Consider the following 144,179-nt stretch of genomic DNA (forward strand, 5'->3'; position numbering starts at 1 on the left):
AGCAGTTTAGAGACAGAACAAAGGGCAAAACATGAAGGATAATCCCCCAGCCTCCTTCACGTCGTATTTCATTGAAGCCAACAGAGCATCAAACAGCTAGCTCGGCCGATTGTCTGCTAGTTTCATTCCGCTAAAATCATTGTAGAAACACGGCAATATAAGCAGCAACCCGAATTAAATGTACATGTTCATGTGGAGTGGCTGTTGGACGCTGACACTGGTCATGTGGAGACGCCATGAGGTGTAACTTGTCCATGTGCCCGTGTTTGTGTGTGCCAGCCAATTGGAAAAAAAAAAAAAAAAAACTGATTCGCCATGAATGATAAACTGCCTATTATAACACAATGCAATGCCTACAACCACCTACACAGCACATCAAAAACAAAAATAAAAATGGCAATGATAAATTGTTACAACACAGTGTAAAATAAGCCATTTTGGTAGTGAATTTACAGTAACAGGACAAACCAGAATGCAGTCAACACACCTGCATGGAAACCGACCTCCTGCAAATTGCAAATCATTACCAAACACAGATCAAAGTCACTTTTGACATTTAACACATGACAAGAAACACGGAGCCAAGCAGTGTTTAAATACAAAAAAAGTTGAATATTGTGGGTCTATGTCTCTTTTTTCTTTTTGGTTTCTTTTTTTTACATTCGGGTCTGAGTGAATTCTCCCTTCTCATCTGAGCTGGAATCAGAACTTTTCTCTTCATTAAAACGCTCAACCGAGTCCTTTTCATCCATCTTCTTCTGCTTATCATTGGGCTCCAGCTCTCTGAACTGAGCCTCGATCTTTGTTGGGTCAATGTATGTGTAGAAGTAGGCCATGACGGCAAAGCTGATGCACACTCCCACCAGCAGGGATGCAAAGAGAATATACTCGGCCCACTGATGAATACAATGAATAGTGTTATGTATACATTCTTTGTATTGTTATTATTATTGATATCTATATTTCAACATTATAAAGCACCCACCTGATCTTCAAGTGTTGCTGCCTCAGCAACAATCAGCACAATGATATTACCAACAGCGACTGTTAACAGCCAACCAGCCTGCAGCACTGATTTCATGTTGCTGGGTGCCTGGGAAGAAGTTACAGTTTGGACATATTTATATGAGCAACAAGATATAACACACAAGATCCCTGGGGAAAATTACAGCAAGGAAAGAGTAAAAAAAACAGTGTTTGTCTTATGCCCCATGGACATTGGTAAAGAGTTGTTTGAGTTCCAACACGAAAGTACTGTAAGTATTATACGCCACGAGGTGTAGTGTAGGTCAGTGGTTTTGAAATGTTATACACCAAATACCACCTCAAAAAATACTTAGCTCTCCACGTACCATCAAATGTTACTCAAAAACATTCCTAAATTGTATCATTTCCACTAAAATATAGAACAATTAAAAACTGCACTTAATTAATGATTAAATTAAACTGTATTACACATAATAGTTCAAGAAAACCTTGACCTAAATAAATGTTTGAAAGCAATCGGTATGATGTATCTCTTTAACTTAAAGTTAAAGAGAACTGAAATGTGCTTATGGATGGATTTTTAAAAGGTTTTTAGCTCCAGTAACATTAAGCACAGTTTGGCCATTTAATTCAGGGATTCTTTTGTGTGCCACTACAGGGAGCATTTGTACCACTAGGGTATCCATATAACAAAGAATTTGACCAAAATGTTGTGGGAAATACTGTATTCTGCTAATCTCAAAGCAAAACCCAAATTCCAATCCACTACTCTGCATGATGTCTGGTCAGCATACGTATCTTCATTTCGTCCAAAGCGGTAATCCTCCCTCTTTCTGCTCGCCATCCCATCTATCGCCTGGCATCACATTTAAGATTGAGAACAAGTTTTGTCTTTATGTTTTAATATGCGTTGTATGACCATCAATAATGCATAACATACAGCACTAATGAATTCTATTTCCATGATCTTAATCCAAACTAATTGAAGGTCGACCTGAGTCAACCTGTTGTTTGAATGCAAAGTCTGAGCTGTTGTGGGAAACCTGTGAGTAGGAGAATTCCAGGCCTGTAACAGAAAAGACCACTTCTCCTGCTGTGATGAGGAAGTACTGAGGAATCTGCCAAGCCATGTGGACCGAGTTTGGTCTGATGTCATTCACCTGACGGATATCCTGTGCACACTGGAGGACACAAACAAATCACTCTGATGCACAACCTTAGTCGAAACGGTAGCTGCCAAGCACACACGAGTCATGAAATATGTAATATGTTGTTACATTTGGTCCAAATGTGAAAGTGGGCGGGATGATCAAGGTGTAAGAGCTGCCGAAGCCAAGTTGCTGGTTGTAGACACACTGGCCTCCTGTATTGTTGTTGATCAGGAACTCTGCACTGATTGTGACAAGACACAATTTTGCCAGAGTAAGGGCGTTTCTCATTGATTTTCATGTATGAGCACAAAAGAATAGAAAATATAACTGCTCACGTACTTCCCCTGTGGTACTGCCACATATTTTGACATGGTTGAAGCATTAGTAGACTCGAAGTCCAGATTACCAACTGTTATATTCAAAGCAGAGCCAAGGCCATTGAAAAATCTGCAGAAGGAAAACACGAGTTACAACGATATGACTATATTAATACCTCAAGTTGAAATCATTAACTTACCTTATAGCATTAGCACCCTCTTCTGGCTTGGCTTTGATGTCATCAAACTGCAGACAAGAGAATGTATACTTTAGATTCAAGTTCTAAACAAGCTTCCTTGACCTCATCTGCTAGCCTCCCTTACCACGAGTGGCCTGGGCAGGGGCCCATCCTGAAGGATCACCAAAGTATTCCGGGACCCATCACTTAAACTGATCGGATAAATGGCGCTGGGGCCCAGTTCCAGAGAAAATGACTCATCAAAGGTCAGGTACTCAACGTTGGCCTGATGAAGGAGAATTCATCAGTAGGTCAGGTGACTTGCTTCTGGTGGATCATGTCATCTTCGTGCTTAAATACCGTGAAAGCATCCAACTTAAGTGACTGTGACCCAGCCCTGATGTCTAATGACTTGTTCAGCATGTTGAGGAACTTCGCTTGGCTCACAGTACTCACTGGAAAGGTGGGCAGGGTTTGCTAAAAGTAGAGAGAATAATGGTGAGTGTGAGCAGTTTTGGAAAAAATATTGGGATTTCTGCAGAGGTAGGTAGCCATGCGTTATATTTTGGAGAAATTGTACTTGTCCGAGTAGTTTTAATGAAGCATACTTTTTACTTTTACTGGAGTATTTATGTTAAGAAGAACTAGTACTTTTACGCCGTGACAATGAACCACAGTACATGCTGCTCGCAACTTTGCTTTATCAATAACTGCATGCGCGATCTATTTTTAGACTTTTGTTTTCGACTTGCGCATCAGGCGCTGTTACTCCAATCCACCATCTTTTTTTGCAATGGTGACCTGGCCAAGAAGGCAGCAAGTTAAACATCAAGTCCAAGTCGGTCACCTTCAAGTTTATTTCAGTAGTTTATTTTTACCTCCCCTCTCAAAAAGATACAAAAATAAATCAGTTGAGTTGTACAAATTTTATTTTATTTGACGTTCATCCTCCTGATTTAAAAAAAGACATCAGAAGTTACTCACGAGTTACTCAGTACTTGAGTAGTTTTTTCACTAAGTACTTTCTTACTCACGCAATTATTTGGAGGACTACTTTTTACTTTTACTTGGGTCATTGTATTCTAAAGTAACAGTACTAAAGTCTTACTTGAGTGCAATATTTGGCTAGTCTACCCACCTCTGGTTTTCTGTGTACAGGTTTTTCGTAGTTATCACACTCACATCGATCTGGATCTGAACGAGGCCTGCAGCAACAAACGCCAAAGCGGCGAAGAACATCCCCACGGTCATCCTCTTCAAAGGACTGCAAAACGTACACGTTAAGTACATGGATAACCAACCACCCACCTTTCCTGTTCATGGTCACAGACCAGCTAAAACATGTTATTCTCTTGGGCTCTCTCTAGTGGTACATAAAAGAATCACTACCCAAGTACAGTTGAGTTGTATTTAACTATTAATTAAGTACCTATAAAGTTAAGATATATATACCTTGTAAATTTGACACACCACAGAGAAGAGTCTTTGAGAAAAGGGCCAAATTTGAATGAATTCAAACAAAACAAATCGGCAAATATATAAAACCCATCCATCCATTTTCTATATCGCTTATCCTCATTAGGGTCACAGGGGAGCATAGCCCAGCTGACTTTGGGCACAAGGTGGAGTACACCCTAGACTGGTTGCCAGACAATCGAAGAACAAATAAATATAATGAGGCCTTAAAATCCTGAAAGTTCAAGCCGTTCTTTCTGTGTGGACGTGTCTGCTGAATATGTGAAAAACACATACACCAAACAGTCACCTGCCAATAAAACATCTCTACTACGATCTGTAAATCTAAAGGGAAGATGCATTTTCAGGGTGTAGAATAGCTAGCTAGATCATCGCTGATGCGAAGAAAGGCGCTCAAGTTCTTATACTGTATAGTGGAGGAAGGGTGACCCATGCTACACTCGAACGTGTGTCACACATTGACATTTTAGAATCTGGAAAACTAAATGATTAAAAACAGCATAATGCTGTATCTTCACAATTCAGAACTATATAGCGCTCAGTCTTTGTACATGTTTTCAGCATCTACAGTATCTTAAATCATGTAGTATATATTTAGAAGACAATCTCTGAACTCACTTTACAGGGTCTTTAAGTTCAGTACATTTGCATTTAATCTTTAGCAACACTTTGTTTTTCAGGTACACTTTTACCATTTTTCTTGAACTTTCATGTGCAATTTTAATTGATTTGCTATTTGAGTACAATGTTTTCAATTTTCTTATACAGTATCTCAGCGCTGTGTTAATGTTCAAACTGCATCATGTTACAGTAGCTCACAAAAATATTAAATATACTTTTTAGAAATAACTGTTTTGTTTTCATGAACACTTAGGCCTACAACGCTTCTGTATTTTAATGTTGTTAAAGTTAAATGTCATTGTAAAAACATTTTGGAGGGAGAACCACTGAGCTGGAGCTTATCTGAGCTGACTTTGGCCACCCACAAATATGAGGGAGTCCACAGGATGAGCTTACCAACACACAACTTTTCAAGGTAATCATTTTCCCAGCTGCAGAGAAATGCGTTGTCACGTTGTGACGATGTGACGGTACTGTCAGTTAGCCATACTTAATGGTTTTCATTTGATGGTTTTAAAAGTGTTATTTCATTGAAATATTTACTGCGAACATTATTACAGTGGTGGCGCCGGTTAGTGATAGACTGGAGCACTTTCCAACAAATTAGGGTTATGTAGGAACATCGCTGTAGAAACGGAACTCCTCGATAAACCAAGGATCCCAGTATACTGTATTTCTTATCAAGGTGAAAGGAGACTAGTAGAATGCTTATTGGCATTGAACATGACTGCAACACTCACGTGAAGTTTAACTTGCACTTGGAGATGAGTGGGTAGAGCACGTTGTCCACAACTGGCACCAAAACCAGAATCAAGATGGGGTTGACCGTCTGGTGGGCCAGAATGTCACTTGCTCAAGTTGTCCAAAAGCGTTCCGACAAAGATAATTAACAAAAGAGCTCACCTGCATCTGGTCAGGCTGGATAACAAGGATTCCCTATTGAGAACAGATGTGATTATACGCATTGTTTGGGGAAATACTAAAGCGGGTATTACAATCACTCAGGACTTACAAAGTCACCATTCATGATGGTCGCTTGGAGGGTCCATCTTGATCCCTGTGGAATAGACACAGCTTTTCTTTATGCAGAACTACCTTGGCTAGGTTTGCTCCCTTAGTAATGGACTAAGGTAGCGGGGAGAGTGAGGGTTTAGGCAGTCACCTGCTGGTCAAAGAGAGCCCAGAACATTGGTAGAGGGATGTAGAGGAAAAGCACCTTAACCACCATCTTCACCTGGGCAATCAGAAGTTTCTACAACAACATTTTTGAATGTCATGGCAAAACAAAACAAAAAACATTGATACGATGAACATTTTATTTACAGTGTGCAATACTGCCACGGAAGCCCAAGAACAAATTGAGTGGCTTGTTTGGGTCAGGTGAGCTATTTTTCCATCCAGCCACATGGATGGTAAAAGGACATTGTGCTGCTCCCTCTGGTGTGCGTGCCACCTGGCCACCGAGGGATAGTATAACACTGACATACGAATATACATGGAGACAATCACAGCTCCTCAGTAAGCTGCAGTAAAGTTGTTTTTCGCACAGGATAACGAATACTTATGCTTGTGAATATTGTTATATTATCGGTCTACATGTGCTGCTCCACCGTTTGTGATCAAATATCCGTTGTTAAAGGGCTACAACACAGCAATGCAGATGGTATCCGTTAGGCCATCTATGGCATTTTGCATTGTTTGCTAGCATTAAGGTGACGGTGGGTGACTGGTTAGCACGCCCGCCTCACAGTTCTGAGGACCCGGGTTCAAATCCGGCCTCGCCTGTGTGGAGTTTGCATGTTCACCCGTGCCTGTGTGGATTTTCTCTGGGTACTCCGCTTTCCTCCCACATCCCAGAAACATGCATGGTAGATTAATTGAAGACTCTATGGTGTGAATATATCATATCTAGGTGTGAATGTGAGTGTGAATGGTTGTTTCTTTACATGTGCCCTGCAATTGGCTGGCGACCGGTTCAGGGTGCACCCCGCCTCTCACCCAGAGTTAGCTGGGATAGGCTCCAGCACGCCCGTGACCCTAGTGAGGATAAGCGGTACGGAAAATGAATGAATGAATGCTAGCATTAAGCTAAGTGGACTTTCCCAAGGCAAATCTGTGTGGCTGTTGTAAATACACGTGTAATTCTCTTTTTTTTTAATGGTTAGTTTGACAGTAAACTTCAGCTGGGAGTGGCATTAAACAACTTAAAAGTCTCTTTTTTGAAGAATCGTTCACTATCTGCCTAACAGCTGCTTGTTGTGAAGTGAGTTGAGATCACTGTCACCATACAGTGCTTGTATCTCAAATGTTTGCCCACGAGTCAAAGCAAAATATCAGTCAAACGACATCTCATATCTCAAAAAACTCGCAAGTCGGTTCACTCATATCTCAAGCTGCAACAGGAGGCCAATCTTGTGTTTTTCTACCGTCAAGGTACTTAAAGAGCTTAAACAAAGTTTCCCCATTTACCTATTTATGATACAACATCAGGAGCAACTGGGGGTTCAATATATTGCTCAAGGACACTTCACTTGGATGAGAGACCACTACTCTATCACCTGAGCCATGCCCCCTGCTCTGATGTCCTCCTATACTGCTTCTCGTCACGAGTGGGCATGGATGGTATCTTGGGATTGCTGTTATTAGAATGTCCTGTCTTCAATCAGTTTTTTTCATTGGTATTTCAGCAAACTCACACAACATTTCCAAGAGTTTTGTGATTTTGGTCTAGTTCTTCAATGAATTGAATGTGTGAATACTTTGAACTTACATCATATTTTTCTTCAGCCCAGTCCATCCAGTGTTCTCTTTTCGGGTATGCTGGATGACGATGCCTGAAGCGGTTACTGATAGCAAACTGCAAGGAAGGAAAACAATTCCATGAAAATGTAGTGTACATTAAAAAGAAAGATGTTTTGTTGAACCAGTTAGTCAAAAGTTATAGTTTTGGAATGTGCACATACCCCGATGCATTTGCAGACTTTTAACATGATGTTTCCCTGAGGAGCGGTCTTACTGTACATTCCACTACCCACAATGAACACAACTGCACGCACACACATACACAAACACATTAGTAAACACACAAATATTCACACTAAGACACTGTGAAAAAATTTTATACAATCTTTTCTCACACTGTGTTGGAAATTGTTTCACGGGGTCCAAAGAGTCAATGAGGTTAAAATTAGATAGTTACAGTTTTAAAAAGAAAAATAAACTAATAATTTGATCAGCGCCTAAAAAAAGAATATCCCTCTCAGTTTTGACCCGAGCTGCCATAGGCATCTGACTTTGTATTTCAAACTGCTGTATATCAGGTTCTTTCCCTGACATAAAAAAAAAAAAAAAGTGTATTCAAGGTTACAATATTCTTGCTTTAACATAAGACAGTCTCGAAGGGATGAGTTGAAATGTGCGACCAATTATTCTGATTAATAATGAACACTGAACAATGGTTAATAACCTGACCCAAGCATAGCAAGTGGGTGGATTCTTACTCAGAGCGACCACCATGAGGGCTGCAGGGACACCAAAGGCCAGTGGGTAACATTTCTGCTGGCTGTAGATTCCACACTCCTGAGCTAGAAATACACGCACACACGAATTCATTATTTCAGCTCACCATTCAACAGCTTAATTTGTATATTCCTTTTTTATGTCCATTTATACCTCTGAGGATAGGTGTAATGACAGTGGACAGCAGACTGCCTGCATTGATGGACAGGTAGAAAATGGAGAAAAAGGTGCTTCTCTGCTTCTCCTATTGGAGACAGGATGTTGACAGTAATCTTTGTACTTGGCCTTGGACAATGTTCTCAAGACAATGACACCATTTTTCCCTTTTGTTAATAAACAACTCAACACAGGAAATGCTGAGAAGCATCAGATAAGTGAGTTAACGAGATAACAGTCACACCCTGCTTTGGTCAAAATATGTATTCCGCAGGAAGGCTCTAATAGAAGTTCTGGTAACATGTTGCCAAACAGTGTTAGTCACACTCATTTTTATTTTCAAATGACAAATGAAATCGGTTTAGTTCAACATTCAATAGGAAATTGGCAACCCCATTTTGTTAGTCGATCCCTGATATTTTTCTAGCAGAAAATTGGTTTTGTGCTGACACTTATTGTTTTTTCGAACTGTTCAGTACCAGCTGAACAAAAACGTCCCCAAAGCATGATGCTGCCACGAACATGTTTAACTGTAGGTATAGCGTTCTCTTGGTGATAAACAGTGTTGTGTTTATGGCAAACATACATTTTGCAATTATGGCCCAACCCTGGTTTTATCAGAACATAACACATTTTCTCACATGCGCGTGGGAGTTTTCAAGTGAGTTTTTTCAACATTCCGAAACCAAGGTGGAATTCAGTTACAGCAGCACAAAGTGTGAATTGCGGTTTATTGCTCCAATTTTCTGCTCTGTGAGCTTCGTACATACTGCTTTTATTTTGGCTCTGAATGTAGAAATAGGATTCTGCTGCTGCTCACTACAGGGGCGATACACTGTATACATAAATAATGTATAATTGCTTCGCATATGTTTACATACACTAATAGTTTGTCTTTAACATGTTAAATTGATTAAAGGTGAAGACTAATGTCAAAGAGACCCTTACATCCTCTGATTTTCTGTATGTGGCCCCTGGAAGAATAAGTTTGGACACCCCTAGTTTGGACTTATGGTTCAGGTCATGTTCCATTTAAGACAACCCTACCTGATGGTCTTCAAACTGGTCTCCACCAAAGGCTGCAACACAAGGTTTAATGCCTCCTGTTCCCACAGCGATAAGAAGCAAACCCACCATGGACAGAGCTCTGAGGGAAGAATGCAGCCAGTCACGTTTCATGTGTTTCAGTAGTTGGGTGTCACGACGCCTGAATGCTTACACATGGAAGGTCATGTTGTCCGGCGTGCCGTCCTTGTTGGTGTCTGTGATGTCATGGATGGCGCTGACCGCCAGGACAACCTGCCCCAAAGCATACACAATGGACAGGTACACGATAGTCCTGCAAGGAGGTAAGAGTAAGAAGGTTATGGACCCTTGCATTCTGATTTTGATAATATGAGGTGCCGTGAGACCCACTTGAACTTGCCGAGCCATGAATCGGCCACAATGGCACCCAGGATTGGGGTCAGGTAGCAGAGGGCAACAAAGGCATGGTAGATTGTGGTGGCGAAGTCATCATCCCACCTCAGAAAGTACTTAAAGTAAAGCACCAGCACAGCTATATATAAGGAAGGAAGAGACATTTCAAAATGATTTCATAACGCAAAACAAATTACATCTGCATTCAGCATTTATGTTCAATACTATCTTCTGGGCCCAGTATTTGAGGAAAAAAAATGAAAAATTTCAATAATGCATTCTTCTACTTGTGAATGTACTTGTAAAAATAATTTCATTCGCTTGGATTAAAGTGACTGGTGATGTCAAGTAAATATGTTAATACCATTTTGATTAATGCAATGATTGACCAAAATAATAATTTACGTAGCCCATTGTTTCTCAATATTTTTACACCATTGACCACTTAAAAAAAGCTCTCCAAGTACCACTATAATGTACAACGTTAAACTACCGTAGCGTAGTGGGCCTAAGAGTTGATGAAATCGAGAGAGTTTTTTTATTAAAAATGTGTATTTCATATTGTAACACACTGTAACATTATGGGGTTTGAAAAATGCGCTTAAATATAGAAAATACAAAACTGTACTTAAATAATGATAAAATGAAAACGTATTCCACATAAAAGTCAAAATAAAAATGGTACCAAAATAGATGTTTAAAAATAAGCACTTTTAAATATTCAGAGAGGTTCAATACAGGTACTTAGGCATTGATGCTTTTTTTTGTACCACTAGAGGGATCCCGCATACCACTCGTGGTACTCGTACCACAGTTTGAGAATCACTGACGTAGCCTCCTGCTCCTGGGGATGTTTAAGGTTACCTTAATAATAATATTTGGTGAAATCGTTTTGAGTTCAATACTATAACTGGAAACTGGTTGGGACGTTAGGCCTATATTTGTGTACTATAACTATAGGATGTATTCTTATGATGGGGGGGGGGGGGTAAGATTAAGATTGAATAATAATTGAATTCCCTCCCTTCCAAGAGGATCAGAATAATATTAATCTTTAGCATCAAAACTTCGACTATCCTAATTTCCACCTTGGAATTTTGAAATACCCCAAAACAGCATTTGATCAGAATTCCTCCTAGGAGTGGATTACCAAATCCATATCCTAATCTGACTACGATCAGAATCACATATCCTGGTTTGAAATACTCCATTTTGAGATTTAATCCTATGCAGACCAATATGATCCAGATTAAATGTTTTGAAATACTGAGCCCAGAATATTCCCTTTAACCATTATGTTTGTCTTAAATTGAGATTTATTATCTGTCAACAAAGATACTCACCTCGCATTCCATAGTACGAGAACCGCTCACAGAACTCATTGACCACAATAAAAAAGATGCTAACTGGGTAGCCACACACCAAAGCCTGTAAGAGATGACATTTATATTGCTATTCTTCCTTCACTGATGCCAGACGTGCTAACAGTAGATAAAAAAGTGTTTGTTTATCCTGTTGAACACAATGTATAAGAATATGTATTTTGAATATTTTTACAATGTATATTTTTGTACAATATTTAAAAATATAATACAAACTTACACTTTTCGACTTGGGCTTCCCCATTTCATTTATACCTGCAAAAAAAGTAATAAATAAATACAGTTTTTAAAAGTAAAATATGTGTGAAGGGGTACCGATTAATTTCATTCATTTGAAAATACTGTGTATATGTATCACCTATGTGTATAAATTGAAGTTGTTTATTAATAATCTTACACAGTGACCATTTTAATCAGACTCACCTGCCATGGCTGAATGTGTACAGTGAGATCGTATGCCCTCTATGCTCAAATTCCTCAATAAATCAAGTCTCTTAAAATGTGAAGCTCAAGCTGAAGGAAGGTGAGCCTTTATAACCTCCCATCTGCCGATAGAGCTTGAGTGTACAAACTAAAACTTCACGTGTATGCTCATTATCAAGGCTAAATGTGAAGATAAGGTAGGTTATATACTGGCCGATCATTCCCAGTATCAATGTGCAAGCATGTCACCTCTGCATGGGTGTAGAGTACTTGCATGTGTGGACTTTACATAACATAGTCATTCAAATAATCTCAAAGCGTGCAGTCAAGTATAAAAAAAATGGTTTAGCTTGCTGCAAATTTGGAATTACCTTTTCCAGAGAGAGCTGGGCAATAAGAGTGGTTAGAAATTGCTCTTAAAATTATAATACTACTTAATTAGTGCCCGAGCAACAACCGCAACACGGGACCTATTGTAATCGGAATTTTAATTATCACTGTCAGAGGTAGAGTTCAAGTTATGTGGGAGCTAGGGATGGAGCGGTTTTTGAAAACCTTTAAAAAAACAGTTCAGTTTGACTGTTTCCATCAGCCAAGATGGAGATGTTGTGTTGGAGGGAACAGATACAGACCCGAGAGAAACAGTAAGATGATGGTAGTTCTGCGTCTTTCTCCAACGCAAGAGCTCTGGTTCCTCAGTTCAGCCGCCCCATAGCACAACGTCCTGTCCCACTCGTAGCCATCAGCGCTGATGGCTCTTCCGACGGAGGCAGCTCAAGCAACAAGTTTCTCCAAGAAGTTCCACGGAAGTGACAGATCTATAATGTTCGTGAATGACTGAGGTGTTTTGATTAACACGGAAACGTCACTGTCTTCCGAGATTACGCGCTGTTAGCATGTAGCGTGGTAGTCTTTAAAAAGTGAGAACTGTTGTCATTTTGACAACTGTTTAACTGATTTGGATGTAAATACCATTAAATTAAAACTGAAAGTCTGCAGCAAGCACATCATGTTAGTTTCATTTCAAATCCATTGTGGTGGTTTTATAGCCAAAAAGATGAGAATTGTGTTTAATTGCGTCCCACTATTTATGGATGTGACTGCAAGCATATCAATGCTGCTAGTATCATAAAGATGTCTATATTGCGTGAACTTTATGCATAAACCGAGTGACTCTGACCCAGTTGCCAGAACCTCCCCCACAACTTGATGGGCTGCTTTCTTCCAGGCCGCTCTGCTGTGAGACTGCCACTGGGAGGACGCCTTGTGTATGTCAAGTGGACCCTAAAGTAATTAGCAGGTCCCATCAAAATCTTGGTTTGCAGTCATCAAGGAGTCCTTCTCTTCGTTTGAACTGACAGGAGCCAGGAGGTTTGGGATCCTCTCTCCGAGAAGACCAAGCTGGGACAGATCGACAACGGAACGCAAATACAACAATTAACTATTTGCTTGGTATTCGGACATCCACGCAAGGCACCACCCACTGGCGTTTGGGAGTGCTGCAGGCCGTGGACTTCCATTCAGGGTTGTTCTTAAGATAAAATGCCTGTTTTTAATTTTCAAGAACTTTGGAGAAATATTCCAAATGTATGCCTTGATGTCAGTGTGTCAACTTTACAGGTGCAGCTGCGAGACTTTGAGACTGTTTGTCTTGATTTGAAGCCCAAACAACATGAAATGTGATTGAACCAAAAGCAGTTGATTTACCAAGACTAAAGTTTAAACAATCATTCTATATGCTTGATCTATGAGGACAAGTACAAAGGAGAAGGTTTTCATCCAGGATATCCCTGTACTTGGCCGCATTCATCTTTCCTTCAATTGCAACCAGTCATCCTGTCCCTGCAGCTGAAGAACACCAAGAACTCATTTTTGTCACGGGCCACATTGTTGGTACAATTACCCTCAGAGGGCCATTATGACTTTGTAACAATATAAATGTTTCATCATGTCATGAAAAATCAGTGGACCCCCACATACGCATGGTTTGGCAGTCCAGTTACATACTAGGTGATTTTCTTTTCAATTGTCTTAAAATAATTTTTCAATGTTTTCATTTTTCTTTTTTTCAAAAATGGGCATCAGTTATCCGTGACGTTTTGATAGTCATGGTCGGCCTGGTGCACACAACAGAATTTGTTGGGTAAATTTGAAAACAGAAGTCAGGAATAAGTGTTTGTTCAACTACTGATCAAGTTACTGTAAAACAATGGGTTTGGTAACAAAAACTGCTTAAATTATACCTGTAATATCGCAACATTGTTATTAAATCCAACAATTTGAAATGTTGGTACAGATTTTAGCAAGAATCAGAGAAGTTGATTAAAATAATTTGGTTTCGCGGGCCACATAAAATGGCGTGGCGGGCCGGATGTGGCCTTCGGGCCTTGAGTTTGATAGTTTTCTAGAACTTTTTCCCATCTCCCGACTGCATCTCTGGAGCTCAGCCACAGTGATCTATGGGTTCTTCTTTACCTCTCTCACCAAGGCTCTTCTCCCCCGATTGCTCAGTTTGGCCGGACGGCCAGCTCTAGGAAGGGTTCTGGTCGTCCCAAACGTCTTCCATTTAAGGATTATGGAGGCCACTGTGCTCTTAGGAACCTTAAGTGTAGGAGATATTTTTTTGTAACCTTGGCCAGATCTGTGCCTTGCCAAATTCTGTCTCTGAGCTCTTCAGGCAGTTCCTTTGACTTTGTGATTCTCATTTTCTCTGACATGCACTGTGAGCTGTAAGGTCTTTTCTAGACAGGTGTATGGCTTTCCTAATCAAGTCCAATCAGTATAATCAAAAACAGCTGGACTCCAATGAAGGTGTAGAACCATCTCAAGGATGATCAGAAGAAATGGACAGCACCCGAGGTAAATATATGAGTGTCACAGCAAAGGGTCTGAATACTTGTGGCGGTGCGATATTTCAGTTTTTCTTTTTTAAAACTTAAACTGGGAATAGCAATAAACAGCTTGAAGGCTCTTTTCACTGAGCAATTGTTCACCGCCAAACTACTTCTTGTTCTGAAGTGAGTTGAGTTCACTGTCACTATACAGCGCTGCATCTCAAATTTTTGCTTGCAAGTCAAAGCAAAAAAAACAACAACAACAAAAATCCCCGAAACTACAGCTTGTATCATGAAAAATAACTCAGTTCACTCAAATCTCAATGCACCACTGTATTTGTTTGGTTTGTAACCCTTCCCTAGCATTAGTCTAACACTCAGTAATAATTTGTTGAGGCTGGAAAAAGGGTGAATACAGTACATGCCGGACAGAAACATAATGGTAAGATACACAATGGACACGTGGATGCACGCAAAAATGCACTCAAATCTATGCAGCACATGATAATTAATAATTATACAAGGCTAAATTCAATGGCAGGCAGATAGAAATATAAAACGTTTGTCAATAGTGATTTACTGTCGACAAGCACTTACTCATAACAGCAAAAGAGAGCAGCAGAAAGAAATAACAGTGGACTTATTGAGGGACTTGAGTGTAGAGTTCACTGAATCACAAATCACAAAGCTGGGACAGCCCGGAGTTTGATGTGAAATTATCCATATCAGAACATGGTGGCACTGTTGGGTGTGCCACTAATGGCACTGAAGATGCCCATTGAGTCTGAGAACGAGCCACTGGTGCCATCATTCACTGGATTGATCTGGAAGAAATAGTTCATTATTAAAAATAAGGAAGTGTGTTTCGTTTGTCAAGAAGAATATGCATCCAAATCAACAAAGGCTCCATTTCCACTTAGCAGTACAGTTCAATTCTGTTGCCCGCTTTGGGGTTTTCTATCGACAAAGTTGGAAATGGTATGGTACAGAACTGTAGTAACGGTGGAGCTAGACACATACTGCTCTCCGTTGATTGGTTGACAAAGAATCAACTCTTGCCTGTTAACAATAGGGATGGAATGGAAAGATCCCAATGTGTCAGTTTATTGACCAAGGTTTATGAGGACAGCACAATGGTCATACCAATGCACAATACTGTATTTGTGCTCAATTAAATCTGTGAAGTATCTGTACAATTGTGTAGAGTATATAGGATATAGGGGGAAACAGACCGTATATGGGAACATGGCAATAAGAACAAAGGAAGAATTGCTCAAGGAATGAGAAAATGTGTGAAACTAATCTAAAATACTGCACGTGTGTTTAATTAAATCAGTTAAGTATATGTTTGGTTTTGTATATAGTTTTTATTTGGCTAACAAACATTCAACCAAGTACAGGAATATGGACTTATTTATTTTTTTTATAAATGTTGCATACCGTAATTTCCCATGTATAATACGCACCCCCAAAGTTGACTTCAAAATTCTGGAAAACCCTTCTACCTTTGTATAATGCATTTTTACAATGCATGATTTTGCCTCTACCCATATGATCAAAACACTAAATATCTGCATTTTGTTTTTTTGTTTTTAAAAAGAATAATTCTGGTTAAGCACTTTATTTGAGCACCTAATATTTTTTTTTATTTACTTGCTCTTATTTTCAAATTCACAGCACTACTTTTATTTAGAAAATTAGAAAACACACAGTTGTGCTCATATGTTTGATTACCCTGGCAGAATTTGGTTGGTTACAATTCTTGAAAGAAAACAGGCCAGGCGAAACACATTTAATTTTATATTAATGGGATTTAAATTAAACTGTCATGCATTTCCGAAAAGCATTATCATTAAAGAAAACATAACCATACAGAAATTAATGATAGTTGTTGTTCAGTCATAAGTCATATTTAAAAAAACAACATTTCACAAATTCTTCAAGGGTATGTAAACTTATCAGCACAACTACACAAATATGCAGTTATACGTACCCTTGTCATATTGGAATGGAAGTGTACAGCTTTTTCATAACCATTAGGTGGCGGGTCATATTAGAATGAAAGTGTACATTTTTCTCATAACCACTAGATGGAGGCATACATTTATAAAATGTGGAAGTTTTTTTCAATTTGCCCCTATAGCTATGTATAATGCGTACTATTGACTTTTGACAGTTTGGGGGGGGGGGGGGGAATTGCGCATTATACACAAGAAATTACCATAAATTCCTTTTAGAAAACACTAAATAACATTTGTTACTTGTGAATATGCTGACGACAAGATTCAGCTCTATTCTGATCTTGAATAATTTACAGAGTGTCTTATCTGTTGTATTTAAAAAAATAATCATAATTTTTAAAAACTTTAATCCTCACGCGGGCAATGACAGTGAGACCTGGAAGGGCTTGATTGGGAGGAACAGTTTGGTGAGGCCATGGAGAAAGACTTCCGGACGGCTTTGAGGAAATTCTGGTCCACCATCCGGCGTCTCAGGAGAGGGAAGGAGTGCACCATCAACACTGTGTATAGTGTGGATGGGGTGCTGCTGACCTCGACTCAGGACGTTGTGAGTCGGTGGGGAGAATACTTCGAAGACCTCCTCAATTCCACTGACATGCCTTCCCATGAGGAACCACAGTCTGGGTTCTCTGAGGCGGGCTCTCGTATCTCTGGGGTTGAGGTCACCGAGGTGGTTAAAAAGCTCCTCGGTGGCAAGGCCCCGGGGGTGGATGAGATTCGCCCGGAGTTCCTCAAGGCTCTGGATGTTGTAGGGCTGTCCTGGTTGACACGCTTCTGCAACATCGCGTGGACATCAGGGACAGTGCCTCTGGATTGGCAGACTGGGGTGGTGGTCCCCCTTTTTAAGAAGGGGGACCGCAGGGTGTGTTCCAACTACAGGGGGATCACACTCCTCAGCCTCCCTGGTAAGGTCTATTCAGGGGTGCTGGAGAGGAGGATCCGTCGGGAAGTTGAATCTCAGATTCAGGAGGAGCAGTGTGGTTTTCGTCCTGGCCGTGGAACAGTGGACCAGCTCTACACCCTTGGCAGGGTCTTCGAGGGTGCGGTTTGGTGGCCTCAGTATTGCAGCTCTGTTTTTGCAGATGATGTGGTTCTGTTGGCTTCATCAAGCCGTGATCTCCAACTCTCACTGGAGCAGTTCGCAGCTGAGTGTGAAGCGGCTGGGATGAGAATCAGCACCTCAAAATCTGAGACCATGGTCCTGAGTCGGAAAAGTGTGGCGTGCCCTCTCCAAGTCGGGGATGAGATCCTGCCCCAAGTGGAGGAGTTCAGGTATCTAGGGGTCTTTGTTCACGAGTGAGGGAAGAATGGAACGGGAGATCGACAGGCGGATTGGTGGAGCGGCTGCAGTGATGTGGACTCAGTATAGGTCCGTTGTGGTAAAGAAGGAGCTAAGCTGAAAGGCGCAGCTCTCAATTTACCGGTTGATCTACGTTCCTAGCCTCACCCATTGTCACGAGCTGTGGGTTGTGACCGGAAGAACAATATCCCGGATACAAGCGGCCGAAATAAGTTTCCTCCACAGGGTGTCCAGGCTCTCCCTTAGAGATAGGGTGAGAAGTTCGGTCATCCGGGAGTATCTCAGAGTAGAGCCGCTGCTCCTCCACATTGAGAGGAGCCAAATGAGGTGGCTGGGGCATCTGATTCGGATGCCTCCCATACGTCTCCCTGGTGAGGTGTTCCGGGAACGTCTCACCCCGGTGAGGAGACCCCGGGGACGACCCAGGACACGCTGGAGAGACTACGTCTTTCGGCTGGCCTGGGAACGCCTCGGGATCCCCCCGGAAGGGCTAGATGAAGTGGCTGGGGAGAGGGAAGTCTGGGCGTCCCTGCTAAAGCTACTTCCCCCGCGACCCGACCTCAGATAAGCAGTAGAAAATGGATGGATGGATAGATGGATGGATGGATAAAAATGAGAATATTGCATTAGAACAGTTGTTCAAAATTGGGTGACACAAACAAGACATTTTCATCAACAATACAACATGAGAAAACAATTGTTACTTACACCAAGAGAGCAAAAAAAATGGAAAAAACTAAAACTCATTGCTGCAACAACACACTATAATAGCAGGACTATACATTTGTTATTGGTGTTTTTGTGGATTGTATTTAGATAGAATTACAATACGTCTTCTTTGGGATATATAGGGAAGGAAGGTAGTTGTAAAATCCATATGTACAGTTTCACTAAAAATCACAGTGACTTGTCAGCAAGCTTTAAAGATGTACTGTACTATAATCACATGACAAATGACACTCCATCCTGAATGCCCTGATTACCTGCTCATGCATGATATTTGACAGCTCCCGGGTCAGATCCCTGTAGTTGGCCTTCATTTCATCATGATACTCCTGCTGATCCTCTTTAATCAACTGTTCATTTATACGCAGTGCTTGACCACAGGCCTCCGCAAAATGCCTGCCAAAGCACAGCCTAAACTTTTAGTGCTAATTGAAAGCTACAATAAATCCATTCACAATGACAGACACAGATGAAGGCAATCGTTATGTGGATGAAGTGCTTCTGTACTTACCTGAAGACTTCTTTGAGCTGTTTGACCTTGTTGTCGGGGTATTTCTTGGCACTAGTGTTATCTAAGAAGGCTCTGGCATAAGAAAGAGGACCAGCATTGACCTGGGGAGGATTATTTGTTGATCATTACAGTACATATCACTGTTATTAACACCTTTCTGCTGTCGATATCAAGCTCTACAAACTATCCACAAACTATCTTCTTAACCCTTACAAACTGTTGGGGTCAAATGAGACAGTTCCGACATCAATAATATATTTTTTTAAAACTTAGATGTCATTCTTTCAATCTAAAATTTTATTACTTTCTCCAAGTGACCCAATATACACAAAGATGAAAATATTTTAAAATGTGGTTGTTTTGTACAGGGGTTATAAATTTTGTGGACACTACTGAAATGGATTGTCGATTGACCATTGTGTGTTAAATCAAGGAAAATAATAGGGGGGGTGGAGGGGGAATCAAATGTGTATATGTTTCATGGGACAGTGGTAACAGTGTTCAACAGGGAGCTTGAAACAGTCCCGAGAACTGTCTGTGTTTCCACCACATTTGGACCCGCAGAAACATGCCCCTGTTGGTTATTGAAGTGCCATGGGGAATCTTGATACAGTGAAAGAGTAAATCAGCATAAGAATGATCATACAGTACATACTGAACATTAGAAACTACGAATAGATGTTTGTATCCAAAAATTAGCGGTGTAAAAATAGAAAAATACACTCTCCCTTTTCACTGAAACATTATAAGGATTAATTATCCATTCATCAGTCAGACAGGCTTTTAATACATTTTGCAAAAAATCTGTCATTCACAGTGGCGTGCAGTGGGGGCCTTTAGACCCTTCTCTGCTGGCCCAAAAGCACTGACCTGCATTTACAACTTACATGAAATTGTATTAATTTATTTCCTACAGTCTCTTGTATTCATTTCAGTGTGTCTTGGCTAAGCACCCTCCTGTTGTTTCAGGGTTATTTTTTGGGGGGGTCCAATTTGATTGCAGCTTCTATGGTTGTTGTCATATGAATGTAATCTCCCCAGTGCCTACAGAATCAAGATTGCTGGCCAATGCCAAATACACACTTGACAAATGGGTGGTTCTTTTTTTTTTTTTACCAATCTGAACAATCAGATTTCAGATTCAATAAACAGCGGTAGCTAGCAGAATTTTTGTTAAAAAACATTTCTTTAAAAAAATTAGGGCATTTCTAAGTGACCCCCAAACTTTTGAACAGTTGTATTTAAACAACGCTGTGTTTTCATGGAAAACATGAAATTGTCCTGGTGACCCCAAAAAACTTAGTTGTGTATATATATATATAAACAATCACATTCTGGGGTAATTACACATGTGTAAAAACATAATGAGGTTCTTATACATTTATATGATTTCAGACATAGTGGCCCTCTGAGGGAACCCATAATGACTGTGTGACTGACGATAATAAGAGTTTATAGTTAATACCCTGTTTTGACACACTTGCATGGTCAAGCTGCTCCAAAAAAGCCATTTCAAGACACAAGGTGATCATTCCATGCACCTCTGTGAACCATGATGCAAGTACCTGAACACAGACGCTGCCTTGCAATTTAAGTTGTAGCCGGATCATGTCCACCTCGGAGGCCGAGCACAGCAATCGTAGTTCAGCCACTTTCACACTCATCTCATCTATCGCGACCTCTATGGGGCTAAGGTCACTCTGATGTTGGTACATGACAGCAATGCGCTTCTTCACATATGGGAAACAGTGGGTGGCTAAGGGGGAAAACAATGATATCATGTGAAATGCTATGTTATAAGATAGAACAGAGGTGTCAAACTCATTTTTGTCGGAGGCCACATTCTAGTTATGGTTTCCCTCAGGGGGTTCTTATTACTGTGAACCCATATAAATGCATGATCGCCTCATTTTATTACATATATCATACACTTCAAATTGATGGACAATCCAATTTAGACAATTTTGATATTTTAGCAAAAAACATGGAGTCGACCCAGATGACTTGCTTTCACGGGCCAAATAAAATGACATGGCGGGGCAAATGTGGCACGGGCCTTGAGTTTGACACCTGTGAGACAGAAGAATTTTTTTTAACACACTGAGATGATTTTTTTTTTTTTTTTTTTTTTTTTTTTTTTTTAAATCCATGGTGCTATTTTTATCCTCAACATAATACCTGACTATAACCATGTGAATCTGTACTCTGGCTAATAGAACAATCATCAAGTGTACTCTCATAATAAAGTCTGAACTTTCCTGGAAGCGATTGAAGATGTCATGAACGGAACAGAGGACAGGACCCAAAATGCACGACTCCAATAGAGATGGACAGTTTAAAAAAAGAGAGGTTTAATATATACGAGCAGAGGTCGGTACACAGGCAGGCAATCCGAAAAGGCAACAGTATCCAAAAATCGTGAGGCAAAGAGGCAAGGTCAAAAATCAGAACAGGGTCTAGTCTTACTATGAGTCGGTGATGTGGAAACAAGGAATGCTGGAACGTGACAAAAAGGTACAACGAACTCGCGACCAGAAAGAATGAGACAGGAGGTTAAATGCATGGGGTAATTAGGGTAAACGAGGCACAGGTGGGGAAGATGCTCTCAGGAGCAGGTGTGTACGAGACAGGGGGAAAACAACAACCAGAACACACACCCATGACAGTAAACCCCCCCCCCCCCACCCCACTTAACGCCTGGCCCCAGATGGCCCCGGAGCCCCAGAATGCGCAACATGGAAGTCCCGAATGAGTGAGTCATCCACGATAAACCCAGACGGCAGCCATGAACTTTCCTCAGGCCCGTAGCACTCCCAGTCTACCAGATATTGAAAACCCCACCCCCTCCGACGAGACGACAACAGCCGCCTCACCGTGAAGACAGGGCCCCCATCCACGACCCGGGGGGGAGGAGGGGGCCTGGAAGGCGGGACCAGAGGGGACTCCCGGGCGGGCTTGAGCAGGCTGACGTGAAATGCAGGGTGGACCCGCATCGACCTTGGGAGCCTAAGCTTCATGGTGACAGGGTTGATGACCTTTGTGATGGGGAAGGGTCCAACAAACCTGGGAGCGAGCTTCCTGGACTCCACCCGGAGTGGAATATGCTTGGTGGAGAGCCACACTCGCTGATCCACTTTGTAGTTCGGGGCTGGTGTCCTCCTACGGTCAGCTGCGGTTTTGTAGGACCGTCCATGGCGGAGCAGCATCTGGCGGGCTCGCTCCCAGGTCCTCCTGCAGCGTCTCACCAAGGTCAGTGCAGCTAGAACCGTGGATTCTGGGGCTATGGCAGGAAACAGAGATGGTTGGTAACCATGCACAATGTGAAAAGACGATAGACCAGTGGATGCAGAGGGGAGAGAGTTGTGAGAGAATCCGACCCAAACCAGTTTCTGAGACCAGAATTGTGACTCCTGTGAAGAGAGCCCAGTCTCCAGGTCCTGGTTCAGCCTTTCGGTTTGTCCGTTGGTTTCAGGATGAAACCCAGATGACAGACTGACTGTAGCACCTATTAGACTGCAAAACTCTTTCCAAAATCGTGAAATGAATTGGGGGCCCCTATCCGATACCACATTCTTGAGAAAACCATGAAACTTGAATACATGGTTAATCATCATCTCGGCAGTGTCTTTAGCTGAGGGGAGTTTCGGAAGTGCAATGAAGTGTGCCATCTTAGAGAACCTATCAACAACTGTGAGAATGGTGGTATTTCCTTTAGAGGCCGGTAATCCCATCACAAAGTCTACGGAGATGTCTGACCAAGGACGTTGTGGTATTGGCAGGGGTCGCAATACCCCGAAGGGCGTTGACGAGAGGGCCTGTTAGCAGCACATACCAGGCAAGCATTGACGTAATTGATAACATCCCTCCTAACATTAGGCCACCAAAAGTGCTTATCGACCAGAGATTGCGTTTTGGCAATGCCTGGGTGACATACAGTCCGGTTAGTGTGAGCCCAGTGGATGACTCTTCCCCTTAAGGTCAGAACCGCATAAAGCCTGTCTTCAGGGCAATCTTCAAGGCGAAAAGTGTTATTCAGAGCCTCTTTTACCACAGTTTTACCACAATGTCCCAAACAAAAGCAGAAATAAAACATGACTTGGGCAAAATAGTTTTAGGGTCGGACAAATAATTCTCGTCGCAGAAAATGCGTGACAAAGTATCTGGCTTACCATTTTCAGAACCAGGTCGGTAGGATAACATAAAATTAAATCTTGAGAAAAATAGAGCCCATCCAGCCTGCCTAGCATTTAATCTTTTAGCAGATTTAAGATACTCGAGGTTCTTATGATCGGTCCAAACTAAAAACAGAGTCTGTGCCCCACCCAGTCAGTGCCTCCACTCCACCAAAGCCACCTTGACCGCCAGCAGTTAACGGTCACCTACGTCATAATTTCTCTCGGCTGGAGTCAGTTTTTTAGAGAGAAAAGCACAAGGATGTAACTTACCATCCTTGAGACATTTGTAGGAGAGCACTGCTCCTATTCCGGCATCAGACGCATCGACTTCTACAACGAACTGCTGGTTGGGATCTGGCAAATTGAGGATGGGAGCGGAGGTAAAGCGCGATTTAAGTTTCTGAAAAGCTGCCTGACAAAGCGGGTTCCATACGAAAGGTCTGTGTGGCGAGGTAAGATCATGCAAAGGCAAGGCTATAGAACTGAAATTTCTAATGAATTTTCTGTAAAAATTTTGTAAAAAAAAACTTTGTACATCCTTGCATGACGTTTGACTGGGCCTATTAATCACGGCATCGACTTTGCAAGGGTCCATTTTGACTTCACGTTGAGCCAGCACGAAACCCAGAAAAGAAACGGACGCCATGTGGAACTCACATTTCTCAGCCTTGACATAAAGTTCATTCTGCAGTAACCGCTACAACACAGAGTGGACATGAATAATGTGAGTCTCCTCCTCCGGGAAGTATATCAAAATATCGTCCAAATAGACAAAAACATACACATTCAACATGTCACGCAAGACATCATTGACAAGGTTTTGGAAAACAGCTGGAGCGTTAGTGAGTCCAAAAGGCATTACCAAATACTCATAATGTTCCGTTGGTGTGTTGAATGCTGTTTGCCATTCATCCCCCTCCCTTTTCCTGACTAGATGATACACATTTCTTAAGTCCAGTTTGGTGAAACCCTTGCCTCCCTCCAGAAAATCAAAGCCGGTGGAGATCAGAGGAAGATGGTACCTGTTTTCCACAGTTATCTCGTTTACCCCAGTAATCGATACAGGGTCTTGTCCTTTTTGTCCACAAAGAAAAATCCTGCTCCCGCAGGGGATGAATATGGGCGAATGATCCCGACTGCCAGTGATTCTTCCACATACTCCTTCATAGTCTTGTGTTCCGGCCCTGAAGGAGAGAACAACCTCCCACGTGGAGGTGTGGTCCCAGGCAGCAAGACAACTGCACATTCATAAGGTCTGTGGGGTGGAAGGGATTTGGCTTTGGATTTGGAAAAAGGTTTCTAATGTCATGGTAACAGGTGGGCACTTGAGATAAGTCATGATCCCCCGATGGGGTCTTTGGAATTTCATTAGAAAGATATCCCTGTACATTACATGGAGGCTCGAAACAGTTCTGGGCACAATTGCTGTCCCATGACATAACATGCCCAGAGGACCAGTCGATGTGGGGGTTATGTAGTTAAGTGTTGCGGTGGCGCCTTACTTGAAAGGTTCTAAGGTGCATACATCTAACGAGGAGGGAGTTGAGTAAATTTGCGTCAGAACCAGAGTCAATCAATACAGGTGTATGAATTTCTTGATCAGGAGAGCGTAGTGTCACTTTAGGAAGAACCCAGGTAGGGTCTTCCTAAATGAAATTTAGACTCACCGCTCCCGTACCCTTGGTACCGGCAACCTTGACGTGACAGTTGCTCACGGAATGACCCAACTGCCCGCAGTAGAAGCACCGCCGTTCCCTCAGCCGGCATTGACGTTCCTCAGGGGAGAGACAGAACCTGCCCAGTAGCATGGGTTCATCCGTGATGACGCTAGCTAGTGGATTGACACCAGCAACAGGGGATCTGCCTTGGGTTGGCTGGTTACGGAGGCTCGTCCTCCAAGTTCGTGGTGATGCGTCCTTCCACTGATCTCAGTCCAGCTCGCGATCCAAAAGCCTTTTGTCGATCTTCACGGTGAGAGCGATGAGAGTGTCCAAGTCGGTCGGTAGGTCTAGTGGGATCAAATGATCCTTGATGGCGGGGGATAGTCCTTGAAAGAATTTATCGAGTAGTGCCCTGTTGTTCCACTGATTCTCAGCTGCTAGAATGCGAAACTCAATCGCGTAATCTGACACCCTGCGCTTGCCTTGTTGTAAGGTGACAAGTGAGCGAGCTGCCTCACCATCTGGTGTGGAATACTGAACATTTTGCTCCATAGTCTTTACGAAAGAAGCCCACGAATGACACGCGGCGGAATTTCAGCACCATTCAGCAGTAGCCCACGCCTCCACACGACCAGTCAAGTGGGAAATGACAACAGCGGTCTTTGCCCGGCAGCTGCCTGCAGCTCAAAGTGGAGTTCGCACTGAGTGATGAACGTCTTAATGTTCCCAGAATCTCCAGAGAACCTCTCCGGTCGAGAGAGCTATGGGCAGACAGCAGCGGAGGTGGCAGGTGGCTGCATGGTGACTACTTCACATGGAAACGGTGGTACAGTGGTGGCATCAGGTGCTGTGCCAGCTGGTTCTTTCTTCTGAACCATATTTATTTTAACTTCAAACTGTGAGGCCACCTGTCTCATCATAGTGTCCTGATGCTCCAACAGTCCCTTTCGATGAAGGTGGAGGGCAGCAAGCTGCTCATCCTGCTTCGAGATGTGTTGACCCTACGCTTGAAGGGCTTTGCGCACCGGGTCTGAGTCTGCTGGGTCCATGTTATGGCCAGTTCATTCTGTCATGAACGGAACAGAGGACAGGACCCAAAATACACGACTCCAATACAGATGGAAAGTTTCAAAAAAGAGGTTTAATATATGAGCAGAGGTAGGTACACAGGCAGGCAATCCGAAAAGGCAACAGTATCCAAAAAACGTGAGGCAAAGAGGCAAGGTCAAAAATCAGAACAGGGTCTAGTCTTACTATGAGTCGGTGACGTGGAAACAAGGAATGCTGGAACGTGACAAGAAGGTACAACGAACTGGTGACCAGAAAGAATGAGACAGGAGGTTAAATGCATGGGGTAATTAGGGTAAACGAGGTACAGGTGGGGAAGATGCTCTCGGGAGCAGGTGTGTACGAGACAGGGGGAAAGCAACAACCAGAACACAGACCCATGACAGAAGATGAATAGTCATTGTGACACAAACACACAAAAACAAGGATTCTCTGTCAGTCACTGTGTGGACACCAATAATGTTCAACCTACTGGTGAGAATGGTCCGTCGTTTACACTGCTCCTCTACACCACCCTGCTTCTTGCCCGACAATGTAAAGGGCGTCTCAAACATAAAACGACGGATGTTATGGCTTTTCTCAAAGTCAGTGTTCCTCTCCTCCAACTCCTTGTCATCGAGGTATGGCATGACATGTGTCACCTGGATGTAGGCGTATTTTGCATCCAGGTCCTTTGGGTTCACCTGTGGGTATGGAATAGTCATTATACTGACAAAAATATTGGGATATTTGGCATAGCACCCACAGGAACTAAAAATTTAAGAGAATATGAAGTTGGTGTCCCATTGTATTGAAAACAGAAGATTTTGGAACATCAAATTGTGGAATACTACCATATTCACCATATTATTCACCGTAGTAACCTGAGACAGGGTCTTGTTAATGGGCTTGCTGATGGGCTTCTGTCAAGTTATTGCATGTACAAATCATGAAGACATTGTTTGTTGTAGTCCAGTCATACTGGAGCAGAAAAAGCCTTTTTGTGCAAAACCTTTCCAACAAAGTTGGAAGTGCGGAATTGTGTCCAAGGACAAATATTTTTGTCCCTGTAGCATGCTTTACTGATACAGTCTCGTTACCTTAAAATATGCACTGCACCGTAATATACTGGACTCAGTTAAAACATATGTCAAAACAAAGCGCACCAGGAACACTGTCATGGTACTGCAAGTACAGTAAACTGAAGTTGCAGATTAATACATGCTGAATTTTACCATGTTATGCTCTCCTGAGACTACACAACATAAGTAAGGGTCTAGTGTTTATTTGTGCAGCTCTGTAAATGTGTTCCCACCCTTCCAGAGTCCTGGATGATCTTGACATTCTCTTGACCAAACTTGTATGAGTAGAGCTTCAAGAGCCTCTGTGAAATCTCAGACAGAGGTGTGAACTTTGGCTCCTTGTAGATGTATTCTTTGCGATCTTCATCCTCAAAAAAGCCCTACAGGGAAATGAAAGGCAGTCCGAAAACACTGTTATTACAATTCCATTTTCAGTCATTCAATCCTAAGCATGCTCAAACAACGTGCAAAGAGGTGACAGGACACACACACACACACACACACACACGCACACACACAGACATACACATTCACCAAGAACCTCTACAAACTTACAATGGGATGGGAAAAACTAAAATCTTAATCAAAATATTCTCTGGCACAATAGTGACAGAATTATGTAATTCTTCCAGTATAGTCCATTACCTGTCCAAAAAATGCCACTCTGAAGTATGTGCCCAGCAGGCGTTTTCCAGTTTGCATTACTTCCAAAACTTTAGTGTACGCACGGTGGAGGGTATCATACACATGTGTCAGTTTCTGCGGCAACAAAACACAAACATTGGCATGCTTTAGTATTGTTATTTATGCACATATATATATATATAGATATAGATATATAGTGGGTACGGAAAGTCTGCGATTGGCTGGTGACCAGTTCAGGGTGTACCCCGCCTCCCACCCAAAGACAGCTGGGATAGGCTCCAGCAGCCTGCGACCCGAGTGAGGATAAGCGGTAAAGACAATGGATGGATGGATGGATGGATGGATGGGTACGGAAAGTATTCAGAAACCCTTAAATTTTTCACTTTTTTATATTGGAGCCATTTGCTAAAATCCATCCATCCATTTTCTACCGCTTATCCGAGGTCGGGTCGCGGGGCAGTAGCTTTAGCAGGGATTCCCAGACTTCCCTCTCCCCAGCCACTTCATCCATCTCTTCCGGTGGGATCCCGAGGCGTTCCCAGGCCAGCCGACGGATGTAGTCTCTCCAGCGTGTCCTGGGTCGTCCCCGGTGTCTCCTCCCGGTAGGACGTGCCCGGAACACCTCACCTCATAAAAGTTATGAACAGAATCGGTGACATAGGGCAGCCTTGGCGGAGTCCAACCATCACCAGAAACGAGTCCGACTTACTGCCGGATATGCGGACCAAACTCTGACTCCGGTCGTACAGGGACCAAACAACCCGTATCAGGGGGTTTGGTACCCCATACTCCCGAAGCTCCCCCCACAGGACCCCCCCGAGGGACACGGTCGAACGCCTTCTCCAAGTCCACAAAACACATGTAGACTGGTTGTGCGAACTCCCATGCACCCTCGAAGACCCTGCCAAGGGTATAGAGCTGGTCCACTGTTCCACGGCCAGGACGAAAACCACACTGCTCCTCCTTAATCTGAGATTCAACTTCCCGACGGACCCTCCTCTCCAGCACCCCTGAATAGACCTTACCAGGGAGGCTAAGGAGTGTGATCCCCCTGTAGTTGGAACACACCCTACGGTCCCCCTTCTTAAATAGGGGGACCACCACCCCAGTCTGCCAATCCAGAGGGACTGTCCCCGATGTTCACCCGATGTTGCAGAGGCGTGTCAACCAGGACATCCAGAGCCTTGAGGACCTCCGGGCGAATCTCATCCACCCCCAGGGCCTTGCCACCGAGGAGCTTTTTAACCACCTCGGTGACCTCAACCCCAGGGATAGGAGAGCCCCCCCCTCAGAGAACCCAGACTCTGCTCCCTCATGGGAAGGCGTGTCGGTGGAATTGAGGAGGTCTTCGAAGTATTCTCCCCACCGGCTCACAACGTCCCGAGTCGAGGTCAGCAGCGCCCCATCCCCACTATACACCGTGTTGATGGTGCACTGCTTCCCTCTCCTGAGACGCCGGATGGTGGACCAGAATTTCCTCGAACCCATCCGGAAGTCTTTCTCCATGGCCTCACCGAACTCCTCCCATGTCCGAGTTTTTGCTTCAGCGACCACCAAAGCTGAATTCCGCTTGGCCAGCCGGTACCCATCAGCTGCCTCAGGAGTCCTACAGACCAAAAAGGCCCAATAGGCCTCCTTCTTCAACTTGACGGCATCCCTCACCGTTGGTGTCCACCAACAGGTTCAGGGATTGCCACCACGACAGGCACCAACCACCTATTGGCCACAGCTTCGGTCGGCCGCCTCAGCAATGGAGGCGCGGAACATGATCCACTCAGACCCGATGTCCCCCGCCTTCCCCGGAACATGAGCAAAGTTTTGTCGGAGGTGGGAGTTGAAGCTCCTTCTGACAGGGGATTCCGCCAGACGTTCCCAGCAGACCCTCACAATACGTTTGGGCCTGCCACGTCGGACCGGCATCTTCCCCCACCATCGGAGCCAACTCACCATCAGGTGGTGATTAGTTGACAGCTCCGCCCCTCTCTTTACCCGAGTGTCCAAGACACGACCACAAAATCAATCATCGAACTGCGACCTAGGGTGTCCTGGTGCCAAGTGCACGTGTGGACACCCTTATGCTTGAACATGGTGTTCGTTATGGACAATCCGTGACGAGCACAGAAGTCCAATAACAGAACACCGCTCGGTTTCTGAACGGGGGGGGGGGGGGGGGCGTTCCTCCCAATCACGCCCTTCCAGGTCTCACTGTCATTGCCCCACATGAGCATTGAAGTCCCCCAGCAGAACGATGGAGTTCCCAGCGGGAGCGCTCTCCAGTACCCCGTCCAAAGACTCCAAAAAGGGTGCGTACTCTGAACTGCTGTTTGGTGCATAGGCACAAACAACAGTCAGGACTCGTCCGTCCCCCCCCCCGAAGGCGGAGGGAGGCTACCCTCTCGTCCACCGGTGTGAACCCAAACATACAGGCGCCGAGCCGGGGAGCAATAAGTCTACCAACACCTCCTCGGCGCCTCTCACCGTGGGCAACTCCAGAGTGGAAGAGAGTCCAACCCCTCTCGAGAGGACTGGTACAAGAACCCAAGCTGTGCGTGGAAGCGAGTCCGACTATATCTAGTCGGAACTTCTCGACCTCACACACCAGCTCAGGCTCCTTCCCTGCTAGAGAGGTGACATTCCACGTCCCTAGGGCCAGCTTCTGTAGCCGGGGATCGGATCACAAAGATCCCCGCCTTCGGCCACCACCCAGCTTGCACTGCACCCGACCCCTATGGCCCCTCCCACAGGTGGTGAGCCCATGGGATGGTGGTAGCAGCATGCTATGGGGCTTGTTTTTTTTTCAGGTGGAACTTAGGCCTTAGACAAGGTGGAAGTAATTATGAACAGTTTGAAATAGCAGTCAGTATTTGCACAAAACCTTCCGGCTTCTGCTACAAACAAAAACCAGGATGAGCCTTGTAGAACGAGTGAACTTGATTGAGGCACTTTAAATGGTGGCAGGTGAGTGCTGACTTTCATTTAACATGAATTTGAATGTGGAACACCGCCACATCCCTACGTACAAGAGTGAGCACACTTGTGAAACCACATTATCTCAGTTATTTATTTTTACTAACCCTCTGGAAAAGGTTTTTTGAAAAATTAAATTGAGTTGCATGTCACCTCATGGTGACTCAATAATTTTTTGTTTTTAGTAAATAAGGGAACAGTCAAAGTCCATAAGTGTCCCTGCAGTGACAATGGGGCTAATAATTGGATTTGGGTATTTGGTCTGTTCTAGGGCCAAGTATAGAAGTAAAAAAGGACTGCAGTACCTTTCAGGGTACTACCCCAGAACTTCCTTTTCTGACAGTGTCCTAAAATTATGCACCTCAAAATCTCTGCGTTTTTCATGAATGGGAATGATGAGCCTGTAGACATCAGGGATGAGCTCATAGCGCTCTGCATTCCAAAGGCCATCAGCACACTCTTCCAGCAGCTCCATGAGTACCTCCTGTACAAATTATATTGTTGTGGAGACATTTCATTGTCTTAGTTATTGTATTCTTTGTTTAAATTGTCCATTGAAGTGTGGTTCACAGACACAGCGCCTAAAGTGTGTGCAACAACACATGGACCAAACCCTGTGTCAAAGTCTGTTTGAGTTTCCCATCATAGCGTCACAGAACAATTAACACTCTGACAGAGATAAGAGCAATGGTACACAGGCATTAGGTGACACGTGAGATAATGAAGAAAAATGCTGCATCAGGGCTTTGAAGTGACACCTAGAGGGCAGACCTCATTAAAATGGACATCTTGCATCCCTAGATCCTCCATCATGGCTGCCTCTTCATCAATGTTTGGAGTGATGACGCGAAATGCTGAGCAGCCATGCCTGAACATTCCTTCCAAACAAAAGAGAGAAACAAAACGTAAGGCATGTTCCTTTCCATCCTTCTGTACTTGTGTAATCTAAGGTGTTGTGGGATTAAAAAAAATGTTGCAGCAAAGGGAGGAACACTAAAGTCACCTTTCCTCCACAAGTACTCAGCTACCAGAGCTGCAACATGGACATAGCAAATGGCTGCCTGAAAGTGAAGCAGACAAAACAGATAAGCACCAAAATACCAATCAGACATATTGTTCTTTAGAATAGACGTTTCAGTTTCTCTTCTTTTTGTAAAAGCACCTCTGAAAGGTCGCCATTCTTGTTGTGGATCCGTGCCATGCTATCCAACCAGGTCTTGCGGAGCTCTGGCGTGCTTGTGTACGACTTGGCCAAACTATACTGGAGGTCCACCAGCATCTCTGGGTCGTTCTCATGCTCCTTCATTTGCTCAGTTGCCATCAGCACTGTTCTGATTCGTTTGGTCAGGTCCTTCACATCTGATGGGAACGCAGTATGCTAAAAAACACAGCATTGCCATCGCTTAATTACAGTCAAGTATACAGAAGTCAAATAACCTAACCTAACTTCAGTTCGTAATACAATATGCTTTAGTCCACTCATGTTCGTTATATTAACTGAAGACAACTGTGTGAAATGGTTTCCTTTGAAATGATTGTGGACTGAAGACAAGATAATGAATTAAATAAAACTAAATTAACTCAACTAGCATTTTGTGAACTGAAGTGACCCACATAAACTGACAGGAGCTAATTTGAAATTACAACCCCAATTCCAATGAAGTTGGGATGTTGTGTTAAACAAATAAAAACAGAATACAATGATTTGCAAATTATGTTCAACCTATATTTAATTGAATACACTACAAAGACACGATATTTAATGTTCAAACTGATAAACTTTATTGTTTTTATCAAATAATCATTAACTTAGAATTTTATGGCTGCAACACGTTCCAAAAAACCTGGTGCAGGTGGCAAAAAAGACTGATAAAGTTGAGGAATGCTCATCAAACACCTGTTTGGAACATCCCACCGGTGAACAGGATAATTGGGAACAGGTGCGTGCCATGATTGGGTATAAAAGGAGCTTCCCTGAATTGCTCAGTCATTCACAAGCAAAGATGGGGTGAGGTTCACCTCTTTGTGAACAAGTACGTGAGAAAATAGTCAAACAGTTTAAGGACAATGTTCCTCAATGTACAACTGCAAGGAATTTAGGGATTTCATCATCTACGGTCCATAATATCATCAAAAGGTTCAGAGAATCTGGAGAAATCACTGCATGTAAGCGGCAAGGCCGAAAAACAACATTGAATGCCCGTGACCTTCGATCCCTCAGGCGGCACTGCATTAAAAACCGACATCAATGTGGAAAGGATATCACCACATGGGCTCAGGAACACTTCAGAAAACCAATGTCAGTAAATACAGTTCGGTGCTACATCCGTAAATTCAACCTAAAACTCTACTATGCAAAGCAAAAGCCATTTATCAACAACACCCAGAAACGCCGCCGGCTTCTCTGGGCCTGAGCTCATCTAAGATGGACTGATGCAATGTGGAAAAGTGTTCTGTGGTCCGACGAGTCCACAATTCAAATTGTTTTTGGAAATTGTGGACGTCGTGTCCTCCGGGCCAAAGAGGAAAAGAACCATCCGGACTGTTATGGATGCAAAGTTCAAAAGCCAGCATCTGTGATGGTATGGGGCTGTGTAATCGTAAAATACGATAACGGAGACCCCGGACTGTTGAACAGCTGAAGCTGTACATCAAGCAAGAATGGGAAAGAATTCCGCCTACAAAGCTTCAACAATTAGTGTCCTCAGTTCCCAAACGTTTATTGAATGTTGTTAAAAGAAAAGGTGATTTAACACAGTGATAAACATGACCCTGTCCCATCTTTTTTCGGAACGTGTTGCAGCCATAAAATTCTAAGTTAATGATTATTTACAAAAAACAATAAAGTTTATCAGTTTGAACATTAAATATCTTATCTTTGTAGTGTATTCAATTAAATATAGGTTGAACATGATTTGCAAATCATTGTATTCTGTTTTTATTTAAGTTTAACACAACCTCCGAACTTCATTGGAATTGGGGTTGTAAGTTCAGCAAAGTGATATGAATTCAACTATCCTTGCAGCCATCAATTTTCTATTTTGCTTATCCTCATTAGGCTTGCAGGTGTGCTAGAGCCTATCCCAGCTGACTTTTGGGGGGAAAGGCAGAGGACGCCATGGACTAGTCGTAAGCCAATCAGGGCTCAATTAAACTAAGTGAAAGGAAATTCATGTGATGTAAAAATCGTGACTACTGTTTTATTTATGCTGCAGGAGGCTGGACCGCATGTACTTTGGGATTGTGTGCTTTGTTCACCTGTTTTTTATCTGCTGTGCAAAGCCATAAAAACAGAGCTGATTTAATTTAAGTGTTAGACATCACGAACCCACCGATTACCTTGATGCTTTCATCACCATTTGCACAATTGTTAATGATAGATAAAGACTGCTGGAAACGTGTGCTACCGATGCCGATGACATCAGCAATCAGCTGACTGACAGCAATTACCACCTGAGCAGAATGCAGAGCAAACAAATATGAGATTCAAACACTGGATGGACAAACAAAGAATGATTTTCATCAATACCTACCTGCAGGTGGGTTCTGACAAACGATTTACATCTGGTGTAGTCAAAGTTGCTCTTCATTAGAATGTAAAGGAGATTGGCAGCGGCATTTCGGAGGGAGCTCAGCTTGGAGTTGCAACACTTCAGGATCGCATAGCATAAGGAGGCACACATGTCGGCCCGGCCATCAAAGAAGGCGCAGGGGAACTGGAGGATGGGGGAGAAAATTACATTTTGTAGGAACTTGCAAAATACGAGTTGTGTCAGAAAAGCTGCAAGACTGGTGTCACGAAAGATATATTTAAATCCCCTTCAGTGCGGGCCACACCATCAACTAGCACGTCTACCAAAATATCCTGCTGCATTTGCTTTGTTCAATACGTGGGAAGCGGCGAGGCAACTGTAGGACAACTTATGGCAGCGTCCCCACACAATGCTGTGAGCATCTGATAGTTCCTTGCCAAGAAGAACATGGTGCCGCTGGTGCAACCTCCTTACTCAACTGACCTGGTTCTGTGTGATTTTTTTTCCTCTTTCTCAGACTCAAGGGGGTCACCAAATGGACCAGTTTTGAAGACGTGGACAACATCAAGATTGCCAGGAGGACGGAGTTCCAGAGGATCCCGGAAGAATCCGTCCAGGAGTGCATGGAGGCTTTGCCGAGAAGCCTGTGAAAGTGTGCTAGACTCCAGGGGGATTAGTTTGAAGGGGAAAACATGTAGTTTGTAGTTTGGATTTGAAATGTATCATTTGTGACACCAGACCTGGAACTTTTCTGGGACACTATTCTAAAGCCCTTTTAGATAAAGGATACATAAAAAAATTACATATATATTAGAACACTAGGCCATTACACCTACAGGAAAATAAGAAATTGTGGATTTGTGGTCACTCATGATGGATCTGAGAGAGAATCCCACTATCCTCCAATCTCCATTTTAGTACATCTCAAAAGTGTTCACTAGCCTTGTGGTCAGGACTCTCAAGTTCCTCTGCACCAAATTCATCTAAGCATGGCTTTATAGACCTCGCTTTGTGTAAACAGTCATGCTGCATTGAGAAGGAACTAAGAAGCCTTTCCCAAGCTGCGATTGATTAACCAATCAGAATCAGAATCTGAATCTGAATCATCTTTATTTGCCAAGTATGTCCAAAAACACACAAGGAATTTGTCTCCGGTAGTTGGAGCCGCTCTAGTACGACAACAGACAGTCAATTGACAGAGAACACTTTGGAGACAGAAAGACATTGATAAAAAAAAAACAGTCACTGAGCAGTAAAGGGTTGCTAGTGTTGCAATCATTAATTAAATCATTAAAGAGGCATTTTCCCATATTATGTGTTTGAAATACCAATTGAAATTCCAATCAAGATGGTTCACCTTGTAGATAAAAGTCCTCAGTGAGGTGAAGACCTGCCTGAGAGCAGCCTCAGACTGAGGTATTTGCAGGAAGCACAGATGCACCTCAAATACTTTCTTCATCAGTGGATTGTGGCCAAGATCTGAGTTCAACTGGCTCTGAGGGAGGAAACAATATACAGTATGTGAATACATTGGATGTGTAGTTATATACAGTGACAAAATGACAAAGGTAATTTGACGGGTGAATTCTCAACACAGTCATATCCACATACTGTAGGAGGGGTATTTTTGTATCAATTAGCTTTCCAATTGAAATGAAATTAAGTTTTTTTTCCATAAAAAGATGATTTATCATAATTTTTTTGTTTCTTTGTTTTGCTTTAAAAGTTCCTTCCTTAAACGGGTTGCATTCAATGTATTTGCAAGTCATCGCCATCAATACTGTACCTTAAATCCCATAATGAAAATGCTCAGTGTGTCCAGCACAGTCAAACAGACTTCTGTGGACACGTTGGCCTCCAGCAAACATTGGCTGCTTACATCGACTTCTGTATGGGAGTACACTGATGACAACACAAGGTCTTTGTGGATTTATTATAGCCATTTATGTGATACTTCCTGAGACAAGACTTGATTACCCAATGTTGCTTGGAAGAAGATAAGTGTTATTGTAATTATTTCGAGCTGCCATTATTATACAACCCCTATTCCAATGAAGTTGGGACATTGTGTTAAACATAAATAAAAACAGAATACAATGATTTGCAAATCATGTTCAACCTATATTTAATTGAATACACTACAAAGACAAGATATGTAATGTTCAAACTGATAAACCTTATTGTTTTAAACAAATAATCATTAACTTGGAAATTTATGGCTGCAACACGTTCCAAAAAAGCTGGGACAGGGTAATGTTTACCACTGTGTTACATCACCTTTTCTTTTGACAACATTCAATAAACGTTTGGGAACTGAGGACACTAATTGTTGAAGCTTTGTAGGTGAAATTCTTTACCATTCTTGCTTGATGTACAGCTTCAGCTGTTCAACAGTCCGGAGTCTCCGTTGTCGTATTTTACGCTTCATATAATGCGCCACACATTTTCAAAGGGAAACAGGTCTGGACTGCAGGCAGGCCTGTCTAGTACCCGCACTCTTTTACTACAAAACCACGCTGTTGTAACACGTGCCGAATGTGGTTCGGCATCGTCTTGCTGAAATAAGCAGGGGGCGTCCATGAAAAAGACATTGCTTGGATGGAAGCATATGTTTCTCCAAAACCTGTATGTACCTTTCAGTATTAATGGTGCCTTCACAGATGTGTAAGTTACCCATGCCATTGGCACTAAGACAACCCCATACCATCCCAGATGCTGGCTTTTGAACTTTGTGTCCATAAGAGTCCGGATGGTTATTTTCCTCTTTGGCCCGGAAGACACGACGTCCACAATTTCCAAAAACAATTTGAAATGTGGACTCGTCAGACCACAGAAAATTTTTCCACTTTGCATCAGTCCATCTCAAATGAGCTCGGGCCCAGAGAAGCCAGCGGCGTTTCTGGGTGTTGTTGATAAATGGCTTTTGCTTTGCATAGTAGAGTTTTAAGTTTTACTTACGGATATTGCACCGAACTGTATTTACTGACAATGGTTTTCTGAAGTGTTCCTCGCCCCATCTTTGCTTGTGAATGACTGAGCAATTGAGAGAAGTTCCTTTTATACCCAATCATGGCACCCACCTGTTCCCAATTAGCCTGTTCACCTGTGGGATGTTCCAAACAGGTGTTTGATGAGCATTCCTTAACTTTCTCAGTCTTTTTTGCCACCTGTCCCAGCTTTTTTGGAACATGCTGCAGCCATAAAATTATAAGTTAATGATTATTTGCTAAAAACAACAAAGTGTATAAATTTTAACATTAAATATTTTGTCTTTGTAGTGTATTCAATTGAATATAGGTTGAACATAATTTGCAAATCATTGGATTCTGTTTTTATTTATGTTTAACGTCCCAACTTCATTGGAATTGGGTTTGTATGATACCTTGTTTGATTAGAGTATGAGTATCATACAGTATGAGTGTTACTTTGTTTTACATAGGTACTGAACCTTAGACCATAATAGTTTACGTTTCCTATGCGCCAAAAAAAAATTCCTCATTGACAACTATTGTATACTGAACAAAAATATTAACATAACAGTTTTTTTGCTCCGATTTTCATGAGCAGAACACAAAGAGCTTTGACTTTTTCTATGCTAAAATAATTCATCCACCTCATATTTGTGTCAGATTAAGATGAGACAACACACAGGTCTGCCTTAGATTGTCCACAATAAAAGGCCACTCGAAAATGTGACATTTTATTGTATTGGAGAAGTCTGAGGAGGGTTGCGGGGGTGGTGTTTAGAAAACCAGTTAGTGTATGTTGTGACCAACATTTGCCTCACACACACATCATGTCCTCCTCATCCACTCCTTCACGTAGAGCTGATCAGTTGTGCCATTCATCCAACAATCAGAATCATCTCTATTTTGCCAAGCATGATGATGAATGGGCGGCACGGTGTGGACGACTGGTTAGAGCGTCTGCCTCACAGTTCTGAGGAGCGGGGTTCAATCCCCTGCCCCGCCTGTGTGGAGTTTGCATGTTCTCCCCGTGCCTGCGTGGGTTTTCTCCGGGCACTCCGGTTTCCTCCCACATCCCAAAAAGATGCATGGTAGGTTAATTGAAGACTCTAAATTGCCCTTAGGAATGTGTGTGCGAACATTTGTTTGTTTGTATGTGCCCCGCGATTGGCTGGCAACCAGTTCAAGGTGTACCCCGCCTCCTGCCCGATGATAGCTGTGATAGGCGCCAGCACGCCCGCGACCCTCGTGAGGAGAAGCGGCTCAGAAAATGGATGGATGGATGGATGATGATGAATGGCCCTATGTTGGGGCCATTCATCTTTACACAATTCCTGGAAGCTGAAAACTTCCCAGTTCTTGCATGGCGAGCATACTAACCGTACGTGTCACCCCATGAACAAAAGTGTTGTGTTTATATATTTATTTGTTCAGTGTAGAATATGCAACTGGCACTAAAATTTGAAAAGAAATAGTTGGGTTGGATTATTGTATATTTTTTAAAATCAAATTGAGCAAAATGGTGGATGTACTTGGTATACATACTTGGTCAAAAACGTTTCTTTTTTGGGGGGGTGGGGGTGTTGGACTGTATGTGTGAATTGTTAAAAGACAGCAAAATCTTACTGTTGTTGAGTGAGTGTGAAACCGCCAATGTCCCAAGCTGTTGCAAGCGGGCATGCAGGATCCCTGCCCTGTTTCGAGACACAGGCAAAGTTAACGACTTCCGATCTGCTGGACCCAGAGGCATTGCCACATCATGGTTCCTGTTGGCAGCAAAACAAATATACGTAAGATGTCAATTTGCTTCGACTGAAATCATATATTTGGTATGATCAATAAATTATGGACAACCCCAATTCCAATGAAGTTGGGACGTTGTGTTAAACAAATAAAAACAGAATACAATGATTTGCAAATCATGTTCAACCTATATTTAATTGAATACACTACAAAGACAAGATATTTAATGTTCAAACTGATAAACTTTATTGTTTTTAGCAAATAAGAATTCACTTAGAATTTTATGGCTGCAACACGTTTCAAAAAAGCTGGGACAGGTGGCAAAAAAGACTGAGAAAGTTGAGGAATGCTCATCAAACACCTGTTTGGAACATCCCACAGGTGAACAGTCTAATTGGAAATAGGTGGGTGCCATGATTGGATATAAAAGGAGCTTCCCTAAATTGCTGTCATTCACAAGCAAAGATGGGGTGTTCACCTCTTTATGAACAAGTGCGTGAGAAAATAGTCGAACAGTTTAAGGACAATGTTCCTCAACGTACAATTGAATTTAGGGATTTCATCATCTACGGTCCATAATATCATCAAAAGGTTCAGAGAATCTGGAGAAATCACTGCATGTAAGCGGCAAGACCGAAAATCAACATTGAATGCCCGTGACCTTCGATCCCTCAGGCGGCACCACATCAAAAACCGACATCAATGTATAAAGGATATCACCACATGGGCTCAGGAACACTTCAGAAAACCAATGTCAGTAAATACAATTCAGCGCTACATCCGTAAGTGCAACTTGAAACTCTACTATGCAAAGCAAAAGCCATTTATCAACAACACCCAGAAATGCCGCCGGCTTCTCTGGGCCCAAGCTCATCTAAGATGGACTGATGCAAAGTGGAAAAGTGTTCTGTGGTCTGATGAGTCCACATTTCAAATTGTTTTTGGAAATTGACATACAGGTTTTGGAGAAACATATGCTGCTATCCAAGCAACGTCTTTTTCATGGACGCCCCTGCTTATTTCAGCAAGACAATGCCAAACCACATTCTGCACGTGTTACAACAGCGTGGCTTCGTAGTAAAAGAGTGCTGGTACGAGACTGGCCTGCCTGCAGTCCAGACCTGTCTCCCATTGAAAATGTGTGGTGCATTATGGAGCGTAAAATAAGACAACGGAGACCCTGTCCCAGCTTTTTTGGAACGTGTTGCAGCCATAAAATTCTTTGTTAATGATTTTTTGCTGTGTGATTGTTTGAACATTAAATATATTGTCTTTGTAGTGTATTTAATTAAATATAGGTCGAACATGATTTGCAAATCATTGTATTGTATTGTATTTATATTTAACACAACGTCCCAACTTCATTGAATTTGGGGTTGTAATAAAAAGAAGCATGATGCAAAGGTTGCAGACTCTTACCCATGCGGGAGTGGTTAAGGGCCACATTAACCGTATGAATAGTTTGCCAGTAGCAGTAATGATGGCAGACGAAGCAAAAGGATTAAAAGACTCAAAGAAAATGTTTGTTTATTCACAAAATGATAAAGTGCTGAGAAAAAGTATTTGCCCCCTTCTCAAATTATTAATTTTTTTGCATACTGTAGTTTCCCCACTTTGTTTGATCATCAAACAAATGTAAATATCAGACAAAGGCACCTCAAATAAACATAAAATGCAGTTTTTAAATGGTGATGTGACTTTATTTATTAAGGGGAAAAAAATATTCATAGCTACCTGGCCATGTGTGATAACATAATGGCCCCCTTTTTCCTTAATAAATAAAGTCACGTCACCATTTAAAAACTGCATTTTAAGTTTACTTGAGGTGTCTTTCTCTGATATTTACATTTGTTTGATGATCTTAAACATTGTAGTGGGGAAACTATGCAATATGAATTTGAGAAGGTGGCAAATACTTTTTCACTGTACATTTTATTAATTTTCACAGCTACTAAAAGCTTTTACTCCACCTGACAACGACTCGCTTCCCCATGTATCTAAACTGATGAAGACAGACTCTGCAAATAGGACCAAATTAAATAAAACATGAGATCTGGGTGTTCACATAACCACTTCTTCACACTATTGTATGCTATAGCTTCATACTTACTCTAAGAGTGTAAAAAAGTCCATTAGCTCAGATGATGATGCTTTTTTCCAGTATGCATAAAGGGCATCTAAGAGTGACAAAAGCAAGGTGTAATAAACAGTACCCCTTATGTTGTGACCCCACACTTGACGAGTAAAAAATTGCAATGTGTGTTGTTATTGCTCTTGCATGGTGTGGTGTATTCAATATGACCAGCACACCACATTACACACATATCAATATATTCTGCCCCAAATCAGATGTGTGTCATACTCAGCTCACAGATGGAATAATGCATATCCACTGTCTTCAATTTCTTTGGGATTTCAGTTTAGCAACAGCATCCCACAACCAGAGATGCCGGTTACGTGTTATGCATTTTTTGAGTAACGCGTTACTCAAAATTGTGGTCCGGTGACGTCATGAGTAATCTATCGCGGGTTTGTGTGTCCCAAAGATCCTAGGAGCTAAGTTGTCTGGGGCTTTATGTCCCTGGCAGGGTCATCCAAACAGGTCCGAGGTGAGGGACCGGACAAAGCACTGGTCGCTGAAGCAAAAACTTGGGTATGGGAGGAGTTCGGTGAGGCCATGGAGAAAGACTTCCTGACGGCTTCGAGGAATTTCTGGTCCACCATCCGGCGTCTCAGGAGGGGGAATCAGTGCACCAGCAACACGGTGTATCGTGGGGATGGGGCGCTGCTGACCTCGACTCGGTACGTTGTGAGCTGGTGGGGAGAATACTTCAAAGACCTCCTCAATTCCATTGACACGCCTTCCCATGAGGGACCAGAGTCTGGGTTCTCTGAGGCGGGCTCTCCTATCTCTGGGGTTGAGGTCACCGAGGTGGTTAAAAACCTCCTCGGTGGCAAGGCCCCGGGGGTGGATGAGATTCGGCTCTGGATGTTGTAGGGCTGTCCTGGTTGACACGCCTCTGCAACATCGCATGGACATCATTGGCAGACTGGGGTGGTTGTTCCCCTTTTTAAGAAGGGGGACCAGAGGGTGTATTCCAACTACAGGGGGATCACACTCCTCATCCTCCCTGGCAAGGTCTATTCTGGGGTCCTGGAGAGGAAGGTCCCTCGGGAAGTTGAATCTCAGATACAGGAGGAGCGGTGTGGTTTTCATCCTGGCCGTGGAACAGTGGACCAGCTCTACAGGCGTTCGACCGTGTCCCTCGGGGGGGTCCTGTGGGGGGTGCTTCGGGAGTATGGGGTACCGAACTCCCTGATACGGGCTCTTCGGCCCCTGTACGACCGGAGTCAGAGTTTTGTCTGCATATCCGGCAGTAAGTTGGACTCATTTGCAATGAGGGTTGGACTCCGCCAAGGCTACCCTTTGTCACCGATTCTGTTCATAACTTTTATGGACAGAATTTCTAGGCGCAGCCGAGGCGAAGAGGGGGTCCGATTTGGTGGCCTCAGTATTGCAGCTCTGCTTTTTGCAGATGATGTGGTTCTGTTGGCTTCATCAAACCGTAACCTCCAACTCTCACTGGAGCAGTTCACAGCGGCAGGGATGAGAATCAGCACCTCCAAATCTGAGACCATGGTCCTCAGTCGGAAAAGGGTGGCGTGCCCTCTCCAGGTCGGGGATGAGAGCCTGCCCCAAGTGGAGGAGTTCAAGTATCTTGGGGTCTTGTTCACGAGTGAGGGAAGAATGGAACGGGAGCTCGACAGGCGGATCGGTGCAGCGTCTGCAGTGATGCGGACTTTGTATCGTTCCGTTGTGGTAAAGAAGGAGCTAAGCCGAAAGTCGAAGCTCTCGATTTACCGGTCGATCTACGTTCCTACCCTCACCTATGGTCACAAGCTGTGGGTCGTGACAGAAAGAACAAGATCAAGAACAAGCGGCCGAAATGAGTTTGCACCGCAGGGTGTCCGAGCTCTCCCTTAAAGATAGGGTGAAAAGCTCGGTCATCCAGGAGGATCTCAGCGTAGAGCCGCTGCTCCTCCACATCGAGAGGAGCCAGATGAGGTTGGTGGGGCATCTGATTCGGATGCCTCCCGGACGCCTCCCTGGTGAGGTGTTCAGGGCACGTCCCACCAGGAGGAGACCCCAGGGACGACCCAGGACACGCTGGAGAGACTACATCCTTCGGCTGGCCTGGAAACCCCTCGGGATCCCACCGGAAGAGCTGGATGAAGTGGCTGGGGAGAGTTAAGTCTGGGCATCCCTGCTAAAGCTACTGCCCCCACGACCTGACGTCGGATAAGTGGTAGAAAATGGATGGATGGATGGATGGAGATTACAGTTACTTTGGTTTAGCTGCCAATAGTTACTTTTTTGTTCACGAGAACCAGAGCTTGACATGCTTTTGATATCAAACTATGCTATTTATGCTCAGGCAACAGATATTTATCATTCATAATCAACAGTACTTGGGAACAAAACAGGCGAAACACACTATATTCTTAACTATCCATAACTGACATGTACACGACGACTAACTACAATATCGAAAAAAGGCGAAATATTTATAAACGGAGACGTCTGGGGCAATGACGTCACATTACGTATTGCTCGTTTTCCGCACATAGTCAACTCATGTGTACCCGAGCAGCCACCGGCGCAAACACAATGGACGCTGACAACTCTGAAGAGGTACTGGCATACTTGAACTGGAAATACAGTCACTAACTCGAGTTTCTCTAAAGAGGACAATACTAAGGTTCGCTGTACAATATGCGCACGCGCGCACACACACGCGCACACAGTTGCCTTCATGGACCCCCAGTCAATCAGCAGGGTTGTTGCAGTCTGTGTCTCTGTCTGTCTGTCTATCTATCTATCAAGAGTCTTTAAAGAAGTGTACTGAGAATGGTGTGCTTGTTTATATTTAGGTGGCTATTTGGCATGTCAAGTCTGCTCTAAGTTGCTCATTTAATGTGGGTTCAACTACAATCATATTTAAGTTATTTCCATGTTGATGACATAATTCTGTAACTTGTGTGGCGTACATTACCAAGTAATGGGTAAGGTTAAGCTAATTATTTTTTGTCCTGTGGATAAGTGCTATTCCTGCCACTTGACAGCTGCTGAAAGTAACTCAAAAGTTACTTTTTTCTAACTTAGTTACTTTTGAAATCAAGTAATTAGTAAAGTAACTAAGTTACTTTTTCAAGGTAACTGTGGCAACACTGCCCACAATATTCAAACACAATTTCTGAGGGAAATGTAATTTCTAGTAAACAGTGATACAGTATTACTACAAAGAAATGCACATACCTTCTGACATGCTCTTGAGGATATGCAAAAAGCACATGAGCAGGTTTTTGCTCTCTTCTCGGTCCATTTTGTTGCAACACAGCACAGCGCTTCCCAAAGATGAAGCAGACTGGTTCTGATACATAGAGAGTGAGAAAATAAACTACAGCCAGTTGTGAGAAAGTCAGAAAATATATTTTTTAAAGAGGAATAGAATATTCCTCTTTAAAAGTAGAAAAAAAAAAGTAGTAAAAGTTCGAGTAAAATAAAATATTTTACTCGAAGCCCACAAGTAGGAGTAAAAACTAAAGATGCAGCACATTTGCTACAACAGTTTCCAAGGAAAATATTCAACTACATTATGATGATATATATATTTTGAATCGCGTCAAAACCAGTTGCCGACCGATCGGCCGCTCAAGGAAACAGTTGCCAAACCACGCACACTGCGCCATAGTCGGGTCAGTCGGGTTCGGCGGTGGTGCTCAGTGTGCGCCAGCTTGAACCACCATAATCCTAACCTTAACTCCTCCTAAACTGCCCTAACCCCAACCCTAGTCCTAAACCAAACCATAACAAGCTTCTTTGTTTTTTGTTTTTTAATCATATTTGGGATGGACATGCGGCACAGTGGGCGACTGCTTAGCACATCTTCCTCACAGTTCTGAGGACCAGGGTTCAAATCCCGGCCTCACCTGTGTGGAGTTTGCTTGTTCTCCTGCGTGGGTTTTCTCTGGGCACTCCGGTTTCCTCCCACATCCCAAAAACATGCATGGTAGGTCGATTGAAGACTCTAAATTGTCCGGAGGTATGAATGTGAGTGCAAATGGTTGTTTGTTTATATGTGCCCTGCAATTGGCTGGCGACCAGTTCAGGGTGTACCCCGCCTCTCGCTCGCAGTTAGCTGGGATAGGCTCCAGCACGGCCGCGACCCTAGTGAGGAAAAGCGGTCCAGAAAATGGATGGCTGGGATCGTTACATCAGCATAGCCTTCCCTACCCGCGAGGCAGGAGCCAATCATGTTGAAGCGGGGCGGGTCTTGCCGAAAAAAGGGCAAGGAGGATATTTAAGAATGTCTGTGAAATTCCTTTCCGCGTTTGTTTCGTGTTTTGTGAGTGTTTCTGCTTTTGTTAATATGTTTTCTGAAATGTAAAAGTGTTTCAGCTTTTTTTATTTTTTCTGAAATGTAAAAGTGTGTTTGCTTTTGTTAATTTGTTTTCTGAAATGTAATGGAGCAAAGAGGCACATCACACACATAGGGGCACATAGGGTAAAAAGTGTGTTACGTGCACCCAGTGCCCCATGGTTCCACTACCTCTGTATCCCAACTGACTTGAGGTGACAGGTCGCCAGTCAGTGACTCCTAAATTTCTCCTTGGGGTGTTGAGACGTTGGAGAGGAAGGGGAATGGAGGCTTTGTGCACAAGATGTATGGTAGTTGAAGTGCAAAGAAATCTAATGAAAATGTTCTAACATGTGTCTTAAACAAAAACAAAAATGCAGTGTGTTATTAATGTGTCTACCTTATCCTGGGAGTGTGCCCCGTCATAACTCTTGTCCAGCAGGCTGCTTTCAGAGTCAGTGGAAACCAGGGAGCTTCTGGAGTCTGCAATGTGAACTGGACCAACATTGGGAGTGGAGTTGTGAGGAGAGGCTCTGCTGACAAATCAGGGTTAGTGCACAGCTGCATTTACAGTAAGTCTGTATCTAGGAATATCTCTTTTGCATTTGCATCTTCTCCTTTTGAACCAAACTGAAGCAATACTTGGGGAAACCTGTGCAGGTGCTTTGAGTTTAGTAGATGATTTGTGTGTGACACTCAGTTTAAAACATTTATGGCCTGCAAATTTTGGGCTGATTTCTTCACAGTATTGAGTTTAAAACATTTATGGCCTGCAAATTTTTGGCTGATTTCTTCACAGTATTCTAATTTTTTGAATTCCTGATTTTGTGGGTTTTATGAGCTGGAATCCCAAATGATGTAAAAATAAGCAAACAAATACTTGAAATTGTTTAAATTGTGGGCCCTGAATTTATAATCTATTAAAGTTTTACTTTTTGAATGGGATTATGGAAATAAATAAACTTTTCCATCATATTCTCATTTTTGTAAAGGGTCTGTATTTGCTGTATATTACTCCCCAGTAACTGTTTGTATCATTTCCAGAGCCAAACTGGCACAGATGTTAGTATGTTCCCAAAGCTCTAGAAGTGGTTGGTACAAGATACGAAAGCAGTAACATCCTTGTGTGGAGCTATTCCCAGATGGTACAGTGAATCTTTGGTGAAATGTTGTTGAAGGAACTCACTTGCTCCGAAAACATCTTTGTGAAGAGCACTGTCTATGTAAGTGCTATGCTTTTGTGGGGTCACCAGTGAGTTCACCACCAGCAAGTCCTCCCGCGGGTTCTGCAAAATAAAAGGGAACGAAAACTATCATTCTGAGTCATTTTTTATTTTTCCAAAACAAGACAAACGGCCAAGTTTCAAAATTATCACTCTTTCCATGCTCCTACATGGTGAGTGTGTACACTATTTTAATTAGTTTTTTTTAACAGTAGAAAACATAATGTATAGAACATGTATGAATATTTGTATAATTTTTGCACCCCAATGTGGACAAGCGGTGTGGAAAATGGATAGATGGATCATGGATGGAGAATCAAATTGGTTTATTGCATTTTGGAAAAGAGCTCTTCGTTTTTAAGTCTGAAATGCCACTGTGCTTGTAACTGCAATATTCTATTATACCGCCAGATGTCACGCTTACTTTTTGGTGACTTGGAAGGACAAACTCCTTGCTTTCCAGTCTGTGGGTGTTCTGCTGCAGTAGGCCAAACAAGGGCAGGTAGAGTGTGGCAAGTCTGGCCTGATAGCTCTGGAATGGAGGTTCATATATAGGTCATTCCAGAATTGGAGAATATTTTCTGGCGAACACCCCTTCCCCTCCATTAAAAATTTCAAATAATCAATGCACAAAACACAAAAACATGCACTTGATGTGTAAATTATACTTGTCCTGAGACTAACTGTAACCGTAGTTGTAGTGATTCCTAAATATTATTTAAAACACTAAATAGCTTGGCTTGTTTCTCTCGTGGGCGGCACGGTGAAGGACTGGTTAGCACATCTGCCTCACAGTTCTGAGGACCGGGGTTCAAATCCCGGCCCTGCCTGTGTGGCGTTTGCATGTTCTCCCCGTGCCTGCCTGGGTTTTCTCCTGGTACACCGGAATCCTCCCACATCCCAATAACATGCATGGTAGGTTGACTGAAGACTCTAAATTGCCGGTAGGTGTGAATGGTTGTATGTTTATGTGTGCCATGCAACTGGCTGGCGACCAGTTCAGTGTGTACCCCGCCTCTCGCCCGAAGATAGCTAGGATAGGCTCCAGCATGCCCGGGACCCTAATGAGGATAACCAGTGCAGAAAATGGATGAATGGATGTCCCTCTTATTGACCAATATATATATCAAATATAACCGATAAAATGAGTTTTATATTGTTGATGTCGTCCTTGTAACTGTTAAAACATTTTGTTTTATGATAAACATATTTTCAAACAGTAGTAATCGTGCACTGAAGTTATCACTCAACATTTACGCCATCTAGAGGTAGACATGAACAGTTAGCATAGCAGCTAATACACCTAGCATGTACTCCCAAGAAAAAACGAAACTACTAAATGAGACTAACGTACGAGCTGGACACTCACTTTGGCAGCATAGCGGTCATCAAATGCGTGTTTAACCATCAGCCCCTTCAGCACCTGGATGGCGATCTGCTGAATCTCTCGGCTCTCCTGTAACGCGCTCCCCAGCTCCCTCAGCAGCAGACCCACCAGAAAGTGGTTTCGACAGAAGTCATCAGTCAGGGAGTAGTCCAGTTGAAAATCTATAAACAGCAAGTTAACTCCAGCTCAAAGAAATCTGGATCGCGAGACGAAGAAATAATCAAGCTTACCTTGAAACCTGTGTATGCGGCTTTTTCCAACTGGCATTGGAAGATTGAGAGGGATGTAATGCTCATGGTTGCACACAACTCTCAGGAACTCAAACTTAAACTCTTGCAAAGTCTGGAAGAAAAATAAGGGACAATTTAACTTGTGTAGCTTGAAGGAGCTTGTAACATTTAAAGTAAAAAAGAACTGCATTTCAAAACCTTGGGGTCGCCAGGTATGAAGCAGTTCACATAGTTATTGATCTGCTTGAACACAAAACCACGGTCCATAAAGGTGAAGCACCGCTGATGGAAAAATAGAAATAATGCTAGTCAATGTACAGAAGTATGAAGGCATTGTGTGCAACACTGACAGAACGACCCCAGTCCAGTTGGGAATATCGAAAAAGGGGGATGCTTTATTGCAAATTCGAGGCGTAAAACCAACTTTAATGAAAACTGCCAGGCTGTGATTAGCATTGCGTGCTGCATCCAGGTTGTCCTTGTATTTCTGGGTGATGTGAGGCATCACCATAATGACCAAGCTCTCGACAGCATGGTAGAAGGAGGCAGAAAAACGCTGGTTTCTTGATAGCTGGACCAGGACAAGAAAAAAAGAACTACAGTTTCCACTTGGAACGTGGGAGAGGGTCTTAAGAACAACTGAAAAAAGACCTACCTTGACTCTACAACTCTCTATGAGATAATGAGCCATTGATTTGACCAACGCTTCAAAGAAGTACCACGAGTGCTGTAACACAAAGTAAGATCTGTTACTAAAAACTAGCTAAAAACATTTTAACATGGAATATGTCACTTTTATTGTATACATTCATCAGCTTGGTTTATTTGCTTGTATTTTTATATTACTGTCTATTTATATTTACTACAGTAGCTTAAATGTCAATAAAGTCCACACCTATAGAGAGAGTCTTGTGGCAAAGAAAAACATGTTGGCACATTCATTTTCCGTTCCACTTCCTTTTTAATGTATCATTCTAATGTTTTTTGTTTAAGAATGTCAGAAAACTCATTAACCTTTCTAAGAAAATCCTTAGAAACATATTAGTTAATCAGACCGTTGTCTTTGCACTTCCACATGCTTGAAAGGCAGTGATTCTCACCTGGTGGGTAGGGACCCAAAAGTGGGCCGTGAACCCATTTTGGGAGGGTTGCGGACAGCTACTAAGAAATTACATGTATTGATATTCTGATATTTCCAGAACAGTACATGGAACATAATAGGTATAGGACAGGAAATGTGACTCACTTGTGCTCTAGTCACTAGTTTACTCGATAAACAAATACTGCAGCTCAGCCTCAAGCTAGTGGGCGTCATGGCTAGCAATATGCTTTTAGTGGTATGTCGAACTCATTTGAAACAGGGTTTAAAAATATAAATAAGTTATTTCTAAACAAAACAAAAAATATTTTAACTTCTATAAAAGTGGATAGTGACTGCAACAATCGGAATATGCGGGTCGAAGGGTGACGACAGTTGAGAACCATTGCTTTAAAGCAACAATTATTTATACCTGAGGATGTTTCAAAGCACGCTTTTAAAGTAGTGCTAACCATGAATGTGATTTACCTTCAACAGCTTGTTGCTTGTTAGGAAATCAGTGGATGGCTTCAGAATTGCTGTCATGGCTTTTGTCAGCTCCTCATGAACGTTTTTTAGATTGTTGGAAGAATAAAGCTCTGGTTTAAAGACAAACTGTGCAAAGGAAAAACAAACAAAAAAGATGCTGCTTTTTATTGGAGAAAACATAGCCATTGATAACACTGTAATTGTATCCACAAGACACATAGCGACCTTGACATAAGACCTCAGGTAACGCTCAAGCCCCTCTTCATGGCACTGTGCTACAATGTGCACCATTACCCTAAAGAAAAATAGATCGACACATTGTTAAATGGGATACAAAAGTGTTGCGTAGACCATTGTCCTCATGGTTGTGGCCTCACCTTGTCACATTGACAGCCACATCTTCATGCGAGGCCCTGGTGAGGACACAAAACAGCTGGTTGAGGATGGTGGGCAGAAAGTTCACCATGATATGACCCTCCACAGCGTGGAGACTCTGTCAAGGAAGGAAGTAGATTGCATTTTTTCCATCCATCCATTTTCTACCACTTAGCCGAGGACGGGTTGCGGGGGCAGTAGCTTTAGCAGTGACGCCCAGACTTCCCTCTCCCCAGCCACTTCATCCATCCCTTCCAGGGGGGATCCCGAGGCATTCCCAGGCCAGCCGTAGGATGTAGTCTCTCCAGGGTGTCCTGGGTCGTCTCTGGGGTCTCCTCCCGGTGGGACATGCACGGAACACCTCACCAGGGAGGCATCCGAATCAGATGCCCCAGCCACCTCATCTGTTCTTTCTGCCACCTCATCTTGTTCTTTCGGTCACGGCCCACAGCTCGTGACCATAGGTGAGGGTAGGAACGTAGATCGACCGGTAAAACGGGAGCTTCGCCTTTCGGCTTAGCTCCTTCTTTACCACAACGGATCGATACTAAGTCTGCATCACTGCAGACGCTGTATCGATCCGCCTGTCGATCTCCCGTTCCATTCTTCCCTCACTCGTGAACAAGACCCCAAGATACTTGAACTCCTCCACTTGGGGCAGGATCTCATCCCCAACCTGGAGAGGGCACGCCACCCTTTTCTGACTGAGGACCATGGTCTCAGATTTGGAGGTGCTGATTCTCATCCCAGCCGCTTCACACTTGGCTGCGAACCGCTCCAGTGAGAGTTGGAGGTCACGGCTTGATGGAGCCAACAGAACCAGATCATCTGCAAAAAGCAGAGATGCAATACTGAGGCCACCAAACCGGACCCCCTCTACGCCTCGGCTGTGCCTAGAAATTCTGTCCATAAAAGTTATGAACAGAATCGGTGACAAAGGGTAGCCTTGGCGGAGTCCAACCCTCACCGGAAACGAGTCCGACTTACTGCCGGATATGCGGACCAAACTCTGACTCTGGTCGTACAGGGACCGAACAGCCCGTATCAGGGGGTTTGGTATCCCATACTCCCATACTCCCAAAGCACCCCCCACAGGACCCCCCCAACCCCCCAGAATTTCCTCGAAGCCGTCAGGAAGTCTTTCTCCATGGCCTCACCGAACTCATCCCATACCCGAGTTTTTGCTTCAGCGACCACCAAAGCTGCATTCCGCTTGGCCAGCCAGTACCCATCAGCTGCCTCAGGAGTCCTACAGGCCAAAAAGGCCCGATAGGACTCCTTCTCCAGCTTGACGGCATCCCTCACCGTTGGTGTCCACCGGTTGGTGACACGACCACAAAGTCGATCATCGAACTGCGACCTAGGGTGTCCTGGTGCCAAGTGCACATGTGGACACCCTTATGCTTGAACATGGTGTTCGTTATGGACAATCCATGATGAGCACAGAAGTCCAATAACAGAACACCGCTCAGGTTCTGATCGGGGGGGCCGTTCCTCCCAATCACGCCTTTCCAGGTCTCACTGTCATTGCCCATGTGAGCATTGAAGTCCCCCAGCAGAATGATGGAGTCCCCAGCGGGAGCGCTCTCCAGCACCCCCTCCAAGGACTCCAAAAAGGGTGGATACTCTGAACTGCTGTTTTGTGCATAGGCACAAACAACAGTCAGGACCCATCCCCCCCACCCGAAGGCGGAGGTAGGCTACCCTCTCGTCCACCGGGGTGAACCCCAACGTACAGGCGCAGAGCCGGGGAGCAATAAGTATAACCACACCTGCTCGGCGCCTCTCACCGTGGGCAACTCCAGAGTGGAAGAGAGTCCAACCCCTCTTGAGAGGACTGGTACAAGAACCCAAGCTGTGCGTGGAGGCGAGTCCGACTATATCTCGTCGGAACTTCTCGACCTCACACACCAGCTCGGGCTCCTTCCCTGCCAGAGGTGACATTCCACGTCCCTAGAGCCAGCTTCTGTAGCCGGGGATCGGATCGCCAAGGTTCCCCCCCCCGCCTTTGGCCAGCGCCCAGCACTGCACCCATTTTTTGGAACATTAATACATGACGGGTCTTGTTTTCCTTCAAAAGATTGAATATGTAACCTTTAGGAATTTCACCAGCCTGCCCTCTGATGCTTGTTCGGAAACTTCAATGCTTTCACAGTGTTGGAAGAAATTGTGCAGGTGTTGATCCTAAATGAATGAAGAATTATTATATAAGAAACAGATTTCACAACCAGAAAATTTAATGTCTGTAGAAATTCATGTGAATGCTGAAGAACAGACGCTGGTCTGAAATGCTTTCGAATTAATTGAATTGTTGTAATGTAGAATGTGAAACTTGGAACGGTTTAAACCAGTCAAGAACTGTTTAAGGAGGTGGTAAATGTGTACAAAATCCCAATGTGGGATTTTTTTGTGTGAAAATGTAGCCATTTGGGGAATGTTTTCAAACAGCAGCTTTATATACTGTATGTCCTGAATTAGCTGAACATTTTGAGGGTGGAATGGTTCAAATCAGTTGAGAAAGGTAGAAGTAGAAGGTAAATATGTAAACTCTCTCATCATTTGGGGAAGTTATTATGAAAATTCTGGCAATGTTACATATAACTCCATATGTGTCCTGAAGTAGTTGAACAGTTTGAAGTTGGGATAGTTTGAATCAGTTGAGAAATGTTTAAGGAGAATGTAAAGAAAAAAATGCTGAATGTTGTTGTTGAACCTGTGGAATATAAAAAAATCTGGGACTTTGGGGAATTGCTCTTCAGCATTAACACAATTATATTACAGTCTCTATACAGCAAGAGTGGTGTAATGAGAGGTCATTATGTGTTTATTCACATGATACCTGAGTGTAAATTGTGGAAACAAGAAGCGCTGAGACTCTGAACAGAGGCTTTCCTCCATCAACCCACTTGATGTCCAAGCCAGAATGCTGCAATGACAAATGGTGGCTTGAGATACATGAATATTTGTTGTCCTGGTATTTGTTCTGTAAAAGGTCTCAATCCAATCCTAATGGGATCTTTAAAATAGGATTGAGAAAAATCTGTTACGTATACCAAAATGTCCTTTACAAATGAGCTAATAATATTTTATTTTTACCCTAGTGACAGCATCAAGGGAACTGAGGTAGCTCAGGGGTAAATGAGCAGCCACTGGTAGCTGCTGTTCAGCCATGTTGACCCTGCCATCTCTTAGCAGAGGCCACCATGCTGAGCCCACTGTTGGAACACAGAACACATTTTTTTACCAGTCCTCTGGATGTAGTTACAAAGAAAATAAAAGCAAAATAGCCACTAATGGGGGTGAAAACATCATTATATCTTCTGGCTTGTCACAATAGTGCTTCTCAAATATATTGCTTTATTCTCATATATTTTGGCCCAAGAAATATTCCTATAATTAGCCCGAGGGTATTTTAATGCATACTTTGAGGGGCAGAAATTGACTCTTTCTGAACCCCTCTTTCAAACAGCGACTTTGATCTAGAAAGTTTATATATGTGCACACTATATTGCCAAAAGTATTCAGTTACCTGCCTTGACTCAGATATGAATTGAAGTGGCATCCCGTTATTAATCCATAGGGTTTAATGTGACATCGGTCCAACCTCTGCAGTTATAACATCTTAAACTCTTCTGAGAAGGTTTTCCACAAGGTTTAGGAGTGCGTTTATGGAAATGTATGACAATATTTCCAGAAGCGCATTTGTGAGGTTACACACTGATGATGTACGAGAAGTCCTGGCTCTCAGTCTCTGCACTAATTCATCCAAAGGTGTTCTATAGGGTTGAGGTCAGGATTGGTCAGGCCAGTTAAATTCATCCACATCAAACTCTCTCATCCGTGTCTTCATGAACCTTGATTTGTGCACTGATGCACAGTCATGTTGGAACAGGAAGGGGCCATCTCAAAACTGCTCCCACAAAGTTGGAAATGTCCAAATTATTGGCCCCTGAGCTCCAGTGAAAGCAACTCTGAACGCTTTAGCATACCAAGAGATTTTGGACAGTCAAACAGTTTGGGAGTTACCCCTTCCTATTCCAACATGTCTGTGCACAAAGCAAGGTCCATAAAGACATGGATGAGAGAATATGGTATGGATGAACTTGACGGGCCTGCACAGTCCTGCCCTCAACCCGATAGAACACTTTTGGGTTATATTTCGAGTGGACAGTGAGCTAGGCCTTCTCGTCCAACATCAGTGTGTGACCTCAAAAATATACTGGGAAGGAGATATTGACTTAATTGAATGGGACATAAGCAGACCAAAATGGCTGGTTGAGCAAAGTATCTGCCAAGTCCACTGCTATGCTTCTCTTACACTTCTAAAGCAGGGTACACACATACCGAAAATCGGGACAAATGTGCCGAAGTTTATATGTAGGTGCATCTCAACAAATTAGAATACTGTAGGAGAGGTCATTGTATTCCAGCAATTGTTTGTATGTGCCCTGTGATTGGCTGGCGACCGGTTCAGGGTGTACCCCGCCTTCCGCCCGAAGATAGCTGGAATAGGTTCCAGCAGCCCGCGGTAAGCAGTAAAAGAAAACGGATGGATGGATGATCCTTCATTATTGTGAGCCTATACATGGTCTGAGGAAGTTCTAAATTTAGTACAAACATATTGATGAATCGCAGATTTGTGCATCAAACATGCGTCCACATGATTGAGACACAAATTTGTGCGGACACACGGTTAGTGAATGAGACCCATTGTCCTATTCAGTGCTGTGCTGTGCTGAAGCACCATTTCAACCGACCTCCCCATTGGACTAACATCTTCACCAATGGTACAGGTTCATTGTCTTTGGTTATATTTTTAGCAATTCATTATGCTGTGTTCTTGGAAGAGCCTACCTGGAGTCTCCACCAGATCTTTCTTCTTCTTTTTGCTGTCGCAGCTAATGTGATAGAAGGTAAAAAGAAGGTGGTGCTTTTGGTGCAGTTGAGTTGGCAACTCAATCTTTATCTGGGTTGGGGGAGAGATAGAAATTCCTAAATGCTGGTTCTCATACTGTAATATTGCAGAGTAGACTAGTGTTACCTTGTCACATGAAAGCACAAAGATTACTAGACTGATAAATTGTGATGACAGGAAACGTTACCTCCTCATAGAACTCAGGGTTCTGTTGGTGGTGCAAAACAGCCGCATAGGCCTGTTTGGTGAATAGAGAACTTCCAGGACAGCCATAGATGCACTGTGATAAACAAGAAATCAGCACCTGGTTCAATAAATAAAACTTCAAGATAAAACCTAGATTAAGGCAAAACTAATATATAGACCGACAAGACAAGATGAAGTCAAGCCAAAAGTGAAGTGTTCGGTTATATTATATTCATTTATTTTCCGTACCACTTATCCTCACTAGGGTCGCGGGCGTGCTGGAGCCTATCCCAGTTATCTTTGTGCAAGAGGCGGGGTACACCCTGAACTGAACACCAGCCAATCGCAGGGCACGTATAAACAAACAACCATTCGCACTCAGATTCACACCTACGGACAATTTAGAGTCCTCAATTAACCTACCATGCATGTTGTTGGGATGTGGGAAGAAACCGGAGTTCCCGGAGAAAACACATGCAGGCACGAGAAGAACATGGAAACGCCACACAGGCAAGGCAGGATTTGAACCCGGGTCCTCAGACTGTGAGTTAGATGTGCTAACCGGTCGTCCACCGTGCCACCGGTTGTATTATATACATGACAAAAATACACAATACAACATTGTTGATGACGTCATGAGCATTCAAAAACACGTCTCAAAGTCAGTATTTTAAAATCAACACTTAAAATAGTACTCTGTGAAAATGGACATTGGCGATGGATGAATGTTCAATGTAGGCATACGCACCTACATCCCCTCCGACTACCACCAAACATCCAACCACATTCATTCACAAGCAATGTAGGTTAAGTGTTTTGCCCAGGGACACAACGACAACATGCGCTCGGGCGGGGAGACGAACCGATGACGCTCCGGTTGGAGGGCATGCACTTACCCTATGCACCATAAAATGTACCTTCAGTGGCTGGGCTTCCTCTTTGTCAGAATCCTTGAATTCAATGCAAACTGCAATATTCCTGGCCTGAGGAGACAAGAAGTACATTCGGCAAGGATGACTTTAACAAAAAAATGGGGAATAAAAACATTCTGCCTGATTCTGTGACGTTGTAGAATCCTGCTGACAGGTCAAATAAATGGAAATAAACTTCCCAGACCGATGAAGGGAAAATATTAGTGAAAACCAAAAGACAGCTACATGATTCAGTAAAAACAAGACAAATACGAAGGTATATGGGCAGCTGGAGAAAAAATAGCTGTCTCTTTATATAATAGGCATATATTTGTGAAAATCAACACTGTGTTAATGTATTTATCAGAACCTGCTGTCCTGTTTAAAGATACTTCCAGCTCTACTTCTTAACCAGTAGATTTGTAAGCTTAGTAGGAGCATATTGTTGGTCAACATGAGCCAAAAGGTTTCCAATCAGGAAAATGTTGCTGATGCCTGTATAATGCACGTACCTTACCAAAAGATTTCTGACCATCATATTTGAGGTGCTTTGGATACACATAAAGATGGTTTTTATAGATGGTAAAGGGTTTGGAGCACTTGGCAATGGAGGGTACAAATTCCTCCACCTCCAGAGCAGTGCTGCTTGACCCATTTACTTCAAAGTTCCTCAAAGGGATATAGGAGGAAGTGAGGCAATCTGCAGTACGGAGAAAAGAGATGCTTCAATATAAATTGCTTGAAGTAGCGGGTTACATTATTTCTGTTTCAATATTTAGTGCGTTTACTGGTAACATCCAGGGCCACACAATCAATAGTTACATCCAGATTCCCTAAGAGCATGGGAAGTTTAGCCATTTTCTCTGGTCTGTTGGGAGAATATTATGGAACAATTAATGGAAAACAGCTGTAGAAATATCTTGCAGGGGTATTGGTGCAAAGGAAGAAAGGAAAAACTTTACTTTCTAAAGTCAGTGAGAAATTTTAACATGTCCTCATCTGTTAACTTGTTGCTGTCTTGTCGGTAAAGAGCTGAGAAGCGAGTGTTTTTGTCCAAAGTTCCTGATGCATCTTTAAACACAGGCCTGTGAGAATAAATAAAACTGCATTGAAAATCACCTTTCAGTTTAACATCACAGGTTTCAATATAAAGCATGTACCTCTTCTTTCATGCAAAATTACGTCACAGCCAGAAATTGTATTTATCAACACTAATCAACAACATCAACGAGCCAAAATAGAAAGGAAAAATGAGGACTGAACGCAGGTTAACATAATGTATCACAGCAATATGTGCAGTGAGGAGCATAGGCTTTAAATTCATATAATTTGAAAACTTTGTACACTTCCATTCGATCCAGATGATTTTTTTGATTTTTTTTGGGTCGCCCCCCAATTTTATTTGAATGAACTTCAAAGTTTGTAAAAGTACTAAAAACTCAATGGTATCTACGTTAAATTTTGATTAAATTATGACATTTCTGCCATATATTTAATGTCCTTCAAAAGACATTTAACTGCTTTATTGGGAATGTAGAAGGCAAGAATGTAATGTAAGAGTGTAATAGTGAGGGTAGAGCTAGGGAGGGAGGTAGGGAGCCTCCCTCTTGCCTGATCTAGCTAAGTCTAGACAAGTTAGGAATATTGGGCTTTCTGGTGGGTGAAACTTCAGAATGAACCTAAAACTTCATGATGAACCTAAAATGCACTATAACCTTTGGTAGTGTAGCCAGACATGTTCAGAGTTAATTGAAATAAAACACCTTGCAGACCAGGCGAACGGCATCCGGTACTGGCCCAATCTGCTGCAGGCCATCTTTGCATTCTTCAGTACCTTTTGAGGCATCTAAGTCAGGACAGGACATTATTTTTCGAAAGAACCAAATAAATAGAGGAACATACTGTCACTGTCATGTAGGCACCTTTGTAGAGTCTGAGCTCTTCATGTAGGGTTCAGTGCAATGGGTAATCCCTCCTTGGAGGATCTTCTCAATCCTTGCCACCAGGAAGATCTCAGGATGGGGACATGTGACTGAGAACACCCCCTGTTTGGGGTATTGGAGAGCTGTCTCTGATAACCCACTGGCCAGCCTTTGGCTACCAAAGGGATCCTCACCCTTACAGCCATTCATGTGCAAGTCATGGCCGCAAGCAGAGCCTTGTGTCATTTGACGAACCAACGGGTGGTTGAGATCCACATGGAAATCAGCTGAGATTTTTCTGCTGTTCTGAACATCGAAGAGGGATAGAACCACATAGAAAGGTTCCACCTTTCGTGAAAGAAAGAAAAACTTTGTTTCCATGCTCTTAAATCTAAATAAGCATACAAGAGACGAGACAAAAGACTTTAGACCAATCTCAATTCTACCCCTTCGCCCTTTCCCTTCGTTTTAGCCCTTGGTTTTGCTCGTGCAAGAGAACCAATCCCATTTCCTAGGGGAAGGGCTAAGACGGAGGGGTTTATAGCCCTTGAAACCAAGTGTGGTCGGGGAGCTCACTTGAAAGCAATGGGTACGGGACTCCGCGGCCGCTGGCAGGCGACGACCTTGCTAACAAGATGGCGGAACGGACAAGGAAGTACATAAATGTAAGTGAGCATAATTATTGATATTCGTACTAATGACAGTCATGTTTTTTATCAACGTAAATATCATTCATGTTTGAATTGTTGGTTAAACGGCTCGTATCGCTAGTCTACTGTCAGACTATACAGACAAATTCACAGCAAACACACTACACTACAATGTACTGGATTTTATGAACAACCAAAAAGAATTATTAGACAGCTAAGTCACATTCAGAAGCAATGTAGCTAATGTAGCGTTGCTAATAATGTCGCCTGTGCGTATACCATGACGGTCGCTTTCCATTCATGTCGCCTCATCACCAGAGGTGGGTAGTAACGCGCTACATTTACTTCATTACAATTACTCAAGTAACATTTTCTACAAGCTGTACTTGACAGAGTACTTTAAATGCACTGTACTTTTTACATTTACTTGAGTATTTATGTGAAGAAGGATCTATACTTTTACTCCGTTACAATGATCGACATGCTACTTTTATTTATCCATCCTTGCGTGTGTTTTTAGACTATCTTCGACTTCCGCATTGGGCGCCCGTTATATGGGATCACTAATGTCATTTGACTCAAATTCACTAATCAGACGACACAAGACAGTTACATGACCGCGCGCGCGTGTGTGTGTGTGTGTATATGTATATATATATATATATATATATAAAATATATATGTTGTTTGTATGTATGTGCTCTGCGATTGGCTGGCAACCAGTTCAGGGTGCACCCCGCCTCCTGCCCGATGACAGCTGGGATAGGCTCCAGCACGCCCGCGACCCTGGTGAGGAGAAGCGGCTCCGAAAATGGATGGATGGATGGAGATATATATATGTGTGTGTGTGTGTGTCGACTATATATGTATGGATATATATATACAGTCGACACACAGTGTGTGTTTATTATATTTTTGGGGGGGGGGGGTTTCATGCTCTGATTAAAAAATATCTGAAGTTACTCACAAATTAATCTTGAGTGGTTTTTTCATTGAGTACTTTCTTACTCAAGTAAATATTTGGATGACTACTTTTTACTTTTACTTGAGTCATATTATTCTAAAGTAACAGTACTCTTACTTGAGTACAATATTTGGCTACTCTACCCACCTCTGCTCATCATGCAGTACTTCATCGCCATGATGCCGTTAGCTGTGATTCCCCGTTAATGTCCTCCTCCAACATCGGGTTTACTAAACATGAGGTCAACGTAATAAATAAACGGAAGTATTTTCCTCCACAGGGACGCGACAAGGCAACCGTCTTCTACAACAGCACACAACACTCCAGAACGACAAACCCAGTGCCAGAATGACAATGGATATTCGTTAAATTATTTTCTATTCTATTCTGTTTGACATATTTTCTTTTTTGTGTGTGTTTGCAAATGTTTGGTTATGTGTTTTGTGATGGTTGTTGTTGGTGTTATTTGTTGGCTGACGTTACACCATAAAGTCTGTTGAAATGTTCCTTCTATAAAAAGGTGTTTTTAGAGTAGATAAAGATGAAATATATAAATGTATGCACCATGCCACATTGTAGGAAACATTTATTAGAAACAATTTTAAAATAGGCAGGACAGTGGACGACTGGTGAGCATGTCTGCCTCACAGTTCTGAGGACCCGGGTTCAAACCTGGCTTCACCTCTGTCGAGTTTGCATGCTCTCCCCGTACCTGTGTGGGTTTTCTCCGGATACTCCCACATCCCAAAAACATGCATGGTAGGTTAATTGAAGACTCTAAATCGCCCGAAGGTGTGAATGTGAGTGAGAATGGTTGTTTGCGATTGGCTGGCGACCAGTTCAAGGTGTACCGCACCTTTTGCCCAAAGATAGCTGGGATAGGCTCCAGCGCCCACAACCCTAATGAGGATAAGTGGGACGAATGAATTAATGAATTTTAAAATACCAGTCATCTTTAGAAACTGCACAGACACATTTAAATTTAAATAAAAACTATTTTCAATATTATTAACACTGATTTGACACAAGATGGCATCTTGCAAATGTAAACAATTGTTGCGTCTGCCTGCGACACAGCCAACAGGGGGTCAGGGGTGAGTCGAATTGGGCCGAATGAGTTGTCCCAATTCCTAGGACCATTTGCCCCTACCCCTTAGCCCTACAAATAAAGAGCTAAGGGGAAGGGCTAAGACAAAGGCTAAGGGCTAATGGATAGAATTGGGATTGACTTTTACAAGAGAACATACATTAGTTACTGGCCCCTCTTCATTCTCTGCAATGCAGCACTGCAGGTTGAACAACAAGCCATGACAGGTGACCATGACCCTCTTTCCGAATTCCTCCTCAAACTGACACACATCTGGCTCAATGCTAGTGAAATCCAGTCTCTGTTAATAGAGACGCCTTTGTCAGAAAGCCATTGTCGTAACAGCCATTATTCATGACGAGAACATATAATCTTGATTTTTGATATTACCTGTACGTCAGGATCCAATGTAAACAGTTTCAGCCTGGCTTCACTCCTCATCTTAAACTCAATATCTCTGGCCGTCTAGAAAGAAAGCAAAACACCGAACTGTCACAAAATTCAACAGAAAATAGTAGTAAAATTGTCAGTTTCACTCATTTTGGTGCTTCTGTTTTCATGTTTATAATTAGCCTTGCTTCAATATTCTTGTAATGAGCAGTTAAGATTATTTTCTAAATTCCTAAACAAAATGACATTGGTACGCCTGAGAGGAGGCTGGAAGAAGGGTTAACAATAATTGGTCAAAATAAAGCTCCACTTAGCAGATGGGGGAAATCCACCTGAAAGCTGTCTTGTCCAGAGGAGAGGTCGGCTTTTCTGTCATCCTCATCTGTAGAAAAGATGGAATTCCTTTGGTTGGTGAAATTATATAGAACAGTGATTGGGACCCAAAAGTGGGTCGCGGACCCATTTTGAGTGGGTTGCAAAGATCTAGTAAAAACAAATAAATACAACTCTAGCTACTAGTCTACTCTGTAAAAAAAAAAGAATAATAAATAAATATTGCAGCTCAGCCTTTTCCAAGCAGACGTAATGGCGAGCAATATGCCTTTGGAGGTACAACAAACTCATTTGAGACAGCATTTAAGAATATAATATACTGTAAATATGTTTACATAGGCTATTTTAAACAAAAAAAAACTCTTTATTGTTCTTAACTTCTATGAAAGTGTGTCGCAACTTTGCACCAATAAGAAATAAACAACAGTTGAAAACCACTGATATAGAACATAATGAGGTACAGTCTCATGGGGGATTACAAGGCAAATACATTATTATTTAATCCATTGTTCTACATTGATAAGAGAGGTGAAATTCCTTTTGGATGGATGAATGGCTAGATGGATGGTGTGGGCTTATTATAGTGATACTGTATGTAGTCATAATGAAGACAATTCATGACAAATGTGTAAAAACATACAATCTCGTAAATCCCTGTGATGTTTCTCCGGCATCGCCTGTTCAAAACTGCTGTGGAGAATTCTGTTGAGGGTGCTGATCCATTCCTCCATCTCCAGTTCACTCTCTGCAGCCAGCAGGAATGTGCTCTTATCCTGCATCTTCAGCTCAAAGCCGAACCTCCTTATTTTATTGTTCTGGAAAACCAAGATAAGACGTGAGCTTGCAATTAAAAAAAAAAAAAAAAAAAAAAAAAAAAAAAAAAAAACCATTGTCATAATCGTAATGATAGTCATTATGACTTGGCAGTAGTACATAAAAAAATATGATCTATGAAAAAAAATCAGCTGTCTCTGGGCCTATCATTTGTAGCGCACTAACAGACACACTCATTACAGGTACACCATTGCGACCTCACAAAAAAAAAAATGTAAATGAAAACAGAAAAAAAAACAAAATCAGTGTTAAGAGTAAAAGCCTTCCTGATTGTATTCAATATTTGTATTAATTAAGAGAAGGAAAGCATAATTTAAGAGGGTCATGTATTTTCTAAACACGCAAAGTGAGAAATATACAACATATACTGTAGGTGTTTCTTTTTGGGAGTTAAATTATGGAATAGCCTGAGTAATGAACTGAAATTATGTTGCTCTAAAGAGAGATTTAAAAATGGCCTTAAAAAGTAAAATAATTCAGGGTTATAAATCGGAGTAAATCCTTGTTTCCTGTATTAAAATCAATTTTCTTCTTTTGGCTGCAGAGATTATTTTTTGTTTTAGAACTGTAAAGCATAGCCAATAATAAGCTTTGTGCTTCAACCTACTCCTACTTTCGGTCAATGATTTTTGTAGAGTTTTGTGATCGGGTTGGATATGTTGTATGATGTTCGTTTGTTTTTTTTCCTCCCATTTTTTGTACATTCACACAACGTTTTGAAATTTATTTTTAAGACTGAAAATATACCATTCATTCATTCAGTTTGGCAACAATTCAGTCTTTACAAAGAAAATAAAGCTCAGTTTTGCTTGACATTGTCAGCCTGACACTGTATTACCTTAACAATGTCTTCATTATTGTGATTGTAGTTTTCACTTGTGTGTGAGAAATGTTTCCAATATTTTGACACTCACGTTTCGAAATAATGTTCCCAAAATATTACTAACAGCTCTCAGTATGCAGTTCTACATCTGTACAAACTACATAATAATCACAGCAATCAACATTATTAAATAAATTACATGTATTTGTGTTTGTGTGTGCAGCTCCTCATCCCAACCTGAACAACGCCCATGCACGAGTCAAGGAAGATCGTTCCTTTGGGTTCCCTGGAGGTGTTTTCATCTTTGTAGAAATTTAAGTTGTATGATCCATCACCAAGCTGAGCTAGATGGAAGTATCTCCTTTTGAAGGACTATAGAGTGACAATTAGTGGTATGACGTTACCGAGGCAGCTGTGGAAAAGTACAACAAAATATCTTCATACATAATTGAAGGGAACAGGTTGTTTTTTTCTTTCACTCCCTATTCTGTTACCCTTACTTAGGCCTCGTCAAGGCCAACTCCTGATCTAAAGCCTACTCTCAGTGTTGAGACAAACGTTTTCAGCAAAGTTGCAGGCCAGGAAAAATATAAACATGAGCTGTAAAAAAATGAAAGGAAAAAAACAACCTGTATTGGTCTTTAAGACCTGCATACCTACCATCGACCGACTCAGGAATGGGGCGGACACAAGATAACAATATGATGCTTGCAGTGGAGAACATTGTTGTGGAACTCACTCGCATAGTAACACTGATTGCACTGTTCACGTTGCCTTTGTACAGCCAACCGTGTTTAGACACTCCTCCGTTGTGAGACCCAAGGGAGTCTGTGTCCTGCAGGAGGGAGTGCCGAGGAAACATGAAGGCATTTACAATCATGTCTGAAAAGACTACAAAAAAGCTCTGTATCCCCAAAAGCAATGACATGACGGGTTACATATTCTATGCATACAATACTGTATATTCTGTATTCATATTTACTGGGCAAATCTGCTGAATGTGCTGTTAAGGTTTAAAGCTGTGAATATTTCATCAATTTAGGACATTATTTCGACAGGTGGTAAGAATTGTTACCTCATCTTTTTCCACATCTTCATCCACCTCAAAAAGGTGACTGGTCAGTTTTTCCGGCCTTGATACCTTACTGAAGGGAAGAGTAAATGTCACATGATTTAACATATGCAGTACATAAGAGTACGCTTAATTATCCAATTTCTGAAGGCTTTCTCAACATACAAGAAATTGTCGATAGTTTTCGCTATTTTAAAAACATTTGAGGCAGAAATGTTTGTCAAGTATTTTCTCCAGAGGTTGACTGTCTGTTCTTTGCACTCCCTCTCGTGATAAAGTCAAGGCCGAGGCCAGTGTTTGTCCAATCTTGTCCTCTGCAGTATCTTGAATACGACACTCAACATCTGGGGAGCCAATTTCCTCAGATTCATTCTTAAGCCTAAAGCTTTTTGCATATTAATTTTAGTTTACACATAATGTTGATACCGATTTGTAATTGGGAAAGGAACAAATGTGGTTGCTCTGGCAATCTTGCACCACCTACTATATTCTTCCATACAATGAGTGCATAAGACGCAGATCTGTTGTTTTGTGTTGCTAGCATTTGTGCTAACATTATTGTTAAGCTGTGCAGTGCTCCTATAAATGTATATTTGTAGGAGCACTGCACATATATACTCCTTTGCAAAGCTTCTTTATGTTTTGCTATTGATTACTCACAATTTTTAAACGATATAGTGGAAATGGGCTTGAAATTTGCATTTGAAACTAACAAAAGCATTATTAAATCAATTAATTTACATACAAGGGGGTATGTCCTGTCCTTAAATAGTCTCTGGGCTCCACCAAGGATAAGTTGAACTGAAACATCGAGAAAACAGCAACACTTTTGAACTGTAACTGATGATATCAACAACAATGCTCCGAGAATACCGCAACCTATGTCCATGGACCGTGGTAGATAAACAGTACGACCAAGGTCCGACGTTAAGCCTTTTTGAGTGGTGGCCCAAATGGGGCCACCATGAGCCAGGTTTTGGTGGCCCTGTCAGAAAATGTACTGGCCCCGAATATTCATGACATAATGCGTTAGGTTTTAGTGTTTATTTCGTATTCAGCGTCTTTATACGGAATTATTTTGAACCCCTTTAAGAAATTTTTAGTGCAATTGCATTCATGGCAATGACTCTGTACTAACTTCGTTAAAATCAAGGCACTGCAGTTGCACAAATAATTAATAATGCGTAAAAGAATAAATCAATTGCAAAATTATTAAAATATTTACTTAGCACTGACATTCCAACAATTCTTTATCTAGTGTCTTGAAGTTGTGCACACTATGTATAATTAGGGGTACTCTGATCAGCGTTTTATGCTGCCGATTCTGATACCGATCATCCATCAGTGACATCTGACGATATTTTTTACATTTCATTTCATACATTTTTACATTTCTTTATGGTGAGTGCTATTTGCTATATGATCTGACATGTTTGTTTGGGTTTGCAGCTCTTGTATGCCTGCACAGTGTGAAGGGGGGAGGGGACGGTACACTAGGGCTGTGCGATTATGGAAAAAATAATAATCACGGTTATTTTCATTGATGTTGAAATCATGATTGATAAACACGATTATTCTTTTATTTCCAAACTGTAATCATTAAACTACTTTAAATATAAATTAAAAGAACAAAAAACAAAACAATTAGTAACAAGTTAAATAATATTAAAAGAATGGAAATTTAACCAAAAAAAACAAAGAATAATAAACACATCCATATTGTCTAAGAAATCGTTATTGTCGTTAAGGAAATATAAATAATTTTGGTAATGCTAATTGACCTAAAACAGGAGAAGTTTAGCCTGATTTCATATCACAGTGGTTACTCCTTGCGTCCTCACATCATCCTGTCTTGGATGGGATGTTCCTATGATAACCGAATTTCAGACCAACACTGAAAATGCAATTGTGGGCCATTTGAAGCAAGCAAAAAATTGGGGTGACTTATAAACGTGTACGGGTCAGTCTCTATACGTAGGTGGTGGCCCGACACAGCGGCGTAGTGGCCCCGGGCACCGTTAATGGCAGACCCTGACACCCTCTATTGTGTTTTGTGTTGTTGTTCCGAACAACAAATTTCTGTGTGTGCTCTGAACATGACATTTTTCAGATCGTATTGAACGTCCACAGCTGTAGCGAAAGACTATTGATGTTATGGGTTGTGCCCAGTCTTCGAGCCAAGTGTCGAGTAACGGAGGGGGCGTGTCCAGCAAAGCACGTATTCAGTCTTGCTTCATTTAGGGGAGGAGCCGGAAGTGATGACGTCTGAAGCCTCCTCTGCTGTACCACTTGACAGATTCGGGAAGCGCTTCAGAGTTTTCCACGAGATTTGACAGCAACATAAACCCCCTCATGCAGGCCCCATTCAATATGTGTGTTTTTTTATAGAGTTGTGGTCAGCTCAAGGTTTGTATAAAGATTGTGTAGTTTGTACAGGCTACTAGAGTTTGGAGTGTTTACAGCATTGTTTGGATATAGCTTGGGCAGTAGCGGACGTCATTCCTCGGAATCCATGGAAAGAGGCCGCTGCTTGCTAACCAACTCGCAACCTGGAGTATGACGTATCCGAACCACAAGCACCACTGTGCCGTATGAGTAACTGTTATTGAGGCTGATCAATTACATTTGTTTATTAAAAACGTAATTCTTCTTTTATTCAAAGGGAAGGTATTTCTTGTCTTCCAAGAAAGTAAGGTACAATAAAACCTCACTGAAAGGAGCAATTCCTGTACCCCGGTTTATATCATTTTCCTCTTGAATGAATCACTTATTTTTAAAAAAACATTTTTTTTTAAAGATGCTAAACTGTTATTTCTAAATAAGCACTTTCAAAATCCTCTGCCCTCTTAAGGCCATGCCATTTTCCCAAAGTGACAGAAAAACATTGTACAAGCTGCCATACCAATGTTGAGGAACATTTAAAGCACACAGAATACGTTCAAAAATCATATATTTTACACATTATGTTGGGAAATTACTTGGTCAAACATTCCAAAAAATGCAGCACATCGTTTATGTGGTAAAGATACAGCTGCCTGTGATTATGCACATGGCCAGCAGGTGGTTTCGTGCGCAATGAAGCATCAAGAAATGAACCATTACTCGAACCAATGGCCGAAGTGTTACAATGCTTCATGAAACTTCATCTCGCCATCACTACTAAAGACTCACTTGGGAAGCTGTCGGAAGTCCTCGGAATATTCCTCATACTTGTAATTGACCACATGCCAGTCTGACTTATATGTTTTCATACACTGTGGAGAGGCAAAGTAAAGCTATGCATTATAATAATAATAATAATGCATCCTAAAAAGGCTACTTAGAATAATACTAAAATACACAATCTATTCTGTCAATTCTCCCGCGACCCTTGTGAGGATAAGTGGCTCGCAAAATGGATGGATGGATGGATAGTCTGTAAATTCATAACATATGGCGTGAGGCACAATCTCTGGACTCTGGAGTCATTCCCATTTGTATCCTGTGTCCCGCGACATGATGTCATTTCTGGCACAAACTAAGACAGAATGTGCTTTAGCAGTTAAAATCAGGCCGCACCCAAACCATCCTCAGCGCAGTCTGCTGAAACATGTCGTGTAGCATCTCAAACAACGCCCATCTGCTGTGCATTTCATTGAGAGTGGAAAAGTTAAATCTAAGGTTAACATTTGTGAACATGTCTGCATTGTCAGTATTTTCTCTGATCCAACTGACTCTTCTTCAACCTTTGAAACCACAATCAACGTGTTGGCAGGGTTCATGTGGTGGTTTTACCTCTTGGACAAACAGTGACTGTGCTTCTTGTTCTGCATTTTCTGGCACAGTAGAGAGCACAGTCCGACCTTGGCGGCTCAGAGTGCAGATCTGATGAGAAAGGCACAAAATCAAACTGCCTAAACTAAGATCTTTTGTGGTCAATTTAACCAGGGGGGGAAAAAGACAATAAAAAGCAAACGGGACATGAAGCAAGTCTAAAGCACAAAATAGTCAACGTTTAAATGTAATATCGTAGGTCTACTCTGGGGTTTTCACTTTGCAGCCCCGGCTAATCACGGTTTTATCACTAAAAAACCGCTACAGTATATTTATTTGCTGATTCCCCCGCTATTTTGTAGCATACGAATCCTACCGCGTATTGTTTTTATTGAAGTGTATTCTTATGAAGAGCTGTAAATATACTGCTTTGCTGTGAAGTACACTACAAATCATCACCACAGGATTTCCCATAGCTAATCTTCATAGGATACCTCAGAGCCGACTTAAAGGGATATGACCTATGGGTTAATACACACATATATATATATATATATATATATATATATAAACCTTGTGCAGACTTTTTAGTATTTTAACCATATCATCACTTTTAGGCATATTTCCTACCTCCCAGCTGGATAAACCTGAATGCTGAATGGATTTAAGCATACCAGGTGCTGTGTATTTGGGTAATGAGTGTGGGTGTGGCCTAAGGAGATCAATACTGTATATAAAGGTGTGCGTAATTATTAGGCAGCTTCTTTTCTTTAGTCATTATGGGCCAAAAAAAAGAGATTTAACTGACTTTAAAAATTCAAAAATTATCAAAAGTCTCCCAGAGGGATGCAGCCCTCTAGAAATATCTAAGATATTGGGGTGTGATCACAGAACCGAATAGTCAAAAGGGCCGCAAGAAACATGTTGAGACGCAAATTGACTGCCGAGGATTTGAGAACAATCAAGTGTGAAGCGACCAGGATCCCATTATCTTCAAGTTCTGTCATATTTCAGAAATGCAAACTACCTGGATTACCTCAAAGCTCACGATGTTCAGTATTCAGAGGCATGGCCAAGGTAAGAAAAGATGAAAAAAACACCACTGGACAAGAGACATAAGCTGAAGCGTCTAGACTGGGCCAAGAAATATCTGAAGACAGATTTCTCAAAGGTTTTACGGATTGATGGAGTTAGAGTGACTCTTGAGCATTTTAATTTGACGTTGATGGTGAAATTCCTGTGATTGCCTGTTTTTCATTAGTATCATTATCGTTCCACCTCTGGTACACGCTCTGTCTCTGCAAATTCACCGGTCGGCCGTATTGGTACCTTACACGCAGCACAGCAAGCCGTAAAAAGCTAGCTGGCCAGTGTGACAGTGGCTCTCACTTTTACAATTGAGTTCCCAGGAAGAGAAATGTGTTCATTCATTCATTCGTTCATTTCAATTTATGCCGGTATTCTCTGGACCCCAGGGAATCGCAGGGAGCATATAGACAAACGACCATTCTCAGTTTCCAGTTAAACTAACATGCGTGTTTTTAAACTGTCAGAGATTCAAACCCAGGACCTTCTAGCTAGCTCTGAGGAAGACGTGCGAACCATGACACAAAAATGTAATGAGTTATTCCTTGGGCCATGTGCCCCCCTGACGATTTGCCGAAATTGTATATGGAGTACTTTACAATTGTATATCCTTATCCTTAGCAAACTAACCAGCTAGGCAACCAACCAATTAAAAACAACTTCTCATCTTATGCTTTTCTTGCTTAGCAATAAACAGAAGGGGGGAATTATGATGTGGAGTAGCATATTGCTTTAGTGCATTAGTCTATTTGATTTTCTCTACATCCCCAAGGACGAGCAAATGAGCCTTTTCTTGATTGAAAGGAACTGCAAGATAATTCAAACAAATCGTTGTACACTACCATCAATCAACTGTGGTCAAATTAAGGGCATTCCTTTCCACATTGTTAATGCTTGACTTTGAGCAGCGTGTTCCAAAAGGCAGTGACGCATGCATGGCTCGATGCGTAAAAGAGGCAGAAAAAGCGTGGCATCTTGGCAGTTAAATGAAGAAATGCTTTCGACAGTCAGGCCATGAATCGCTCTTGCATACCCACTTTACGCGCTCACATGCACTTGCATGAGGGTGGAATGTTTGCATGCAACCTCCTCTGAAACCCCCAACCACACATCCCCTTCCATTTTCCTCTCCACCTCTCTGGGGCCAGTGATGTGAAACACATGGCTGGTGAGACAGAAGAGCAAAAATGAATTTTATTTGTGCTGCCTCAGTCCACTTGCACATTGCGGCCAAGTGGGTCAATGAGGAAAATTTAGGTTGAAACATTTAAAATAATAATAATAATAGTCATAATAATTGTATTTAAATGGCAAATAATACTTATGGGTGCATGGTCGGTGTGTTTAATTAGCATTGGGATTACGAGGGGCTCCTTGGAAAAATGTCTCTTTTATAAGGGGTCGCGGGACGCAAAAAGTTTGAGAACCCCATATCACATACAGTATACTGTACAACCTTTCTTTGCCGATTGGATAGTAGAAATCACATATATTGAGGCCTGTAGCATCCATTTCGACTAAAGTTTAAATCTTCAAATAGGGTCCTTTGCCATTAAGAAAGGCACCACATCTGAATTATGATATATAGTATCTGGCCAGCACGGTAGCCTATTAGTAAGCATGTCTGCCTCGCAGTTGAGAGGTTCTGTGTTTGAATATCAGCTCAGGCCGTGTGGAGTCTGCATGTTCTCCCTGTGCTGACGTTGCCTCCCTCATTCCCAAAAATACATGTTAGGTTAATTGAAGACTAAATTGACCATAGGTGTGAATGTGAGTGAATGGTTGTCGTGTTGACGTGTCCTGAGACTGACTGCTGAGCATTCCAGGGTGTACGCTGCCTCTCGCCCAAAATCAGCTCGGATAGGCTCCAGCACGCCCGCGACCCGGACATGATAATGTGTCATGGACACATGGTCTTTTCATTTTTGGAAATTGTACAACCCCAATGAAGTTGGGATGTTGTTTTAAACATAAATTAAAACAGAATACAATGATTTGCAAATTATGTTCCACCTATTTTTAATTGAATACACTACAATGACAAGATATTTAATGTTCAAACTGATAAACTTTGTTTTTAGCAAATAATCATTAACTTGGAATTTTATGGCTGCAACACGTTCCAAAAAAGCTGGGACAGGGTCATGTTTACCACTATGTTAAATCACCTTTTCTTTTAACAACATTCAATAAACGTTTGGGAACTGGGGACACTAATTGTTGAAGCTTTGTAGGTGAAATTCTTTCCTATTCTTGCTTGATGTATAGCTTCAGCTGTTCAACAGTCCGGGGTCTCCGTTGTCGTATTTTATACTTCATAATGCGCCACACATTTTCACATTTTGGGAGACAGGTCTGGACTGCAGGCAGGCCAGTCCAGTACCCGCACTCTTTTACTACGAAGCCACGCTGTTGTAACACATGCAGAATGTGGTTTGGCATTGTCTTGTTGAAATAAGCAGGGGCGTCCATGAAAAAGACGTTGCTTGGATGGCAGCATATGTTTCTCCAAAACCTGTACATACATTACAGCATTAATGGTGCCTTCACAGATGTGCAAGTTACCGTGCCATTGGCACTAACACAGCCCCAAACCATCACAGATGCTGGCTTTTGAACTTTGCGTCCATAAGAGTCCGGATGATTCTTTGGCCCAGCGGACACGACGTCCACAATTTCCAAAAACAATTTGAAATGTGGACTCGTCGGACCACAGAACACTTTTCCACATTGCATCAGTCCATCTTAGATGAGCTCGGGCCCAGAGAAGCTGGCGGCGTTTCTGGGTGTTGTTGATAAATGGCTTTTGCTTTGCATAGTAGAGTTTTAGGTTGAACTTACGGATGTAGCGCCGAACTGTATTTACTGACATTGGTTTTCTGAAGTGTTCCTGAGCCCATGTGGTGATATTCTTTACATATTAATGTCAGTTTTTGACGCAGAGCCGCCTGAGGAATCGAAGGTCATGGGCATTCAATGTTGTTTTTCAGCCTTGCCGCTTACATGCAGGGATTTCTCCAGATTCTCTGAACCTTTTGATGATATTATGGACCGTAGATGATGAAATCCCTAAATTCCTTGCAATTGTACGTAAAGGAACATTGTCCTTAAACTGTTAGACTATTTTTTTTTTTAATCATGGCACCCACCTGTTCCCAATTAGCCTGTTCACCTGTGGGATGTTCCAAACAAGTGTTTGAGCATTCCTCAACTTTCTCAGTCTTTTTTGCCACCTGTCCCAGCTTTTTTGGAACGTGTTGCAGCCATATATTTTCTAAGTTAATGATTATTTGCTAAAAACAAAGTTTATCAGTTTGAACATTAAATATCTTGTCTTTGTAGTGTTTTCAATTATATATAGGTTGAACATGATTTGCAAATCATTGTATGGGGTACACCCTGAACCGGCTGCCAGCCAATCGCAGGGCACATAGAAACAAACAACCAATCGCACACACATTCACACCTACGGGCAATTTAGAGTCTTCAATCAACCTGCCATGCATGTTTTTGGGAGGTGGGAGGAAACCGGAGAAAACCCACCCAGGCACGGGGAGAACATGCAAACTCCACAAGGCGGGGCCGGGATCTGAACCCCAGCCCCCAGGACTGTGAGGCAGTTGTGCTAACCAGTCGTCCACCGTGCTGGCTTGTGTTGAGATATAAGCCAAAATGTGCGATGCCAGTGCGCTTTAGACCCCCACCGCTGGATGGTGGCAGAAAACTTCACACCGTCCAACAACCATCAGTTCACATTATTTTCCTTGCAGTGGAAGGAAATGCGCCATTAAGCTGGTTTTTACAACAAAGTACAACAAAGAAGGACAATACATTAGGTACAGTCATGGTTTGTGCCTGCATTGTCCATGTTTGCAGCCATATGTGGAGAGCAAATGATTACTGTGTTTTTATACAGTACAATACTGTTGAGTAAAAGTTTTCTTATTTAAAACAAATACCATTTTTTTTTAAAATGTATTATTTTGGTGTTTTTGTATGGGGCTGGAACAGATTAATTGCATTTTTTTTCATTTCAATTGAGAGATAATTTAAGAAATTATTTTTTGGAGGTATGAACATGGTCACGGCATGAATTAAACTCGTATCTCAAGGCACCACTGTATATTATACAGTAGTACCTTCCCCCTGATATACTGTACAATGACATAATTGCTAGCTCAATAACAGCCTTGGAAAAATAAATCATCCAGCCTTCTTATTTTTCTTCTCTTCTTGTATTACTACTCAGGTCAATTCCTCGATTAAGGGCACTGTTCATAAACTGATGTACTTTTACCTGAAAGTCATCCACAGGGAACTGCAGCATGTCCCGCAGAGCATCACTGACGATCTGCATTTTGCTTTGTGTGATCACACTCTCATAGTCCAGAGGCTCGATGACCTTGGGCCTGACCTAGAAAATTAAACGATAACATGGCATCAACATGTGGCAGATCAAACTTGTGACCGCTAACTGTAAAACATATCAGAGAACTTGTTGTCGGGAGGAGAGGGTTATTCAAACTGTGTGGACAAGTTGCCATTGTTCTTTCACGATTGGTCATCGGTTAGAGCAGCTCGAAAAGTGAAGGGAGCGATGTAAGGATGAGCCTCGGGTCTGTGTGCGCCTGCTTGTGTACGTGCGTGACTGTACCAGTCACTACGTCATGATCTCAAAACTGGAATGAATTAGTGGAGTAAGACTCTCCTCATAGTTATGACAATGGTGGGAAGTAACGCAGTTACTGTAGTTAAGTACCTGTATATTTTTCCAGTATCGGTACTTTACTTGAGTTTGAATTTTTCTGTCAGCTTTGTACATTTACGCATTACATTGGATTACAGATATCTGTACTCTCTTCTGCTTACTCTGTCAAAATAGATCTATTATACATTTTATTTTTATTTTTTTTACTTTCACTTGAGTACATCATGTCAGTATTTTTGCCACCTCTACAGTAGTCCCCTTAATAATCACCTAACTGTTTCATTTATCAAAATTAAATTGGAACTGATCAGTCTTTGCTCGGTCAAATAAAAATCAATAACATCTGAGTCACTTTGAGGTTTTAAGTTGTGTTGCCTTTGTCACGACTTCATACAAATTTGCCGTACCAGCTCATTGGTGTTAGTGGCATGGCTGCGTACATCTGGCTTGACTATAATATAAATAGATGGATGTAATAACATGACTTCTTTGCATTTTTGTTTTTTCTATTTTAATTTTATACACTGATGGCGCCTACCAGTGTGGTCGCCTCGGTAACGCGCTCTCTAGTATTGTCTTTGGTTTTGTGTTTTTCGTCCGTCTTTGGAGACCTTACACGACTCACTTACACAAGGGGAGACCTGCTAACCATCAAGGAGGCTACTCCGGACTTTCTGTCACCAACGTTCGAAAATCCGCTCAGTTCTTTCCCCGAGTTACTCACCGGAGCGGCGTCCGCGGTTTTCGGCACATGGAGGCGGAAGCGGCGCCACAGAGGAAAACGAGCCGGCATTCAGGTGAAACTCCGCAAGAGAGGACACAGATTGGCGTTCCCGTCGATCCACCTCGCGAATGTACGCTCCCTACCCAACAAAATGGACGAGCTTCATCTTCTGTTAAAGACCAGTAAAGACTTCGGACGTTCCGCGGCCATGTGCTTCACAGAGACCTGGCTTTGCGACGCTGTACCCGATGGCGCCGTCATGCTTCCCGGCTTCAACATTCATCGAGCGGACCGCGACATGGAATCATCGGGGAAAACGAAGGGCGGCGGGATATGCCTCCATATCAACGAAAAATGGTGTACGGACGTCACGGTGCTCAGCACACACTGCAGCCCGCATTTGGAGTCGCTGTTTTTGAACTGTAAACCATTCTACTCCCCACGTGAGTTTGCATCGTTTATACTGGCTGGAGTCTATATTACACCTCAAGCTAACACGAACGCCGCATTGCTAACGCTCGCCGAACAAGTCAACGAAATTGAAAAAAAACACCCGGACTCACCCCTCATTATTCTCGGGGACTTTAACAAAACTAAACTCAACCACAAACTCCCTAAATACAAGCAGCACATCGACTGTCCTACCAGGGAAAATAATACTTTAGACCACTGCTACACTACGGTAAAAAACGCATACCGTGCTATACCTTGTGCAGCCCTGGGCTCGTCTGATCACTGCTTAATTCACTTAATACCGACGTACAAGCAAGAACTTAAATGTGCGAAACCTACAGTGAAAACAGTCAAAAAGTGGACCAATGAAGCCAAGATGGAACTTCAAAGCTGTTTAGACTGCACAGACTGGAGTGTCTTTGAAAATTCAGCTGGCAGTCTGGATGAATATGCGGACACTGTCACATCCTATATCAGTTTCTGTGAAGAGGTTTGTGTACCTACAAAATCATTTCGGACATTCAACAACAACAACAAGCCGTGGTTCACTGCTAAACTTAAGCAGCTTCGCCAAGCTAAGGAAGATGCATATCAGAGCGGGGACATGGCCCTGTATAATCGAGCTAGAAACCAGCTTACTAAAGAAATTAACATTGCAAAGAGGATCTATGCAGCAAAGTTGGAAACAGTTTAGCGCGAACGACTCAAAATCAGTCTGGCATGCATTCCAATCGCTGACTAATTACAAGCGACGATCCCCCCAAGCTGAGAACAATAGCACACTAGCCAACAACTTGAATACCTTCTATTGCAGATTTGAAAAGGACAGTTTCACTCCACACACCCACCCGACCACAACCACTCCTCTGACTTCGGCGTTAACCATCCATGAACAGGATGTGAGACGCATCTTCAAACAACAAAAGATTAACAAAGCGGCAGGACCGGACCATGTGTCCCCATCCTGCCTCAAAGTCTGCGCGGACCAGCTCGCTCCAGTCTTCACTCAGATCTTCAACAGATCTTTGGAAATGTGCGAAGTTCCATCCTGTTTCAAACGCTCCACCATCATTCCAGTCCCCAAGAAACCTGCAATCTCTGGTCTGAATGACTACAGGCCTGTCGCTTTGACATCTGTGGTCATGAAGTCCTTTGAACGCCTCGTGCTGGACCACCTCAAGAGTGTCACAGGTCCCATGCTGGACCCCCTGCAGTTTGCCTACCAAGCGAACAGGTCTGCGGATGATGCAGTCAACATGGGACTGCACTTCATCCAAGAACACCTCGACAGTGCAGGGACCTACGCGAGGATCCTGTTCGTGGACTTCAGCTCAGCGTTCAACACCATCATCCCTGAACTCCTTTCAACCAAGCTTCTCCAGCTCAGCGTCTCACCTGCCATCTGCCAGTGGATTTACAGCTTTCTGACTGGCAGGTCAGGCTGGGGGAGGCCACCTCATCAACACGCAGCATCAGCACTGGGGCGCCCCAAGGTTGTGTCCTCTCTTCTCTCTCTAGACGAACGACTGCACCTCAGCGAACCCGACTGTCAAGCTCCTGAAGTTTGCAGATGACACCACTGTCATCGGCCTCATCAAGGACGGTGACGAGTCTGCATATTGACAGGAAGCGGAGCGGCTGGAGCTGTGGTGCGGCCGACACAACCTGGAGCTGAACACGCTCAAGACGGTAGAGATGATTGTGGACTTCAGGAGGCATCCTTCCCCACAGCTGCCCCTCACGTTGTCCAGCTGCCTTGTGTCAACCGTCGAGACCTTCAAGTTCCTGGGAATTACAATCTCTCAGGACCTGAAGTGGGCGACCAACATCGACTCTGTCCTCAAAAAGGCCCAGCAGAGGATGTACTTCCTGCGGCTTCTGAGAAAGCACGGCCTGCCACCGGAGCTGCTGAGACAGTTCTACACAGCAGTCATCGAATCGGTCCTGTGTTCTTCCATCACAGTCTGGTTTGGTGCTGCTACAAAAAAGGACAAACTCCGACTGCAACGGACAATCAAAACTGCTGAAAGGATTGTCGGTACCCCCCTACCCACCATTGAGGACTTGCACGCTGCCAGACAAGGGTGTGCAAAATCCTCTCGGACCGTCTGCACCCCGGTCACCAGCTCTTCCAGCTCCTTCCCTCAGGTAGGTGCTACCGATCAATGCAAACTAGAACTAGTAGACATTCCAACAGCTTCTTCCCTCTTGCGATCAACTTCTTAAACACCTAACCTATAATTCCATGACAACATGCTGGCAATTTTTTGACTTGAGTTCGTTGTCACATTTCTGTGGGGCCAATTATGTATTACTCGTGCACTCACTGTAGTTGTCTCGCCATGCTGCACTATTTGCATATACTGGCCACTCATGCCAGAGTAGCATCTGCTCCATTTGCACACCGATTGAGGAGTATCTGTAACATTTGCACAACCATCATTGTCCCAGATGATCGCACTACTCGTCACTTTAAACCGCATACACTCCTTGAAGTCTCAGCGCCCTTTGCACAATGGTCATTGCACCGGACTATTGCAATATTAGTCATTCGAACTGCTCTAAGTGCTAGAGGACTCTGCATCTTTTTGCACAATTGTTTTTTGTCAATGTCTTTATGTCTCCAAAGTGTTCTGTAAATTGACTGTCTGTTGTACTAGAGCGGCTCCAACTACCGGAGACAAATTCCTTGTGTGTTTTGGACATACTTGGCAAATAAAGATGATTCTGATTACAATCCATCCTTCCATTTTCTCAGTGCTTCACAACCTCATTGCTATGGGGCTTGAGCATATCCCAGATTACTTTGGGGCCAGAGGCAGGGCACACCCTGGAATGGTCATCAGGCACTGACAGAGAATCAACCATTCACACTTGCATAATATGCATGTTTTGGAGTGTGGGAAGAAGGTGGAGTACATGAAGAAAATCCAGGCAGAACAGCGAACCCCAAACCTCAGGACTGTAAGGCAGACATGCTAACCACAAGGGTGCTGCCCTGATTATGATTATGATTTCCTTGGGAGAAATTCTATTGACACTCTGCTTTGTATTCTTACCACACAGAGAACCAAATCATACATATAACACACACATGCAGATGCAATGAGAGATGTCGACTGGAAAGTGAAACTGTGGGTGAAGGGGTTTGATGATTTGATCAAGGCTACCTCGACAGTAGTCAGGAAGTAGACAATCATCTTGACAACAACTGTTTGCCTTTTTTTTTTTTTTTTTTTTTTTACCCACAATGTGATTCGAACGGTCCAAGCCTAAGTCCTTACAAATAAGCAACTGTTGTCCCCAGCCATTACAAACATTCAGATCGTAGCAAATACTGTTTTTGTTTGTGTTTATTATGCATCCATATTTTTAATGTACCAACAAGCACAGTATAGCAGAATTAAATATCACCGTTGAATGAAAAGTATCTAGTGTTGTGGTACCTTTACCTTGACTTACAAGTTTAATACGTTCCGTAACAAAGCTCGTAAAATCATTTACTCATCCAGACCCCCAAAAAATACTTTATTTTTCAAATACTATACATTTTTTAAAGGACCTATGGTGTCCAAATGACTAAAATTGCTACTGAGTCTATTGTTGGGGGGGGATCTTTCTGCCGATATCGTTTTTAAGCCCATAACTGGAATAAGTGCCAATGTTAACAGCATAATAGAGGTCCTTTTAATAAAGCAAAACAGCAGTAAAAGAGATTGTAAAGACATAAACTGGTTTTATGAATTATAATTAGGCCAGAGTCAGTCAAGTTGGCAAGTGTGAGCCTCTCCTTCATGCTCCTGGCGAATGTTTTCATTTTGTAATTGTGTTTGAGTCCCGTGCAATAAATGACTGAAAGTGCCTTGGCAACTGTAGCGCTTTTTTCTTTTATTTTTTTCCTCTCACTTCACTCAAGCGGTAGCGTATCTGAAGGCCGCTGGTAATTCAAAATGTGACTCAATACAATGCAAAACAAAAATCAACCAAGTAACTTGTAAGTTGGAACATTTGAAAGTTGGGGTACCAATCCATCCACAATTTTCTTTTCATTTTTTTGTAAAAAAACAAACTGAAAATCCCCCAAATATTTTGGCTTCTGGTGTTGTATCAGAAGCATAGCAGATGCGTAACGCGGCCAGCAGTGATCGACTGCTCACGGCCATTTGTGTAGAAAGCAATCATCGCTGTCCCGGATGCCAGTGCTGACATTGCCACGCAACCATTTGCCTGGCAAAGCCACAACATCTGACTGCGTATGCACTTCAGCGAGTTCGGTCTGAATGGGCAAGTGAATAAACGTCAGCTCCTCTGATGCACCAGTTTTCTAGGAAGGCAATGTGAAAATTAATTGTGCCCTGCAATGCAATTGACAGGCAATCAGTCCAGAGTGTACCTCTCGTCCAAAACCGAGCTGTGAAAAGCTCCAACCTCATCCGTGACCCTGAACAGAATAAGCAGTAAAAAATGGATGGGTGGTTGTATTTGCCACAATACTGGCTTTCGTACACAGTGTCATAATAACCTTTAGATGGAACTTTGAAACATCCATCCATCCATTTTCTGAGTCGCTTCTCCTCACTAGGGTCGCGGGCGTGTTAGAGCCTATCCCAGCTATCATCGGGCAGGAGGTGGGGTACACCCTGAACTGGTTGCCAGCCAATCGCAGGGCACATACAAACAAACAACCATTCACATTCACACCTACGGGCAATTTAGAGTTGTCAATTAACCTACAATGCATGTTTTTGGGATGTGGGAGAAAACCGGAGTGCCACACGCAGACAACCCACGCAGGCACGGGGAGAACATGCAAACCCCACACAGGCGGGGCCGGGGATTGAACCCCAGTCCTCAGAACTGTGAGGCTGACGCTCTAACCAGTCGCCTACCGTGCCGCCACTTTGAAACATATCTAAATTTTATTTTATTGTTTTTTAAAGCTGATCATGGCTGTGTTGATGAGGGATAAACTTACCACTGTTGTCTCGATGCAACTGAGGTCATTAGAGACATACCCAATTGGGTGCTCCGTGACTTATATGCTCTGTTTTATGGTATTTCTTACTTTTTCATGTGTCCAGCTAGTATCAGCTAGGTTGTCAAAACTTCCAGAATCTGTGGTACAGGAAGAGTTAAGGAGAAAAGGCAACTCAAGTTCCTAAAAATAAGGATCAACATTCAACTCCCTGGGGAAGTACATCCTGGAGCTGCTATTTCCCATTTCCGTCCAGTTCCTTTTAAAAGGCATCTTCAAAGATGCTCTTAATACCCAATCTTGAAGATTAGGAATGCATTTTAAACAATCAGATCGGATTGCTTCTATCTTGCATTCAATTCACTGAATGAAGAGTAAGATTGGAGTATCATCAGTAACTTACCGATGCCACCTGTGACCCAGCCTCCACCTCTGCATCAATCTCAGCCAAGCACTTGTACTTCTGTGGTGACTCTATCACCATCTCCCGTTTGGGGTCTTTTCCTGCCCGGCCCTGCATGGCGGGCAGTGCCCAGTACTGCCTGCCTGTGATCAGGAGATTCACTGCACTGTGCACATTGTCATGTTGTGCGGTGGTTTGAGAGAGCTCCGATGAACTTTTCTCTCAATGCTAAGTTGCAACGCCTGCCTTCTGTTCTCTCAGTAGAGGGCCCCTCCCACCTTTACAGCTGGGATAATGTGTGTGCGTGGTATGTTATGTGTGGGAGGATCTGAAAAACGTGCCTCTCCCCGCTTAAAAGAATGTTGTCATGGGTCACTTCCATAGCATATCTTACTATATCATGAGTATATGTGCCATACAATTTAGCCTGTAATTGTGTAATTGCTGAGTCACACATTCAATGTAATCTATTTTATCTTAATTCAAAAGATTTTGAGTGGATTTGCAAAAGTTGGGGAAAGAAAGTCTGGGGTAGACTCCCTGATGTTTAGTAAGTCTTCCCTTGTTTAAGTGAGTTGCGTAATGTCTCCCAAGACGAACCAAAAACACAAAAACAGACAATACTAGAGAGCGCGTAACCGAGGCATCCATACGGATAAGCGCCATCTTAGAAAAGAGAGTGGGTAAGTGCAGCTATGGCTTTTTTTTCCAAGGGAGAAATGTTTCCATTAGCAAAATATTGGACTTTTTCTGCAATGTCAAAGGCTTCGGCAAGAATTTATAGGCAATGGAAAGAACATATTGCGACATTGCTTCAGAGTCCAGTAAGATTTTTGTCGTTTATGTTGCCTGCAGCCTCTGGGGACATATTTCTGGGGGCATACTTCCTGCAAAGCTGTTTTGTCATGTAATCGAGCAAGGCCTGGACTGGTAATCGGGCATAACAGGCATTTGTCAGGGGTGAACCATTCAGAAGTTTGATGAAAGCGGCCCACCCAACCTCTTCGTGAAATGTGGAAGGGGCAGCCTTTTGTTCCATCTTTAGTATAGACAGTGGACTGAACGAATCAGGATGTAGGACAAAAGCTGCCCCACCCCTTCCATGTGATCTCTCATGTCACTGCTTGCTCTACACAAGCGTAGAGAAAAGACGGGGGGCTGCGCAGAAGCCGAGTATAAGCAAATTGATGAATCTCATCTTACATGCTGCAAAAAATGCTAACATCACAGATACAGTATGGTCTCTGGAAGGGCTGCTGTGGCCTCCTTCTCTGTGATATGCAATGCTCCTGCAACAGCAGGTCCAACAGGTGAACTGCAGCGGGCAGGGAGAGAAGCAGCACAGATACATGTGGGCTTTTGAAAGCTGGCGATAGAGTGATTGTATTTTATTGAGCAATGTTGACTGATTAGTATCACCAATTGATATTGATACAAAATCTTGCAGCCACGGTACCTTTTTCTAATAAAATAGCAAATGGTGGATGCTGAGAACTTGATTGAGCAGCAAGAGTCCATTTTTTTTCATTTTAGGTTACGTCATAACTTTTTAGCTATTTAGTGAAAATTACAGTATGGCAGTATGATTCTCTTCAACACAAGAATCAAATAAAGGCTCACTGATTATATATTACAGAGCCCACAGAAAGGACAAAAGGGGAGGAATACATCAATAACCAACAAAAATTAACAATTATGTTTTAAAGTCCCATTATATATAACTTTGAATAAAATGGCTGTTATGAAGTATGGAAAATTAAATGAACATACTGTAAAACTAATTAAACTACAGCTTCTCAAATATTGAATCAATTCTCTGCTTTTTAAAAGTGTTGAAGTGCTCTGTAAATAAAGTTGGATGGAGAATATCTACTCTGTCACCATCCTGACTGCTCCCTGTTGTTTTCTATTTGCCAGTCTTGTTGAGCCTTCGGTGATGGCATTGCTAGTTCTGCATTATAATAACCCTCTTGTCTTGTCTCTCTGCTGCACTGAGGTCATCCCTGCTTCATTCACCAACATCTCGGCAGCACTTCGCACACTATTAAACCTCCTATTGTTGATAGTGTAACATGCAATTTGAATATGCTAGGAGAGGAGAAAGTGGAGTTGACATTTGTTCAAACAAGTACAATTCTGTTTAAATCCTTGTAAAAGTGGAGGATGAAGATCTCTATTTGCGCAGATTGAAACCATTAGGAAATGTTAGCGTTCCACACCCTTTCCAAGAGACTGTCATGCTCACTCTCACATGCAATGGTGAGGTTGAGCCTCTTAAATGCACACACACGGGCATGCACACACATGGGCACGCACGCACACACACAAACGCCCACTTTATGGGCAGGTTCATGTTATCTTTGGGAGCCAAATAAGTTGTATAACTCCAAGGACTCAGGAGGAAGAAAGTACAAAGGTGTGTTCCCTGAAAAGTAATCAAACTTCCCTCTTTGACTGATCTAAGTCCATAGTCAGAATTTCTGTAACAGCAGGTAGTGCATGAAAAACATGTGGGGAAATATGGATTAATGATGCAACTTAAGAGAGGAGTTTCTAGCGTCTCAATGATGTCGGAGCTCCTATTGGTGCTAATGTCCCCAGCTGAGATTTAGTACCTCTGAACAGAATTAAGATCTGAATCACCCAAGTGGTCCAAAAGCTGTGTGTTCATTTCTAATTACTTCCACAGAAGTTGTCTTTTTTGTTGCTGCTTTTTTTTTTTTTTTTTTTTTTTTTCTTTTCCCTTCTTCTCCCCCCCCCCCCCCATCTTTAGTCATTACCCACAAGATAATTGTGAAGAGGTGGGGGATGGGCAATGAAAGATTTAAAGGTCACATATTTTTGCTATTTAGACCTCCATAGAGTGACTCTCTAACTTAGTATGAAAGTGTCAATTTCATTTCAAAAAACACCTTGGTTTTGTCATACAAGTCTCCACAAAAGGACCCTCTGACAGCTACTTCTGTTTAACCTAGCTTTGTCTCCGCTTTGTCCATATTTGGCTAAGACCGCCCTCTTTCCTCTGATTGGTTCCCTCCGTGAAGAAGACCCAATTGTGAGAGGGCACGTGTAAATGGATAGCATACTGCTCTCTCTCTCTGCCTTCCAATCTTAAATCACCACCTGCTGGTAGTTATTTACCACAAAGGGGCTGTATAGTGTAATTACTGTATATGTTATACAAATAAAAAGTATGTGTGTGTGTGTGTGTGTGTATATATATATATATATATATATATATATATATATATATATATATATATAAATAAATAAATTAACTTACTTTTTTTAAGCCAATGGCTGCAATATAACAAAGTGAAAATGTTAAGGGGGTCTGAATACTTTCCGTACCCACTGTAAATATTGACTAACCTCACCATATTACATATGCACAACAAATTGATGAATAGTTACTTTTGAAATCAGAAGTCAGTGAAAATAGTTTATCTATTGTTCATTGCATTTAAAAAAAAAAAAAAGGGGGTTTGTATCAAGAAAATGGCAATTTAGCAGGAAACAAAGTAGATTATATGATTTGCTTCAGCGGGCCACATGAAATGACGTAGGGGGGGCGATCTGGTCCCCGGGCCTCGAGTTTGACACCTATGACCTAAGGTAAGTCCTCTCTTCAATTTTTCATAGATTTTCAATGTCTTCAGCTGAAACCAAAGCAACCCTATTACTCATATTATCACAAAAAGACATTATCAATATTTTTCTTTTTTGTTATATAGCTAAATTTCTTCTTGACCTGTTAGCGTAGCAGTCAACAGAGTTCAAACATGTACCCGAAAAGTAGGTTTGTCTCATATCTACAATTCTGTTGCAGAGATCCGCTTGTGAATTACTGTACTGATATATAACTCCAGTGCAATTTTGACTACTCATAATTCCAGTTACAGAATCCTGCAATGCCATTTCACCTAGTTAAAATTGTATTTCACATATCTGAAAATTGACATGTAGAAATCTTGAATTGAGCTCAATTAAGTATATCTTGAACTGGAATTATAACTATTCAGAATCAAATTGTCGATGTCTCAAACTAGAGTTGCATATATCAATTCCGTTGCAGAGATCTGTAATTCACAGCAGATATCTTCAAATGAGTTGTAGATATTTGTCATGACAAAGTCCATACACATGAATGGCAAGTGACGTTATTTGTCCAAGGCAAAAGGCAGTGGTGTTTTTAGGTGGGAGCCAATGGGGGACGGTGTCCCCTTAACACTCTGCCTACACGAAAATGAAGGAAAAAAAACACCATTGGACAAAAAAGATTCTGTATATACAGCACTGTACATGACTCGAAGCTGAGCAAAGCACATGCACACATGCTATGAAATGAACACAAACGACTCCTTGAAATAAATTAATTTATTATTATTATACATAATGGCACGGTGAGCGGCACGGTGGGCGACTGGTTAGAACGTCAGCTCTGAGGACCCGGGTTCAATCCCAGGCCCCGCCTGTGTGGAGTTTGCATGTTCTCCCCGTGCCTGCGTTGGTTTTCCCCGGGCACTCCGGTTTCCTCCCACATCCCAAAAACATGTATTAATTGGAGACTCTAAAATTGCCCGTAGGTGTGACTGTGAGTGCGAATGGTTGTTTGTTTGTATGTGCCCTGCGATTGGCTGGCAACCAGTTCAGGGTGTACCCCGCCTCCTGCCCGATGACAGCTGGGATAGGCTCCAGCACTCCCGCGACCCTTGTGAGGATAAGTGGCTCAGAAAATGGATGGATGGATGGATGGATAATGGCACGGTGAGTGACTGGTTGGCACATTTGCCTCACAGTTCTGAGGACCCGGGTTCAAATCCAGCCTCACCTGTGTGGAGTTTGCATGCTCTCCCTGTGCCTGTGTGGGTTTTGTCCAGGTACTCCCGCATCCCAAAAACATGCATGGTAGGATAATTGAAGACTCTAAATTGCCTGTAGGTGTGAATGGGCGTGCAAATGGTTGTTTTCGTATATGTGCACTAAGTTTGGCTGGCGACCAGTTCAGGGTGTACCCCGCCTCTCACCCGAAGTTAGCTGAGGTAAACTCCAGCATAGCTGTGACCCTAGTGAAGATAAACGGTATGGAAAATGGATGGATATTATATATATATATATATATATATATATATATATATATATATATATATATATATATATATATATACACACACACACACACACACACACACACACACTAACAGGTCAAGAACAAATTTAGCTATATAACAAAAAAGAAAAATATTGTCAGTCTTTTTGTGATATGAGTAACAGAGTTGCTTTGGTTACAGCATTAATTACAACCTAATGAAATTGTTAATTTTATATATATATATATATATATAATTAACAATTTCATTAGGTTGTAATTTTAGGTCAGTGTTTTTGATAGTGTTTTGGCCAGCAGAGAAGGCCCTCAGTGAGCGGGGCTTCGTAGCACTCCGGCACGTACAGCGTCACAGTGAAGAGGACGAAGCGGGCCAAGTTCGTCTCCACCGCCTTGGTGAGCTTGAACTGTCCGTGGAATAAGAAGATCTTCAATGCGTATATCAGTTTGCCCATCCAGCGAGCGTGGTGGTAGGCTCCAGGCTTGGACATACTGATTCCTCGAGGGGGAACGCCGCCCAGAGCGACGATCGTCAAGTTGAGGATAGATCCCGATAGTCATCGCGGGGCTGCATAGCTTGGAGCTTCTCCTTGCAGAACATGATGACTTCGTCACTGGTGGGCGGGATCAGCTCAATCGGCTCGAACACCGTCTGATCGATGGACTCCCATCCGGCCTTGAAGCGTTTAAAGAGTTGGATGTCGGGCCCAGACGACGGTGCGAAACAGGCACTGAACGATTTGTCGGCCACGATCTCAAGAATGTGGTGCCGGCAGGCCAGGTGCAGGAGATTCCGCTCGAGTCGCTGCTGGACGTACAGGCTCCGCCTCGCACGACAGTGTTGGAGGCAGTAGTGTCGAAAGACATCCCCACAACGCGTTTGGTGACGCCCCAATCGTCCAGGCAGCTGATAACCACGGTGGCAACATCGTCACCCTTCCCGCTGGGCAAGCGTGGGACGCCGCGAAGCTTGTTAACGCCATCCCCGGAAACGAGGATGGGAAGGCGCTCGGCTGCCGTTGTGTCGGTGATATCGGCGATGATGTTTCCGTCCCAGTGGACAACGAGGGGGACACCCGGAGCGAACGCCTCCTGGATCTCCTTCGTCACATACTCCCTGACGCACCTCCGGTGTCATTGAATCGATTGCCGGTTGACTGCAAGGTTCGAGGGGATTGGGCTGTACGCCTCAGCAGCAGAGTGGAAGATGTGGACAGCGCTCCAGTCAGATCTCCTTGTTCGATCGAGCACAGCTGCAATCCGCGGGGTCACCGCCGAGGCTCGAGCTCTGCTGCGCTTTGGGGGGGAGGGAGCAAAAGAAGGCCCGGGGCCGTCATCATTGCAGTCGTCTTCATCAGCTGTTTCCGTGGCACTGCTTGAGGAAGAACTCCCCAGTTCGACTGTGCCCTCTTCCGGGGTGGCGGTGCGCTTCCTGGATTGTTTCATACAACTCCTTTCAAGCGCCGCCAACTTGCTGCCGATGCCCATCATAACCCCCTTGCGGCCGTCCTTGTCGCGCTGCATGGCGAGGAACCTCCGATCTTCCATGTTAAGAGTCAACTCGACGTCCTTCATGGCAACGTCGAAGAGGAGGTCAAGCCGGGGTCACGAATTCTTCACGCTTTTTTGTCTCCGTCGGGGACTTGCGGCTCTTGTGTTTTCCCAGCACACGCCACAGATCGTACTCATTTGTCACATTTTTAGCTGCGTGGTGTTTTTCCTTCGTGGAGATCTTGGCCTTCTCCCAGAACAAGAACACCTTCTTCACCACCAGGTTCGCCGCCTCCTAAACAGTCTTCTTTTCTTGATTGTGGAAGAACCGGCTAAGCACTTCCTTCAAAGAGGGCAGCTGCTTCCCCATCATCGGCTGGGGGTTTGGCTGGCTGATCGCCTTCCTCGTTGCTTTCGCGGTCGCCATGCTTGTCACTCGAATACTTGCCACGACACAAGTAACACCTGAAACTGAGGCAGAACAAAATTAGTGAATAATAAAATATGGTAACCGAAATACAATTGACCACACAAAATGTCACAAGTTTTTTCTCGACGTTTTACACCCTAACGAGTCTTTTGAACCCAACTTCCAAGTGCACTTTTTTCAAAAAATGTCTAACAAATGTAGGCTTGTTAATTTTTTATACTACTGCGTCAAACTGGCTTTGGAGCACCTCTTAATATGTCCGATCGATCTGAAACGTCGCAGGAAGTGTTTTCTCATGGTTTGACACCATATCCAGGCCTTCGCTCATTGAAATATTCATTTTTCAAATTCTCACTACAAATAAGCACCACCCTCACAGCACACCACTCTTGAAAAATACATAAGCTTAAGCACCTCAAATATGACATCCAAGTATTTTGGAATCAACTGCATTTTTGTTGTGCTCATTGTATTATTCTGGTAATATACCTTCAGTGGCGCCAGGCATTTTTTAAATATTTTTTTATTTATTTATTCCTTCTTGCCTGGGGCACAGAAATGCCCCTGGCTCTTGTGCACTAACGCACTTGCTGCACAATGAAAACGAGTAAGGAGTCACGACACAGAGCATAGTCTACAATTTACTTCACGGTACAACAGCACAACAAAAATGAAAACCAACATGTGAGTAAAACACACAGACAACTACAGTACTGTATTATTATGGGGAAACACCGAAAAGTCTAACGTTACGAGTGACACGTAATTACCACATGTACAATATGCCAGTAGGCATGCCGGTAAGCATTGTTGGAGGTGCTGAAAGCACCCCTAAAATGAATCCCAAACCCCTTGATTTTGAAGAATCAAAAAACAAATAATTGGACTTTAGGTTGTTTTTAAATGCAACAAAATGTAAGAAAATGTAAAACTGTGTAGTACTTGGTTGAAATAGCATGCTGTATTGAAACAACAAAAATGGTTTGCGCCACTCAATCTTTCCCAGCTCTGCCAGACTGGGCTCTGACCGCTCAACCTATAAGCAGAGCAATACCTGTCTCCCAGTCATATAGCGCAAATGCCCGGCTTAAACCTGGATATTTGGAACATTTCTTAACTTCAACCACTCAATACCAACACACTATTATCATTACCAGTCCTCATTTTGCTGCATTTCATCATAGCTCACTATTTATGTTGTTAGGTGTGAGTTAGCCGACATTTTTTCTAGCTATAGGAAACAATTCAGGTGGTCAAACAGTATCCCTGCCTTTTGTTTGGACTGGGATGAGAGAAGTTAGTTGTTGTTTCATGCACATGTGATAATATTAATTGCCAAGGTGCTACTGAATGGCTTACTGACTGACATAGCCATTTCTAGCCCATTTTTTGGAGTGCTGAAGAAACCCTTAAATGAATACCAGTACCCCTAAACATCTGATCCTAGAATCCCCCATACTGGGAAGTCGTAGTCTACTTCTCCCGGCACCACAGTATGTACTGTACATATTAGAATTGTGGTATTGCACCGAGGCAAAAGGCAGAACTAAATTGTGCCAGTCAAGTTCAATACTCTAGTGGGATCCTTCAATGTGTTTTGTTGTAAACCCCAGCACACAAGACGCAATCAGAACAAGAAACATTTACTACGAACTATAAAGGAAATACTTCCGGTGACAATTTGTTGTTAGCCAACAATGAATTATAATTGCAGCCTGTCAGCGTGAGTTGATTACATACTTCCAGCTAACATTAGTAACCTTACCACAACACAAAACCATGCAAGACTGCAACAGGCCTACTGTGTTGTTGAAAGGTTGTGTATTCCTCTCCACTGCTCTTTGTATGGGCTGAAATATGTGACACCAGGAATTGAATTTGAATTTACAACCTGAATTTGAAAAACATAATTTGAATTTGTATTAACTGGAGTCCAATAAACTTGAAAGTTAATCTAAGAATTTTTTTTTTTATCTGCAGTGAAAATTCAAATTATATAGTTTCACATTCAGTTTGATCATTTCAGATTCAGTTCGACAAAGTAAATTTAAAATTAGCTGTAACACACATCCGGGAAGTCTAAGGAATAGCAATCGATCGGCAATACACAGATCTCGTCTTCGGCCAATCAGCGTCTTCGTTTTTTTACCACGTGACATGGGGATTCTCCGTGAAGTCCAAGCTTCTAACCGGCGACAGTATTTGAACCTTTATACCACCTTTCCTTAACCTTTGTGGAATGCATCCTACGGTCAGAAAGAGTTAAAAAGGTACTTCCTTTCGAACATAGGAAAGGACATATCACACCGACGTGACGAATGTTGTCGTTCCGGTTCTTTTTTAACATAACGTCATCCAGGCATTGAACGCCATATGCCTTAGGCTTTACTGCCACCTAGGCGTAGAAAGAGCAATGAATTTCGGGGTTTACATGGATGAATTGGAGTCCAGCCCTTATGCATCCCTTGTCCATTTCCTTTTGTACATTAGCGGGAGATAAGCAGCTTGGATTTGCTAAAAAATAATGCTTTGGTCTCTGGCTCCATTTGGTGGCTTAGGGGTGCAAATACACACCAAACACACCCCAATGCTTGGATTCATTCAGTATTTATAGGAAAAGCATAACAACACATCAGGTTTACAGGACATTGGAAATTTGGATTTATAATGGGAATTAATAGTGTCATAGAATGGATTAATAGTTTATCATCAACGTGCATCTCCTAATTCTAATAAATTGGAAAATGTGCCATCCATCCATCCATTTTCTGAGCCGCTTATCCTGCTGTCATCGGGCAGGAGGCAGGGTACACCCTGAACTGGTTGCCAGCCAATCCCAGGGCACATACAAACAGACAACCATTCGCACTCACAGTCATGCCTACGGGCAATTTAGAGTCGCCAATTAATGTGCCATGTTTTTTTTTAATTTAACTTGTTCAAAACGGTGAGGCCAAATTTCAGCCCTCTGACCTTTGTCTTTAACAGTTTTGTCTTTGGTGGAATACATCAAAGTCCAAAAATGTCCAACAAAATGGACAACGGCTGGATAAGGGGTGGACCCCAATTCATTCATGTAAGCCCTCTAAATTCATTTGAAACAGTGCTGTCTGCATCGAGATCTGCTGTGTGCTGTTTCTTTGCCTAGGTGGCGGTAAAGCCTAAGGCATGGAGTTTAATGACCGGATGACGTCATGTTAGAAAAGAACCGGAATGACGAGATAGTCACGTCGGTGTAATATGTCCTTTCCTATGTTCCAAAGGAAGCACCTTTTTATCTTTTTCTGACCGTATGATGCATTCCACGAAGGTTAAGGAAATGTGGCATAGAGGTTCAAATACTGTTGCCGGTTAGAAGATTTGACTTCACGGAGAATCCCTGTCACGTGATAAAAACCAAAGCGCCGATTGGCCGAAGACGAGATCTGTCTATCGCCGATCGATTGCTATTCCTTACAGTTCCCGGAGGACCGTGACAGCTAATTTGAAATTGACTTTGTCGAACTGCATCTGAAATGATCAAATTGAATGTGAAAATATATCATTTCAATTTTCATTGCGGATAAGATATTCTTACATTCACTTTCAAGTTTATTAGACTTCAGTTCATACAAATTCAAATTATGTTTTTCAAATTCAGTTTGTTAATGCAAAGTCAATTCCTAGTGGCACATATTTCAACCATAGCTTTGTTGCCTTTAAGAATTGAATGAAAAAATTTAGCGAATACAATTCAAAAATATAATGAACTCATACAAATAATAAATACCATAAACCAGGGGTGTCAAACTCAAAATTAGAATTTGGGACAACTTCATGGGCCAAACTCAATATTTAATGAAAACTCACTGCGATGTGGATGTTTCCCTTCTCTTCAGAAATATAGCGTTAAAGTTTGTCATATGACAACAAACTTAAATTTTGCTTAAACACTGAATCTGAAATAAACAAACAAACTTTAATATTATAAACACATTTGCGATAAAGACATCAGTGGTATTTGTTGGGGTTTTTTTTGTATTTAAATAGATAACATGAATTCTTCTGTCTCTCGATCTTCTATTTATCTATCTACAACTACCTTTCTTTTTGATGTGAATCTTTTTTCAAAGGGCAACAACCCAAACAAAAAATAAGAATGTCCTTCAATAAAAATCCTAATTTCAAACTATTAACAGTCCCTGCCTAGGAGTTGATAAAGGACATTTAAATATATATATATCAGAATCAGAATCATCTTTATTTGCCAAGTATGTCCAAAACACACAAGGAATTTGTCTCCGGTAGTTGGAGCCGCTCTAGTACAACAAACAGTCAATTTACAGAACACTTTGGGGACATAAAGACATTGACAAAAAACAATTGTGCAAAAAGATGCAGAGTCCTCTAGCACTGCTTAGAGCAGTTCGAACGACTAATATTGCAATAGACCGGTGCAATGAGCATTGTGCAAAGGGCGCTGAGACTTCAAGGAGTGTATGCGGTTTAAAGTGACGAGTAGTTAATCTGCCCCCCACCTGTCTGGGAAGTTAACTGTTTTCCATCCTTCGCCATTTTTGGGAAAGGGAAGTGTAAATTTCCCCGAGGAGACTGGTAGCGTAGTTGCTCACGACTGCAACGGAAAGGGAAGGGGGGTTTGCCGGTCGAGACTGACGGGCCAACACACTAGCAAAGCATTCTGGGATTTGTAATATTACTGGCGCATGTGCTCTATACTGGCCGGCCAGCTCTAATACATATTTAATATGGTCTTGCGGGCCAAATATAATTACATCGTGGGCCAAATTTGTCCCCGGGCCTGAGTTTGACTTGTATGCCATAAACAAATCCATTTCGAGAGTGCGTGCGCGCGCGTGTTTAAAACTGCCCTGCTGACAAAACCCAGTTGATGTAAAACATTTTGCAGCTCAGGAGAAGGAAAGCCTGCGTGTGGTTGAAGGTTGAAGCTGTTCTAGCTGCAAAGGAGGGGGTGGGGGCGCCGTCATATTAAACCCCATGGATGTCACTTAAATTCATATGCCAGTCAAGCCAGATCACGGTATATTTGTCAATTTACAGTACCGGTAATGTAGCCGTAACGCAGCGTGTTTCTACTTCCAGGGTGTCGTGCGCACAGTCTGCGGCACAGTGGCGCTGCGGCACCCCTGTAGGCTCAGTTCTACTATACTGTACTCCTCCTCCCCCCTACCGACGCCAACCCACAGCAACATGATACCGGAGACGAAACGCTCCAAACAAGCCTGCAAATAAATGAGGCGTTCCCATCCGCCCAGCCTGTCTGTCTGTCTGTCTGCGGAACGGAGCTCCAAAGCGTCAAGAACAAGCGCAGTCGGCCGCCCCTGGGAAGATCAGTTCAAGAGATATGCGTACCTCCCTCCGTCGCTTGCAAGCTCTCGAGTGATATTTTTTCCGTGCGTGGAAAGGTAGAAAAGTCGCCGCGGTTGGATAAATTCTTCTCCGCAAGACCGATAAATAAACTGGGACGCAGAAGAGGAGGACGAACTCGCTAGCAGTTGGCGACCGTCGGTAGCATTTAGCACCGACCTAGCCAAGCTAATTGGCTAACGTGTAATTACATGGGAACGTCCTGTTTGCAGAGCAGACTGTGGGCGGCATAATTTGGTGTGCACCCGAGGATGGTATATGGGTAATCAAAAGACATATGCGTCGTTTTAAGCGACATTTTTCGTCTTTAGCTAAGTTTTTAACAGCATGACACAGACGTCGAGTGTCTAGCATGTCAGCTTGTAGAGATGGCTTGTTTTCGCAAATGCGTTTTATTTACGCCAAACTACTCAAACGCTTAGCTTTCTTGCAGGATTCAATCACGGTACGACGTTAACTTTGTCGCCATTGACGGCACAGAAGCGACTTTTTGCAAGCATCAAATGTGTAGCCATATGCCAGAAAGCGTGTTTAGACGAATTGAGCTGACCCGAGGACAGAATAAAGAAACATTTATGTGGTAACCGCTAAAAGAAGAGAAACAAGGACCAGAAAGTACATCCAAGTGTGTGGATTAGCGTCACGTGAAATAGCAAAGTCGATCTTGTACCATCATGCCTGTGGGCCGAACTACAACGATGCAGTGTCTAGCAAAATTCGCCTTTTGCCTGACTCTTCTCCTTACTCCAGTGGCTGGTAAGTGGCTGTGTAAAGATGATCGTCTTGTAAATATTTAATGTATTTACTGAAATGTACGTCAAACACGTCACTTAGTGGTGGTTCCGTTTTTAAATCGACAGTGCTCATTTTCTCAAATCCCCTCAAAATGTCATCTTTCTGGATGACAACCGCTCTGTGATTTCTGCACTGTTCTATGGAGCTCCTCTCATTGTTGTCCAGTAGCCTTCACAGATAACTCATCTTGAGTGCTGAAGCAAATACCCACACTTTTTCCCTTTTAATCATTCTGTGTACAAAGGCCTGGAAAAACACTGCCAAACATACTGCAGGCCTTGTCTGCCATGTTATGCCCCAAAGTCGCTGCTTAGCGGTCTGCGGCCGCCACTGCAACTTGCGGTGCAGCCGTCTCCGTCGGTGCCCGAGGGGTTTATCATCCATTTTGCAAAGGTAAAAGGGTTGTCATCTGTCTCCTTCAAGTATCTACTCACACACACGGTAGACATGGCTCCAACCCGGAAGGTATGTGTCAGGCCTGTGATGTAGTATCGGTGCCTATGGTATCGCAGAATTTTTACAAGGATACTGGAATCGTTATCGGTGCATCCTGAACCTGTATTATCTGGTCTATTGACTTTCTGTCATCAGTATGGATATCTACTTTATTACCTGCGATCTATGTTTTATAAAGCAATCATCACTAAATACAAAATGACATTAGTAATGTAGCCGGACTCAGAACAGCCTCAGAGATGGAACTATGCTGTGAATGACGTAACAATATTTTTAGTACTTTGGAAATGTCTAGTTTAGTGAAAACTGGTGGCACGGTGGGCGACTGGTTAGAGCGTTTGCCTCACAGTTCTGAGGAGCGGGGTTCAATCCCCGGTCCCGCCTGTGTGGAGTTTGCATGTTCTACCCGTGCGTGCGTGGGCTTTCTCCGGGCACTCCGGTTTCCTCCCACATCCCAAAAACATGCATGGTAGGTTCATTGAAGACTCTAAATTGCCCCTAGGTGTGGATGTGAGTGTGAATGGTTGTTTGTTTGTATGTGCCCTACGATTGGCTGGCAACCAGTTCAGGGTGTACCCCGCCTCCTGTCCGATGATAGCTGGGATAGGCTCCAGGACACCCGCGGCCCTAGTGAGGAGAAGCGGCTCAGAAAATGGAGGGATGGAGGGATAGTGAAAACTGGTTTTGTACTATTTAAAACATGTACTGTATGCAGGTGAAAACAAATCAATATTGTCTATTATTATTCTTATTGTCTAGTATATCTATTGTATCATTAGCTATGACAGTACAGTATGGAGACGCCGACTTCAGCTCAATACTTTTGGCAGATTGATAACGAAGTATGTGCTGTTGCACGAGTTGGACATTTTAATATCTTTGTACTCCTATATGCCCTGTCAACAATGTTGGCTGTTGCATTATGCACTAGGTATTTTCAGGGTCTGACTGATGCATGTAGGTCGAAATCGGGTATGGAAATTCACAAATCTTATTTTGCATTACAAATGGATATATTATATTGATACCTATTTTTATTTAAAAGCAATGTTTTGATAATGTTATGCGCTTTGTGTGAACATGTTTTTACGTGTACTGTAGACAGAGTATCTGGTTGAAATCAAAGTGAATAATAAATGTAGCAACGTGACAAGTGGCCATCATCTTCGTGGAATTTTCTTTAAAAAAAAAAAAACATGGAATGAGCACTTCAAACGCCTCAAAAAGCCGCTATAACAAATACATTCAGGAAAAAAACTATTGATTACTAAAGTACATGACCGATATTATACTGCCCACACTGCTTTCTCACAAATAATGTTTCATTTGTGCTATTTAAGTCGAGTTTTTAGGGCAAGTGACCACGTTTGAAACGTCACGGTAATTGCAACGCGTTGACTTGGCGAAACCCTAAGAATTTATAAGCTTATTGGTGGATGTTTTTAACCGCCTGAAACCTTTCAGCCAATCTTAGAAGGGGTTCCCCGAGTAGAAGCCAAAATGAAAGGGTCAAGAAGATGTTGAGATTTGAGAAATAATGAAGTTACACTGTTTTACTGTATTTTAACGGTTTATTTTGACCAGATATTCTATAGCCGATAGCACACAAAAATGTTCCCCAAAAAAGAAAATTTTCTCTGACACAAAAACTAAATTTCCCCAGAACCTAATATTTGATTTTCCAAATTCTTGATAGCTTGTACTCAGGCTGTAGTGGCCATTCGAACCAGACTCAGCATTTTGACAAACTGTCCTTTTTGGGAAGTCCTGTCGAATTGCTAATAAATAGCACTCATGTTTTACCTTGCCACTCGTGGAATGCACACCCTGAAGTCTGACTATCCGTTTGAAAACATTAACCGTACACACTAAACTTGCAGGCATGACTCTGAGGTTATTTACATTTCTCTACCGCTGATAAAAAAATGTAAAAATACTGCTGGAAAATAACTGTTTTTATTTAATCCTTAATTGATTAATTTTGCTTGCTCCAAAAATATTAATTGGTCACATCGCTGTTTAAACAATTAGTAATAGTGTTTCAAATTGGAATGATTACTTATACCATATTTGAGGTTATTCTGTTCTTATGCAACGTGCCCATCATCTGCAATATCTGTTCTAGTTGCATCTGTAGGTCATCTGTAATCTGTAAAGTCTTTGGAATTGGAGGGTCAAGAAGTCCCCCTGTGGACAAAAGTTTAAAAAATAATAATAAATTGCTGTCATTTGTTGGCTAGTCTTCATCTTCACTACTGTAGAGTTGACCTTGAGCAAGGCACCAAAATTCAGCTCATCTCTCGTTGCGTACTTGCATGTATATGGTCTTCTCTGTTTGGGTTGTGACCAAAATATACAACTGTAGTTGATTGAAGGATCGTAATTAGTATAAAATTTTTTAAATGAAGATGGCATCAGCAGCTAACAGGATGAAGCACAGTCTTGATACATCCGCATCCCACCATGATCGAAAATCATTATCGCGATGTAACTACCTGTGGCCCGACAGTTGACTTAACGGGCATGTCTTTTTATTTAGCATATTTGCAACAGAGTTTTCATCCTCCTACATATTAAGGCTGCACGATATATTGTTTGAGCATCGCCATTGCGATGTACGTGTGCGCAATAGTCACATCGCAGGGTCCGCTGTGATGTTGGTGCACTGTAATATACAGTGAATCAACTAACAAAAGTGACCAGCAGAAGGACCTGTTTGGACTTACTTGTAAGATTAGCACCCATGTTACAGTAAATTATAACACTTCAAAAAACACAGAGCGCAGCCCAAAGTGTTGTATATTTACCATGAATTACTCCTTGTATAATTACTATGAAAGAGGACGCGGGACAAAATGTACACCTGCTGCATTTCGTATATTTCCCTCTTCAGAATGAAACTACTGTAGGCAGGCAAGCCGCACCTGTGTGAGTGCGCGAGGTGCATTCAGGGACACTGCATAAATGGGAGTGAATGTGTTCTTTGATTCTTTTGTAATACAATACATAATTATAAAAATTGATTACTCGGAAAATTATTATTCGTACCAAAATGCTTTCGTCAAAACACTGTACGATCACACTGTTATAGTATGGACCTTATTTTTTGTATTATGAGTAGTTAAAATATTTTAACATAGTCAGCCAGAGCGACTAGAATGCAAAGTTATCAATGTCATTTCACCATCGTTTCTGTCATACTGTGTTGCATGTTTTTGTTTGCACATTAAGGACTACAGTCCTGTTTTTTTTTTTTTTTTTTTTCTCTCTCATTTAAAAAAAAAAAAAAAACTGTTCAAGTAACAGGTTTTTCCTCATGTTTTTGAGATTGTAGGGTGAAAGCTGCAGCTGGCTACCAGTGTGGACTGAATGGGTGGCAACAATGGGGAATTGAAATGCCAGTATTTTGAGGGTAATAGCCCGTCAGCAACAATACAGTATTTGAAAGAAAAAAAGAACTATAAACTAGTTCATTTTTGGACTGGTGAACTTAGCTCAAACTTTTACTCAATGAATTGAATTAACATTTCAGGAAACATATTAACAAAAGCAGAAATACTTCTACATTTCAGGAAACAAATTAACAAAAGCAGAAACACTTTTACATTTCAGGAAACAAATTAACAAAAAGCGAAACACTTTTACATTTCAGGAAACAAAAGCAGAAACACCCGGAAAAGGGAACGTCTCATTTCACAGACATTCTCAGAAATCCCACGCCCTTTCTCGGCAAGACCCGCCCCACTTCAACATGATTGGCTCCTGCATCGCGGGAAGGGTAGGCTACGCAGATGTAACAAGATTTCCATCCCAAATAGCGATTGTATATATGGACGCCCTGAACAACAAGCCTGTATAGGCGTTTGATGCTGTATATACAATATATTGTACTTGATCACGTTTCTTCAACCATAAAAAGATAGATTAAGAGTTAAGGAAGAAGAAGGTTGTTAAAAAGAGAGGATGCTGGTGAGAATTAAAGGGAAAGTGTGGATATTTGAACGGACGGTGCCGGCTCCATTCATTTTTGAACTTACCGAGCGAGGGATCTACCTTGCATACATTCTGGTCACAAGCTATGCTTTTTCATCGGCAAGCAGTGGCCGACCGATCGACTGCTCAAGGAAACAGTTGCCAAACCACGCACACTGCGCCATAGTTCAGTCTGGTTCAGCGGCAGTGCTCTGTGTGCGCCAGCCTTAACCACCATAATCCTAACCTAAACTGATCCTAAACTGCCTTAACCCCAACCCTACTCCTAAACCTAACCATAATAAACTTCTTAGTTTTTTTTTGTATTAGATTTGGGATGGACTTCTCGTTACATCTGCGGAGGCTACCCTTCCCGCGATGCAGGAGCCAATCATGTTGAAGCGGGACGCGTCTTTCCGAGAACGGGCGTGGGATTGAAGAATGTCTGAGAAATGGGACGTTCACTTTCCGGGTGTTTCGTCTTTTGTAAAAGTGTCTCTGCTTTTGTTAATTTGTTTTCTGAAATGTAAAAGTGTTTTGGCTTTTGTTAATTTCCATCAATTTTCTGAGCCGCTTGTACCCCGCTTACAAGGGTCGCGGGAGTGCTGGAGCCTATCCCAGCTTTCAATGGGCAGGAGGCGGGGTACACCCTGAACTTGTTGCCAGCCAATCGCAGGGCACATATAAACAAACAACCATTCACACTCACACCTACGGGCAATTTAGAGTCTTCAATTAACCTACCATGCATGTTTTGGGGATGTGGGAGGAAACTGGAGTGCCCGGAGAAAACCCACACACGGGGAGAACATGCAAACTCCACACACGCGGTCCTCAGAACTGTGAGCCAGACGCTCTAACCAGTCGACCACCGTGCCGCCCGTTTTGTTCTGAAATGTAAAAGTGTTTCACAATTTGTTATAGTGTTTTGCACTTCCAGGCCACTGTACGAAAGGGATGGAAAGACAAAAGCTTCCAGAATGAAACGATCTGCTCAAGTTTCCAACCATACAAGAACCATTTAATTCAATTGAGGAAATATTTTGGCTTTGACTTGGTTTCTTCTAAGATGTGCTCATTAATTTTAATTCATGTAAAACATGATGGCCGCAGCAAATTTAACCTCTGTATATAAATATGCCACCAAATTGATTGGGAGATCCTTTAACATTCAGCACGATAATGCCCCAAAATAGACTGCTAAAACAACATAGGACTTAATTGTGCAGGAAGTGGGAAGTTTCTGGCTACCCATGTCAATCTTTAATAGAGCATGTTTTTTTTTACCTGCTAAAGCGGAGATGGAAGGGAGTAACCCCATCAAATCCATTAGAGGTAATCCCATCAAATGTTGTGCGTTAGTTATTATATTTAATAGCATATAGTATAGTTCCGAACTGACTTTCAACAGTCATATCAAATAATCACTAAAACTGCCTTCTACCATCTGAAGAACATATCCAGAGTGAAGGCTTGCATGTGTCAAGCAGACCAGGAGAAGCTCATCCATGCTTTTATCTCAAGAAGACTTGACTATTGTAATGGTCTTCTGACTGGACTCCCCAAAAAGAGCATGAAACTGCTGCAGCTCATTCAGAATGCTCCAGCTCGGGTGTGAATGTTTTTAAGTCCAGTTTAAAAACATTTTTTCCTCATGCTTTCCAGAGCATTTCCACTTTTAAATTATATTTGCACAGTACGCTGTTTTAATTGTACTTTTATTTATTTTCTCTTTGTTTTACGTTTATAAGCTTTTTGGGGGGGGTTGTTTTTATATGCTCTTAATCATGTAAAGCACATTGAGTTAACTTGTGTATGAAATGTGCTATATCAATGAATTTGCTCTGCTGTGCTTTAAGGTTTCAAAATGGGGCAAAAAGGTATCTCAATCATGATGAAGGTATGATTGTTTCCTCAAACATTTTGTCACTCAAAGCTAAATTTCAAGTGGCATATGGCAGTCGTGTGCACTTGACGAGCAGGGTTACCAAACCCTGCTGTTTCTCTCTTTACTCTACCAAAGAGGTTGTCAGATTGTAAGATTATACTTAAATCAAATATTTTATATTGAAAGAAGAGATTACATGTATCACAAGAAGGACCTAGGGCAGTGTTTCAACAGCTGGCCTTAAAAAATACCGTATTAGTAACAGCATGGATTGCGGTTGTTGACGTCCATACATTGTAATGCAATGTACAGTAATACACTGTGTTCACAATTTGATTTTCTGGTCCAACTTAAGCAGAAAGTTTTGAATTTATCAGATGGGTTAATTGCTGGATTTGTTTTGGTATTGTTATTTTCACCAGTTAAAAACTATCACTGATGTGCCACTGTCATTTGTACTTTTAGTGGTGTGGCTTGTATAGCCATACTCATCGAGTGTCAAGTGCAATAAATGTTGAAGAATTTGTCTGTCATTGCATCAGTATCACTTTGGAGAACAAAATAAGATGGCATTACGAGTGCTTTGTTTCCATAACATTTAGTACTGAGGCCACATCACATGATTATTACTTTGTGAGAAGAGATGAATGTTGTTACAGCCTGAAGGCTGAAGTATGCAATCGTGGCTATAACTGCGTGTGAATAAGCACAGTTGCGCTATGCAGAAAAAAATGTGATGTGATTGCACCCGTTCACACAATAAGAACTATATCTGTATTGATGGGGTCACTCAGCTGGAATCAGCTCGCCACCACTCATGAACCATTAGGAGTCAGAAAATAGGTGGATTTTAAGGTAACAGCATTTTTTACATTTTGCAGGTCATAAATGTAACAGCTGCAACCCAAAAAATTAAATGTTCCCTCTCCTGATAATGTAAGTCAGCAGCACTGCATATAACTCATAATGTTGAATAATATTAGAACATTGAACGGCCATAACTATGGCGGTGAACAAAAGTGTTTAACTTTGTTAAAAGAAATGACCAGTAGCCTCAGTGCAACACTTGGAATGAGATTATATTGTGCAAAGGAGTCTTTCGCGATGTGTAGAAGTCTGACGTGCTCCCTGCCTCTCCGAGCTTCGGCCTACACTACGCAGAACTTCAGTCAGGTCAATTGGGTGAGTGTGCAACAATAAAATATGTCTATGCTAACATTGAGGCAGCTAACAGGTTAATTGGTGGGTTGCACTCTTGCACATATGGTTTTTAGCGTTTTCTTTAGTCTTCAAACCAATTTAAGAGCTGATAACGGACACAAAAATTAAATATGAATTATTATTATATCCCAAGTTGAGGTCAGCAGTGCACCGTCCCCACGATACACAATGCTGATGGCACACTCCTTCCCCCTCCTGAGATGCCATACGGTGGACCTGAATTTCCTCGAAGCCGTCCGGAAGTCGTTCTTTGTGGCCTCACCAAACTCCTCCCACGCCCGAGTTTTTGCCTCAGCGATCACCAAACCTGTGTTCCACTTACAGCGGGTACCTTTCAGCTGCCTCCGGAGTCCCACAAGCCAAAAAGGCTCCTCCTTAAGCTTGACAGTATCCCTTGCCGCTGGTGTCCACCAAGGGGTTCGGGGATTGCCCCCACAACAGGCACACACAACCTTACAGCTACAGCGTGTGCATATGGTGTTACATGTGATATGGTGTTCATTCACTAATAAGTTCCATAAACAACCTATAGGCCTGAATTTCTTATACTGGGACAACTGACAATAACACAGGTTATATTAAGATATCAACTCACAGGTTCTCACAGGTGTTTCGACGCTATAAAAGCATCCCAACGCACCACTCATCAGTAGCACTACCTTGCTCATTTCCCACATCCTGTCCTGTCTTGCCCTTTTCTGTCCTCTCTCATCTCATCCTATTGGTTAGTTGTTGCATGTCCTCACCAAATAACACAATTTGACTGTTGTAACGTTACTTGTGGGCAAATATCTAGACTAACTCTTGGACTAATGTGGTTCGTACCCCTATTCCCCTTGTCCATTCTCTCCCTCTGTCTGTCGCCTAAAACCCTTTTCTGTCTGGCTGCATTTTCAATAGACATCAGAATAATAATAAAAATAATAATAAGCAGAGGGAGTATTTCAAACTCCCCTGTTACACAGCAAAACTGTTACAGCATAAAAGGCATACAGACCCACCAACCTGTATGGCCATGAAGCTGAACAGGACAGGTTAAAAATAAATAAACCTTACAACCACAGTTCTAGTCATCATGGAACATGGTCCACTCTGACTCAAATGTCCAATGCGTCCCCCGGGAGGTGGGTGAAGTTCTGCCAGAGGTGGGAGTTGAAGCTCCTTCTGACAGGGGACTCTGCCAGACCTTCCCAACAGACCCTCAGAATACGTTTGGGTCTGCCAGGTTGGACTGGCATCTACCCCCACCATCAGACCCAACTCATCACCACGTGGTGATCCTCTGACAGCTCCACGACCTCTCTTCACCCGAGTGTCCAAGACGAGTCCAATGACACGACCACAATGTCGAACTACGGCCTATGGTGCCAAGCGTACCCTCCTGTCTGAACAGGGTGTTCGTTATGGACAATCCATGACGATCACAGAAGTCCAATAACAGAAGACCACTCGGGTTGTGATCGGGTGGCCATTCCTCCCAATCACACCCTTCCAGGTCTCACTGTCATTGCCCACGTGTGTGTTGAAGTCCTCCCTGCAGAACGAGGGAGTCCTCAGCAGGAGCGCTTCCACAACGCCCTCTAAGGACTCCAAAAATGGTGCGTACTCTAAACTGCTGTTTGGTGCATAGGCAGAAAACAACAGTCAGGACTTTCGCTGCCAGATAGGTGACATTCCACGTCCCTGGAGCCAGCTATTGTAGCCGGGGATCGGACCGCCCAGGTCGCCGCCTTCAGCAGCTACCCACTTCACTACACACCCGACCCCCTTGGCCCCTCCCACAGGTGGTGAGCTCATGGGAAGGGGGATCCACATTGCCTCTTTGGACTGTGCTCTGCCATGCCCCATGGGTGTAGGCCCGGCTACCAGGCGCTTGCCTTTGAGGCCACCTCCAGGCCTGGCTCCAGAGGGGGGCCTTGGTGACCCACGTCCAGGCAAGGGAAAGTCGGGTCCATTTATTTATAACATCATAAGGGGTCATTTGAGTCGTGTTTTCTCTGGTCCCTCACCTAAGGCCTGTTTGTCATGGGTGACCCTACCAGGGGCGTAAAGTCCCAGACAACTTAGCTCCTAGGATCATTTGGACACACAAGCCCCTCCACCACAATAAGGGGATGGCTCAGGGAGGAGGACATAGATAAGCTCGAGAAATTCAAATGACCTGATTTCAGGCTTCTTGGCACCAAAACGTCTCGTGCTCAGGAATGCGTGGACGATTTTAATTAATATTTCATGTTTACTGAGGCACCATAGAGCCAATACTACATCCCAAATCCTAGAAAAAGATGGTTTGGTATAATATGGCATCGTTAAGGACAAAAGTCCTGTTTTGGTTTTAATTCCTCATTTAACATTTTAATTTAAATAAAAAAAATACACCATTCAAGCAACAAGTTTTTCCTCATGTCAAGGGCGGCTGTGGCTCAGTAGGTAGAGCGGGTCATCCAGTGACTAAAGGGTCATTAGTTCGAATCCCGACTATTACTGTCCGCATTTCGAAGTGCACTGAACCCTATTTTGCTTCCAGTGAGCCTAGCAACTCCTAGCATGGCAGCAGTCGCCCATTGGTGTATGAATGTTTGTGTGAGTGGGTGAATGTGAGGCTTTCTAAAGTGCTTTGGGCACTGTGATGCTGCAGATAAATGTTATATAAGTGCAGTCAATTTACCATGTTTTTGAGATTGTAGGGTGAAAGCTGCAGCTGGTTACCCGTGTGGACTGAATGGGTGGCAACAATGGGGAAATGAAATGCCAGTATTATGAAGGTGGCTATTACAGCACCATATTTGGGGGGGCGGGGAGAACTATGAACTAGTTCGTATTTGGATTGGTGAATTTAGTTCAAAATTTGAACTAAGTTAACCGATACGAATTATGAACTGAACGAGTTAATATTTGGACATATGAACTGAGCTTTGAACTAGTTCACGAAGAAAATAAACTTTCCCAACACTGATCCCAGTATTATTTCACATCGTAATATTATATTGCAGGTTTAAAATAATGACAATGTATTATTTTTTCCCAATATCATGCAGCCCTACTATGTACACCCTTTTGTCATACAAATTAAGAAGTAGGGTGGAGCGAGCTGCTGCTAATCAAATTGATTTGATAATCAGCAAGTGTAATCACATACTAAGTGTTGCTGATCCGAAATATTGACGTGATAACACGAAGGGTTATGCTTGCTTATTTCCATTGTTAAAATTGGGTACCACCCAATACTAGTGGGTATGATTTTATAGTAGCTGGTAGGACTGTAATGATCCACCAAAGCTAAGATTTAATTCGCATCTGGAATTTTGACTCTTGGTTCGATGCATGATTCTACTTTTTTCTCACTGGGTTAATTAGTAAATTATTGTTATAAAACAATTATAAATAATAATCATTTTATTAATGTAATAAAATTAAAAGCGAAAATAATGATACGATTTCCATCTTTGTTCTAAACTGGATAACTGAAATGTTATCAAACTGCTAACCTAAATGATCTGAGGGTCTGCAATTTCAGGGTTATTAGTAGTTTCCTTCACTCCGCTTCGTGGAAAAAGTAGTCGTATAACACACAGTTGGAGAAGCTTTTGCTTTAATGGCTTTATTAGCTCCTCTGCACATTCAACGTCAACGGTTCCTCCGCTAAACGCTACTCTTCCCCGGTCGCCGTCACTACACTTGCTACTGTACACACTCGCACCGGCGCGCACTCCTTCCTCCTTCACAGTCCCGCCGGACGACGCCTGCGCAGTCCCCTCTCACTCACACACCGACGCACACGCCCACACACACTGCGCTTGCTGTCACAATCACGTGGGACAATACCTGTAACAGAAGTATCTCGCCGTAAATTTAGACTTATACGGTGAAATCCAATTTATGCGGAAATTCGTGTTACGTCGCCAACGTAGGAACGGAACTCGTTCGTAAATCGAACACAGCTTTACTAAGAATAGGAGGCAACGCCGGGCGAGTTACGCCACAATTTGTGAATTGATTGTGAATGCTTGGGCTAACGTCTGCTTGCACTGTTGTTCAAGCTTTCGTAAAAGCCGCCATCATTTCTGAGGATCCGCACGGCAACGAGACTGACTTGAACCTGCCGTGTTTGATGAAGAATTTGCCCAGCTGTTCATTTCGGATACAGAAGGTTTAGGACTTTGATGGATTTGTGGATGAGGATTGATCAAAAAATAATGTGAGTACATTGTTAAATACTTCAATAAAGTACAACTGAACTCAGTTTTGCTCCCGCTGCCTTTTTAAAAACATTGTTTTAGCGTGCATGCATGCTACCGTATGTTTTAAGATAGCGTATGTTTTACCATGCCTGTGCCCAATAATATGGTGCGCCTTATGTATGTGTTAAATACAGAAATAGACCCCGTAACTGAGACTGCGCCTTTTAATACAGTGCGCCTTATGGTCGTGAAAATACGGCAAAATGAATCATGTACCCAAACAGAGGAGGGTTTTGGTGAAGTCAGATGAAGGAAACATTTGTTTTCTCTCGAGTTCTTCATTTTAGTTAGAACAAATTGAACACTGCTAAAACTTGTAGTAGTACAAATAATTTTTCTCTTATTCTTAGTCAGCTGAAGATTAGAAACATATACCGAGGGGGAAAAAAAACAAAAACTACAATCCAGTATGGATAAACCAACCGTATTGGGGATAGACTACTGGTGAACACCATGTGCTTTTGTTCATATATCATCTGAGATGATCCCTCTGCCCCCACCCCCATTGTGTAAAAGCACACCACTCCAGTCACTCAGTCATCTGTGTTTTCATCACATATTTGGGAAAGTTAGTGTACAGAGGGTGGCTGGGGAAGGGGGGTGGAAGCCAGGTTCTGGTACAAAAGCATTGTGGTCAGTAATTGTGGCCCTACGATTTGAGGGCAGTCGAAACTCTGGGATTAGCAAAAATGTACCAGACCCAGACAGGCTGAGTAGTGGTGGTGTTTTTAGGGGGTGGCAGTCGTTATGCAACAGATGGGACGGATTAAGAGCGTACTTGCCCCCACTCATCTCTCCCATCCTTAAACAGGTTTGGGATATTGTGGGTGCCAGCAAAGGCCCCCGAATCCAGCCCATCCCACCTCAGCAATGAGAACACACCCAAACAACAGTAGTAGTAGCTAGATTAGGGCTAATAAATAGCTTGACTTTCTGCAACAATTGAAACTTCGGTCCCAAGGGGTATGATTAATAACCTAAAGTATTATATTTCAGGTAACTTAAAGCATTGCAATTTAATAAGTACATACAGTAAATTATCAAGGAAGTGTTTGTGTTTTAGGAGCATTAAAAAAAATAAATGTTATCTCCCAGATTTAAAAAAAATAAATAAAAGCATGCTGTCGGCAAAATCATAATGTGGATAAGGGATGCAACCAAGGGTTTGCATTTCCACCCTCTAATTCCTACTGTCCCGTGTAAAAATAGTAAAACACCCTATAAGTTTGTTTGGAGTCTTGGAACTGTACACGGAGTCCCTAAAGTCTGGACACATGGGCAAAAATGCATATGTTCAACAAATGACATTTTCAGCAACATTTTATGCAGTTGGAATATTAACAAATAACATCTTCAAAATGACTTCCAACATTTTTGATGCAAAATGTTGAGGCGTTTTGCAAGATGTACATGGACAATAAAACCATGTTGCCGTCAATTTGAGGGACACCCTGTAGTATTGTAACTGTGAGCTCCTATGAGCTTTGGCAATAGGGTCAGATTAGATCTGTTGTTTTTCAGCAATGAGGCTGAGCGGAAGGGGGTAGTTTGAGGGGGAGGGCGGGAGCACCAAGGGCCAATTCGTGGGAGGAGGGTTACTAGGCTGGAGTGGGGAATAGATGGTGGCGGGGATAGGGGGGTGAGTATTAACAAATATCTGGGCCATGGGTAACTACTAAGTGCCAGCCACCGTCCAATGAGCAATCTTGCAGCAGAGAACTACTCCCGAACCTTTTGATATCACTTTGCCTTTCTCTCTCCCGTGTGTCACGCTTCACTGGGTTTGCTTGCATGCTCTAACCCCCTCTCCAGTACAACAGTGTTAGCTGAGCTCGAGCTCTGCAGAGCAAAATCAGGAACAGAGTCTGCCATGGCCAATCAGAGATAAACGCTGGGATTGGCATCCAACCAGAAATGCTCCTAAGAGATTGAAAGAATTTAGTCAAGGAACCAACCTCAGTCAAGCAAAGCTTCAGAAAAAACAATCACACAAGGCCTGCAGACATGCACTTGTAGTTAAAATTGCAAATAAGTAAATCCTTGTTACATACATGGTTTGAGTAATATTCCATGGCTTCCCTGTTTATTCCCTATGCATTTTATTTAAGGATGGCCTAAGCCTTTACCTTTTCTTTCGTATGTGCATGTATACAACTTCATACTTTTGTCATATTTCCTTCACTATATTATTGGTTGTTCCAACATTCCATACCTGCTAAAGAAATGTCCTTTGTCCTACATTGTTGCTGCTGAGTGGCTATTTAGTGAGCTGTCTTTTGGTTGTTTCTTGAGACCTGGTAAAAGAAAAAGATTATGACTAAAAACTTGCTGGCTGCTTCAAATTATTATAATTAAAGATGATTTTAATTTCAAATTTACTTTCAAGAATAGACAGGAAAAATTGATATGTGAGAAAGAGGTGATACTTATGGATTCCTGTCAAACCATCAGTAGCAAATAAGGTCAATCTGTTTTTTTTTACCGTCTCGGGTGTTGTCACTGGCTGTTCACTTCCTTCTATTGTTCCTATACATTTCCTCCATTGCAGCATGTATCCTGATGTCCCCCACCCCTCCCTCCTGTGGGACATTTCCAGTAATTTCGAAGTGTAGGAAGTGGATTCAACGAAAAAAGGATTTTTGTCTAAGCTATTGTTGTGCTATGTCTTTAGCCCTATAAGATAATTTGGGAACTTTCATCAGACATTTAGTAGCATTGTTTTTCCCCATAGAGCTCCCTATAGTTTCGAAGAGTAATTGTCATAAAAATTCAATGTGGTGAATACAAATGGACAGCAGAAAACATTCTTTGTGACATACAGTAACAATGACATTGTCAGAAGCTAATGCAATTAAGCCAATGTATTTAGGTGCAAAACACAAACCTGCATGAGAACATATCTAGAAAATATATTATTGTTGTGTGCCACTGGTTATGCAATGACAATGGATGTACTTTAAATGCATTACTGTTTTCCATAGTAATGCTGAAGTAGTCATGAGTACAGTGGAATTAATTCATTAGCATTTCAAAACAAATTTCCCACAGGAAATGATGTAAATTAATTTCATCGGTTTGAGGGTGAAACCTTTGCAATCATAAAAATAAAAAAAAAAATAACCTACGAGCAATATTTGAAGTAACACTTGAGCTTCTTAATGGCCATACAAGTAAAAATAATCACTAAAAGCACTAAATGGTGCCCAATTTGATGGCTTTATATGTGGATGGGGCATGGGAGAAAACCCTGACTACCACTCTGGCCACTCAGGCTAGCTTGACCTTGGGCAGAACACATCCGCCCTTGCCTCCATAACAGGCGTCAGCTCACCAAACAGAGGAAAGGGAGGAGCTGTTTATAGTGCATACAATATAACATATCGTGTTTCTTATCTCAGATTATTCACGATGCAGTCTACAGTATGTACACAAACACACACACACTGACTTTGGCTCAAGCTATTCCACTCTGCCATCACTTTGCCTCTGTTAAAATGAACGTCAGCATGTGAACTGTTTTCTATTGGGCACATTGTGGATTTCAGACCAGTGCTTGGATGTGCTGCACTTCTCTACGCCAATAATGCTTGGAGCGTTCATTGTCAGCTCACCAATCGAAAGGCTACTATGTACGTAATTATGATTTATATTTGTTTGACATCACACGTATCAGGCCGAAGCACTGCAGCAACTTGCTGTTTACCAAATATAAATAATGATGTTTGGCAAGTTGGCATTTAATTACCTCTGTTTTGAATATTTTAGCTGTTGATTTTAATTTTATGATGACCACTTTTGTTTTGGTAAGCAGTGGAATTGAAGCAAATTTCCTGACCTAATAGGAGGTGCTTTGACGTATGCAATGAGCATCATCTGTAAATTAGCTCTCACAAGCATACGGGATTGTGATGTCTCCTGTCTCTGCGCTTCTGTATGGGTTCTGACCCATAGGCTAGGTATCCACTTTTTGTGACATTTTTGTTTGTTGGTGTGCCGTGAGGCGGCACGGTGTACGACTGGTTAGAGCGTCAGCCTCACAGTTCTGAGGGCCCGGGTTCAATCCCCGGCCCCGCTTGTGTGGAGTTTGCATGTTCTCCCCGTGCCTGCGTGGGTTTTCTCCGGGCACTCTGGTTTCCTCCCACATCCCCAAAACATGCACTAATTGAAGACACTAAATTGCCCATAGGTGTGACTGTGAATGGTTGTTTGTTTGTTTGTGCCCTTTGTTTGGCTGGCAACCAGTTCAGGGTGTACCCCGCCTCCTGCCCGATGATAGCTGGGATAGGCGGGATAGGCCCCCCCCCCCCCCCCCCCCCCCCCCCCCCCCCCCCCCCGATTGCTCAGTTTGGCCGGGCGGCCAGCTCCAGGAAGGGTCTGGTCATCCCAAACGTCTTTATGGAGGCCACTGTGCTCTTAGGAACCTTAAGTGCAGTAGAATTTTTTTTTTTGTAACCTTGCCTTACCACAATTCTGTATCGGAGCTCTTCACGCAGTTCCTTTGACCTCATGATTCTCATTTGCTCTGACATGCACTGTGAGTTGTAAGGTCTTATATAGACGGATGTGTGGCTTTCCTAATCAAGTCCAATCAGTATAATCAAACACAGCTGGCCTCCAATGAAGGTGTAGAACCATCTCGAGGATGATTAGAAGAAATGGACAGCACCCAAGTTAAATATGAGTGTCACAGCAAAGGGTCTGAATACTTATGGCTGTGTGATATTTTTTTGTTTTTTAATAAATCTGCAAAAATTTGAACAATTCTGTTTTTTTCTGTCAATATGGCGTGCTGTGTGTACATTGAGGAAAAAAATGAACAAATGATTTTAGCCAATTAAGTGAAAAATTTAAGGGGTCTGAATACTTTCCATACCCACTGTAAATAACTACTGGTGGTCAGATATTTACAGTACTACGTCAAAAGACACGCGACAAGGCTAAAAAATAGCAACTAGCTTTTGGATTCAAATATATCGTACACGACGGCGACGTGGAGTAAATGTCTTTTGCGGAGTAATGACTTCATTGATCGGATCGGCGAATTATGACATTAAAGCCGATCAGCATAAAATGCTAATTATCGGCCGATACCGATCAGGCCGATCAGATCGGCGTAAAGTCTAATTCTGATAAACAGTGATAAGATTTTTAAAGGCTAGTATAAAACTTGTTCTGTTATGTTTTGCTGCACTCATGGTACCGTCCTGTTTTTAGTGAACTAAGCGTAGGAGTGTGGGTGAAAGGTCAACTCACCTCTGTTTATTTGATGTTTAGCAAAAGCACTGCGCCTTTGAATGTTTTTTTTACTTAAGTCCCCATTCCTCTGTCTCTTTGTAGCGGCACAGGGCGAAGAGCGAGAGTGTGCCTTCACGGACCAGAAGGAGCAGTGGGAGATGGAGCGAGTGGCGGGGGGCGAGGGGCGGGTCTCCCCGGAGAATACCACCATCCGATGTGCCAAGGGCAGCCACTGCTTCGGCTTGTGGGAGAAAAAAAAACCAGGCGAAGTCCAACTTGTCAAACAAGGTAGGGCATTCAACACAAGTCATAACAAGGTGGTGTCCTTATCTGTATTGACAGTACATGGTTCAAGCAAACCAATTCCATGTGGCCTAGTTCAGATACAATGGCTGAATTAAGTATTTAACACATCACCATTTTTCTCATTAAATATATTTCCCAAGGTGCTATTGACATCAGAATCAGAATCATCTTTATTTGCCAAGTATGTCCAAAACACACAAGGAATTTGTCTCCGGTAGTTGGAGCCGCTCTAGTACAACAATTTACAGAACACTTTGGGGACATAAAGACATTGACAAAAAACAATTGTGCAAAAAGATGCACTTAGAGCAGTTCAAATGACTAATATTGCAATAGTCCGGTGCAATGAGCATTGTGCAAGGGGCGCTGAGACTTCAAGGAGTGTATGCGGTTTAAAGTGACGAGTAGTGCGATCATCTGGGACAATGTTGGTTGTGCAAATGTTACAGATACTCCTCAATCAGTGTGCAAATGGAGCAGATGCTACTCTGGCATGAGTGGCCAGTATATGCAAATAGTGCAGCATGGCGAGACAACTACAGTGAGTGCACGAGTAATACATAATTGGCCCCACAGAAATGTGACAACGAACTCAAGTCAAAAAATTTCCAGCTTGTTGTAATGGAATTATAGGTTAGGTGTTTAAGAAGTTGATCGCAAGAGGGAAGAAGCTGTTGGAATGTCTACTAGTTCTAGTTTGCGTTGATCGGTAGCGCATACCTGAGGGAAGGAGCTGGAAGAGCCGGTGACCGGGGTGCAGACAGTCCGAGAGGATTTTGCACGCCCTTGTCTTAGTTCTGGCAGCGTGCAAGTCCTCAATGGTGGGTAGGGGGGTACCGACAATCCTACCCAAGTAATCCATACATACAACAAAAAGTAGAATAAATAAGATCAGAAATTAAGTTGTGTGTAATCATGTGAAATGACACAGGGGAAAATATTGAACACGCCAACTGGTATTTAATACTTTGTACAAAAGCCTTTGTTTGCAATGACAGCTTCAAGACGCCTCCCATGTGGAGAAACTAGTCACAGGCATTGTTGGTGTGATTTTTTACCCATTCCTCCACACAAGGTTCCTTGGGCTTCTTTTATGGACCTTGAGTTAACAGTTCTTTCCATAGAGGTGGGTCATTCTAGCAGCTTTATTTTTTTCTTTGAAACCAATTGAGAGTTTCCTTAGCAGTATGTTTTGGATCATTATGTCCACGCTCGTTTCGTTTTCAGCAGATTTTTGTCAAGAATGTCTGTACATTTGCCAATTCATTCAATAATATGAAATTTACCAGTACCAATTTGCTGAAAGCAGCCCCAGACCATCACCTCCGAACCTCACTGTTGGTATGGTGTTTTTAGCATGATGTGCAGTGCCATTTGTTCTTCAAACGTGGTGTGCATTATGGCATCCAAACAGTTACATTTTGCTCTCACCCGACCAGACTATATTCTCCCAGTATTTAACTGGCTTGTCCAAATGTTGTTCAGCAAACTTTAAACGAGCTTTGAGATGTTTATTTATTTATTTATTTCAGCAAAAGGGTCTTGTGTGGTGAGCGTGCATACAGGCCATGGCAGCGGAGTTCATTACTCACCGTTTTCCTCGTGACAACAGTACCTGCTAATTCCAGGTCTTTTTTAAGCTCTTCACAGGTGGTCCTTGGCTTTTGGAAAAACTCTTCTGATTATTCTTTGCACTCCCCTGTCAGAAATTTTGCGAGGAGCACCTGATCTAGGCAAATTTATGGTGGTATGATTGGCTTTGTACTTGCGTATTATGGCCCCAACCGTGCTCACTGGAACGTTCAGAAGCTTAGATATGCACCTGAAACCAATGCCATCGTTATGTTTTGCAACAATTAGTTTGCGATGGGTAAGAGCTCTTTGCTCTTACCCATCATAAGATGTAGCTAGACTCACACCTTGACAGTGAGACCTTTTTGTAGGCCATCAATTAGGACAGAACCAGTTGATATTCATTTGCACTGACAAGGAGCTGGATTGCTGTTTGATTATTGATTGATTTTAGGTGTTGTATTGGCTTTCCATGCCTTTTTGCACTGCCCTTTCTTCATGCTTTTCAATACTTTTTCCCTGTGTCATTTATCATTTTTACACACACCTTAATATCTGAGCTTATTTGTTCTACTTTTTTTATATTTATGGATTATTTGGGTTGTTCCCAACATCTGGTGAAATTTTCAGATCAATAGTACCTTTGGAAGTATATTTAGTGAGGGAAAATGGTGACATGTTAAATACATATTTCAGCCGCTGTATGTGTCTTGGCAGTGTCCATTCATCCTTTTTATGCTGTATACCGTCTTAATTATGGTCACCAGTGAGTTGGAGCCTCTCCCAGCCAACTTTGGGCGAGAGGCAGGATAGACCCCGGACTGGTCATGAGTCAATTGCAGAACACAGACAAACAAACAAAAACATTCACACCAATGCACAACAAGAATTTTCAATTCACCGAGTGTGCATTTTTTATTTGGGGGGGGGGAGTAGGCAGCAGTCCACAGGGAAACCCACGCAAGCACTGGAAGAACAAACCCAGAACCTCACCACTCTGTGGCAGACATGCTAAAGTTAGCTCATTATGGGAGTGTATACAAAAAAAAACACATGGAATCCCTAACAACACACAACCATGGTAAATCAAAACTACATTCAAAGTTCTGGGGTATGCTAACCATTAAAAAGGGCAAATGTTGATGCCAGTAGAGTAACACTAAAGTTATCCACCTTTTGAACCTATTGGGAGTGGAGTTAGTCCAGGACAAACTAAATGGTATGTAATAATTAGTTAAGTATAAGGTTTCTTCTGTTACTGCTGCCCAATGTTTTGATTTACATTTCTTTATTGGCATGAAGTGGTTTACTTTAATTCTGGGAATATTAGAGTGAAGGGTGCTTGTTTAGATAAGTGATTTCCAATCTTTATGGAGCGAAGGCACATATTTTACAATTAGAAAATCTCACGGCACACCAACAAACAAAAATGTCAGAAAAGGTAGATGCACAGTAATTACTGTATGTACTTTCTGCCATCTAATAGAAGAGTATTTATTTGTTCTGTCTGTCACTATGCCTCACTGGCATAAATAAAGGAGCAAAGATGCATTATTTCTTGTAAATAATTTTTTGGAGCAATTAAGTAACATTTGATAATTTCCCGCAGCACACTGTGCCACGGCACACTGGTTGGGAATCACTGGTTTAGATCCTGGAAAGCCATGAAAGTTTTATATCATTCTTTCATTTCATCATTCATTCTTTCCAAAATATTAGCTCTACATTACTGGATGCACCAAACACACTGTTACACATATTTTTAAAGAGCCTGTAAAGTGAAAATAAAGCCAAATATATAAAATGAGGTTTCAATATTGTGAATAATAGAGACTGTCCAAAGGCTGTGGTATTGTACGCTGAATGCGGTGAAGACACTCCCCGGTCACTCTTCATCTGTCACTCAAATACGTGCCTGGCTGAATAATGTGTGTGGCTGTGTTTAATTAACAGTTAACTTTCCCTGAAGTGTCTCTGTTATGTGGGCCCGCACACAACAACACCAAGTGAGGCAGTGACATATTAGACGACCCCGACCTTGTTAGTTTAGCAGCAAGCTTGTTGGCTCACGTCTACCGAACATACTAAACACTTAACTTTCCCTGAAGTGTTTTTGTTGTGCAGATCCACATCCGGCGCATAGAGCAAGGCTACAGCATATTGAACAGCCCCAACAGCGGTCACCCAGTTTGTGAGCTCGCTAGCAGCTACTAGCTATTAGTCTTTAGCAGGCTCACAAGACCGGCAGCAGAGCCACCCAGATCGTCAACACCTCGCTGCGTGGGTCCACACAACAGAGACACTGTAGCCCAACTCACAAACTAATCCAAGACTCATAACACTTTAGGGATGATGCATTTTTTTCAGGTTGTTGGCAAAGCTTGATGGTTAACTGCACACTGTAGAGGTAGAAATGGCCAAGTTGTTATTACTAAGGAACTGGCAATTGCGTCAAATAGCCACTGATGGAATGAAGACTATATAAGTACTGAGACATATTGTGGGGGAGGTCCGACTCATGCCAGAAAGCCCAAGTGCGTACTGTACTTGGGCTTGGTTTTAGCCCTGCCCCAAAAATCTCAAGAACTGAAAGGTAAAAAAACAGTTTAACGCTATAGCTCCACAATTCAGTCCTAAATTGTTCTCAGCCTTTGCACGTTTTTTACCACTTATCTTCAAACATATTTAATGTATTTCAAAATAAATCACATAAATCACTTTACAGGGTCTTTAGATGAGCCTTTGTCACGTCGCCATCGTGTACAGTATATTTTAATACAAAAGCTAGTTTATTTTTATCCTTGTCGCGTCTTTTGACGTAGTTCTGTAAATATCTGACCGCCAATTTTTTTTTTTTTTAAAACATGGCGGCTGTGTGGGACAGACAACACCTAATGCGTGGAACAGACTACAAGACAAATGTGGTTTTTCATGATTGCACTATGTTAGACTACTGCAATAAAATCTATTATTCCGATACCACCGCATGTTCATTTACTTTTAATACGAAACCGCTCGCAAGCAGGCAACAAAATGTTATGTAGCCCAGCAAGCTAGTGCTAGCACTAACGGTTGTATGTAAACATGCCGGCGTTATGTCGAATCATGCTCTAAAGTTTCGGCGTGTGTGAAGTAATTTAATTACAGTAAGTTAGCACCCCTTATTTCTGTCATGTAAAGTTGGTTTGACCTGACTGATTAGAATACTTGAACTGAATGGAGAATACTTTACTTTATGAAAGTTAAAAACATGACAGTTGTGTATAAATACTGAAAAGGTAAAGTGCATGTAAAGTTAATGTCTTGGAAATTGTAATAGAGAAATGTGCACTAACTCATTTGTGCATATGGAGTACAAAGTAAACATGTAGACAGCTCTATTGTATCTGCAGAACATTTGACACTAATTCCCACTCGTTAGAAATTAAATGAGAAGTGATAGTAGTTACGTACGTTGGGGACAGTCACTCTGGAAGTCCAAGCATCACATGTAAGTGCCACTCTTTCTGCCAACTTCAATGACCCCAAAACCGCTGTCTTAACTCTGTGTAATTTCCTTGGGATGGGGACTTCTGTAACGTGGTTTCGTGTTGGTACAGCATATCGTGGTTCGAGTGTCTTTTGTCTATTTCTGTGTTCAGGATTTATAAGGAATCCAAAATGAGCCCAAACGTTAGACTTAAAATTAGAAGTCTGTAGCGTTACACTGCCGCTGCCCCGATGCTTGCTTAGCCGTTGTTGCTTGGTCAGTGCAGCATCCATCAATATAACGCCAATCACATGCAAAGCACGCCGCACTGGCCAGGAGGTGAATCAAAGAGGATTTGCTGAATCAATATTGAATTGCAGTGCCTTGATGAATTGATATTTTTACCCACCACTAGTACCTAGAGTGTGCTTGAGTTTGACTTTGGAAATGGTGTAAAAGCTCTGTGTTCTCATTGTTTTCAGTAAACGTAACCCTTGTGATATCAGGTATGTGTCACTTGTATGTCGATCTAAATTAGGGGCAAAATGGATATTGGATAGGACACCAAATCAGAATTGGACACTCAGATCGAAACTCACCACTTGTAAATTCTCAATATCAGTGTTGTTGTCAACACCACTCAGGTTGTTGGACCCACCTTGGCGACCACCAAGATTGTCGAGAAGACCGCTGCGTGGTGACCAAACTGCCACCTCAGATCCAGAACGGGACATTCCACTTCTGCTGTTGCGGCAGTGACATGTGCAACGTCAACTTCACAGAGGATTTCCCGCCTCCCAGCCCCACCACTGCACAGCCCATCTGTACGTGCGCACACACTTACATATAAACTGTCAAATAACTGGAACCACTTTTTTTAACAGGTTTCTGCTTTATACTTTATAAGGGAGCCATATATTACATGGAAGTTTTAGTTCCCGGTACAGGATCTCCTGGGATATGTTAGATCCCCAGTTATGCCCCAGTTCAGTGATCTGGACCAGCTGCCCTCAGGTTAGGTTCGTGGCCCTGCCAGATCAGACTCGCAGGGGCACCTACTTTTAAGCTGATTTCAAGGAGGTTTTCCTGGCTTCTCACTACCTCCATCTGGACATCAACCCTAGTTAATCAGGACACCAAACCATGAAAATCGTCATTTATGTGTGACAAATTTATCCAAAAAGCGAATCTGCGTTCGTGACACAAGAACACACGCTTAGTAGTTAACTATCAGCTAACTTTGCTGGTAACGGGTCAAGTAGCTTAACACTGAATACACGTTGAAATGTTGAACATTTTATATGAAGTGCTTTGCACAGACATGTACAGTGTTTCAGATTAGCAATGATAGTTAGAACTTGTCATACTTTGGAACGTCGTTAAGCAAAGCACCTATTGTCAATTGTTCCTTCGTCAAGGTTTAGCACTGAATAAATGCAGTGTGTGTGTTCTTTCTATGTTTAGGGACAGGTGGCGGAACACACACACACTACAATTCATGTTGCCACTCAACATTCCTCGGAATGCAAGGCGTCTCTGTTATCAGTCTGTCTGCGGGTGGCTTGGTGACTGTTCTGCTTAGCACACAGGTGACAAGACGAACATTGGAAGTCAGAAAGAAAGAAATGATTTCAGGATGCTGGGTTTAATATTAGATTCTAATTTGTAATATTTATTTAAAAAAAAAAAAAAAAAACTTGATTTGTCATTACTTGCCAACATGTCTGGCAGCTTTCTTGCCACTATTGAAGCAATGGGTCCATTGGCTAACCAAGTGATTTAGAGACAAAATCATTCTTTACATCAGATGAAAACTGTTACATGTACAGTATTAGTTCACTTGAAATTTGGTTGCATACTGTAGAGTGGGAGGAAAGAGTATGAATAAGAGTATATTGGTCATAAAATGCGGTCTGATCATCATTCAAATCACGAGAGTCTGCTTAAACTAATACCACACAAACAATTAGGTTTTTATATTTGTATTTAAAAATAAACATTCACAGGACAAGGAGGAAAAACGGTACGTGAACCTCAAGGCTATGAATGCTCAAAGATCTAATAAGAGTCGGGTGTGAGACAACCTGGAGGCCAATCAATGAGACAAGATTGGAGGTGTGGATTAAAGCTGCTCGAGCAATTAGAAATGTCTCCTGTTGAGAAGCATTACCTGATGTGTACCATACCTCATTCAAAAGACCTCCGAGAAGGCCTACGATTAAGATTTGTTGACTTGTATAAAGCTGGAAAAGGTTACAAAAGTATCCCTGATAGACTTGTTCATCAGTCCACAGTTACATAAATTGTTTATAAATGGAGAAAGATCAGCACTGTTGCTTCTCTTACAAGAAATGGCCATCCTGTAAAGATGACTGCAAAAGCACAGCGCAGAATGCTGAGATATTTTTTTTAAAAAAGAAAAGAAAAATAAGTCAGCTGAAGACTTAGAGAAATCACTGGCACATGCCAACATCTCAGTTGTCAAATCTACCATCCGTAAAACATTAAACACAAATTGGCTTCATGACAGTACACCAAGGAGGAAGCCTTTGCTGTCTAAAAAAACAAAAACATTGCTGCATGTTGGAAGTTTGCTAAAGAGCACTGGGATGTTCCAAAGCAGTACTGGCAAAGTATTCTGTGGACAGATGAAACAAAAGTTGAATTGTTTGGGAGGAACATAATGCCAAGTGTGGAGGAAAAATGGCACAGCACACAACATCAAAACCTTATGCCATCTGTAAAGCAGTGACTGAGCATGGTATGGGTGTGATTTTCTGCCTCAGGGCCTGGACAGCTTGCTATCAATGCAAGTTTATCAAGATATTTTGCAGAAGAACTTAAGCCCATATGTCCAGCAGTTGAAGCTCAAAGGAAGACTGGTTTTGCAGGAGGACACATGATCCAAACCACAGAAGCAAATCAACAACAGAATGGCTTCAGAAGAAGAAAATACATCTTCTGTAGTGGGCAAGTCAAAGTCCTAACTTCAACCCGATTGAGATGAGAGAGTGCTATTCACACCTGACATCCCAGGCGTTTTGCTTAACCGCAACAGTTTTGTCAAGAGGAATGGTTAAATATTGATCCTGATCATTTGCGCGTTTGATCTCCTACTAAAGGAAACGTTTGGTTGAGGTTATTGCTGCCAAAGGAGGGTCAACCATCCATCCATCCATCCATTTTTCTACCGCTTATCCGGGTCGGGTCGCGGGGGCAGTAGCTTTAGCAGGGACGCCCAGACTTCCCTCTCCCCAGCCACTTCATCCAGCTTTTCCGGAGGGATCCCGAGGCGTTCCCAGGCCAGCCGAAGGACGTAGTCTCTCCAGCGTGTCCTGGGTCGTCCCCGGGGTCTCCTCCCGGTGGGACGTGCCCGGAACACCTCACCAGGGAGGCGTCCGGGAGGCATCCGAATCAGATGCCCCAGCCACCTCATCTGGCTCCTCTCAATGCGCAGGAGCAGCGGCTCTACTCTGAGATCCTCCCGGATGACCGAGCTTCTCACCCTATCTCTAAGGGAGAGCCCGGACACCCTGCGGAGGAAACTCATTTCGGCCGCTTGTATCCGGGATCTCGTTCTTTCGGTCACGACCCACAGCTCATGACCGTAGGTGAGGGTAGGAACGAAGATCGACCGGTAAATTGAGAGCTTCGCCTTTCGGCTTAGCTCCTTCTTTACCACAACGGACCGATACAAAGTCCGCATCACTGCAGACGCTGCACCGATCCGTCTGTCGATCTCCCGTTCCATTCTTCCCTCACTCGTGAACAAGACCCCAAGATACTTGAACTCCTCCACTTGGGGCAGGATCTCATCCCCGACCTGAAGAGGGCATGCCACCCTTTTCCGACTGAGGACCATGGTCTCAGATTTGGAGGTGCTGATTCTCATCCCAGCCGCTTCACACTCGGCTGCAAACTTCTCCAGTGAGAGTTGGAGCTCACGGTTTGATGAAGCCAACAGAACCACATCATCAGCAAAAAGCAGAGATGCAATACTGAGGCCACCAAACTGGACCCCCTCTACGCCTTGGCTGCGCCTAGAAATTCTGTCCATAAAAGTTATGAACAGAATCGACCACAAAGGGCAGCCTTGGCGGAGTCCAACCCTCACCGGGAAGGAGTCCGACTTACTGCCGGATATGCGGACCAAACTCTGACTCCGGTCGTACAGGGACCGAACAGCTCGTATCAGGGGGTTCGGTACCCCATACTCCTGAAGCACCCTCCACAGGACTCCCCGAGGGACACGGTCGAACGCCTTCTCCAAGTCCACAAAACACATGTAGACTGGTTGGGCGAACTCCCATCCACCCTCGAGGACCCTGCCGAGGGTGTAGAGCTGGTCCACTGTTCCACGGCCATGGCGAAAACCACACTGCTCCTCCTGAATCTGAGATTCGACTTCCCGACGGACCCTCCTCTCCAGCACCCCTCAATAGACCTTACCAGGGAGGCTGAGCAGTGTGATCCCCCTGTAGTTGGAACACACCCTCCGGTCCCCCTTCTTAAAAAGGGGACCACCACCCCAGTCTGCCAATCCAGAGGCACTGTCCCCGATGTCCACGCGATGTTGCAGAGGCGTGTCAACCAGGACAGCCCCACAATATCCAGAGCCTTTAGGAACTCCGGGCGAATCTCATCCACCCCCGGGGCCCTGCCACCGAGGAGCTTTTTAACTACCTTGGTGACCTCAAACCCAGAGATAGGAGAGCCCGCCTCAGAGAACCCACACTCTGCTTCCTCATGGGAAGGCGTGTCGGTGGAATTGAGGAGGTCTTCGAAGTATTCTCCCCACCGACTCACAACGTCCCGAGTCGAGGTCAGCAGCGCCCCATCCCCACTATACACAGTGTTGGCGGTGCACTGCTTTCCTCTCCTGAGACGTCGGATGGTGCAACAGAATTTCCTCGAAGTCGTCCGGAAGTCTTTCTCCATGGCCTCACCGAACTCCTCCCATACCCGAGTTTTTGCTTCAGCGACCACCAGAGCTGCATTCCGCTTGGCCAGCCGGTACCCATCAGCTGCCTCAGGAGTCCCACAGGCCAAAAAGGCCCAATAGGACTCCTTCTTCAGCTTGACGGCATCCCTCACCGTTGGTGTCCACCAACGGGTTCGGGGATTGCCGCCACGACAGGCACCGACCACCTTACGGCCACAGCTCCAGTCGGCCGCCTCAGCAATGGAGGCATGGAACATGGTCCACTCGGACTCGATGTCCCCAGCCTCCCCCGGAACATGAGCAAACATGAGGTGGGAGTTGAAACTCCTTCTGACAGGGGATTCTGCCAGACGTTCCCAGCAGACCCTCACAATACATTTGGGCCTGCCACGTCGGACCGGCATCTTCCCCCACCATCGGAGCCAACTCACCACCAGGTGGTGATCAGTTGACAGCTCCGCCCCTCTCTTCACCAGAGTGTCCAAGACATGTGGCCGCAAGTCCGATGACACGACCACAAAGTCGATCATCGAACTGCGACCTAGGGTGTCCTGGTGCCAAGTGCACGTGTGGACACCCTTATGCTTGAACATGGTGTTCGTTATGGACAATCCATGACGAGCACAGAAGTCCAATAACAGAACACCGCTCGGGTTCTGATCGGGGGGGCCGTTCCTCCCAATCACGCCCTTCCAGGTCTCACTGTCATTGCCCACGTGAGCATTGAAGTCCCCCAACAGAACAATGGAATCCCCAGCGGGAGCGCTCTCTAGCACCCCCTCCAAGGACTCCAAAAAGGGTGGGTACTCTGAACTGTTGTTTGGTGCATAGGCACAAACAACAGTCAGGACCCGTCCCCCCACCCGAAGGCGGAGGGAGGCTACCCTCTCGTCCACCGGGGTGAACCCCAACGTACAGGCGCCAAGCCGGGGGGCAATAAGTATACCCACACCTGCTCGGCGCCTCTTACCGTGGGCAACTCCAGAGTGGAAGAGAGTCCAACCCCTCTCGAGAGGACTGGTACCAGAGCCCAAGCTGTGTGTGGAGGCGAGTCCGACTATATCTAGTCGGAACTTCTCGACCTCACACACCAGCTCGGGCTCCTTCCCTGCCAGAGAGGTGACATTCCACGTCCCTAGAGCCAGCTTCTGTAGCCGGGGATCGGATCGCCAAGGTCCCCACCTTCGGCCACCGCCCAGCTCACACTGCACCCGACCCCTATGGCCCCTCCCACAGGTGGTGAGCCCATGGGAAGGGGGACCCACGTTACCCTTTCGGGCTGTGCCCGGCCGGGCCCCATGGGTGCAGGGCCGGCCACCAGGTGCTCGCCTTCGAGCCCCACCACCAGGCCTGGCTCCAGTGGGGGGCCCCGGTGACCCGCGTCCGGGCAAGGGAAAACGAAGTCCATTGTTTGTCGTCATCATTAGGAGTCTTTGAGCCGTGCTTTGTCTGGTCCCTCACCTAGGACCTGTTTGTCATGGGTGACCCTGCCAGGGGCATAAAGCCCCAGACAACTTAGCTCCTAGGATCACTGGGACACACAAACCCCTCCACCACGACAAGGTGACTGCTCAAGGAGGGGAGGAGGGTCAACCAGTTATTCAGAATCAGAATCATCTTTATTTGCCAAGTATGTCCAAAACACACAAGGAATTTGTCTCCGGTAGTTGGAGCCGCTCTAGTACAACAAACAGTCAATTTACAGAACACTTTGGGGACATAAAGACATTGACAAAAAACAATTGTGCAAAAAGATGCAGAGTCCTCTAGCACTTAGAGCAGTTCGAACGACTAATATTGCAATAGTCCGGTGCAATGACCATTGTGCAAAGGGCGCTGAGACTTCAAGGAGTGTATGCGGTTTAAAGTGACGAGTAGTGCGATCATCTGGGACAATGTTGGTTGTGCAAATGTTACAGATACTCCTCAATCAGTGTGCAAATGGAGCAGATGCTACTCTGGCATGAGTGGCCAGTATATGCAAATAGTGCAGCATGGCGAGACAACTACAGTGAGTGCACAAGTAATACATAATTGGCCCCACAGAAATGTGACAACGAACTCAAGTCAAAAAATTGCCAGCTTGTTGTAATGGAATTATAGGTTAGGTGTTTAAGAAGTTGATCGCAAGAGGGAAGAAGCTGTTGGAATGTCTACTAGTTCTAGTTTGCGTTGATCGGTAGCGCCTACCTGAGGGAAGGAGCTGGAAGAGCTGGTGACCGGGGTGCAGACGGTCCGAGAGGATTTTGCACGCCCTTGTCTTAGTTCTGGCAGCGTGCAAGTCCTCAATGGTGGGTAGGGGGGTACCGACAATCCTTTCAGCAGTTTTGATTGTCCGTTGCAGTCGGAGTTTGTCCTTTTTTGTAGCAGCACCAAACCAGACTGTGATGGAAGAACACAGGACCGATTCGATGACCGCTGTGTAGAACTGTCTCAGCAGCTCCGGTGGCAGGCCGTGCTTTCTCAGAAGCCGCAGGAAGTACATCCTCTGCTGGGCCTTTTTGAGGACGGAGTTGATGTTGTTCGCCCACTTCAGGTCCTGAGAGATTGTAATTCCCAGGAACTTGAAGGTCTCGACGGTTGACACAAGGCAGCTGGACAACGTGAGGGGCAGCTGTGGCGAAGGATGCCTCCTGAAGTCCACGATCATCTCTACCGTCTTGAGCGTGTTCAGCTCCAGGTTGTGTCGCCCGCACCACAGCTCCAGCCGCTCCGCTTCCTGTCGATATGCAGACTCGTCACCGTCCTTGATGAGGCCGATGACAGTGGTGTCATCTGCAAACTTCAGGAGCTTGACAGTCGGGTTCGCTGAGGTGCAGTCGTTCGTGTAGAGAGAAGAGCAGCGGAGAGAGGACACAACCTTGGGGCGCCCCAGTGCTGATGCTGCGTGTGGATGAGGTGGCCTCCCCCAGCCTGACCTGCTGTGTCCTGCCCGTCAGAAAGCTGTAAATCCACTGGCAGATGGCAGGTGAGACGCTGAGCTGGACAAGCTTGGTTGAAAGGAGTTCAGGGATGATGGTGTTGAACGCTGAGCTGAAGTCCACGAACAGGATCCTCGCGTAGGTCCCTGCACTGTCGAGGTGTTCTAGGATGAAGTGCAGTCCCATGTTGACTGCATCATCCGCAGACCTGTTCGCTTGGTAGGCAAACTGCAGGGGGTCCAGCCGGGGACCTGTGACACTCTTGAGGTGGTCCAGCACGAGACGTTCAAAGGACTTCATGACCACAGATGTCAAAGCGACAGGCCTGTAGTCATTCAGACCAGAGAATGCAGGTTTCTTGGGGACTGGAATGATGGTGGAGCGTTTGAAGCAGGATGGAACTTCGCACATTTCCAAAGATCTGTTAAAGATCTAAGTGAAGACTGGAGCGAGCTGGTCCGCGCAGACTTTGAGGCAGGATGGGGACACATGGTCCGGTCCTGTTGCTTTGTTAATCTTCTGTTGTTTGAAGATGCGTCTCACATCCTGTTCATGGATGGTTAACGCAGAAGTCAGAGGTGTGGTTGTGGTCGCGGGTGCGGCCGGGTGGGTGTGTGGAGTGAAACTGTCCTTTTCAAATCTGCAATAGAAGGTATTCAAGTCGTTGGCTAGTGTGCTATAGTTCTCAGCTTGGGGGGATCGTCGCTTGTAATTAGTCAGCGATTGGAATGCACGCCAGACTGATTTCGAGTCGTTCGCGCTAAACTGTTTTTCCAACTTTGCTGCATAGATCCTCTTTGCAATGTTAATTTCTTTAGTAAGCTGGTTTCTAGCTCGATTATACAGGGCCCTGTCCCCGCTCTGATATGCATCTTCCTTAGCTTGGCGAAGCTGCTTAAGTTTAGCAGTGAACCACGGCTTGTTGTTGTTGAATGTCCGAAATGATTTTGTTGGTACACAAACCTCTTCACAGAAACTGATATAGGATGTGACAGTGTCCGTATATTCATCCAGGCTGCCAGCTGAATTTTCAAAGACACTCCGGTCTGTGCAGTCTAAACAGCTTTGAAGTTCCATCTTTGCTTCATTGGTCCACTTTTTGACTGTTTTCACTGTAGGCTTCACACATTTAAGTTCTTGCTTGTACGTCGGTATTAAGTGAATTAAGCAGTGATCAGACGAGCCCAGGGCTGCACGAGGTATAGCACGGTATGCGTTTTTTACCGTAGTGTAGCAGTGGTCTAAAGTATTATTTTCCCTGGTAGGACAGTCGATGTGCTGCTTGTATTTAGGGAGTTCGTGGTTGAGTTTAGTTTTGTTAAAGTCCCCGAGAATAATGAGGGGTGAGTCAGGGTGTTTTTTTTCAATTTCGTTGACCTGTTCGGCGAGCGTTAGCAATGCGGCGCTCGTGTTAGCTTGAGGTGTAATATAGACTCCAGCCAGTATAAACGATGCAAACTCACGTGGCGAGTAAAATGGTTTACAGTTCAGATACAGCGACTCCAAATGCGGGCTGCAGTGTGTGCTGAGCACCGTGACGTCCGTACACCATTTTTCGTTTATATGGAGGCATATTACGCCGCCCTTCGTTTTTCCCGATGATTCCATGTCGCGGTCCGCTCGATGAATGTTGAAGCCGGGAAGCGTGACGGCGCCATCGGGTACAGCGTCGCAAAGCCAGGTCTCCGTGAAGCACATGGCCGCAGAACGTCCGAAGTCTTTACTGGTCTTTAACAGAAGATGAAGCTCGTCCATTTTGTTGGGTAGGCATTCGCGAGGTGGATCGACGGGAACGCCAATCTGTGTCCTCTCTTGCGGAGTTTCACCTGAATGCCGGCTCGTTTTCCTCTGTGGCGCCGCTTCCGCATCCATGCGCCGAAAACCGCGGACGCCGCTCCGGTGAGTAACTCGGGGAAAAAACTGAGTGGATTTTCGAAAGTTGGTGACAGAAAGTCCGGAGTAGCCTCCTTGATGGTTAGCAGGTCTCCCCTTGTGTAAGTGAGTCGTGTAAGGTCTCCAAAGACGGACGAAAAACACAAAAACAAAGACAATACTAGAGAGCGCGTTACCGAGGCGGCCACACTGGTAGGCGCCATCTTGGAAAAAAATCCAAGGGTTCACTTACTTTTTCCTCCCTGTCCTGAGAATGTTCACGTTATGCGCTATAAAAATACGAAAACACAAATTGTTTGTGTGGTATTAGTTTAAGCAGGCTTTTAGTTTATTCTTTTAGTTTAGAGGATCAGACTGTATGTTATGACCAATTAATGCATACATTTTAAGCAAATCATCATTAACTTAGAATCTTATGACTGCAACACGTTCCAAAAAGGCTGGGACAGGGTCATGTTTACCACTGTGTTACATCACCTTTTCTTTTGACAACATTCAATAAATCTTTGGAAACTGAGAACACTAATTGTTGGAGCTTTGTAGGTGGAATTCTTTCCCATTCTTGCTTGATGTACAGCTTCAGCTGTTCAACAGTCCGGGGTCTCCGTTGTCGTATTTTACGCTTCATAATGCGCCACACATTTTCAATGGGAGACAGGTGTGGACTGCAGGCAGGCCAGTCTAGTACCCACACTCTTTTACTACGAAGCAGAATGTGGTTTGGCATTTGCTTGCTGAAATAAGCAGGGGCATCCGTGAAAAAGACGTTGCTTGGATGGCAGCATAAGTTTCTCCAAACCTGTATGTACCTTTCAGCATTAATGGTTCCTTCACAGATGTGTAAGTTACCCATCCCATTAGCACTAACAAAGCCCCTTACCATCACAGATGCTGGCTTTTGAACTTTGCGTCCATAACAGTCCGAATGGTTCTTTTCCTCTTTGGCCCGGAAGGCACGACGGCCACAATTTCCGAAAACAATTTGAAATGTGGACTCGTCAGACCACAGAACACTTTTCCACTTTGCATCAGTCCATCTTAGATGATCTCGGGCCCAGAGAAGCCGGCAGCGTTTCTGGGTGTTGTTGATAAATGGCTTTTGCTTTGCATCGTAGAGTTTCAAGTTGCACTTACGGATGTAGCGCTGAACTGTATTTACTGACATTGGTTTTCTGAAGTGTTCCTGAGCCCATGTGGTGATATCCTTTACACATTGATGTCGGTTTTTGATGCAGTGCCGCCTGAGGGATCGAAGGTCACGGGCATTCAATGTTGGTTTTCGGCCTTACCCCTTACATGCAGTGATTTCCCCAGATTCTCTGAACCTTTTGATGATATTATGGACCGTAGATGATGAAATCCCTAAATTCCTTGCAATTGTACGTTGAGGAACATTGTCCTTAAACTGTTCGACTATTTTCTCACGCACTTGTTCACAAAGAGGTGAACCCCGCCCCATCTTTGCTTGCTGAGCAATTCAGGGAAGCTCCTTTTATACCCAATCATGGCACCCACCTGTTCCCAATTAGCCTGTCCACCTGTGGGAGTTTACAAACAGCTGTTTGATGAGCATTCCTCAACTTTCTCAGTCTTTTTTGCCACCTCTCCCAGCTTTTTTGGAACGTGTTGCAGCCATAAAATTATAAGTTAATGATTATTTGCTAAAAACAAAGTTTATCGGTTTGAACATTAAATATCTTGTCTTTGTAGTGTATTCAATTAAATGTAGGTTGAACATGATTTGCAAATCATTTGATTCTGTTTTTATTTGTTTAACACAATGTCCCAACTTCATTGGAATTGGGGTTGTATAATAAGATGCCGTTGTTTTCTGGAACTGCTTGGCTGCATCTGGCACAGGGTGTCTTAAATACAGGGTACAATGAAATCTCAAAACAATCAAGGCATTCTGGAGCAGAATGTGCTGCTCTGTGTCAGAGAGCTTGGTTTCAGCCATAGGTCATGGATCCTCCAACAGGCTAATGACCCAAAACACAGCTGAAAATATAAGAATAACTAAGAACAAAACATTCAGACTATTTTGTGACTGCCTGTGAATCCTGCTCTAAATCCTTTTAAATATCTGTAGAAGGAGCTGAAACATAGTCTGAAGATGGCACCCGTCAAACCTGAGACAGTTGGGTCAGTGAGCCAAAATACCAAGTGCACCAGCCGCATTGAGAGCTACAGATGTTAGGCAGTTTCATTGCCTCAAAAAAACAATATTACTAGCATTCTCCTTTTTATCCATGCCACTTTAATTAGTTTGTTTTTTAAATTAATGCTGTTGGACAGCACAGAAAGCAATGTCTGGTTTTTATTAGTTAATGTTCAGTATTTTTGAATTCATTAATACTTTAAATTATTTCAGTGGTAATTGTGAGCCTTTCTTGAGGGTACCAAGAGTAACAACAATGTTGTCCATGTGGGTATGTTGCTTGTGGTGGACATACAACTGGGTGAGCCTGTATCATTGTAGTTGGATCATTGGAATATAAATTGATGCTTAGATTAATTGATGACTATAGATTATATCACCTGTGGTGCAGCAGCCTAAACCACCTCACTTGCGGGTAAAAGGAAAGGTACACCTTTGAATGATCGCCTGTCAATCACAGCACACATGGACACTTACACAACCATTCACATTTACAACTACAGGCAATTTAGTCTGCGTTTAGCCATATGCAGTGTACATATGTGTGCCAATTAATTGTGTATTTCAGTGGTTATCAAACTTTTAACATCAAGTACCACCTCAAAAAATACTTAGCTCTCCAAGTATCACCATCATGATCAACATTAAAATACAGTTGCGTAGTACGTTTAATCCAATTTGAGGAACGTTTATTCGTATAAACCTATTTAATATTATTGTAAGCCACTGTAACATTATGCACAGTTTGAACATTAACAGTTCTTAAAGATTAAAAGTTTTTTTGTTGTCCCTTACTGATTTAAGCCGTTTGCTGCTGCTGCTGCTGCTGCTAGCGGGGGCTTCATCGGAGCTACCAAAGTAATCACTGTTCAGCTAGCTCCCGTCTTCTTTTGTTTTCATACATAAATCACTTTGGTGATCCACACTTTTCTTCGCAGACTGAAGCAGTGATAATAGTGTGGTCGAGCCCTTCAAGCGTTTAGTTTTGTCACCTCCATCTCTTGCTGTCACAGCCTGCTACTGTGTCTGACAGTTTTAAATGTAACATGAAATTAAATGAAATGTCTCTCTTTACTTAATGTTTATCTCCCTGAAATGGTGTTGCCACCATAAGATATTTTTGTTCACTCTATGTTCGATTGAAATTTTCATTTTTAAATGGATGGTTGTGTTTAGTTCAGTGATTCTTTCACGTACCACTAGAGGAAGCCTGTGTCCCACTTTTATACCACACTTTGAGAATCACAGGTCTATTTGTTACTGTTACCGTGTAACCTATTATGTAAAATTTGCTTTGATGTCAAGATAAAATTCATTGCAAAAATGCTTGTCATTATAGTAGACGTAGTATATTTAAGAACAATAAAGCTCAGGAAAATGCAGATTGTGTAGGATCCTGGGTAGGGTTGGGCATCGAGAACTGATTGGAACCGGGACTAATGTTCGGGTTCTCTCGGAACCATTCGAATTAAAACATTTCCGTTCCCAGTTTCGATCCCTAGTTCTCCAGCCGCGAAGAAGTGGCAAAAAACAACAAAGTGGCGTAAACCAACAAAGAAGAAGAACGCGCACAATGTGCTTGCTACGGCGAACAAAAGTGTGTCTTAACTTTGTTAAAATTAATAACAAGTCACCTCAGTGCAACACTTGGAATAAGATTACATTGTGCAAAGGAGGCTTTGACGATGTATAGTGTCTGATGCGCTTTTAGCCTCAGCCGACACCGCGCGGAGCTTCAGTGAAGTCAACTCTCAAGTCAATTGTGTGAGTGAAACGATAAAATAAGTCTATGCCAACATTGAGACAGCTAACAAGGTAAACGGTTGCTTGCACTTTTGCTCTGATGGTTTTTAGCGTTTTTTTTAGTCTTCAAACCAACGTAAACGGCGATGACAAAAAAAAAATAAAAAAATGGGCTAAAACTTCACTGTAGCAACTTTACATCACAATGAATTGGGACAAAATTCACATAAACGTATCACAAACACTAACTTTGTGCCTCATCGGTGGGTAAGGGAAACGAATCAGCGTTTTAGAGCATTTGATTCCATCCATTTAAAAAATATATAAATAAATAAATTTAACAATCACCGGTGCCGTGCGAAGTTACTTTTCATGCCAAAATGCTGAGTTCTGGTGCATACCCTTCAAAATAAAAGGTTACAAGCTTAAAACAGGAACATAAAATTTGCACATATAAGCCATTTGACGTGATGAAACAGTCCCAAATAACTATTTTAACAATGCTATGTTTAACTTTGAGCCGAAACATTAATTAATTAACATTAGGTCAATTACACACATTGTCTTTTAGTTCATAGGTTTGATATTGGTACTGGTTATAAAGAACCTCGAGTCAAATGTTAATTTTAGTCTATGCTGCTGGCTGCTAAGAAATTGGATGTTCATTATTTGGACACCCTTTATTTAAACCATGCAAACTTTTTTGACCCAGCCCCCTAAAAGAATCTGATTAGAGAATCGAAATAAGGAACCGGAATGGCTCAAATTCAAACGATGGCCAACTCTATCTAATCCTGGGCTCATGAGCCTAGGTCGGATTGTCCTTGAGCAATATACTGAACCCCCAGTTTCTCTTAGGTGGTAGCTGAATGAGAAGACAGTGTTAAAGCGCTTTGAGTACCTTGTAGGTAGAAGTGAAAGACCATTTATCATTCATCATTTGATATTAATCACTTGTGAAAAAGCAATTCATAGAAGTTTCAAATACTATATTTCTTAAATTGTTTAGGTCAACTGCTTATGTTGTTGTGCACATTGACAAACCTCTCAAACCTCCTTTCTCATTGTCTGTTTTAACTGTTTTTTTTGTTTGTTTGTTTTTTTTTAATCTGTCATCCTTGCAGACTCTCACACTCTGCGCTATGAAGAGACAATAATCATTGCCCTGGCAACCGTCTCTGTGCTGGCCGTCGTCGCGGCAGCCGCTTTCTTTGGTTACCGCTTGATGCGTGGTGAGTTTCCATGGCGCCACACAGAGAGCAAAAACAGACCACATTCAGTAGCTAAGTCTGTTAAATGGTTTTGTGGGGTCGTGATCACTGTAATAAATGGGATCAGAGAAGACCTTGTTTAAAGGATTTTGTGTGTGTGCATGCATGTTTTTCTTTATATTTTATTTGTTATTTTTTATTTATTTTTTACAGGAGACAGGAAGCAAGGTCTTCACAATCTGAACATGATGGAGGCTGCTGGCTCCGAGAGCTCTTTAGACCTGGATAATCTCAAACTGCTCGAGGTCTGTTCCCCGAAATGTGACAGTTTCAGTTTTTCTTCCCCAGAGAAACGATGCCACTTATTCTGCAAAAACGCTCACCTCCAACACTCACTACAACACGCCTGCAGAATTCAGCGGTTGTGTTTTTAGGACATCTTGAGAACAAAAGAAGTGCAGACATATATCTGTCGTATCAAACTACCGGCATAGGGAGTAAACACACTTAAAGTAGTATAGTTACAATTGTTGGTTCGGCATCCAAGTCGTGGCAGCACGTGTCATGTGACTATTCCAAGAACACACATTCTTGAAGGAAACTTGATAAGAAGCCAATGTAGCTCGGTAGGTGGTGACAATATTAACTCTTTGCACGGTGATTTGTAAGCCTGGCTCGTCTTCGAACCGGCTTTCATCCTGGCTTCCTGTATATGCTCTAGTTTGACGTTCTTGGGAGCGCAATAGCAAAATGTCCAGTTTTGCTCAATGATGATCTCTTCTGTTTAAATTAGCGCTGAAAATGTTTAGTTAAGAGACAGCAATGCAGTATTGGTTATGTTTTGTCATGAAGCTTTTGACACAACTAAGAGTTGAAAAGAGAAATGTTAGTTTAAGTATATTAGTGAGGCAAAACACAGTCCGGTATGTGGTTTTTGATTTATTTGTTACCAATATACTGTTGCTATCCCTATATTATTTTGTTTTAAAAGTACTGCATCACAAATACATTGATTGTTTTTTGTTTGTTTGTTTTTTAACGAGATGAATCATCACTGCTCATTTTCTAGAAGCATTTTTGCATTTTATTTCTCCAAGAATTTAACTCCAACCATCACCCACAATGATAAAATCATTGACAAAATAGAATCCCGGCCTCAAGCTTCAAGTCTCTGCATGTTGGTTATCACACTGATGAGATGAAACTGGCGCCAGTAGCTGAACGCAAAAGAGAAAAACCACAAAGGCTTTGAAATCAGTCATACTCCACACTAGAACGGGAAGCCCAGGAACTAGAAACCCACAAATTGGGATATAATGTTATGTGGCATGTTAGCAGTCCCCGAAGTTCAGGTGTTCATGCTGTGCTGCACTGTCTGAGATCCAAGTGGCACAAGGCACTGATATCTTTTCAGGCAGGAGTTGAATTCCCAGTGCCGTCCTTGGTTCTTATCAAATGCGGACCCACATTCTCTCTCTTGCAAAGCAGATGTGGCTGCTCTTAGACCACAGGTGTAAAACTCATGGTCCGGAGGCCAGAACCGGCCCGCCACATCATTTTATGACGTCTATGAAAGCAAATCATGTGCATCAATTTCCATGAATCTTGCTCAAATCTGTAGCAATATTTCAAATGATCATATGTAGTAAATAACATTGACATATTGCATTTTTTTGTTACCAAACACCTTCAACCGGTAACTTGAACAATAGTTGAACAAACTACTGTCCTTGACTTTTGATTTCAAAACTTGTTATGCATCAATTTGTTGTGTACATGTAATAATATGATGACATGTACAGTATATGGGTTCAGAGTCACAACAACCCTCTGAGGAAAACCGAAACTGCAATGTGGCCCGTGACAAAAATGAGTTTGGCACAGACCACCAAGTCCAAAGGTTCTGTAACTGTTCACTGAAATTCATGTTTTAGTACAACTAGGCTGAAGAAATGTGCTTTTGAATTTGGGTATTTCCTGCACATCATCCATTCAGTTTTTGTTTTCGTTGTGTGTGTTGAGATGTAAAGGGCAGTCAATAGTACTCTGCACCCCTAAAAACACTAACTTACTGGCTGACGTTTGGAGCGAAGTTGAAGACACTTTAATGGTATAAGTAACCTAATTTAATTTTATGCCCACATCCTGACTTGTCATTTTAATGTTGGATTGCTTTGTAGCCATTTTTTAATCTGATTCTGTTTTTCTCTACATTCCTGTCAGCAATTTCTCATAGACGTCAATCTGATTTTCTGTCATTATGGTGTTAAATGAGTGTGCGCTAAGGACAAGGGCAGAATTGCAAGTACAGTGCTCAACATAAATAAGTGCATCTCAACAGATTAGTCAGAAAACCTTGAGTTTCCTTTCAGAATCAATATTTTCTATTGCATACTCTACTACACAATACACAGATGTGAGCAAATGAGGTTTGTCAATGTGCACATACAAAAATGCTATTTTCTCCCCCACATAATAATTTAATGTGGCAAAATTTCCTATGCACCAATATATTTTAGAGTTCAAAAGGTATGAATTCAACCAACTGAATTCTGAAAATTATTATTGTGTGCACTGACAAATTGATAAATAGTTTATATTTCAAAGGGGATGCACTCATTTATGTTGTGCACCGTAAATCGATTAAGAATTGTTTATTTTCTCTGCCCTTCTTCCACTGTCCCCTCCTTTAGCTGATTGGCCGGGGCCGATACGGTGCTGTTTATTGCGGCTCCCTCGATGAGCGACCTGTTGCCGTCAAGGTCTTTACTGCCACCAACCGCCAGAACTTTCTAAATGAATGCTCCATCTACCGGCTGCCGCTACTGGAGCACGGCAACATCGCCTGCTTTGTGGCCGCCGATGAGCGGACAGGCCCAGAGGGGCGCACTGAGTACCTGCTGGTCATGGATTACTACCCGCACGTGAGTGAAATGACTCCCAGGGTCTTTTGGCAATCCGGGCAACATGCACTTGTAGTGTAGTTGAATAGCTGTCTCTTGGTATGAAGACAAAGCAAAACCACCTCTTATACAATGTAGCCTTGAGTATGATTCCCTTGGTCATGTAATGCAGTGTCAGCGAGGAAAGATTGTAAGCAAAATGCATGAGTAAATATGTACACAAGTAGTAAATAATAGAATGACCGGATCTAACTGAGGGTTGCCTTGTAGTATATGATCAAGCCAGACAGTAGATGGATGGGATGGTGTCTTATCCTTTAATTTTCTACATTCTTTTCCTATGTTGATGTAACGTGACAACGATCTAGAAAAAACATAAATAACCGCTTTGCTGGAGAAAGGTTGTCAAGTTCAGTATCTTGAGCGGCACACGTACACACGTCTAGTGTTGGGCCATTCATGAATGAATGTGATGTACTCAAGCATATGCTCTGTTTTAGAAAAGATTGATTATTCAGTGTTTAAACGGGTATGTAAACACCTGTGTTTTCTAAAGCTTCCATTTTTGCTCTCTAAAACAGTGATTCCCAACCAGTGTGCCATGGGAAATTGTCCAATTAGACTCAAGTGGTCGTATCTTTGTTTGTCTATCTATGTCAGAGATGTATAGTGACAGGCAGAACAACTAAATGCTCTTCCATTAGATGGCAGTTAACCAGGGATAAACCTGATTATCAGCCAGGCCGATTATCAGCGGCAATATTTGACATTTTGACGCATATCGGACTCTGCCTTTTTTAAATTTAAATCCGACGGCCAGTAAGACATCAATTTAAAACTGAGTAAACTTCAGGGAACTATTTATTTATTGAAATTTTCAATTAACTGCTGCTGAGCCTTGAAGCTTCCTGCACTTTTTGTGAAAATGTTATAACAAAGATGTCTATTGTGTATTGATTTTAAAAAAATAATAATAATAAACTTCAACATATTGCAAACCCAAAAAGCTGTTGGATAAAACATACAGTGGGTACAGAAAGTATTTCGACCCCCTTAAATTTTTCACTCTTTGATACATTGCAGCCATTTGCTGAAATCATTTGGGTTAATTTTTTTCTCAATGTACACACAGCACCCTATATTGACGGAAAAAAATTGAATTGTTGACATTTTTGCAGATTTATTAAAAAAGAAAAACTGAAATATCAAACAGCCGTAAGTAATGAGACCCTTTGCTCAGTATTTAGTAGAAGCACCCTTTTGAGCTCATACAGCCATGAGTCTTTTGGGAATAATGCATTTTTTTCTGTCAATATGGGGTGCTGTGTGTACATTGAGGGGGGGGGGAAATTAACTTGCAGGATTTTAGCAACTGGCTGCAATATAGCAAAGAGTGAAAAATGTAAGGAGTCTGAATACTTTCCGTACCCACTGTATGCTTAAAGGCATTTAAAACTGGTGGAGTTTGTATTATTCAAAATATTGACACCAATATTAATCCTTTCCAAGCAAATAGAAATATGGGTTATTGGCCTCCTTTACTACTAATAATTGGTACTGATAGTGAGCCTGAAAAAAACATCAGCCTATCTCTACAGTTAATGAGTATCCACTTTTTGTGACATTTTTGTTGGGTGGTGTGTTATGAGGTTTTTATTTTCTTATGTAAAATATGTGCCTTGGCTTAATAAAGATTGGGAAATACTGCTCTAAAACACTTGTTGTTTAAACAAACAACTGAAATGACACTTTAAAATAAATCAATTCATGATAAAATAGACCTTGAACAGACACAGTCGTAAAGTTGGAGTGTAATATAAGCATAATTATTTGCTCTAATAAACAAAATGGTGAAACCTGTGCCATCACCTGGATGATGGTGCACGTGAAATCATTGTCACTTGCCCTTTGTCGAGTAGTGTTTTGAAGTGACAAACAAAGACTCAGCAATTTTTGTCCCCCTCTACACACGTCGCATCTCGTTTTGTCAGATTTCAAGAGCCATGCTGACGATTGATTTGACTCATCCACGTGTCACGCCGGTCTCTCTTTTTCTTCATCATACCCCTTTCTCTTAATCCAGGGCTCTCTAAGCCGCTACCTGAGCGTTCAAACCAGCGACTGGGTCAACAGCTGCCGGCTTGCTCACTCCGTCACTCGTGGCTTGGCGTACCTGCACACTGAACTCTTTAAAGGAGGTGAGCTGCCAAAATTATTGGAATTAGAATTATTCCAAAAGCCCTGTTTTCCAGCCAAGATCTAAAGCCTGCACAATACAACTCCGTGTGGGTCTTTGCATGGGTCACTCTGCATCACTGCATTTGGACAAACGCACACTTCCATGCTGCCTGCACAGCAAGCCTATTTATAGAGTGGCCTTTAGCTTGCATCCAAGTCACACAAAATTGGAGAGAAGGACAAAGTGAGCTGATATGAATATTCCCAAGGCCTAGTGAAAGCATTCTTCGTAGGCAGAAGTGACAACTAAACAGAGCGGCAACTCCCTCGGCCCTCCTCATTCTTCTCAATCAGCAGTGGTGCTCATCACAGCAGTCAGCGAGGCTTAGAAGTAGGGAGGAAGACTGAGCGAAAGGCAGGTGGATGAGGAAGGGACAGGCGAAGAGTCAAAAGGGAAAGAGGAGTCACCTGCTGTACAGGGAGCTGCGATCAGGATAATCTCTTGATTCGATGCTCTAACTGCCCCTCTTCTGGTCAGTAGGATTGCACAGGCAAAGGATATTAGGCAATATGATCATAATCCTATTTTTGTAGCTTTGATAGAGGAGACAGAGTTTAGTTCTTTAGTAACAGTGCATCCTGTTGCGGTAGAATGAGAGGAGAGGAGGACACTAAGCGATATGAGGGGATTTGCTTGATGTACAGTATAATTAAATATCAGTATACAGTGAAGGGATCTCATCTGATGTGCGTCTGAGACGCATAAAGTAAGATCAATCTCCGTTTTAGGATGCAGAGCTATGACTTAGTACTCTGGCGTGGTGCTGGAAATCCGGCGTATGAATTATTATTTTTTTTTGGGTGGGGGGTCGGTGGGTGCGAGACAGGACTCCAGAGTACGACTAAGTCGGTCGCATATAGGCCATAAATTCTGAATGGTGTAGCAAAAAAAAAAAAAAAAAAAAAGAGGGTGCCCAGTCATTTGGAAGAAAAAAACATTTCCGCGACTTGAAAGTAGACACATGAAACCCACCGTGGTCTCTAAACCAATCAGTTAGTGAAGGGCGGGGACCCTCCATCTGATTGGCCGTGTGCGTGTGCACGCGCACTTTTGAAATGCGTGCACTCACGTACACGAAGCTAAGTTTTCTGACGGCGAGCCAATAGCTGCACTGTTAAAGAAAATTGAGCGGCATAAATGGAATTAGTTCCAAAGCCTCACACCACCGTGACAATGTGGGAACATTTTAGATTCAAGCCAGATGAACGCGGCCATCCGGCTAACACCACTGAGCTGGTATGTTGAATTTGTATGAAGTCGCAACAAAGGCAACACAACTTCAACCTCAAAGTGACAAAATCAACTTTAAACACAACCATCCCACCCAATTTCTTCAGATGGGATTCTGGTAACAGAAAACACACACATTTCCCGTCAGGTTGTAGTAACGGAACATTTTGCCCAAACAATGCAAATACAAACGTGGCACATGTATGCTCACATTATATACAGTCTAGCGTTACTCACTATTGTAAGAGATGTAGCCATTGAACATGTTGACAAAGCAGCGTTTTAAAAAAAAACAACAACAAAAAAAACAAAAAAAAAAGGCTGCAGACTAAATACTAAAGATTAAATGGCACAAATGAATTGAATCAAAACACGCTTTGATCTACATGTGCTGATTCAATTTGCTATACTTTGCACATTTTCTTAACCAACTGGAAACTTAATTGGCTGTATATTGCCTGTTCCACATTACAATGTCAATGTTTGTTATTCCTCGAATTAAAAGTGAATTGTTCTGAAAAAGGATGTACTTGCATTATTATGCTCTATCATTTTATCAATGGCATAAAAAAAATCAACAAAACTATCGTTTGTCGTAATAATTTTGGGGAAAATATATCATCCAAAACAATTTGCTATTGTGACAGCCCTAAACACATATATGTTGAGAGAGAGCAAGAGTAATGGCTAACATAAAAATATTGCAAAAACTGTATAAAATAATAGTAAATAATAACAAAAATCTGAAATATAGCGTGGCCGCAAAGCAAGAACCATGATATAGCAGAGGATTACTGTATCTGTATTTTGCGATGATAAACTACAGGGACTCATTGTTCCCAGGTTGGGACTCATTGTTTCCTAGACATGTGCATCCGGGACTCACATAGTCTCAAGTGTAAAATTATCTATGCTGTGGTATCTTAATTTACAAGTTTAATTTGTTGCTTTACAAAGCTCGTAACTGAATGCCCTCTAATATTTTAAATCTGTTTTCCCCATTGAAATTGAAATGCCATTAATCTGTTCCAGCCACCTCAATGAAGCAGCTTTTTTTTGTTACGGTTCTAATAAAGAAAAATAACCCCGTTTTTTCAGCTATAAATATAAAAATACAATTGAAGACAATGTAAAGAAATAAAGTGGTTATATGAACTGTAATTAAGTCGAAAGTCTCTCTCACACACACACATGCAGTAAGTAGTACAGTCGCATATCCGTGTGTTGATGTGTGCCTTTAATGGGCCGTGGCCTAGTGAAGGAGCTCAGGAGCTCTTGACTTTCCACGTGACTAACGTCTTCTTCATGCTCGTTGTGTGTTTTCGTTCCCTATTTGTGTTTGCCTGCTTGTTCCATCAATAATTGGCTGTAAGTGTGCCAGTGACTGTGACTTTTTTCCCCAACTTCACTCGAGCAGCACCATATCAGAAGCTCACTTGTAACTCATATTTTGGCCCGCAACACAAAGCTAAAACACACGATGTCTCATAACTCAAAAAAAGTTTTAAAAAAATAATAATAATAAAAAAAAGTAAGGGCACTTGTAAGTCAAGGTACGAGATAGGAGCTGTAGCTATCCCTATCTAACTGCTAGGCCTAAATCTGTTTATTTTTCAGCTGGTTATGCACATTGTATCTTGTTTTAAAAGCGCAATGTTCCTCAACTGAATCAATTTTAGAAGCACCATGACCTCCATTATCAAATATTGTCTCACATTTCTTCCTTCCTTCTTTCAAAGACATGTACAAGCCAGCGGTCTCCCACAGGGATCTGAACAGTCGGAATATTCTTGTTAAGGCCGATGGCACTTGCGTAATCATCGACTTCGGCTTGTCTATGAAGCTGACTGGTAACAGGCTGGCACGCCACGGGGAGGAGGAAAACGCTGCTATCAGTGAGGTGAGAGCAAACCCTTGGTAACAGTTACTTGAAGGAGAATTTAATCAAGGGAATGCAGTGGGCATGCCAATAAGTGTTCAAAATGTAATTTCGTAGGTGGGCACCATCCGCTACATGGCGCCAGAGGTGCTGGAGGGTGCAGTGAATCTGAGGGACTGTGAGTCTGCGCTGAAGCAGGTGGACATGTACGCTCTGGGCCTGATCTACTGGGAGACCTTCATGAGATGCACAGACCTTTTCCCTGGTAAGACTTGACACGCACACGCGTTTTTCAAAGTCGGAGCATAAAACTGGTTCCTAAATTTCACATCTCTCCTCTAGGCGAATCTGTACCAGAGTACCAGATGGCCTTCCAGGCGGAGGTCGGGAACCACCCGACGTTCGAGGATATGCAAGTGCTGGTGTCGAGGGAGAAACAGCGGCCCAAATTCCCAGAAGCCTGGAAAGAGAACAGCTTGGTATGTGTGTGAGGAAGAGAAGAGTCAGAAGGGGAGCAACAAAAATGTCAGAATAGCAAAATGTGGAGAGGAATGTCACTAATTAAATGCAAATGCTTGATATCGGTGGGTCAAAGGTTTGACACAGATATCGTAAACCCCACGTTACGTTCCAGACCACCCCTGCAACAAGTGAAATCCTCGATATAGAAATTCCCTATTTAAATACATATTTGGCATATTTTCATAACATTTACAGCGCTTAAATTTTGTAAGGTCTTTAAACAAACTTTTAAAACAATACAAACACATTTAAACACTTATAACAATGGATATTGAGCGAGCAAGAGCAATGGCTAACAGAAAAATATCGTACAAACAGTATAAAAAAAATAGAGTAACAACTCTAATAACACTTACCCAAAAAAATCTACGTTATAGTGGGATCGTGAACTGTGATATAGTGGGGATTTGCTGTATTGCGAGCAAATGATTTCAAACTAAATATTGAATGTTATTCACTTTAATCTATTTAATCTATTCTTTTTCACTAAGTTTGGTCATCTAAATGTGGTGTTCTGTGACCAATATTAATAATTTCTATAAAACTAAAATAATCAATTGTGTATCAGATCCAGCTGTAAATACCTGGCAATAAGAGTTGAAATGTACTTTTGGACAGGACAGTATATTCAGTTTTTAAGACAGGACCTTGAAAAAAAATACAAATATTAATAATGAACACGCACACATCAACTCGTACATAACTCAGTTCAATAAATTATTTCACGGATGAGCTTGTCTTTCACATCTGGTGCATGTTTTCGAACTCAGATCATGTGTAAGTAAGCCATTTATTTTTAACAATAATATTGCAAGATGGGCGACACGGTGGGCGACTGGTTAGAGCGTCAGCCTCACAGTTCTGAGGACCCGGGTTCAATCCCCGGCCCCGCCTGTGTGGAGTTTGCATGTTCTCCCCGTGCCTGCGTGGGTTTTCTCCGGGCACTCCGGTTTCCTCCCACATCCCAAAAACATGCATTGATTGGAGACTCTAAATTGCCCGTAGGCACGACAGTGAGTGCGAATGGTTGTTTGTTCCTATGTTCCCTGCGATTGGCTGGCAACCAGTTCAGGGTGTACCCCGCCTCCTGCCCGATGACAGCTGGGATAGGCTCCAGCACGCCCGCGACCCTAGTGAGGAGAAGTGGCTCAGACAATGGATGGATGGATATTGCAAGATGAGTTTGGAATTTCTTTTTTTTTTTTATTGTGTATTTTTTATTTTTTATTTTATTTATTTATTTTTTTTATTGTGGATCATGGTTTGTTGTTTATTTACCATTTAAACCATTAGCATAGGCAATTCTAAATGTTTTAGAGGAGGGTGTCAATTATTTGCAGTTTTTCACCCATTTTTTGGCAGGTCTCAATCCTTATCCCCCGAGTATACTGCATTTGCAAAACATTTTTTGGACCTTCAAGCTATGGCTCCCCAGCTTGAAAATGGGGGCTATAGATACAGTTTGCAGGCGATTACTATGTGTCTTATCTGGCAGGCGGTTCGTTCTCTAAAAGAGACGATGGAGGACTGCTGGGACCAGGATGCAGAGGCCCGCCTCACAGCCCAGGGTGCAGAGGAACGGCTGGCAGAGTTGCTCCTCATTTGGGACCGCTCCAAATCAGTCAGCCCCACACTCAACCCCATGTCGACCACACTGCACAATGAGAGGTAAAATTCTTAGGGGTTCTTCACCTGTTTTAATGGCTGCGCTTTAAAACCAGAAATTCTTTCTCCCATTTCCATCCAGAAACCGCGTGACACCCAAGTCTGGCCCGTATGGCGACCATTCCTCGACTTACATCGAAGAGCACGAGGGCATGGCCAAAAACATGCAGGCCGATACCACAAGCTCTGCAGGTGGCAGAGTCGGGGGTGGACCCGTGGAAAGGAACAGGAACTCGATCAACCAAGAACGCCAGCAGCAAGCTAACGCCCGACTGCCCAGCCCAGAGGCTAGCAGCACCAGCGGGGCTTGCTTGGGTCTCAGAGGGAGCCCCTCAGCCTCCACCACGACCACCACGATCATTTCTGAGTCCGAGGGGCCAACGGGGTGCGCCACAGTCCCTGTCTGCCTCCACCTAACTCAGGAAGACCTGGAGACCACCAAGCTTGATCCCAAAGAGGTCGACAAGAACCTGAAAGAGAGCTCAGATGAGAACCTTATGGAGCACTCGCAAAAGCAGTTCTGCTCGCCAGACCCTCTGAGCCCAGGAAGTTCCAGCTTGCTGTACCCCCTCATCAAGATGGCAAGTGAGGCCTCGGGTACGTCCGAACCCGCTGCCTCCATGCCTGCCACCGTCTTCCCTCTGCCCAAGCAGCAGAACCTGCCCAAAAGGCCATCTAGCTTGTCCCTGCGTAACAAGTCAGCCAAGAAGGAATCGTCATCCTCTTCGCTCAGGTTCAAGTTCGGACGCTCGGGGAAGTCCAACCTACGGCAGGTGGAGGGATCCAAGATTAACAGCGGTGCAGTAACGGGCCCAAACATGGATGCAGAAGCTCATCGAGGCGTGGGCATAAACAATATACCCGCTCTACGAGATGTGCACGCTAACGCCAGCATAAATGGCGCCATTAACGGTCACAACAGCGGCATTGTCTCTTCCGGGGCCATAAGTGGAGATACGGGTTTTGGAGGATCCGGTGTCATTCACAACGGAAACGGAGCGTTGCGCTCCGATGACAGTCGTCTCAGCCTCGGCGTCATCACGGCCAGCCCCGACGAACACGAGCCGCTTCTTAGCCGTGAGCAGCCGGATCCCAGGGACCCGTCTTCAAGCGTGGCCGCGCTGCGCTCGGCCCGACCGAACACCAACAACAACAACAGCAACACGGGCCATGGCCGGGACGATGGCAACAGCGGAGGCGAGAGCGATGGAGGCGGAGATGAGGACACTGGTACGGAAGGAGGAAGCGGGGCTCCCACCGGACCTCCGGGAGAAAGCCCCGGGCTCTGCTCCGGTGCCTCGGACTTCCCGGCGACGGTCACCATGCGAGACGAGTCCCTGCTCAGGCAGCCCAGAGTTCGGAGACCTGAGAGACCCAACTCCTTGGACCTGTCCTTCACCACACAGGACCTGGCCTCATTATGTGAGACATCAATTAATATTTCCAGTTTCCTCAGTCACAACACCGCGAAGGTTGCAGTCATTACGGCGGTGGGGGGTTAGTAACACATGAATTGAAGGTACCTGTTGATTTACCAAGTGCTTCACAATGAATTTGAATTTGAAAAAGGGCAGATCAGTGCCGTTCTCGACGGAAAATCCAGAGTCCGGCCAGTCCGAGATGAGATCAAAACCTTCAAAATGTGTTCTTGAGACAAAGACCCGGTCTTACAGTGTTACAACAATAGAGCTCACAGTGTTGAATTTAGTGACCGCTTGTCACAACATAAGGGGCTACCACCTTCACGAGGCTCATCAATAGTATCAGCTAGCATACCAGCCTAATAGAACATGCTAGCACAAGCTGACGTGACATGGTGGACAAAAATGTGTACTAGTAAGCCTGTCACGATAACACATTTTTTAGAACGATATATTTTCCCCAAAAACTATCACGATAAACGAGAAAATATATATTTATTTTCTTTTATTATTATTATATTTATACCTCTGAAATCATGAAAAATAAGGCCCACCCTCGAGCTGAAGGACTGTGTGATTGGTCCGCTGGAGTCGTGCCCATCACCTGTCAATCAAATATGTTAGCTGTAACAACGACTGGCTGAATAACGTGTGCCGCTGAGGTTATGCTTAAGAAACGGTTAACTTTCTCATGCGTGTAACTCTGAGCAAGACGCTGACGTTTTAAACGACATCGCTGCGGCAGAGCGAGCTGTTTAGCTCGTCAACTAGCAAACATAATAAACTTTAGTGTCTCTGTTGTGTGCTACGCACTGCACATGGAGCAGGGCTGTGGGGTATCGGACAGAGCCAACACCTCCCGCCGGCGTTCCACGAGCCCGCAAGCGGCTAATGACACAGCCGTCGGCTCATGGCCCACCACAACAATGAGAATTGTATCGAGTCCGGGAAAACCGTCGTGTCCATTTTATATATCGAACGATAAGTCGACATAATTATCATGACGGGCGTATGCACTAGCGCTTTACACAAACAGTAAGTCATCACGTTTTGACATTGCCACACAAAAATAAATGTCAGGGAATACAAGCAAATTGTAACGGCAAAGTGGACTACACTGGCCATTAGCTGCATCGAGAAGCAAACACAAACTCTGTTTCAGTTAAACTGTGCACGAAAAACAGGACATCTCAAATGCGGACAAAAAGCATCATCAATCAAACCTAACAGCAACAGTAAGATGGCACTAAAGTAATAATTTGATTGATTTTGCCTGAGCACAAAAAAACGGTGACTGAGTGAGTTTTTCTGCCAATATTGGAGGATAGGTTCCCCCCCAAAATGCGTAGTGTTGCATTGAAATATGTGTGACCCGAATTAAGACTTTTTCAAGATACAAGCCGTCCTTTGGCGGTTTTGTTTTATTTTTTAATGTTTCAAAATTGAGATACAAGCGCTTTGTGGTGCCAGTGAACTCTACTCATTTCGCAATTGTTAATGATTGTTTCACTTGGGCAAACTGAACAATTCTTAAAAAAAAAAAAGAGGCTTCAAGCTGTTTAATGCCACTCCCAATTCACTGTCAAACTAAACGAACTAGGAGGATGACACCTGTATTAAAACAAACACCTAGCTTAGCCTCAAATCCAATGT

At 42.9% G+C, this 144,179-nt stretch overlaps 3 protein-coding genes across 4 annotated transcripts in view; 1 reads left to right on the top strand and 2 right to left on the bottom strand.

Moving 5' to 3' along the window:
- Nucleotides 1–626: 626 nt before the first annotated feature.
- slc15a1b (solute carrier family 15 member 1b) lies at nt 627–11,637 on the bottom strand. Its single transcript, XM_061698911.1, has 23 exons — nt 11,631–11,637; nt 11,428–11,462; nt 11,169–11,253; nt 9,823–9,964; nt 9,626–9,745; nt 9,454–9,553; nt 8,404–8,494; nt 8,232–8,315; nt 7,695–7,777; nt 7,502–7,588; nt 5,894–5,983; nt 5,744–5,788; nt 5,635–5,667; nt 5,472–5,560; nt 3,817–3,898; nt 2,995–3,111; nt 2,780–2,920; nt 2,656–2,702; nt 2,478–2,585; nt 2,265–2,379; nt 2,031–2,168; nt 986–1,093; nt 627–896 (listed from the first exon to the last, which is right to left on the bottom strand). The coding sequence occupies exons 1-23, from the start codon at nt 11,635–11,637 to the stop codon at nt 657–659; spliced, it is 2,187 nt and encodes a 728-aa protein (XP_061554895.1). The 3' UTR covers nt 627–656.
- Nucleotides 11,638–15,025: 3,388 nt separating this feature from the next.
- On the bottom strand, nt 15,026–80,467 carry LOC133405936 (dedicator of cytokinesis protein 9-like). The gene is given in 52 exon segments (XM_061683032.1): nt 15,026–15,288; nt 18,769–18,907; nt 19,023–19,123; nt 20,588–20,778; nt 26,399–26,609; nt 27,221–27,367; nt 27,633–27,746; nt 30,961–31,083; nt 31,371–31,477; nt 31,603–31,660; nt 31,762–31,977; nt 33,939–34,078; nt 34,081–34,315; nt 35,490–35,627; nt 35,919–36,034; nt 38,725–38,864; nt 40,812–40,859; nt 40,952–41,018; nt 44,159–44,273; nt 45,661–45,755; nt 46,447–46,546; nt 46,908–47,015; nt 47,853–48,031; nt 48,101–48,212; nt 48,299–48,382; nt 48,525–48,671; nt 48,756–48,827; nt 49,668–49,793; nt 49,893–49,962; nt 50,045–50,160; nt 52,137–52,226; nt 52,882–52,968; nt 53,139–53,257; nt 54,897–55,008; nt 55,145–55,237; nt 56,061–56,126; nt 56,567–56,754; nt 56,843–56,922; nt 57,017–57,139; nt 57,818–57,900; nt 57,977–58,324; nt 60,838–60,978; nt 61,068–61,142; nt 61,400–61,449; nt 62,041–62,215; nt 63,295–63,429; nt 63,797–63,892; nt 64,133–64,202; nt 67,301–67,383; nt 67,904–67,993; nt 73,266–73,382; nt 80,232–80,467. Coding segments are annotated over 52 exon segments (6,252 nt in total). The 5' UTR covers nt 80,349–80,467; the 3' UTR covers nt 15,026–15,189.
- Nucleotides 80,468–92,434: 11,967 nt separating this feature from the next.
- The window catches only part of LOC133405945 (bone morphogenetic protein receptor type-2-like), a 54,868-nt gene continuing 3,123 nt past the window's right edge, over nt 92,435–144,179 (top strand). Inside the window, exons 1-12 of one of the 2 annotated variants that reach the window (XM_061683044.1) lie at nt 92,435–93,400; nt 110,555–110,740; nt 116,444–116,623; nt 130,581–130,688; nt 130,881–130,972; nt 133,361–133,591; nt 135,654–135,768; nt 138,779–138,939; nt 139,036–139,183; nt 139,261–139,397; nt 140,936–141,108; nt 141,188–142,527. In XM_061683044.1, the coding sequence (XP_061539028.1) occupies nt 93,319–93,400; nt 110,555–110,740; nt 116,444–116,623; nt 130,581–130,688; nt 130,881–130,972; nt 133,361–133,591; nt 135,654–135,768; nt 138,779–138,939; nt 139,036–139,183; nt 139,261–139,397; nt 140,936–141,108; nt 141,188–142,527 (2,953 nt within the window). In that variant the 5' untranslated portion in view covers nt 92,435–93,318. Of the gene's footprint in view, nt 93,401–108,655; nt 108,847–110,554; nt 110,741–116,443; nt 116,624–130,580; nt 130,689–130,880; nt 130,973–133,360; nt 133,592–135,653; nt 135,769–138,778; nt 138,940–139,035; nt 139,184–139,260; nt 139,398–140,935; nt 141,109–141,187; nt 142,528–144,179 lie in introns of those variants that run through there. The other variant, XM_061683054.1, reaches the window with a different exon arrangement.

Source organism: Phycodurus eques, chromosome 1, assembly GCF_024500275.1.
Source record: "Phycodurus eques isolate BA_2022a chromosome 1, UOR_Pequ_1.1, whole genome shotgun sequence".
NCBI lineage: Eukaryota > Metazoa > Chordata > Actinopteri > Syngnathiformes > Syngnathidae > Phycodurus > Phycodurus eques.

What these genes read in the sequence shown, in the direction of transcription:
- slc15a1b (XM_061698911.1), bottom strand. An exon ending in CATTACACCTATCCTCAGAG is followed by an intron (nt 8,316 to 8,403) that starts GTATAAATGGAC and finishes GTGTATTTCTAG; the next exon opens with CTCAGGAGTGTGGAATCTAC. An exon ending in AAGTGCAAGTTAAACTTCAC is followed by an intron (nt 3,899 to 5,471) that starts GTGAGTGTTGCA and finishes TACGTTTTGCAG; the next exon opens with TCCTTTGAAGAGGATGACCG.